The following is a 112,673-nucleotide window of genomic DNA, read 5'->3' on the forward strand; positions in this document are numbered from 1 at the left end:
GCGGCTGGCCCCCGGCACTCATGCGATGTTTGAGGGGACGATGATTTAGTTCAAGTGGCAAATTGGGACAGGGGGATCGATGGAAAGTTAATGAGCGCTGCATTTAACAAGAGGGGTGTCGGTGAGTTGAGCAACTGTTGCTTTTGTCACCGTGGATAGGACGTTTATGTCCACAGTGAACCACGGCGCCACACAGCCCTTCTCATCATCTCTCTAAATGTCCTATTGGAATCAATGCTTATAATACAGAGCTGGTAAATTACTCAATTCCATTAACTGTGGAGCAACATAAAAATGATCCATATGTTCCATAATCAGTAAGTGCATATTATACTCTTCATACCCTAGAAATGTCTGCTTTACTCTCTTCGTCATATTTCCATCTACCCTGAACCTGTTTTCTGCTCTCCCTCCCTGTGTGTTGTGTCCGCCCCACTGATTGGCTGAATGCACAGAAAAACACACAGGTCAGAGGTCAGTGAGCCCTTGAAGAGTTTTGGGTAAGGTTGGTGACAGCTGACAGGCCGCTAGGTAACATTACCAATGATGCCTCGCTCACATTCAATATTTATGGGACTTGTGTGGACCAAAGTATTGAGAGAATCAAGAAGAAGAAGAAGAAATCTGTTTTGAATTGCATGTTCCTGCTTGAGGCAGCGGATAAACAAATGATTACCATGAAATCAGCCAGCACATCCTAAATACTAGATTTGGGCAATGGAGAGAAGACATGACCTAAATAAAAAAATTTTATTCTTTGGTTTCTGTCATCTGAATTAATGGGAGTCAGAAATTGTGTCAGTCATTGCTCCATCTTGGTAGCAGTGCCCCTCTTCTCCTCAGGTTATTATAAGAAGTAATAAGGCACCACAATGAAATTAGGATCTGATAAATGCCTGATTCTTCACTTTCACATCTGCAAAGTTCCTTTTCTCAGATGGGCAAAGGGAAGAGCATCAGGACTGAATCCTCATGATAACTGAATTATAACATATGAATTCATACAGCAAATACTGTCACTTTTTTTATATATGATGTGATTTGTCTTCTTTATTACCAATATATTCAGTGTTTACATTTCTTTTCTTTTTTGTTTGTTTGTTTAGCTTGATCCTTGTGTTGTGCTTGTTTTTAAAAAATATACTCTAGACTCTGGGGAAACATAATTTGCATAGTATCACAACACATCCTGTGCACAACCACAAACACGCAACATTAGATTCCTTTTTTTACAGTGAGTGAACAATAAACATGCTTCTTCACAGTCTGTATACAAAGGCATTTATATATAGTGCCTCTTTTTAAACATAACCTGTTGGCAAAATACACAGTGCAGTGTACTGCAATAGCTATACATTTCACAGTGTGTACAACTGAACAGTTGTAATTTCAGTATTTAATAATACTTAAACACATTTAAAACAAAAAGCAAACTAAAAGAGAAAAAAATAATGAAGAAAAAAGATTTTCTTAGCAGCTCAAGCCCCCCTGGTGGTTTGTGTGCAGTGAATGCTGACTCATAGTTACTGATTATCTAGACTAAGTCCTCAGAAGAGTATGACCATGTTTGAAATCACAGAGAGACTGCATGAATGATAATCTATGAAACACAAAGGCCCACTGTTAGATAGCTAGCTTTCTCATCCAGCCAGAAGGAGGCGACTATAATATCTAATGGCTTTGATTTGAAATAATACAGAAATTGTGGTTCATTTGTATGACTACATCATGATAGTAACAGTGTGAAAAAATACATTCGTGTTATCAATCATGTCATGGTGTGTGTTCTACCATCAGAGGATCTTCTGCAATGACTTGGAGATAAGTAATCTGTGTTGTCAGTTCATCTGCTCACATGATAACTTTGAATTTGTCACCAAAAAAAGCAATGTTAGATGAATTGTGTAATATTGCAAATATTATTTCCGTATATCAAACCAGAATTAATAATATTATTGGACCACATTAGCCCATAATTCGCTTTTTGAATATGAATGTATTGCTGTTTATGAATATTTAATGATCAAATCTTGCCCCAAGACTTTCAAGTCTCCATATAAAAGTCCAAACTGATCTTTAGAATCTGTCACAAAGCAGAATTACATTTGATTACTATCACAACCATGATGTAGTCATCTCACTGCAAGATTATGCAAGTCCGCCCCCTATTGACCTAAAAGAGAAATGGTTGAATTTTTCAGTGCATTTCATCTCCCCGTGTGTCTGATTGGTAGAGAAGATACTTTTTCAGTTGTGTAGGGAGGTGAAGGTCGCGAATCCCACCCAGCCTTTGCTTGCCCACAGTCTTCCTGATGTTCAGCCGGCACAGCTGCATTAGAGGAGACACTCCTGGGGCAGGCATCAGGGGAGAAGTAGGAGCCATGACAGAGAGATGCTTTGATTATTAGCTTCTGCTCAATGCCCAATGTAAAGACCATGAAAACCTTCACTCAGGCTACTTGTTAAGTTTGTTTACACTGAATACCTCCTGCTTGTCTCAGCAGCCTCTCCGCCAGGCTGTTGGGGGGTGCGAGGTCCACTGGCTGTTTGCCTTCTAGGTTCCTGAGGGAGCGATCGGCCCCGTGCTCAAGCAGGACAGACACCAACTCTGGGCTGGACAGACGAGCTGCGACGTGCAGGGGCGCGTCACCTGACACACTGTTGTTCACACTGGCACCTGAAGGAGAGAAGAGACTAATGAGGTATGATATCCTCACATTACATAACTGATGAAGAGCATTTCTGACAGTTCAGTTAATGCTTTTCTTCTTCAACAGCACAGAGAACCATACATCCTATTCATTGCTTATATAAAAGCAATTGGGGCATTTCCTAGCTAGACTGCATTTACTCAGGTCATGAATATTCAAATAAATGATTTATTTTACTTTAAGTAAAGCACAACATGCATAACGTTTATTTATCCATAAACAATTTACAAATAATACTAATTGTATGATGATTCTGCAGTGGTAGAGGAAATACTCAGATCCTATATATCAAGTACAAGTTGTAATTCTGCAAAATGTCAAAATGTCACATAAGTAGAACCTATATTATCAGCAAAATCTAATTTTTGTATGTAAAATCTTAACTGTAAAGTAACCACAAATTATGACTGTTAAATAAATGTAGTGGAGTAAAAAGTACAATATTTCCCACAAAGAAAGTACATTATACTAATGAACAATACTTGAGTAAATGAAATGCAAATGCAGCAGAACCAGAGATGTCACTCACTTCTTTCTGACTCCACACCCCCACATTGAACTGACTTAAGTGACACCACTTGAGACAAGTTATTAGATTTCATTGAGCATCCATCTGGTGTCACAAAGGGCTTTATTTTTACATAATCAATGGTGCCTCCCAAGACCTATAAACAGATTCTGATGTGTAAAGTCAGTGGAATTCCCCTTTAGGTACATTTTAGAGATCATACTTTTTGTATGTTTATTTAAGTACAATTTAGAAAACAGGACTTTTACTTCTAAGAGTATTTGCACACTGTGGTGTTATTACTTTTACTTAAGAAAAGGATGTGAGAACTTCTTCCATCACTGGAAACATCATGGTTGTCCTGATTTGTAGTACAGTTATTTAATTTGTCTGATTTAAATTTGAGATTATACTTAAAGTAAATGTGGTTCCCTCTTCAACCTAAAAGGTCAACACGTTTAATTAAGAGGTTAAAGTTAAAGTGAGAGGATTTCTTACCGAGCTGAAGCAGTTTCCTCACAGTACTCAGATGCTGATTGGAGCATGCAACCTGGAGAGGGGAACCTGACTGGTCGATATACTGATCCACATCTGCACCATACTGAACAAGAGGAGCAATGCACTCTGGGTGACCTGGACAGAATTACCACAATCATCACAAAGGTAAGCGATGTACTTGAAAGGATCTGCTTTGAAATCTACTTGCGCTTGACATCTCGGGGAGAATATGCAATCGTTTTACTTTGTAGGCTACAACAATTAGCCTTTCTTTTCTTTTTTAAACCTTATATATTTCTCAGAGCTTTTCTGATGTTTTGGCACTCTGTGCATTTTGTAGCCACTGACTAAGCTGGTTCAGCATAGATTATCCGTACATATATGCAGAGGAATGTGACCCCTAACCTTCGGCTGCAGCCCTGTGGATTGGAGAGCTGGATAGGCTGGTCCCCACGGGAGTTGCTCCTTGTTGAAGGAGTAACGACACGCAGGTTGCATGGCCCCGGGCACAGGCCTCTGACAGAGGAGTCTGTCCATTCACATTTGAACTGTTTACCTGACATAAGTAAGAATATTTTTTTAGTTGATCTACCAAAAATTCTCTTAACTCTTCAATTAAAAGCTAGAATAATGGACAAATCGGGAGAAGATAGTCGTATTTTTATATCAGTAAAGTGATAATTATATGTATAACACTATCCCGTGATTGTATTTATACCACATTTACTGTTGATCTACCATCAGACATGCAGTGCACTGTGGTGGTTTAACAAGTCACACTTTCTGTCTGCACATTTCTGTTTGTTAATGTGTCATTATGCATTCAGGATGTGTCTGCGTTCTTGTCAGCATGTGTTTGGTTAATCTCTTACTAAAATGCACCTTCACCTTGGTGTGATGTTAAACCCAGAAATAACTGATATGGTTGCCTCCTAACTAGACTAGAGCAGGATACAACATACTATCTTGAATTCAGTTGCATTCACAACAAAAAAAAAAAGCACAACCAGATGATGATGCCTTACTGACATTTGCCCCATTCTCCATCAGAAGCTTGGCACAAGTCACGTGGCCCTGTATACATGCTCCATGCAGGGGAGACACCTGATCCAGTGTGTTCAGATTTACACATGTACCCTGAGAACAATACACGTGGATTCAGGAATACTGGAGATGCACATTAGTGGAGTTGTGTTCCAAAATGACATGCAAGTCCTTTGTCATCATTAACATAATATTATCTCTCTATAAAATGTTGGGTGATGAATATTTCATATTTTAGTAACGATCAATTGGGTTTTTCACATATATGATGATTTTTCAGGCAGCAAAACATTTGGACACATACATGGATAAATTTCATGTTATAATTTTCTATCCATGCAGTGTAATGTCCCCATAACATCCTACCAAGTCCCATCAAACTTTACCTGAGCAATGAGTCTTTGCAGAGCGAGGACACGTCCATTAAAGGCTGCATCATGAATTGGAGACCAGTCTGATTCCACATCTAGATGTAAACACATAAAAAAAACAATAGTTTTGCTCAGTATTATACTTTCAAACAACATAAATATGGATTAAAATGACATGGTGAAAGACTGTGTGAAGCAGTGAATATACTCCAGCTGCAGTGCGAGCTCACGCTGCCAGCAGCTACTCACCACTCATCAAAGGGTTTGAGAAAAAAACAACAGTTCCAGTTTGACATGTAGTGTCTCGCGGCGTCTCTTTGTGCCCAGCAGACATATTTCATAGTGTCGTTCCAAAAGCTGTTTTATGGCCTGGTTGTTTTGCTTCATAGGAATTTGGAATAGAGGCAGAACTGCGTCCAACTCGAAGTCAAAACACATCTGAAACATGTTTGGTGCTCATCTGTTTTCAGTGCGTTTGGTGTTGTGATGTCATTTCCTCTCAGACAAAGTACTTGCCATGCAGGAAGCAGGCTGGTTGACTCTAGCAGTTGGGTCTCAACCAATGAAGGTGCAGGGGGAAGAAGCACAAGGGCCTGTTGAGCAGGTCTGTAATTTGTGTGTAATTTGAGACTGTACCACACCCATCCTCTCCGGCCGGAGAGATAGGGGGTGTTGGGGGAGGACATTGCTTGAAGTGGAATAAAATGAAGGGAAATGAATGAGTCATCTGCATGTGTAAAGTTGTGCTCCACTGTAAATGCATCATGTATTATTGGCTTAAAAACATAGCAGGCTATTACTGTGCTGTAAAAAAAGAGAGATCCTACATTTAATGCTACAACATCTGTTTATATTTCCTCTCATTGTGCCTGAGTTAAGACAACACAGCAGGACCTTTTCAATTTCATGCCGTTGGCTAGATTTACATGAAGAATGTTAAATTTGTTACACTTTACCTTAAGTCCCGTTAGTTACCACTTATAAACAGTATAAGAACATTTAGAGAAAGAAAAAGGTTTTTAACACACTATAGTGTAGTTATAAGTAGATATCAGGCTTTATTGATCTATTTATCACCAACTATAACTCACCTTGTAGGGACCATATGTGGTGGCCGGTGTATAAAATAATGAATATAGTAAAACACATTTGTAATAATATAAGATATGTACTCATAAAAAAATTATTATTGTTGACCAATACTGTGCATTAATAAAGACTTTAAAATGTCCTAATATCTGCTTATACCTACATTAGAGTGTGTTGCAAGCTATTTACTAAATGTTAATATAGTGCACATAAATGCAAAATGGGGGATTTAATTTTCTAAATACTTTTTTAGTGATTTGTTAGGTTGCTTTGCAAAACCCAGAAAGTCCACTTGTTGTTCAGACTCTCCAGAATGTGGATCGGGGGCTTAATAGCCAGACAGCCAGGCAGAGTTGAGCACCCATGTTAACAATCTACTCTGTAAATCACTGAGTCCCTAGCAGGTCTGGTGACCTCTGACCTCCCTGAAGGGAACAACCTGATAATTTCCTCACAGCGTTCAGTTAAGTTCCCACACAACATCTGTATCTTGATAATGAAATAAATCCAGCTTGACTTGGAGCTAACAATCATGTGAGGGGATACACCCCGGTGATTATTGATTTAGAATAGTGGCAGTGCCTCTTGTGAACTATAGATATGATACAATGATGTGTAGCCGTAGAAGCTTTTCACACATAGCTATTCTCGTATAGTACCAGTAATATCCACTGTGTCCTGAGAGCTAGAATCAGATTATATGCAGACCAGCAGAGGGCAGCAACAGAGAGCAGACGTTCAAACGGCAAGTCAGTACTCTAACTACACTCCTTGGGGAGTTGTTAATCCCTGGCAGCAGGCTACAAGCTTGCTATACAATTGACTTTGTGCCTTGTCAGAGAAGGTGCATATGGATTAGAATACCATTGTACAAACTCAATGAATACCCTCTCTGTAGTACTGAATAATGAAATCCCTTGATGCTTTGTTACCCAAATAAATCTGCTTCAAATGTCCACCAGTCTTCTCAGATCTCAGGCCAAGTAAGCAGATTCAGCAGCTGCCATGGCCTCTCCTGCAACTGGCCGTGGTGAACGTCAGCTGCATACTGCACTGGAGGGGAGAGGGTTTCAAGTAATAGGTTATAAATCCTGGTGGACTCAGCTAACCTATGCAAGCAAAGTGCACCAGCATGTCATCTTCCTTATCATGAATCTAAGAATTCGACTGAGGCAAATTTATTCCTCGGGCTGTCATTTCTGTTGAGGCACAACGCATTTACTTTTAGCTCTTTGTCCTAAGAATTTGACCTTTTCGTGACCTTAGCAAAGAGAAAGATCTTTCCTTATCAAAATCACTCATTTTACAAAGAACATACTCTGCATATTTTCTAGGTTACATACTCAAAATCAGTTTAACAGTCACACTTTTACACCTGTTTGTACACTTTTATTAATGCACAACTACAGGGTATTTAATACCATAATGTACTGTAATGCGAAAAGCTACTCAGAAGCCGCGTGGCTGGTCACACACTGGTGCGACAAGTCTAAATGTAACAGCTTTAAGTGGATGAGGAGTCCGTTTGTGTCAAGAGTGACTCCCAGTGGGACACTGATGTTTCACAGAGTGACCCACATCAGTATTACGTGATTGATGAATTGATTGATTTATTGATTGTGTAGCCATAGTAAATTATGCATATTAAAGAGAGTATATTCTCTTATCATTCTATTGTTGTTATGATGTGTAAAAGTGTAGGTTGCTGTTTTCCATCTGAGGTTGTTCTGTTCTCTTATAGCTTAATGGTTTGTAATGATCAATAATCAAGACAATTTTCCCTCTTTGATAAAACAAAGTGTCAAGTCAAAATCTATTATACTTTTATTGAAGTGTATTTTTTCTTCAGAGATGCTGTGCTGAAGCTCATTTAAAATATACAGTATGTTTTTCTGAACTCACCAAACTCCAGACCTAAATCACTATCACACAACAGTCCATTGTCGGTCTCTTGTATTGTGGCACAGTTAAGCTACAACTGCAGGGATTAAATGGAAGCACATGATGATTCAGCCCCGTGATTTGTCAGAGAGTTGGGTCATGGACTCATTTCCTCTCCTTTTCTTTTCTTTTTCTTCTTACTCCTCCTAACACTGTAGCCCACTTCTCTCTTTCTCCCTCTTTCTCTCTCTCTCTCTGTCTGTCTGTCTGTCTCCGGTCCGTGATGGCATCCCCCCGGCTGGAGACTTTCTGCTGCCCGAACCGAGACGCTGCGACAGAGTTTGTGGTCACCTTCCAGCCCATCCTGTTCGGGGCTCTAAGTCTGGGAAGCGCAGCTCTGAGCCTGCTGTTTGCTATCTTACAAATTTTGCCAAAACGCAAGGGCTACAGAAGACTGGGACAGTATCCTCTACCAAGGCCTGCTTCCTCCTCACGGATATTGTTCATCATCAGTATATGTGACATACTGGGATGCGCAGGTACAGCACAAACTGCTGCTATGTTGCCTAGTTTTTTAAGAGAAAAGATCAGGTTGGTTTTCTTAGCGTGGTGTGGCTGGGTCTAATTACGCACGAAAATATTTAGCTTTTAACCCTTTTATTGCTCTGCCTGTCTGGCCTGCTCTGTTCACAGAGAGAGAAAACATGAAACACAATGTGGGTGTACAGCTAGGAAAAATCTAATTGGCTAAAAGGACAATTCAGAAATATTTGTATATCTGTATAAATTGATCCTACATTCGCTTTTAAATCAAGTTGTAAAAATGGACCCACTTTTTTTCTATTGGAAACATCTTTATAAACTGTAAAACAAACAAATAAATAAATAAATAAAATTAAAAATAAAATAAGGCTGGAAACTTTTAGAAACTTTGAAAATAATTTTTGCATTACATTTACATTTACTCATTTGATTCTTTTGTGCAAAGTGACTTACAAGTTAGAGACATCACTTAAGCTTCAATAATGATACCATTGCTATGATAACAAGGCTGTCAGTCAAATTCAGCTCTAACTTTGTTTATGTGTGTTTTATCTCTTTTATCGTAAATGAATAAGACTCAAATTTGAGTGTAGGGAGGTGGAGAGAGAGTCTGTAACTACAAAAGTGTATAAAAAGAACAATTACACTTAATGGATAGTGAAAAGGAAACCAGGTGAACTGGTAAACCAAAAAGTCCACAAGGCCTAACATCATATCATTTGTGTGTTTTTAACACAATATCAATATTTAATGTATTATTTATCACGGTTATCATCAATTCCGGTATATCGCGATATCCCCAACGCATATGTTGACAAAGTTCGCACAAAATAGATGTATTCTAATATTTAGTTGTGAAGCAGCTTACTTATTATAACACAAAAGAATAAATCATCGTCTTGTGAGTAATGAAATGACTCATAACAACTGCCCATCTTCTTTCCTCTTGGTCTTTATTGATTTGAATGCAGCATTGCTCTTAAAACAACCAGCTCTTAGAGAATTATTGCTGCACAAAAGGCTTTTAGACTGTTTTCATACTGTTGCGAACTGTTACATCACAGCCATTGTCACATTTGAACTGTTCATTCACGGATGGTGAGAGCGAAGGCAGATGAAGTCATGTATTTCTGTGTACTTAGTGCCCGGTGAGATTTCATTCACCACTGCAAACTTAACAGCTTGAAGCACACCCACGACACGATTCTAAAGTGAAATACACAGCAGCACGCAGTCTGCATCGCATAAAGATACTGGGAGAGCGCCTGTTTCTTTTTCCATGCCTCTCTGCAGTGAAGAGTTTCATGTAGGAAATGGAAACACCCTTATAAAACCCACCTGGAGGCAGTTCATATTTCCATGATGTAAAACTGCTATTAAAAGGACTCCGTGACAGACTCTAATTAATTCATGTGCTTAAAAATAGAGACTGAAAAGAAGCAGTTTGATGTGTTTTAAGTTAATTAAACCCAGACAAACGTTTTTAGCCCTGCTTGTGTTTATATTTGTTCCTCTCCTCTTCGTTTGTGTTTGCTTTCAAAGCAGGAATTGTCCAATTTTCTCAACAGTTACAGTAATGGAACTTTTTTTTTTTATTTTTTATTAACTCTTCCAGGCATCATGATAAGGTCATCAGTGTGGCTGGGCCTGCCGAACATCATCGACCACATCTCAGTGGTCAACAACACCGATGTCTGGCCAGAGGTCTTCTGCGTTGGCAGTGCAGTATGTATCACCTCATTCAACAATCAAACATTTCAGTTTAAGCCTTTATGTGAGCTGAGCGACCGCACAACATATCGTGTTTAAGTATAATTTGATGAATGACAGATTATGGAAAGGTACTATTGTGGGAAAACAAACACGTCATCGCATGCATTATATCTCGGATGACCGAGGTCATTTGTTTTAATCCGTGCTCAACACAAGTATGTGAACAGCCAACTGTGAAATATCTGTCACGATGCGTCTTTTGAATCTGTTACAGGCACAGATAAACAGAAGATAATCCTCAAAAAGAAGGCACAATTACTCATACCAAATTATATCCAATTTATGTGTTACAGATGTGGATCCAGCTATTTTTCAGCGCTTCTTTCTGGTGGACCTTTTGTTATGCCGTTGACGTCTTCCTCGTGGTGAAAACATCTGCAGGAATCAGGTGCTCATCACCCTTGCACCTTCCATTAACCAAAAACTCAATTATCACCTGAAGCACAAAGCCTTACACTGAGCCGTCACTCACATCAAGCCAAATGTGTAAATGTCTTTTATAGATGTAATGCTTCTTTGTTCTTTCACCCCAGGAAAAAAAAAAAAAAAAAAAAAAAAAAAAAAAGATACAGAGCTGCAGCATGTGTTGTGAGCTCAGGTCTCATGACTTGTTCCTTTCCCCATCAGCACCATTATCCTCTACCACATGATTACATGGGGTCTGGCTGTGCTGCTGTGTGTGGAAGGCGTGGCCATGCTCTATTACCCATCCATCTCTGAGTAAGACTGTTTGCTGTTCCTTTATATTCACCAACACGCACCTCTCACCGCTGGCTCGTCTCTTGAGGAGATAAACGAAAGATCACTGACATATTTTGTGTCGCTGTCTTTCCCCCCTGCAAGAGGCTGAAGCTCTATTAGAAAAAGGCTGTGTCCAAACATCCACAGAATGTATGTGTGGAGTTTGGGTTAATGATATTTAAGGTAACATACAGTTTACAGTAACAGTAAATTTGTTGCATTTTTTTGTGTAGTTGCGAGCAAGGCCTCCAGCACGCAATCCCTCACTACGTCACCACATACGCACCGATGCTGCTCGTCCTTGTAGCCAACCCTGTCTTCTTTAATCGAACCATATCTGCAGGTCAGTCCCTCGCTCTCAGATCTCTCTGACTAATACTGCCTTACACCCCCGCGCGCGCGCGCGCACACACAGAGGCAAAAATAACCGACTTTCTCGATTTTTCTTCCCCCCTCAATCTAGTGACATCTTTACTGAAAGGACGCCAAGGAATCTACACAGAAAACGAGAGACGGCTGGCCAGCGAGATAAAGATGCGCTTCTTTAAAATAATGCTGGTGTTCTTTATTTGGTATGTTACCATCCTTAAAGGAACAGTTTCACGTTTTGGGAAGCACTCTGTTACCCTGGTACAAAATGTGTTATGGTAAAAGTCAGCAGTGAATTACCTCATGAAGTAACTATGTAACTATCACAAGATTGATGCCACAGACATGGTGTTCACTGTGATGGATTATATAAAAAAAAAGGTCTGCTAATACATTTTAATATCATATTTTTTTTATAGATGCTCGTAAGGCGAGAAAAAAATTAAAATGACAAAACACAGCTGTGCAGTTGTGAAATGATTAGCTGTGATGTAAAGTATGTGTCAAACATGCAAAGCCATTGACCTCATCCTTTAAAAATAGTTTTTCCCATAATATAATGTAAATTCGCCACTTTGAACTGTTTGTAAATGTGTTCGTTAGAGATTACTTATAATTATTTGTATTGTTTATAACTCTCACAAGACAAGCTCAGGAAAACCCACATGTATTTGTCCTCAGCAGAGGTCAAACTAATTAACCATTGTTTTTCAGTGTTCTTTCAGCATGATTAGAGCTGGATGTTGGCTTCACATATGGTGAAAAGAATAATGTGATTTACAGCTGATGGGTTTTTTTTGTTGTTGTTGTTCCCGTTGAAATGAGTCAAACTTTAAAGTATTATTCAGAGAGACTAATGAGTCGTGTTGTTTTTACTCTGATGTTTTAGCTGGGTTCCCAACATCATCAACGAGAGCCTCCTCTTCTACCTGGAGATGCAGACAGACATCAATGACAACAGTTTCAGGAATGTCAGGAACGCAGCCCTGATCACATGGTTTATCATGGTGGGTTAGAAAACATCAACATACAGAATAACGATTATTAGTTTGATCAATGTCTAACACCTTAAAGTGTTGTTTTTTTTTTTTTTTACTTTACTCTTTCAGGGTATCCTGAACCCCATGCAGGCTTTCCTCAACACCCTGGCCTTTCACGGCTGGACAGGCTTCAGTGTCGACCTCAGCCTGGAGCGAAGGAGGGAGCTGGCCTGGGACTCAGTTTCTACTTCAGTGCCTAATGCAGGCGGCCATAACCCCATGGTGGGAACCACTCTGCTCTACCAGAGTCATGTCCAGGAAGCCAAGAAGAACCTGCTGAGCAACGGACAGCAGCCCTCCGACGCCATCAGTGTTCTCTCAGAAGGTAACTGGTTTTTCAGTGGCAGCAGCAGCTCACCTGTATATCAGGGCTGGTAAAACTGACACACAACTCATCAGCATCGTTTCTGGTACATGGTGTCTCCTGATGCTATGGCTGGACTGCCCCTTCTTAATAGATGACACTATTATGGCATAATATCATCCACTGAGGAACCTGCTCCCTCTGTCTGGTGGTAAGGTGATTTGTTAGTAGAGGTTTTCATCGCTGTGATTGAATTAGTTTCAATGGTACAGATTTGGATCCATTGAGCAGGATAAAGTATGTTTGTTTTTTTTTTGTTTTTTTTCTTTTTTATAATAACATACTTTCATAACCAGAGTTGTTGTTGAGGTAGCGTTATGTAACACCCTGCAGAATTGCTTGTTTTGATCTATGGCGTTCTGAATAGTACAGTCGCGTGAAATTGCATTCCAAGGGAAGTTACACATTCTGTGTTAATAATGAAGTGCTGAAAACAGTGTTGAATGTGTTTGTTAATTCACCGTGGCACAACGTGCTTTTTTTTTTTTTTTTACTGGGTAACTTCATAATGAGCACAAATTCCGACCTTTTGTTAAGGGTGCCGCTATTGTGTCGAGTTATCACATGGAGCTTTAAGTGTCATTATTGATATGCAGAGAGCAACGGCAAAGCTGTTTTATATGTAGATGAACTAGATAAAATACACCCGTTTGCCAAAACATTGGGTTCACTTAGCTAAAGCTAATGCAGTCTAATACAACAACAATAAAATGTAGTTGTAGTTTGCTGTGGTGTTGAATAGGATTTCAACTGGATTTATTGCAGGTCTGTTGTGTTAGACTGAATCAGTTTTAGTTAGATGAACCTCATAAAGTGGCATGTGTGTATGCTGAGCACTGAACTTAATTTAAAGGATTAAAATATTAATATTTATTCTGTCATTCTAAAAACACTGAGTGATGACACAGGCCCCTTTTTTTTCAGTACAGAGACATGTCACAGGAGGAAAAGCACAGATGTAAATAGTAAAATTAATAATGGCTGATTTCCATTAAGCTGCTTCAATTTCAGGGTCCTGGTATTGTTCACGCTGGCTCACTGTCACAGTGTCATGGCTTACTGTGACATTTGAATAGAAAAGACATTGTTAATGATATTAGCATCGTGCTAACCCATGCTTTTCCTACTATGATAAGTCAAAATGTCTGCTGTGAAAGAGGCCCGATAAGGTTTTATTAAATGTATTTTGGGATGATTTTGTGAAGCATTTTACACCCTTTTCTACCTTTTTGAAGTTGTGTTTGTGCACCATGTGGATCATGTACAAAAGCCTATCCAGTGTTTTGTGTCACCATTCAGTGTCTCTGAAATGATAAGTCCTTAGAAATAAAGTTAATCTTTTCAAGGATTTATGTTTTTCACTCATTTATATAGCCCTCAATCTGTTTATCATCAAATACAAGTAAGAACAAAATCATATTTTTTATTGTATTATAAACACAATACAAAAAAACTCCTCATTAAAGACTACATTTGCAGCTTGTATATTATTTAAAATTCCCAAAATACATTTGTGAAAAAATATATATATATATTTATATATGCACATGTATAAACACAGTTATGATGGAGGTATCATATCACCTCATATCATAATACCTCAATGAATACAGTTTGATAAACTGTTATGGTGTCATGTGCAGTAACACCCAGTAATCTGCCCCTATTTTGTCTTGCTAGGTTCAGAGTCTAGTACAGTTGAAATCCACATTTCCAGCGAGCTACGAGACTATGAGGATGTAGACGCTGATGGAGAATCGATGGACAACTCTGTGAGGCACTAGCTGGGGTCAACAACAAACTGCCTCCCTCTGCTTCAGCGGTGTGACATTGCATTTTCAGTTACTCTTGTTTTAGTTTTGTCTGATCTTAGCCTCTATTGTCCTCTTGAGACTCTCCCAGATATTAACTGGTCACGTGATTTCATTAGTTGGTACGACAGAATGAGTCTAATTCTTGATTCCAAGCCTTTTATTTTTCTCTAAGCCTTCTAAATCTGTCTGCAGTGCAGCGTAGTGGACAGCTAAATAGTCCCAAAGCCAGTCTCATGTATGTAGCAGTCGGTCAACAGAACAAACAGGACATTTTCTCATTAATAACGCACAGGCTGAGCTTTCAAGTTGCCTTAAGTGCTTGAGGAAGTATTTCTCCTGGCAGGTTCTCTGAATTAGATGCGCACTGGGTTTGTGATATGCACTCTTGCCGTAAAACTCCTAAAGGCACAACAGAATGTAATTTGTTAATTAGTTTCTTTTTTTAAAACTACATTACTGTATTTCCAACTGTCCATCTTGTATTTTTGCACACATCTATTTTATACAATATTAAATATCCCAAATTTTTCTTAAGATTTTGTTGGTGACACTTTCTTAAATGTCTTTTCAGTGGTTGTAGAGGACTGCATAGTAACTCCCGAGCTAAGAAAAATATTCAAGACAAAGGCTCCGTGGTTTCTGATATCAAAATAGAGTGATTTATTTGAGACACTGAATGACTTCAAAGTTTTGTCTTGGAAACAGGTGAATGCACCCTGGACCAGGGTGTGAGAGACAGTAGCTGTCACAGCACTTATTCCATACTGGGCTCCTTAGCATGCCAAGAATGGCCACCAACCCACAGCCCAATTCTCAGTCTGACACAGACAATAATGGCTCTCAGCAAATGATAAACAATGAACCACCCATTAACATCCAATTGTGACTTCAAAATAAAGAGAGAGGAAAAAAAAGACAAAAAAATGAATTGGCCCTTTACTTTCAGCAAGATCTGAACATTTGCTGCAACCCGCCATTACAAAAAGTGCAATTCACGTTGCTTCAGCTTAATTTTGACTGAAAAGGAAAGGGACCAGAAAAAAAAAGGCAAATCACAGTGATGGCATGTTAATTTTTAGATACCGTCTTTTACATTAGATCCCAGTACGCAGAGGGAGGTGGACTTACTGCACACTGCTGAAGCTTAGCCCACAACACAGGCATTTTAAAACTGACCTAATCAGATCAGCAGGCAACATTTGGTGGGACTGAACAAGACCAATCATAGTTTGTTTTTTGTTTTTTTGTTTTTTTAAACCAACAGCGGGCCTTTTGCTTGACCTCCACCTACTGGTCAAAATGTGCTCTGCATTTTCAGTAGATTTATCAGAGGAAAGTGCCAGAGAGGACCATGGTAATGCTAATCAAGCTGTAGTAGGTCTCACAGGTAGAGTTTTGTTGTTGATTCTCTGACGTCCTGTTCCACATATAACACCATTGTAAAGCAGCAAACCAATCAGGAGACTGTGATGATTGTTCACTCCCACGTTGTTGACCAGATAATTCCCTGAATGCAAGTAATGAAATGCACATTTCCTTCCATGGCCTTCCGTGATCATTAGAGGAGAGCAAAGTCACTCAACGAACCTGTTTGATGCCATTTGTGATTCATTGGAGAAAAAAAAAAAAAAAAAAAAAAAAATTGATGCGCTGGATATGATTGGTCGAGTTGAGAAAGACTGTATTAAAAGAAGCTGGTGAGACATGCACTTCATTTAAAAAGAGGTCTCGTCACGCATTATCAGCAAAGATGTGACAGCTTTAGCCATTAATGAGCCCCTACAGGATGGCAATAAAGAGTACTGTATATAAACATATATACACAGTATATAAGTCTGTGTATTAATCTAATTTACATATCTTTACATTCTTTAAATTTACATCCAAAAAGGGAGAAAATTCTCTTTGTAAACCACACTTTTCACATCTTGTCCACAAAATGACATTTTCTAATCTCGAGTGAATTGAGCAGGTCATTTTAGGAGATTAGGACTATTTCTTGGCAGGTTTTCCTTTTGTTGACCTGATGTTAAATGTGAGCTAAGAACTACCTTGTAGCGGCACATTCAATTTTGACTTTCAAAAGTCCATCTGGTGAAGAGAGTGAGGAGCCCGGAAAAAAAAAAAAAAAAGCAAGAAGTACTCTTGGAAAAAAAAAAACTATTCTCCACTGAGGAGAAGTTAAGCACCCTGTCAACAGACAATACCAGTGCTTCAATATTGATGTTACCTTTATCATGTCACTGGTTTGTTCATTTGGACATGAAGTAACATTAGCACAAAGGAATTCTAAAACCACAACCTTTCTTTCATAATTTGTTGCCTTTCACAGCCAAACACGTGTCTCATTAACACTTCTCTCTTTCTGTAAAACTCATCTTTGTGTTTTCAACCCTTACAACCTGATAACAGCTGGACCAGTGGCCCGGAGGGATCACAGCACTTCCTCATTAGAAACCTTTTTTAAAACACGGATGCACCCAGGGAGTTGGATTCAGTCCAGTCTTGGGCATCTCTTAACCCGCTTCCATTGTCTCAAACAGGTGTATCATAAAAACACACGTCAACAGACTGTAAGGTGCACTGAATCCAGTTGGTGTTGGCTCCTCAGAAGCTGCTGCAGTCATCTGGTTTAACTCCTGTGAGGGTTTTTGTTTCAGTCCACCTTAACAGCTCTTCTCGAGCAATGAGAGTGTGTTTGCTGATGTCAGAAGAAGGCAATTTGCTGCACGTTTCAGGATTCATCATCAGAGTCTCAAGTCAGCTATTTTCGGAGATCAAGAACACATACCTGGAAGGAAAAGCATTGAGTAGCATTAATAATATATTTCAAGCAACATGTATTTTTTTACTTAATGTTGCAACTTGCAAAATTTTATTGGCAAGCACCAAACCACAAAAGTTGATACTGTTGGGAATTACTGCTAAGTCCTCACCGAGCCGTCTGATGCACTGGCACCAACTTTGTCCCCGGTGCTGTTCCAGCAAACCTCGAAAATACCACCAGTACCCCGGTAGCTGTGCACCAAGGCTCCAGTCTACAGCAAAAGGACAGACAAATAAATTACCAACTCCATTAACTAATGATTTTGTGGTCACAGTAAATCTTCTCTCTTATGCTGTTGGTAACCGTATAATTCCCAGCCTGAAACTCACCGTGGTGTTCCAAATGTGGACACACTTATCGAAGGAGCCGCTGGCTAGGTGTTTGCCATCAGGGCTGAAGGCCACACTGTAGACGGGTTCCTGGTGTTTGGTCAGTGTGTGAATACAAACGCCTCGCTCGACATCCCACAGTCGCACTGTCGAGTCGAAAGAGGCACTGTGGGCGTGGGGAAGAGAGAGAGTGCACAAATAAGATGAGACCAGTGCAAAGGATTCATAATCATCTGTTTTGCTAACATGAAAGATGATCTACTGAAACAAAAAAGTTTCACTAGGGCCATAAAAATGGCATCAGAATATCTGGTCCTCAACAATTTCACAATGCTGACATGTGAACCTCCAATATAAAACATCTTGGAAATATTGTTGAACGCTGCTTCGTCAAGAAGAAAAACTATACAAAACGATCCCACGTTGACACAGTGCAAATAAAAAATGTGTCAACTTCTCATAAAAAAATTTAAAAAATGCCACCTGCCACCAAAAAACTGAGACACTGTTGAAAACGAACACTGATACAAAGAGGCTGATTTCAGTTAACACATCTTCATAACCAAGAACCTACGGATTGTCACCAATGTATAAATAGGCAGAGATAATCTCTTATGGGTGACAAGAAATGAAAGCGAACTCTATGACATTATGCAGGGAGCAGAAGTGAAGTCAATTAAAAATGTACCGCACACATGCTGATCAAGGATGGCATTTACTTAAGATTATGAAGCTCCATCCAAGCCGTGGCAATAATGGCAGTTTTGTCTCCATTGTGAACTACAGGCAGGCATGCTGGGTTGTCAGCGAGGGCTGTAAATTCCTGTGGTATTTGAACTAGAACATTTAAACATGCATGCACATCTGGGTCAGGGTGTAAGGCTGTGGGCCACTGACATTTACTAGCACTGGGATTTTGCCTGGAACATGGTTTCTTCTGAATGCCAGGCTATGACGAGTGTCCCCTTTCCAAATATATAAAAACCCAAGTGCACCCGCATGTACACAATTTTTATCTGAGCACACAAACCTGGACTTTTCTCTCAAAAGTGAGCAATGTGTGCGGTAGCTCTGTATGGTCCTGAACGTGAGCTATGCGTGAGTGATTTCCCACCTGGCGAGCATTATGTTGGAGTTTGGGTTGTTTGTGCCGGGGCCTGTGGGACTCCACTTGATGGTGTAGATCTCTTTACTGTGAGCCTGGAGGTCGTGGACACAGGACTCCTGCTTCATACTCCAAATCTGTGTGTGAAGGAAACGGAAACAGCAAAACATGACCGAATACAAATCACCACTCCGGACTGTTCTCTTTAACCTCCCGAGACAGAGGACGAGTTTTACCTTTAACGTCATGTCATCTGAGCAGGAGGCAAGCAGCATCCCCGACGGATCCCACTTAATGGCATTAACTTCATTCTGCAAAACACAAACGTCGTTAGCGTGACTGTCGGGGGAGCGAGCGTGGTATGGTGGGAGATAAGGTCAGAAGAGCAGCGTGGAAAAAGCTGTTTACCGTGTGGCCCTGGAAGGTCTTGAGGGGCCGGTCGCTCCCAAGGCGACATACGTGAATGCACATGTCTGTGCTACAGGAGGCAAAGGTGGTGTTGTTCTGCCAGTCGACATCCAGTGCTGGGGCTGGGGAATATTTTAACGCAAAGGTCCACATTCGTTAAAGAGTTAGGTCGGTTTATGAGGCCACAATGGGACCCCAATTGAGCAGGAAACATTTTTTGCATCATACTTATCATTGACAATAACAAGCTTTTATTATCCTGGATATATGTTGTGAACTGGCTTTACCTGAGTGAAAAGGGAACTGCTGCTTGGCTTCTCCTGTGTGCGCGTCCCAAATGATTGTCGTCTGGAAAAATGAAATTGAGCATTTCGGACCACAAGTGCAACATTTCAATTGCATCATTACAAATAATGTGACATATTAAAGGTTCATTAAAATGTGCTCTAACGGAGTACCAGGGCTTGAAATTAACACCCGCCATCCAGCCAAATAGGTGGGTAGGGTAAAAAACAAAAAAAATGTCACAGTCATTGACCTTGGTGTGTGTGCATTAGTAAACTGAATTTCTTTCTTCTGCTAGTTTGATTTTCAAAGAGTCATTCGCAAAATAAACATATCTGCAGTTCATATTACTGTAGCATTTACTGTAAAACTAACACAAATTCCGTTTTGTTTCTTTTAACTTAATAAAACTAAATTTTCTTTAGATCTGGTAACATGCTACAATGATGCTGTGATATACAGGGCTCTTCGCTCCGTCAGTCTCTTGGGTGTATACTGAAAAGAACGTTTACTGATTGAGGTGCTGTTTGCATTGTACTTTATGGATACCCGTGAAATGATATGTTACAGATTTACACTCTGGCTGGTGATCCCAAAACAGATCATTTCAAGCCCTAGGACTAGTAAATAAAAAAAATAAAAAAAAACATGATGATATTATCACTGAAAGACACAAATCCATGCTGGGGAGCTTTATGAAATACCTTATCTACACCAGCACTGAGAATAGAGTTCCCCTTCTTGTTCCACTTGAGTGCAAATATGGGCCCTTTGTGCTGCCCCAAGGTGCTTGCCAGATTTCCTAGTGGATAAGAGCCATATCCATTTCTTTTAGAAAAGATCCTTCAAAAAATTGTCACAGAGGTTGCATTATTCACAATAACAATGACATAAACCTAATGACCGAGGAAACTATACTGTGCTGGAATGATGGAGGACATACCATCCTTTGTCCATATCCTGGCAAATCCATCATAGGAGCCCGTTGCCAGGAGAGTCCCGTCGCTCTGTTGGATGGAAAGATATCAAAACAGTTACTTTACCGTCTTCAGCTGCGCAGCCTGCACATGGTAAAAGTAGAAGAGTGGAGATGTGGATGGATGATTGGGGACCTACATTCCAGTCCAGTGAGGTGACGTCTTTGTTGCTGGGGACATCCTGGCCACCTTCTCGGATACAGTGGCGCAACACCAGCTGGGTGGAGTTGGAGTTATTATTCTCATTCAGGTTCCAGATCCTGGCGGTGGAGTCCCCGGAGCTGAGCAGAATACCAACGCAGCGGGAGGGGCGTCAAAAGATTGTTTAATATAAGCTGTCAGCTGCAGTTCGTATGAAGCCATTCATCTTTCAAAATAAAAGCCAAAGCGTGCATACAATATAGTATGACTCATCCAGCGATCTGTTTCAGCACAGACAGAGACTCACCCTGAGGCCAGCAGATCACTGACAGGGTTCCAGGCACAGATGAACACTTCTGACTCGTGGCCTCGCAGCACTGTGGCTTTACTGGCTGGTATCGCAACGTCTACATCCATCTCCATGGGCTCACTGTGGTTATCTGAGAAGAGTCGGCGCGCACACAGACAGATACACACACATACATATTTATAAATGCATCAACACACACATGCAAACACACATACACCAACACTTGTCAGCAAACTTAACTTTAACTTAACTGCTGATAAATTCATCTCTAATGAATATTAATTGTTGCCAGATGTTTAAGTCAGTAAAGACTACCTTCAAACAACAGAGACGGATGGAGAAAGTTTTTGCTGGTAAACGCCAGTGCTATTTTTATTTATCTCAGTCTGAAAAACTGACCTACTTTGCATGCATACCATTATCGCAGTATAACAAGAAACCCAGTCGCAGTAACGGATGCAGCTTTTATAATAGAGAAAAGCTTTCATTTCATTTCTACCTCCCTGTTTCCCTGTATCCTCAGACTGTGAAACTTTACTCACACCCAGCTCTTCCTGTTGCCATCCACACCTTCAAATTAAATTCCAAGGGGATACACTGATACGAACATACACTCCTCTCCCCCTTGTCTTAAGTTGCACCTGATCTACACCTCTCTGGTTTCACTCTCAGAAGAAGCTAAACAACTGCTAACGATATCACATTCTGTGAAAACAACACGGCTATTTTTGTTTCCGAGTGTAAAAATTCTACATACAGATTCATATAATAATGCTGGGGTTTCTCAGTTTCGACTGGTGCTGGCATTCACTGGAGTCAACATTATAATTAGTCAGTAAAGAAACACTACACAGTGACGACTAATAATAATCAGATTAAGAATTATTAACATTTTAATCATTTTTACATCAATAGAAATAGAGAATTCTTCCTTGTAAGCTGCAAGTCTAAAAACTAACATGTAAGAGAGACTTTCAGAACAGGAGATTGAATCATAATTAACCCCTTTCTTTTAACCCTTCTTCTATCAGATAATTACTTCATACTGACCATGTGAGTTTCTACTGTGAGATAACTGAGACACCCATGTTCATATTCAACTTACTCATGTTGTGAGTGCCATTCTCCTCCCCATTGACAGTGGCTTCTCCATTCTTTGGTGCATTAGACTGGTTTCCAGAGGTTGAAGCTGCCATGGCACCGGCCGCCTGCTGCTGGGCTAACTTGTCGCGGAAGGCCTGCTGCCGCGTCTGCACCACATCTGGCATCACCGCATCAATGAGCGACAGCGACTCGATCGGCCGACCGTCGAAGACTGTGCCATCCTGTTGGGATGACAGCGGAAAATAACACATCATGAGGTAAAGGGATTTTTAATTAGTCATTTGTATGGAGTCATGTTTCTCGATATGATCAAATAGGGGTGAAATGTGATTTCTAGTTGGTATTCCTCGACAAATATCATTCAGTGTTTCTTTCAGTATAAGAATGAGCAAAAACGTGAAAAGCATTTGCAGTTAAACCGGTGTGTTGTCATAGAGATCAAAGTTTGTCTTTGTATCATTAGCAATAGAAAACATCTATGGGAGTGTAAAAAAGCAGGTCTCTGCCCTCACCTCATTGATGCTGATTTCTGCCTCCACATACTGAAGCCCTTTCTGCAGGATGGAGATGAGGGCTGCAGGGGGCACTAGTGTTCCATTGATGTTGGACTGGCTGATGTGGCTCTCGATGCCAAAGGTGAATGCTGAGTGAGAGAAACCTGAAAACAAAACACCATTCACATTCATTAACGCGAGAGTGCCAAGCACAAGATGTGCACAAACACAACTCAAATATTCAAAGGAAAGTCTCGTCTGATCCAAACAAAGCTAACAGTAATTGAATACTAAAAAAAAAACTGAATGGCGTAGCAAGTATGACATTTGAGAGTGTGATAAGGCATGCCAATATCAGTGTTGACCTCTGAGCAGCTAGTAGCTTGTATTCTGCCAAATGGCTTCAGAGGCACACTCAGTAAACAGTAATAAAACTGAGCAGCGGGAATTTAAATCATTGATTGAAGAGTGAATAGCACGTTGGCGTCTAAGAGGCAGTGTGCCTGTTTATTTCCTTCCACTATAAGCTAAAGAAAAATCTTGCTGTAAGTGAGCATGTGATGTTTGACCATGCGTAACATAAAAATATCATATTATGTGTTTTGTTTTTACAAACTGTTTATGCATGATAACGCCATTCTATACAACTCTGTGTGCACAAACGATAAAACCCTGCAATGCTGGGAAAAAGATATCAGCAATTAATGTGTCGCGCCAAAAGTCAGTTCATTGTGTCGTTGTTTTTGTCATTGTATAAGCGAGACAAACCTGATTCTTGGAGGTATCTGTAGACCAAGAAGTTCACTTCGTCACTGGTAATACTCATCTTAGCCCAATGAAAGGGAGGAGGTATGTTGGAAGGCTGGGTTCACTCCTGTAAATTTAATCAAAAATTAGGGGTTGAAATTAACATTTAGTTATGCAGTCTTGCATGTGACATATTTTTAAGCCACTGTAACATATGATATCTTTATCACGTTCCTATAAAAATGGATACAAATCCTGCACACTGCACAAATGTGTCCTGGGCTTTGTTTAGTGACACACAGTCATGTGCTGATACATTTTAATAGACACACAACCACACGCACACAGGACAGCCCTCACCTCCAGCCTTTCTTAGTACATGCTCACTCTCGTCTTGCCCACTGCTACATGCATGATTCCCTCCTATGACAATGTCAATAGCTGGGTCACTTAACCTGTGAATCCATGAATAGTACTAGATCTAAGTATTCCCATCCTCTCTTCTCTGGCCTAATGGGAGTGTCTATATCCATTTGGCTTCCACTGAGAACTGAATGGTGCTTCCCATTAGTGACCCGGCCAACCATCTAGATGGAAAGAGCCCTGATAAAGCAGTAAGGATATTAAATGCCAGTCTACAACCCATCTAGTGAATTACAGATGAGACCAAGGGGCTAATTATTCATAGCAGGCAGCCTGACCTTCCCTTCTGAGTTATTTTCAACAAATAGGGGTGTTTAATAGAGCTTATGTTAACATTTCAATTGAGACTGTCTCATAACTGACGGGAGCTGAGGAAACAAAAATGCAATTACATTCTGAATTCCATCACATATTTGTCCTCAGGCTGATGAACACTGTAAGAATACTGTAGACTTTATCATTTTCCAGTGACTCATGCATACAATTTTATGAGAGCAGGGTAAATAGAGTTGGAATGAGATTACTTATAGACCCAAAAACACAATGTAAACAAACACAAATGTGTAACTAAATACGATAAGCAAAAGAATGGCCCTGTAAGCAAGTTAAAGTAAAGCAAAAGAAACCAACTGCAACCTGACAATGACTCATGACGTAAAAAAGATATACAACTATTTCCTGCCCGTCTACCGGGAGATAAAGGGACAGACATTTTGCTGAGAATAAAAAGAGAAATAAAGGGGGATGGTGTCAGGTATGAAGACTGCATGGCTGTCCAACCTTCATTCCAAACACTGTCCAGGCCCACTCAAGTTTCCCTTTGGTAGCATAGCAACAAGAGCGACCGAGCAAAATAGAGAATGGTGTTGTCCCAATTACCAGTGGGCATGCAGCCAGAGGGGTTGAACATGTTACTCAACATGAATTATTCACTTTCACCTTGGTATATTCTTTCAGAAAGAGTCTACCTTTATTGTACCACAGCAGACATACTACAGGGCTGGAATTATAACAACCTCTGCAACTGGTGTGGCCACCATGTGATGCTCCACTCATATTTTGTAACAGAAAAAGGGGTGCTATTATGTAGTAAAAAAATAAAAATAAAAAATCCTGCAACTGCAAAAAAATAGAACAGAATCCCGCGGAAATATTACTAAACAAAATTTTGGTTTTATCTCATACGTTCTCGTTATCATTTACATCATCAAAAAAATCCCACTCAAAAAGGCAAAGGCTCTTTGCTCCCTGTTTTTTCCAAAAAACAAAACCAAGCTTGTCGACCTGCTTTGACCACTGTCACCATGTTTCTCTTTCGCTAATTAGCTTACTTATGGGACTAGGAAGGGCTAGCCACATCAAAGCAAGGCAGCCACTGCACCCAAGGCAACACAAGCTACATACCGAACAACTGGAAACGTAATTAACAGGCAGTGTGGAGGGGCTCAGGTCCCTTCGGTGCAAGGCAGGAGCAATAATAACTCTAACAGATGGGCCCACGATGCCACCCTCACCCACTCCCTGGGCATCTGAGCCTCCTTTGACCAAACAATGTGCCATCCAGGAAACCACACAATATGCTAACCTTTGCTATGGCTATGGTTTATCAACCTTACTGATAACATCTGAAGGTGTGATTCCTCTGAAAAAAGGAAGACATCACAAATGGGAAAAGAAATACACTTGCTTATAAGGCTGCTCCATTAAAAAAAAAAAAAAAAAAAAAAAACTGTTTTCACAGCACAAATTAACCACTTTGAGGTACTTGCATTGCTGACCCACAACTCACATTGCTGAGCTCCACAAAATTCCAACAACTGAGCTGTCTTGCCATGTTCTGCACCACCTTTCATTTGCCAGCCCAGTCTGTTTTTTTTATTCAGTGGTGTCCAAAATTCACACTGGACACAAATACACCTGTTTAATTCCTTCTTTGTTCTCCTCTTTTAATCCTCTGATGTTTTATGTTGAAAGATCCGGCCTAATGGACAGGTTTCTCCTTTGACAGGTTTCTCCTTGAAATGTTTTAAGTTGCCATTCTCTCAACTGGCGGATCAGACAAATGACCTGTCAAATCACACACTAGCAACACCCAGAAATTAGCTTTTTTTTATTTTTGGTGTGACAAAATGTTGTCACAATAGACTCAGTATCCAAAAACAGAGGCAAAGATGTCAACATTTAAGTCCAAAACCAACAATTTCTGAGAGTCAAATTAAAACATTACCAAGTGCAATCCGATGACTGCATAAAAGACAGGCTGGGATAGACTAATAAAAACTAAATGATAAATGAAAGAACCCCTCCTGTGGTGAACAGGCTCATTATGGTTAACACTATGGTTAACTGATCACTGCACTCTTGTAGCAATTACTGACAATGTAAACTACACCAGCAGCTTACTAATTCACCTAAGTGCATTACGGCCTAAGGATGTGGTCAAAGCTGAAGAATAATAAAAGTCTTCATAATGTGACTGCATCTGCTGCATTTTTCAGTCTTCCATCTCATGCATGTCTGACAAACAAATACCATCTACACAAGTCATGTAACAACTCACACTTCCCTCACACAATTGCCACCCAAAGCATATTCTTGTGTAACTACGTGGCTAGTGTATTGGGCTGAAGGCACTGAGTGAACAGCAGCACTGTGGCTAAATGTTTCCAGTGTAAAAACCCACACAGGACTGCAGCGACGTGCTGCTTTCACAACACAGCTGATGTAGACGAGGTGAACTTTTAATTTAGGTTCAAACACTTATGGATCATTATCTTGTGAAAAATTTCAAGTATGCTTTGGCATACCTTTACATAATGTGATTCTGCAAATATTCAATGAAACAGCTGAATGGCCCTTTAACCGCAACAGTTCCCCAACCAGGAGTCTGTGCTTTACCATATACAGGAAAAGCATGGAACTGAACCCCGAAGCTTTGTAAATTTTAGAAAAAAGGTATCACAACCATTTCGAAAGTTTTTAATATGAATAGACCTGAAGTCGTTGGCAGTTTGTTTTTACAAAATCCAACACTGATGCTAGCAATGCTAGTGCAGTGTTTCACTAACTTTCTTGTACAGGTGTTAGTATTTCAAAAAGTCATCACAGATCATGACATCTGATGAGAGCATTAGAGCATGCGTGTTAATTAAGGCTATTCAAATGTCTTAGGCAAGACAGCAGATGATTATTCATTTACAAAAATATCTGTGTTGAATCCAAGCAACTTCGACTTTGATATAACTTATAGTTAAAAGAAAGGGAATAGTTTCTGATGTTAGAATATCTAAGGATAGACATTCATTTAAGGATATATGTGTATAAAAGATTTTAATGACACAACACTGACATCCTCTCTGTGTGTGTGTGTGTGTGTGTGTGTGTGTGTGTGTGTGTGTGTGTGTGTGTGTGTGTGTGTGTGTGTGTGTGCGTGTGCGTGTATGTGTAAAAAAATGGTATTGTTACAATTTCCGCTACCCTGGGTAAACAAACATGCCACTGCAAATAATTCCATGCACAGCACTCTGAAACAGGCTTACGATGTGAAATCATCCATTCACCACTGACATCAATTAAAATGCTTTTTGAACATAAATATTTGAATGTATAAGTAATGGAGTAATGAGAACTACACAGCCAGCCATCTCCTACACATGCAGGTTTGAAAAGAATGATGTTAAAAACCAGCATACCAGGGACCCCATTTTCTCCTGCACAGTCACCTCCTGACAGATGTGCAAACAAGACCTGGAAACAGCAGCCATTTTCTCTTGAACTGCTCTGCTGAGTAAAACCCGCCTTTGAAGCTTCTGGTTGGGCTGCAGTCTTCAGGGGGGGAGGGGAGTGAGAGAGAGAGAGGAAGAGAGAGAGAGAGAGAGAGAGAGAAAGTGGGGGAGGGGAATCAGAGAGGGGGATGGTGGAATGGGAGCAGGGTGATAAATAATGATCCCCACACAGGTAATCACAACAACCATTTGAGCATTATTCTTTGCCTCTCTCAATGAGTCACTTAGCGGCAGCCAATGTAGGTCGGCACACGGTGGGGGATGGTAGCCCTCAGTCTCCAGGGGAAACACTTCTCCCACGCTTCCTATGGGTGGCAACACTTTAAATGTTTACCAGGAGTGGCCAACTGTGTGCCAAGAGAAACTACAGTGTGTAGGTCTTCATTCCAACCAAAGACTCCACCCACTGAGTAACACTCCTTTAAGTGGAGGGAAAGAACTCGTACAAGAAATTATCCGCTGAGGTGATCAGTCGAAATGAAATCGTGCGTACTGTTGGCTCTCCGTAGCACATGGCTGACCACCCCTGGAACCACTAGGCCTAACCTAATGGTTCTTCCAGCAGTTAACAATCAAAGAGGTCATCAGGGTAACACATTAGTGCAACTACAGCCGATAATACTGCAAACGTGTCCCAACGCTACGATCCTCACACCAACTACAATGAGCCAAATCTTTGATATAAGCCTTGACAGATTTGCAGGAAAATGAGCATTAGGTGTGTCTTTCTCTTTCAAGAGAGAAGTGCACATTCACAGGCGCCACCATCAATTATATTTTCTCCTAAGGGAATGAATGGGGGATGGTGACAGACAGCGTGGATCACTGAAAGGATTCATCATGATGGCTTCTAATCGGGGGCGTCAGGACCTAAGATCCACCCTCATGCTGAACCCATTAGAATCAAATAAAAATGACAACTCCCACTTGCCCATTGGTGTCATTTAGTATTCTCAGAAGAAACAAAAGGATATCAGCAGTCTTACATTGTTCAAAGAACAGAACCCCTGGGCTTTTTCCCTATTGATGTGGACAGTACATTACATACATAAAAGGACCAAAATATCCCTATTACTTTTATTGAGTTTAGGAGTAAAAGGTAAAGGAAACAATATATTGTCAAAGAATAGACAGTAAAATTGTTATTGTTTTGTTAGTGAAAAATCACTAAGAGACAGACAAAAGGATTGATTACTCTCAGCATTCCTCTATCCAAAATAAAAGCCAAGACTACAACTGAAAATAAAATCAAATACATGTAAATGACACATTTTACACAGCTGCTTCCTCATGACAGAATTATTAACTGCTGTGCAGTGTGATTGACTCTTATAATCCTTAATACTAATGGATGTATTATTCCAACTGGACTTCCTGGACAGTATTACATCCAGTACCTGTAGCAACATGCCCACACCAACAGAGATCCTTTCAGTTTTTGAAGTCAGTGATATTTTTGGTCTGATCACCAGGTAACCAGGCAGCTTCTGATCATATCTTAATGAGGGCTGAACAATTAATCAAAATATTATCAAAATCGTAATATGACCAAGTGCAGTATCCAAATTGCAGGAGCCTCAATTTTTTGATAAAGGTAAAATGTGTCACAACATGCCATGATAAAAGAATCATTGTGTTGCTACAGATGCCTCAGCCTACAAATCATATTCTCCGTAAAGAGACATGCTTGTTTGGCACAGACCCCAGTAAAAATCACATCATCATCATTTAATATTTTTTCAGTGAAAATGAAATGCAAAAATGTATATCGTTCAGCACTGATTACATTTAGATGAGTCGATACTGGAATGGTCACATTTGGCCACAGACAAATGTGACCATTTGTCATGTAAGTAGGAAAACTTGATGCATGTATCATTTTATCATTTTGACTTTAATATACCAATGCATATATATATATATATATATATATATACATACATATATAGCATGGCGTAGGAAATATATCTGATTGTTGACCAGTTACTTCTAAAGACAGTTTTTACAGTAACCCGGTTATTGCATGTCAACACTGTCTGATTCCCTGCCTTAATCTTGTTTCTCCAAATAACCTGGTTTCAATATGTGCATGTAAGCACACAAAGAAGCAGCCGCTGTAGGGCATGCACATGTATATGCCTCTGTGGGGGTGGGTGGCAAGTAAATACGTTGTGTGGAGGGGACTGTGGGAATTAAAGAATAAATCAGAAGAAAAATGGACATTCTGCATGTCATCTGTTACTTTGTACTTGGAAAACAAATAATGCCTTCAATAGTCTGACCTTGCACTCATATCACTACATATATAGATAAAGAATTGTACATAATTATAGTTTATTGCTCCGTTTTAATTGCTCTGTCTTTTACATAATATAATTCACTGTACAACAAAGACAAGTTTGTAAAATGAGATCATTTCTAATCTAGGCCAGTGCATACTTTGTATCTTCATGTTGCATAATATGATAAAGAGCCACAAGTTCCTGTGTATTTCATCTGAAATAGAGGCAAAATTATCTGTATATTTGATCAAAAACAGCAGACTGAATAATGAGAACATCTGACAGCCTTCATCTGTGTTGACATACTGTAGAAGGGACCATTGTCTCCACCACTGACAGGAACTGAAACCATTACATCTTTAGGGGAACATACATGTCTTAACAAGCTTTTTACATAATCATAGTTTTGCTGAAAAAAAAAAAGATTGTATAATTTTAGCCATTTTTATGTAGTTGAGTAAACATATATTTCTATATTCAGTCAATAGAAAGAAAGAACTAAGTGTCCTTGAGATTGTAAAGACAACATAAAAGGCCTCAGCCAGGCAATTCTTTTTTCAGCAAGATGAGGATTGCACAAATAAGCTGTAAACACAGAGACAACCCAGTGTGGGCAATACAAGTGTTGCTATGGTGACCAAAAGATCTTGCTTCTCTGTCAACAGCTGCTCATGCCACCCTGAATACCCCCCACTCTCCTTGAGCTTTCCTTCCATCTGACATCAGGGTCAAACAAACAAAGCAGACAAGTGAGCTGAAATACTGATCTTTATTCTAAGCCATGCCTCGACTTATTTTTTACCTCGCATTTACACAGTACAACATTAACACCACACAACAAAGATTTCCCTTCGTAGTCCGTGTGTGTTTGTGTGTGTGCGTGTGTGTGTCCTCTAAACAGCGTATATCCTGCTGGGCAATTGATTCCACTCACAGAATGAAAAGTTTGGAAATGTTTTCATTTCTCATTGTAACTACACAGACCTCTGAGTGCACATACGTCCGGTGCATGTAGAGTCATTTATTTTATCTATATGTGTATTTAGATCATGACAATACACACACAGTTACTGACAATGCTGAGATAGCAATACCAGATTTTTAATCGAAGTACATTGACTTCTTCCTTCGTCCATTAACGGCCTCACTTGATGAAAACACATGACCAGACCAACAATGTAGTCTTCTTGGGAAGATATAAATAGACCATTAATCTCCTATAATAAAAACTGACCTTTTACACAGCACAGAAATTAGTTGATAGAAGTTATCAATCAACTCTTTGTGTAATTATATACAACTGTAAGGGTAGAGTGATGATGCATGTGCTCCATTCTTCCCATTTAGTATGCGTTCATGGTAGGATCAGTCTGTGGTATGATGTTGACAAGTTTCAAACTTCAAGGAAAAAGGAAATTACAAACTATGCAGCAGCACACTTGAAACTTTCACTGGCATTCTACAGATGGTTGTTTCGTTTCCGGAGCAGTGTGCTCAAAGCCACAATTCATGGTTTTCCTAACAACAGCTCACTCCTACCACTGGCTGCCTGACCAAAGCTTTAGACAGATAACTCATGAGTACATTCACAACAGAGCACCACCACAAAAAACTAATCTGTGCAATGTTTTCCTTCCTCTTTCATTATGAAATTACTGACTTCTGTGCACCAGTGTGGGACTGCCATTGAATGTCAATTTAGTAACATGCAATGATGCTTGAAGGGGTGAAGGTGTGCACTTGGTTGTAGATACAACAAGTAATGGAAGTTGTTGGATAAAGACTGAGAAAGAGAGACAGAGAGGAAACCTTAAACTTTGCTTATTTTCTCCCCATCATACACCTGCTTGATCACTGCATACATTTGAGTGTGAATGTTGGAGTGTTGGCTCCAGAAGTCACAGAAAATGTTAGACACACCGAACAGCTGGAGCTAAGACGGCACAATGTTGGAAAAACTGACATTGTGATATCATTTTTTCTGCGATATATATATATATATATATATATAGCAATATTAAAAATATACAGCAAATTTCACCAGATACATGCAATGTGTTATCCATGTACAGATATACAATTAATAATCAGATTCGTCACATTTGGTTCCTCCCTTCCAGAGATCAGGTCGGACTCCTCGACTTTTGGTTTCACGTGTGCGACTCTGACATCGGCATGGACAAGTGGAGAGAGCTCAGGTGGAGAGGTATTTGGGAAAAACAAAGTGTTTCTTAATAAGCTTTACAAATGGACTTGTGTGTCGCAGTTGTGTTACTATTTCTAACAGTGTTCAATGCTTAATTTGCATGGTGGAAGAAAATCAGGCATCCTGGTGCAGCTGACGATAGTAAAGCTCTCGCACTAAACCAACAGACTTATCTATATACTGAAGATATGAATACAGATGGATCTGGATAATGCAAGTTTTGTGTGTTGTGTGTATTAAACGTTTCTTACGTTAGGGCACGGCCCAGCCTCGTGACAGTCACTTTTTAACTTTTAACCAACACCAGGATGAGCTACCGCTGATAACAGGAATACTGTCATCTAGGCGACATTATCTGTGATAGTAACTGCGTCGTATGCGAGCGCTACACGGACTTTTACACGCATCTCGATCAGTTTGATCGAGATACACTGAGCACATGGAGCACTTCCATGGCTTGGACGGCCATGAAAAAGGTGAATAACCGCATTATAAAATATCTGGTTCTTTCGTCTTCAATAAAAAGTCAAATGTACAAGTCCGTGTACATAAAAAGTGTGATGAGAAGTTAACTACAACTCCCAGTGTGTTTATCGGTGACAAACATCCCATCACAGAGCTTAAAATTCTGTGATGTGCGCTGATATCAACGGGTGTGAGCTCCAGATTAAGTTGCTGGGAAAATCTTCTGACTTTGGTCAAAGTTTCACTTATAACTTTATTTAGACATGAGAACTGTCAACCATGATATTCTTGATGTGAGAATTTTGACATAATGTGATTTCGTGAGGCGATGATAAATTAAAATACTGATTTATTGTCCAGTCCCACCCACATTTCAGACATTAAAGAAGTCTTTGTCAAAACATGGCGTGTGAAGCCATAGCAGTTCAAGATGTGGTCTCTAGATGCTGTTCTTTTTATGTTTTTGAGTACATATTTTTCTTCACATTTACTGACAGGATAAGCTCTCGTAGCTCAATCAACAGGGGGCGAGAAGACAGTGAAAAAACAATATTCCCTTTAGTTAAAAAAAAAAAAAAGTTTCTCACTCTGGCATGCATGTGCTTGCACAACTTCCTGAACAGTCATCCACCAGCATAATTGTGCCCCCAACACCTTCCTTCTGAAAATCTAGTTAAAAATTACAGAAGCACACTAAATTGATGGCAACATAGATCATTTTCTACTCTCCTTTTAGTCAATATTAAGAAATGACATTGCCTACATGCAGACTGTCCTTGCAAACAAAATGTGTGTGTCTATTGACTGAGCCTAATGCGACACAGACAGATGTTCATTAAAAGCAATGAACATATAAAGAAAGAAGGAACCTGAATCATTAGCTACAATGGGTTCAGACACAGTAGGAATAGAAACTGATAAGCTGTATGACACTGAACAGTTTACACCCTTAAAGATATGTGGCTTTGTCCCACTAATTTAAATACACACAAGGACAGAGCCAAGGCACAACAGACACATGTTCACACAACGATAAACAGAGCCACCCTAAATCCAAAATGAATCCAAATAAATAACTATAGCCTTGAACTAGCCAGTACTTGTATGGGCGTTATTTCAGAGTAACCACTAGTCTGCCAGTTGGCAGATAGCCCATGAACGCTGCATGTCTCTTTTGGAGGGAGAGAATGGTTCACCTCCCCCCATGGCCTATCATAAATAAATACTGCTACAGAAATATTTGGACAGCCCGATACAAAGCTTTGCAGCACCACAAGGCTGACATGGGCTTTCTCAGGGACTTCCTTGCCCTACTTATGAGCAGGGGATACATTTCTGTTTTGAACACACAGTCTAAACCCAATGTACCTTAGATTTGCTGTTGTCTCTTCTGTGCCACAGTTCACTGAATCCACAACAGTCACATTCGAATGACTTATCAAAAATCAATCTAGAGCAAATTGAGGAGTGACTAGAAGCCACCAGATGAATGAATTATGATTATTACATATTACAGGCCATCCAGTTTTTTTCCAGACCTGAGTCCATTTACAGCACTGAAATCGCAGAGAACATGTTTCTTCTCAAATCCTGTCACTGAACAAGAGGCAGGTAGACAATGACCTGTGGGCCAACAACATTATTCGTTTATGCCCTCTGAGGACTCAGTAAATCTATGTCCATCTACTGAATCCCCAAATTTTGGCTTCTCGCAATAAAAAACAATAACATATTTAAAAATCAATAATTGGAAACTGTTATGTTATCTGAAACATGTAAGTAAGACATAATAAAACTCCTATAGTTCTTTTAACAGGCAGCACTAAACCTGTTTTTGTAACGACTGCAATTAGTCTTCACTGCCAGCCCTCACCTCTGTTGACAAAATGAGTAAACCTGCTGGTAAGGAAAGGCAATAGGGCTGAAACCAATGTCACAATGTTAACAGGTATATGTTTGCAAATACGAGCAAATCACATAAAATGTATATTTATATTCATATAGCAATATGTATGTATAATCCACATGTTCCATTATATCAAGCAAAACTACTCAACTACGCAAAACAAAAACGTCAGTTAGCTATGTTTCATCTACAGTTAATCTACCGAATTCAAACTAATCTCAACCCCAAAGTCCACTTACTAAATTGTCAAGATTTAACCGACTGCTAAACTGATAAATACATGGTGTGAAAGCCTTCCCTGTACTCCAGGGGGCTCTTATCAGTTGAACACCGTGTGGTCTCTAGGGCTGAACCGAATGCCGCAAAGCTTCAACTGTTGCCATGGTAATCTGCGTCCAAATCAGCATTTGAATGCTGCATTTTTTGTTATTGTTATAATAATTATTTTTATAATAATTATTATCATTATTAGTAGTAGTATTATGTACACTGCCACAACAGTCCCGGGAAGTAAGAAACGATAATCCAACATTATTCTTGATACATCAACATCAATTATTATTAGCTATTGTCAGACAAGGACATTTAACCTTAGTGATAGTTTTGTGTGTCATAGCTCTCATCTCACGTTACCAGCACTGACACTGGGACCCTGACACATGACCATGTGACAGGCTTCCAAGGTACAACAATGCCAGCAAGATGTTGAAAAAGTCCAGCATCTGAAATAACTGTAATTCTCACTGAAGCTTTGCAGCCCTGAACATGGTATTGGGGGCAGCCCTTGTGTTCTCAGTAAACTAGTTCATCTCTTCATTAACGCAAAATGGAGTAAACTAGCAAGCTATAATGAACAAATAATCATGACACCAAAATGTCTGAAAAGAAATGTGTGGAAGCATTTTAAATTCCATGCCACATATGTAAAAATAGTGAATAAAAATAAGATCATTTCTTGACTTTGTGATATGGAAGTCATTTACAGTAACATTACCATGACAATAACCTGAAACCCTCTGTTAAACGAAACGAAACGAAACGAAACTAAACAAAGCAACGTCAATTTGACAACGTAATTCAGGATGGAGCTATGTTGGTTATGTTCAAATTTTGTATAACAATTTACGCGCTTATTATTATTTGTTTGAGCTTGATTTTTTTTTTTTGAAAAACAGATGGCTCTATTACATAATCGTATCGTCTCAACATTTCCAGGGAAAGACACCCATTCATGATGGTATATTCTTTCATTATGTAAATCCAATAAATACAACTGCTGTCTGGTGTCTCTGTGGTGATGGCATTAGTGAAGAGTAGTAGGAGTCATCCAGCTTATGTCCAATAGCTTACTATTTAAAAAAAAAAAAAAACAGACACAAAGGTGGCAGCAGTAGCCAACATGTCAAATCTAGTACTGCCAGTATCTTCTCCCCAGTGTTTACTCTCCAATGCAGCTTCTTTGTTAAAATGCCTCCATGTGATTTCAGTAGCTAAACAAGACTGACTGATGTTGTGAACAAACAACATACAACAACAGACACTAGGTCAACAAGAAAATGGGGACATCACTTTAGCGCTCATTATTCGGGCCACTGATGTAGTATCAGATTTAAAAAAAGCATTCAAACAGCAGTGTGTTTTGAATGTTATTTTCATCTGAATCCTTCTCATGTCTTGCTTTAACAGAGATAATGAACACTTTGATGCTCAGAGGCCAGGCGAGACATCTTAACTGTGTTTGTACATGCTGCATCCCATTATTCCATGACCTACAGAGAACAGCCAGGGCTACTAGACAGAAAATAAGAAGAATTTGTAGGTCACACAACATTTCTTAATCTTTTCGTAAAAAAGTAAACTGTTTTAGTGTTATGTGGACATGCAGAATCACAATGTCCTTAAGCTTCATATTTTGCAGGTTACTTTTGATATATAGATGCCTCTCTTGTGCTTTAAGACAGTTACAGCTGCCACAGTCAGGAAACAGCTTAACATTGTAGTTATACAGTAACATGAACTGTCCCTTAACTACTGGTGGCAATGTCTAGTACAGCTGAATGTCTTTCCCCTCCCCCACTCATGCGCTTTAAGTCTGCAAGGGAATATAAATATGTATCATTCATATTTCAGCTTCAACAAAATGACTGAAACTGCACTGGTGCAACTTGATATGGTGGATGTTTTCTATTGTGCTATAAAAGGCAGAGTGGATATCCTAATTATTCGCCAAACTGGGACAACGATCAACCTGTAAAACTTATTGTATTTGGTGAAGTAGTCCACAGCTCAGCTACCAAGGTATATTGTTAGTGTGAGAGAAAATATAACACACAGCATGAGAAAAGTAGGTTGTTTTAATAACTAACAACGAAAGAGAGAAAATTAAAAGACACAGGCTGGAATTTCAACACACGTGTGAGTCAATGGGTGACTAAGCTATGCCGGCAACCTCCTAATCAACGCCATAATCACCAATTTCTGAAAGTCATTATCCTCATCGCATAAAAACCCACACACAAACACAGAAGCTGCCTGAATGCAGTGCAGCCAAAAACACGCCACTCGACTTTTTTTTTTTTTTTTTTTACTGGCTTACCTTTTATTGTGAGAGTGAACTCGTGGTGTCCGCCGCCACCTCTTCCTCTTCCACAAGGAGAACCTCCAACTTCAGTGAGCTAGCAACGACTTTCCTCCCATTTTGCTTATCGTCATATTTCAAGTTCCGATCGCTGCTGTGTGACTCACTGTCGGCTTATTCGGTGTGCTAACGAAGCGTATTCGCCCAGACAAACTGACAACTGGCGGTAAAGTTGGGGGGGGGGGAAACAACCCGAGTTTCTGTGGCTGAGGCTGCAGGCTACTCAGTGGAGTTTCACCGTTCACTGAGAACAGGAACGTAAAGAGACAGCAGCAGCAGGCGCTGATCGGCAGCGGGAGAGAGACGTAGACAGAGAATAGGGGGGGGGGGGGTGAAGGCTGACCTTAAACCTGAATATTGAAAACATAAAAACACAACAAAGTGCTTAAGTTTATCAATTAACTCACTAACAATTCTATATCTTGTATAACTCACTGTCCCAATTGGCTAGATTATGTGCTAAAATGTCAGCTTGTAAACACCTAGCTATCTTTACAAGGGGAGTACATCTTACATAAAGAGATAAACGTATGCTGTCGTCCAAAGACTGTTTCAACGGCTGTGTACCGGTACCAATAAGCTACTGTATGTTAATGTATCCTATCTAAAATGGAGCTAAGCTTGGCTCAGATTTCACCCACAAGAGTGTGCTAATTTAACTTATACCGTTAAATTGGCACACTCCCGAATGAAAAATGTCCTAATGTGTATTATTACTTTAATATTTTTGCTGTAGTGTAAGCAATGAGCTGAGTCTCACAAGCTACAGTCTTGCATGTTGTCTATCTGGCCCCTGAGCTTCTCTTCCCCTCCCCCACACTCCACTATTTTTCGCCTGCCCGGTCACACAGCGGTTGATTAATTCTCCTTTCGCCTTGCTCAGTCATTCAGATTTGGAAAGTAAATAACAAGTTGACATCATTACGGCTCTACACTGGTGTGACACATTCCTTTGGTTACCGTACCTACGGTAATATTTGCGCACGACATATTACTTGCTAAAGTAATACTGGGGGGTCATTGTTGTTTTGTGATGGAGTTAATATTCTTCAATTCAAATTGTTATTGTTATTCACTGATCCCAGGATTTTTACTTTTATTTATTATTCATTCATACATTCTTTTTTGTGTGTGTACACAACTGTTTCTGCATTAAAAACAAAACATGCGTGCAGCCGGACAACTAGTAATTTTTAATTAAATTTTAATTTTGTGCGTGTTTGTGTGTGTGTGTGTGTTTTTTTTTTAATTATTATTATCTGTAGGCTATTTTGGGAAATAAAATTTAAAATTGTTGTCTTTAAAAAGGGGTGGAGGTTGTATCAGTGGGACTTAAGTGTTCCTAAAATCTTGGTTACCCTGATAGTCACAATGTATCATTTGTAAATGAAAAACTGAAACAATAAAACGTATGTGAAAAAAGAAACCAATAAATATGAGACTGAAACAATATCATTATCTCACCATTGTACCAAAGGGGATGAGCCACCTTTGAGGATGTGATGAGGTCTTTGAGGCCAAAAATGAGTAGCACAACAAGGCAAGCCAGATATACCTGGAGTATTACAGGGATTTATTGCTTTGAGGGAGTACAAAGTCAACAGCTGATAAACTCTCCCTTTTACTTGTATCTGTGGCCACAGTTATTACATAACTATTCTTCTGGCTGTTATGTCTCTATAGGTCACACTTATAGCCTATAACTACAGTATGGTGATAACAAGCAGGAGATAACTGCAGTGGTATGCCTTCATATACCGAGGTAGGACTGAAGGAGTTGTCAGAATATCCTGGGTTTTGTGTATTGGGTGGGAAGAGCCAACCATTCCTGGTCCATTTGTTTTTATTGCCACATCCAAAAAGCCACTGGCTAAGTTGACCACTAAACAGAAGATAGCCAATGGCACATACTACACATACTCATACATGTTTAGTGCCTTAATCTTCTCAATGGGAAAGGATGACTGTGGCCGCTCTTGTACAGGATATCTACAGTAGGCCTATGTCATTATTTTAGTCCAGCTTGTTGGTGAGAAAAACAATTTGATTATTAACTTGTGTTTGAAAGTCCACCACAATCTCTTCTGTATCATGCCAAAAGCAGTTCTGGCACCTACACTGCTGTGCAAAATAAGATATGGTATCCATGAAGACAACATCAGCTATGCCTTTGAAGACTGACGACGTTAAGAGTTCACAGAAGAGTTATTTGTGTACCACAACATAAATGGTATTGCCAATATTATTTCTTAATTTATCCCATGAAAAGACCAAAACCAACAATTTGTCTGTACAAGCTTAGCAGTCCTTTCTGTGGTCCTCACCCCAAGCAACTTAAAAAAGTTAAGTATTTTCCTAAAACATCTGGGCACTGAATTTTTACCAAACATTTTTCAAAGAGAGGGGTAAATAATGTATTTATTTGGGGCTATTTTCAGCAACAGACTAATACACATTAGGCGCTCTAGTGGGTATTTATGGCACCAGGTGTATGTGGGATTGACTCAAAGTTAACTACAGAGTCCATGTTCAAAGTAATGTAGGAACATGTCATCTACAGCAGCGATGAAACAATATATGTAGGAATGCTAGTTTTTTTTTTTTTTTTTTTACTTTCTTAATGAGAGACAATGGAATAAGATAAACACACAGTTCACATGAGCATGCAGATGTCTGTCAGGGTCTGATGTGCAGATGTGCAGATGTTGTAGGACCATGTGGAGAGAGTTCTGTCCAAGCTGGTCTCCAGAGCAATCCATACTTGATGAGAGCAGATATACAAGAGAGCGGATATATGAGCTAAGCTTTCCAGCCTGCCAAATCACTGTTTCAGAGTCCCTTCTTCACAGTAAATTGTTATACAGATTTCAGTAAGGAAGTGAGACATCTCATTTCCAGAAAATGACAAGTTAAAAATTTGCTCAGTTCATACATCTGGCTCTATATGACCCATCTGCATTTCCAAGCATGCTGCATTTTCCTCAATGAATCCTTTGCCTGTCGCCTTTTTTGCAGGTGCTGTGATGGGGTACAATATAGGAGTTGCAGTTTCACAGTGGTTGAACTGCAAGATGATGATGCACATGAGGCCCACAGACGAGGCTCATACTGGATGTTGAATAATAATGGAGTTTAGAGGTCAATTTGTAAGCACTAGTTTAAAAATCAACATGTTTTATTGTCTGTCAAACATGGTGAATCTGTATAAGCAGAAGGGAACAATGATTACACCCTCACAAATATTTAAAGAACAACAAGAATAATTATGTTGATTAATGATTTGAATTAATTAATGATTGTATGGTGTTTCCATTAATCTGTCCATACTCTGTAAATGGGATTTGTTCTTTGATTAGAAATTAGACAAAATTATTTGGATGGGCGTAAATGGCCTTCCAGTACTCTGTTGTGACTTAATCTCTCATTGTTTCAGTCAGTAGTCCAGGTTTGTAACCATATAGAATCCCAGCACTGGCACATTGCAAACTGCCTGAACTTACAGTCTGGTGCAGCCAGAAGAACAACATGGTCTGCAAATAGTAGAGATGCAATGAAATTCTGGGTAACTGCTCAACATTTTTATTTCTGATTTATTTGAATAACCAAATATTTAATGTTTTTGGACCTATCCTGCAGTGAACACTTGGATCTGACGCTGCCTCTCTCTACAGAAACAGAAGCGCTACTGTCATGTGTATATTAACTGTTCCCAGCCAGTGCTAATTAAGACGAAAAATGGGTTCAATTTTTTCTTTCTTTTACATCACCCTCTTGCCATTTTAAAATCACTGCAGCTGCTGTTGTCAAGTGAGCTTTAGTACTGCACTATGTAAGCTTTGATTGCATGCTCTCTACTGCATGAATGCTCAAACACTCATTTGCCTCTAATACCGCCACACTGCCTCCTGCACCCTCTGCGCTTCTATTACATGGTGTATGGTAGGAGCGCTTCCTGCCATAGAGCTGGGGCTGACCTCCTAACAAAGAACAGGTTCAATCTGCCTCCCCTCCCCCAACCCAGGAAGCTGATGAGGGTCACATGACCTTTCTAGACAGCACTGAGGAGCAATGGTAATATGTACGGGTGGGGGAAGGGTGCTGTGAGTCACACGACTCTTGTTGTGTCGTTATTAGGCCAGGAAGCGCGGGGAAAGCTCAGTCTGTAGCAGGGGAATGTCCAATGGGGTATCTATTCCTCATTGTGCTCTGGTGTCCATTGACATATTGGATTTAGTAAGCCCTGCTGCTTTATTTACACTGTAAAGAGAATAGGAGCATGGGGGCTGGGGCATCAGACCCAGTCTGGAAGAAAAGGCTTGTATGTGTGTGTGAGTGTTTGTGTGTGTGTGTGTGTGCACATACAAGCACGTGGCATTAGAGAGAAAAAGCAAGCCTTGTGTACTCACTGTACAACACCTCCCCCACTATCTTCCTCTCCTCCCCTTCTCCAACCATCTACACCAGCTAGAGGTGCAGAAGGATTTCTGTGGTAACTGTTATGTCATAGCCCACAGACCTATTTTCTAGACAAAGCAAAGCAGAAAACATGAAAAAATGTATCTATTTTCAGGTGCAAAATCTTTGGTTTCACATAAGCAAAGAAAAGTAGACACAGCAGTTAACAACGTGGAGCTGCAATGAACTATTCAATATGTGAGCTGCTACAAACATGCTGTTTATATATCACACTTGCTCGCTGAATTATGATAATTTTCTCAAGAGTGTCTGAGTGTTTAAAAAACATGTGTGTTACTTTAGGAAGCCACATTCCTCCCTCCACCATAATCAAATTCCTTTGACAGAACAGGGGGAGGGAGAGAAGGCGGGAAAAGCAGACAGATGTCAGAGATTCAAGGGTCGAGGACAGAGGTCAAGGGTTGGTGACCTGGGCATCCAACAGACTTGCCTTGCCTTTCCTCCCCCTCCAGCACAATGGCAGTCAATGACTTTACAATGCTTTCTTCTCACAGTAACATTTAAATCTTTAGTTACGCAGTTTTTAATTTCCTTCATAAGCTGTAGATTGCTCAGAAGCAGTTATTTTGTTTCACTGTGTTGTTTGCCTTGAGTAGATGAAGAAAATCCAACTAATGCTTCAAATTAGTTATCCTAAATAAGTATTTTTTATAGAAAATTAGTTTTAGGTATATTTGCTTTCTTACCGAGAGTCAGATGAGATACCGCTCTGTATGGTACAATGAATATATAGCCTTAGCCAGCAGCATGTTAGCCTAGCTTTGTATAAAGACTGGAAACAGAGGGGAACAACTAGCCTGGCTACGTCAAAAGGTAACAAAATTAGTCTACCAGTTGGCTGCCCTGCAACCGCTCCCAACCAAGAAATACAGTGGTACATAAACCCCGTAATATGGTGAATTGTCGTTCATATACTTTGGTTTCTGCTTCCCCCTGTTTCTAGTTTCTATGCTAAGCTAAATGGCCGCTGGCTCTAGCTACATATTTATATTACTGCTAATTACTGTAATTAGTAAAGTTAGCATATTCATGCACATCAGTTACAAAAGCCAGAGTACTTTTTGTGTCAGTTAGACTAATTGTAAACTGTCTTCAGCGGTAGGCCAATGTCATTTACATGATATAATTTCAACACTCAGATGGTGTGTTGATGTTGACATTGAAATTGAATAGTCATCTACAACATGAATGCCGTTTCCATGGAGACCACTGTATGAGTTGCAATCTTGAGATGTTATAAAATTGTCATGCTTGGTATCACAGTGTATTAATCCAGTGATTTTAGTAGATGGTGTGATGGTCATGTGCGATCAGTCCTTTATACCCAAATTTATCTTTACTCTTTAAGCTTTTTGTAGTGAAGCCAAACGGACCGTGCAAAGGTCAACTCAAAAATGTCCATGTCAAAAACAATTTATTTTGTTATTTTGTTAAGCTGATATTACAGCTTAACCTAGGCCTATTTCTTGTCTAACTTAGTTAGAACTTAGTTAGTGTTGAACTAGTTTAAACTAGATCTATTGAAACCTGGCAGGTTAGCCTTGGTGAAAATATAGGGTGGGGCTAGCTTTCAGCTTACAACCCGGGGGCGTTTTTAGCATTCCTACTGTATGATTTCTAGTCAGGAGAATCAGGAGCTGTGATCTCCCAGTGACACTGTATTGTTATCTTAGAGACTGGGGGATGGGCATGTCTGCTGTGCAGTGGATCACTGGATTCAGCCTTCTGCTTTGTCATAGCCACATAATGCTGTGTAATGGACCTCCACTCAGCTACACACAGCATTATTATTGGGACATGTAACTCTACATGATCCTTCTCCTGAACTACAGTTTCAGAAGATGACATTTAAGCATGGCTGTCATTGTTCTTGTTCTTCCTTCTGGAAAATAGTGATGATGGGAAAGAGAAACATGGAGATTTACAATTGGCTGAGAATGAGGGGATTGTGTAACAGACAGGAAAGAACAACCTGTGTTATCGCACATCCAGATAAAAGTCACTCATATGGAGATGTCAAGCACCTCATGATCTGATATGTAAAATAAAATGATTCAGAGAGAATTGCCATCTGTTAACATTTCCCTACCAAATGAGGTTATAAAACATGGATAAATCCTGCCACACAATGTAAGAGTTGTGTGCATATGTCTGTGTGTGTAAAAACATTTGAATGTGTTAGTGCATGTGGATATGTGTGTGTGTGTGTGTGTGTGTGTGTGTGTGTGTGTGTGTGTGTGTGTGTGTGACAGACACAGAGAAAGAGAGATTACATTGAATTTCAAAATGTGTTCTATTTTCCATCATATCTGATAATTGTTTGCCTGAGACGAGAGAACAAAATCCCCCTGATAAATTCTCCTTTGTTGGATATTAATGCTGGATCATCTCCTGGAAAATATTGTCAGAGACAGGGAGAGGGAGGGGTGGGGGGTGGAGGGGTGGAGTGTCAAAGCACTTGCCTGGACCTAAAATGTTTCTGTGGACACATTGCCATCTAGTGGTACAGAAACAGTACAATGCATATTAATAAACACTGAGATCCTCCTCATTTGGATAACATGTTTTCTGTCTTCATAGTAAGACTACGTGGGTTTGGATCGTTGCTGTTTCATAACTCTGTCGTCCCTGTCTCCTCTTTGTCTATTTATTTTAGCCAATCTGAAAATAAACACAAGCCCGCTTCATAAAAAGGAGCAGTTATTATCATCCGGCCTGCTAACAGCCACAGAGGGATACTCAACTGTCAGTCAACCGTCACTGTCTACACTGAAACCAAAATGTAACTTTACCTCTGAGTGGGTGGTTTATATGTGAATAACAGCCTGTACTGGACTGTCATACCCCACCGTTGCACAACGCTGCATTGTTTTGGGACGTCGTGAAAGAGGGAAAATATCTCATGCAAGCATCTATTTAGAAGTCCTCCATGCCAAGTAGGTTTTTCCAACCACATATACAAGACAAATATTTTCACAAGGAATGTTAGAAATTCTTGCGAACACACCAGGAGTGAATAGGCTTGAAATTATGAATAGACAAAAAGAGTGACTGTACAGCTGAAAGGGTTTTTATCAGTGAGACAGCCTATTTAAAGAGAAAAAACATTTTCCACATACTGTATTTTATTAGTTTCAAAGACATCTCATGCTTCATCTGAAGGGATATCAGTGTGCAGTATCGCAGGAACAAAGGCATAACTCAAAATAAAAGAGAGACATCAAGTAATTGACCAAATCAAAGCCAGACGAAAAGATTGCACAGTCAAACCCCAAATTATAAAGCCTACTGTAAATCAATATAAGCCACACTCCCATTTCCAAGAGATGCACACAACGTTTCTTTTAAATCACTCTCCCTGTGGCTTACATATCACTGCTCTGGGGAAAAAACAAATCTGCTAACGGAACGGAATAATTAACTCGCAATGCAAATCATGTTGCTCCAGTTATCTCAAATAAAATGACAGGAATATGACAAGCACTGACTGAACTTAATATGCTGTCTTCATTCAAACTTGCCAGGGAAACTGTGTCCTGCCATGATGTGTTTTGTTGACTGACTTGGTAAAAGGAACAAAGAGGATCAATAACCAAAATTAATTGTTAAAATTGATTTTTGTTTCTCCTGTGCTACTTCAAGGATAGCATTTGCATTTGTTACCTTGGCATGTGATGAAAGGTGTGTAATCAACTGCTGTGTGAGTATTGGCTTGGGTGAGATTTCAGTGTTTTTCAGCCTGTTCTTCTGGAGGATGAGCCCGACGATGATATCTGTTACAATGATGTCATTGTGGCAGCTCGCTGTTAAGAGATAGACCTCATGTTTTTTTTTTTGTTTAGTGTTGGTTGCTGATCTGCCTGAAGCTTTTTATCGCAGAATTAGTATCACTTAGGAGATATGATTACGACTCTCATTAATTCATAGTCTGTGCACATTAAGTGGTGATAATGTGGTGGAATTATAGATTTACAGTTTCGGGTGCCAACACACAGGAAGTCTTTGAACTTTCTCTCTCCTCTGTTAACAGCTGTTAACCAGATTTGTAGCATGTGTTAATATTCTGAAAACAATAATAGATATAGTAAAATGTTACATATGCAACACCATTAGGAATATTTATTCTGTGAGCCCTTTCTTAACACACTACTTGTTTCCATGATAAAAACAAATGAACAATGCCTGGTTGATGGAGATTCACTGTTTACTTTATATATACATAATCAAAATTGATGCAAATTGAAGCTAAACTCTACATGATTACCGCACTTTTGATCTATAACAGTGAAATTAGTAGTGTTAGGACACTGCATTCATCTCGCTGAACTCATCTGCTCCTTTGTTTGCGAGGGTTCACAACAAAAGCTGCTTGTCTTCTCAGATCCGGGTGGCCCCTCATCAAAGGTGTGAACAGCGCGTCCACCTGCACCTCTAGGCATCAAAGATACTCAAGTGTTTGATCGGCATGCACGGTCTTCCTCAGGAGCATGCAGGCTGAAAACTGATCCTGGTGTGTTATCTTTTTGAGATGCCTTTTGTCAGATCATGTGACAGAAACTCACATTTCTGCAGCTCTGGGAGTGCAGCCAGAGTTAGCTGATGGCCTAAGAATAACAGAGATGGCTGAACTTTGAAACTGGTTTGAGTTCAAATGTTAGTTATTGTCTGTAACATTTAGCAATATCCTCTAAATCAGCCAAATGAAGTTATGAAGACTGGTGACTAATCCTGCTTAGTATTGACTGTTTTGTTATGTGGATGTTTTATTGGCTGAAGAGCCAGTTCGTCTGCAAGAAGCTCTATGTATATGAGTAAACACATGTTGCCAGTGGAGACTCATTGTAAATATAGGTGTGAATTAATGTTGTGATGTGAGTTAAAGATGAAATCCAGTCAGACATACATGCCCTCTTTCTATAGCTTTGTAGTCTGAGTCTACAACTGGCAGATGCTTTTCCCAGTCAGTGAAAGCATGGCGTTGGAGGGATACATGTCCCACAGGCCGCAGGAGACATCAGGACCGCACACAGACAGACAGTATGTTTCCTACACTGCACAATATAAACCGCCACCCTCCCCACCCCCCCACATGGCTGTAATAAGCCAACAAATTAAGCCATTATACTGTTTTTAAGGTACACAGACATCCGTGCTTAAGTATTTTAAGAGTGGCAAGGGATCTCTCACTCCAAGTTACACTGAATGTCTGAGACCACCAGGGAAATGAGCGCACATCCATCTTATCATCAGAGAGCTGTGAGTTGATTTGTATGACACACAGCCATACCTTTGCCCTCATTAGTTTGGTCTGCTCGCTCTCACTGGACAGAATGTTGAGTTTTCTACGAATGTCATGGGAATTTTCCATCTGATGGGAATTTTTGAGGCTGATTTCACAATCCCCATCATTGCTAAAGAACATGTCTGCTGTTCAGGATGTGCTAATGCGGGCATATTACAGTTTCAGCAGTGAGTGAGGCACGGGTCAAACTATTTGGCACAATGTGTATTTGGCCCACGGCAAGATGGCGACTTAAGCCAAATCTAATGATGGTGTGTAAGTTTGTGTTTTTACCCCCCCCCCCCCCCGAATACAGTTTAAGAGCAACACCAATAAAACTTCATTATTCTGCTGCTGCTGTAATGGGGTTCAGGGAAGTACTCCATGAGCTGACAAAAGCAGGAGTGTCTTATAAACCCTTGAGGGCACTTACTAATTAAACACTCACTCCTTAACTCCAATAAATAGCAAGGATTTCAAGCTTTTCCTACATGTCATATTTTCTCCATACCTGAGGCTATGAAATGATGCCAGAAGTTGGGAGTCCATCTTGAGGAATTTAGTCAGGATGGTTTTAATAGTTTTCCATGTAGAATTGTTTTTCCAAGCTACTGTTAAACTGGGAGGCGAGAGCTGAAGGGAAAGGGCTTCCCTGGGATGTTGGCAAGCATCACCGTGGCCATATGTGAGGGCTTGATACAGAAAACCTGTCTACTCCACAATTTTGATGAGTTGTGCCATCAGTGGATGGCAGTGGATCTAACCCCTCTGCATACATTAGAATAAACAGGTGTGTATCCGGCTGTCCTTTGTGCACGATGCTTGGGTGCATTGTTGATGAATTCTATGAACACAAAAGCTGGTAAACTGCCAAAGAAATGCATGAATAAATGAAAATGAGAAAGAAAGGAAGGAAGGAAGGAAGGAAGGAAGGAAGGAGGCAATAAATGCATAAGAAAGTGAGTGAGTGTCTGTGAGCAATTTATCTTTAACTGAACTTTGTAGTCAGCATTTGCATTTAAGGGGATCTCCAACAATTTTTCACACATAGTTCAGTTTACTCGTCACAAGGCGTAAGCTACTGCTCAGCCTGTGAAGACAGCTGTATGCTTTACAAAGAGTGAAAACGTAACTCATATTATGTATCTCAGATTAGCTTTGAGACCTTCATTTTTAATATCAGGAAGACTGCAAACTGGAGGTGTAGAGTTTGAAAGACGCGGTTCATCTAGGAGGCAGGAGGTCTAGTGAAAGACACTATCAAGTTGCATTATGGAAAATGTAAGATCCGGTGTTTGTGGAGGTAGACTGATAGGACTGAAAGTCAGGGTACCTCTGCTGCTTCGAATTTGCCAATTCTTCCTCTCACGTGTCCCCCAAGTATCCCTTTAAATGTGTTTAAATCAAATCATGTATCTTTCACTTACTGCTTACATGTATGGTGGAAATATAATAATAAACAATAACACTGGACAACATGTCCAGAAATAACACACTGTATATTAGTACTGCACAGCAAGGTGCTGGACTGAGCTCATAATGATCACCTGTATGTTTCTATTTATACTGCAGCTCATTCCATTACAAGTGCTGATTATATTACAAGCTATGATTACAGCATAGACCATGATTTCCATTCATACACCTTTTCTTCCTCCTTGAAGGCCTGCACACTGAACAACCTGCTCATGCCTTGAACAGTGTGCGGGACTATGCAGCAGTCTACCTGCTTTAAGGCTCCTCGTGTCTGTCAGTCACTGCGGGATCCTCCAATCACAGGGCACGTGAGCCCGTGACTCCTCCCCAGTGTATAATTGAAGTTTCTTTAGTTTTCTCCGGCGGAGCCTGCGCGCAGTAGTGTCCGATCCGTGGAGGGATTAAATACACAACCGCGGGACCATGTTTTCCAGGAGCCTGAACGTGTGTGTGACCCTGTGTTTGTGGATTACAGCGTTAACGAACCCGGGAAGTGTGTCTGCGAGGAAGCAGGACGACTCTTTCTTCACTGCCAGTATTTACCGAGCAAGATGCGCCTCGAGATGCCTCAGCCTGCACATCACTCGCATCTCTGCTTTTTTCAAGCACTCTCAGGTACGAGCATGTGGCCACAGTAACTCAAACTCCCGGCAGCGTGTTGAAAAACAGAACCAAACCCCCGGTGTTGTGTCATGTCATAAATGAAAATGTGTCAGTCGATGCTTCCCACAGAAGTCAAACCTGTTTCTCCTGAGCCCATTGTGAGCAGAGAGGAGCAGGTCACTAATGGTGCTGGGATACTTTTGTTAGTTTTGTTTTCTGTCAGGAAATGATCACGGACGAAGTCAGTTGATGTTTCCAAAAAGAAAGTGTCACAAAAAAAAAAAACACCAGTTGCAGATATAAGCATCTATATTGAAGGTCTGAGTTGCTTGCAAAGTTGCCACATTCAGGATATGACTGGTCGCCTGTGTGTGTAGAGAGGGACGCTGTGTAATATATCCAATTAACACAATGCAGTGTGTTTGAGGCTGAGAGATGATGGTGCCTTTTTATTGGAGAGTGTTTCCATTCATTACAAGCTGTTTACTGGAAAATTAGATGACTGCTACTGTTGCTACAAATGTGATGGACTTAACTGCTGTGATGACTCTACATAGTGTTGCTGTTGCCCACTTCTTTTTTTTTTTTTTTTAAGGTATCCGTGCTCCTCTCCAATGATAGGGGCCACTGCCTTACTGTATGTTCATAGTAAGAATTTTACACTGGTGTCCCCCTCGAAGCATGTTGTGATGCAGACCTTGTCTGAAGCTACTACGAGTTATCTGTATTCTTTGGATGATTTGGTGTGTGGTGTCAGAAGTAGTTTTTCACCCTCCACTGGACACACTGTTCTCTCCCAGGACTCCTGAAAAGAAAAGGACTGGTCACTGATCCTTCTCCTCTCTGCTTCTTTTCACCAGCTATCTATCTGGTGACCGGCTTTTATACTCACTTCATTTGCATTTGCAAGGCTCGACTTTCTTAAGGTGCATTAATGAATTCCTAATTGTCAGGAAACATTGTGGAGCAACGTAAATTTGTAATTAAGTCTAATGAATCAACAGAGTGCATTGCTTGTTTCTTTGTCCCCAATTAACTTTACTTTGAAAGCACTTATTGATCTAGTGCAGTGGCTCTTAATGCAGTTCCTCCACGGGACACAGAGACCTACTGCGGTCAATTCTTGCATTTTTATTAGGGGATAATATACACCTGGGGTGGAGGATGAATGCGGTGAAGTGTAATAAAAGGACAGAAAACTAGTAGTGCTGTGCATCCAAAGGGTACAGATTGAAAACAGTGTTCCTTAAAGCACTACTTAGCAGCAGCAGGGATTTATTTTGAGAAGAATCCAAGAATATATTACTGCCCTGGGTTGCAAAGTTGGAGAATTATATTAGTCACCAACTGACTGTGAAGTCAAATAACTGATGGAAGTCTCACCTCTAATGAACAGCTAATAGTCGATATAATTGACCGCAGAGCCTCGGAGTCTGAGGCAGCCTTACTCAGGGAGGGGAAAATCAGAGGGAGGTATTTGTCTAAAGAGAGGGGCATTTTTATGGTTGGTGATAAGCAAGGTGATATCTTATGGGTCTAAGAATAGAAGGCAATTGTTGATAATCTGCATGGACTGTCTAATGCACTGTGTTCTCAACAGTCCTTTCAGGTGAACACGGGGGTGGCATGGGGGGGGGGTCTGGTCAGCTGCAAAAACATATGGCTCTCCTCCCCCCTGCCCTCTACCCCCTGGCCCTGCCAATAAATGCCACTATCACACCTCATAGGCATGCGGAGGATACACACCGAGCTACCGATGCTGCAGCTCCTCTGAGGTCACCTTCCTGCTAAATGCTGGCTCCCAATTGCGCTAAATGTGATAAGCTCTAATGTACTGTTGCCACAACACTGGAGCATGCTCAGTCAGCGCAGCCTACAGGTGGATCTGCTTCCCCTGCCAGATCTTATTACAGCAAGGGGCCGACAGGCCGCTTGGAGCTCCACTCCAGTGATTGAGACGACAGACCTTTCAATTCAACTCGGACATCCTTCAGGGGTCATTTAATACTCGATAGGAAAACCAAGACGTACAACACTTTCCACTTTAATGGAAATGAAATGCCTGGGCTGTATGTCAAAGCTGTGACTTTTTGCCTACTGTTTCTCAATATTTTACTGCGTGTACTCCATATCTAGTAATCTATATGGACCACTACTTATGTTGGTTATGGTACAAGAGACAAATTGTCCTCTTAACACATTTAGCAGCTGGAATTGAAAACTCTGTTTTTCATATCAGCTTTAATTTGATCAGTGTGTGAGTACTGGAATGATACTCTGAGAATTTAGCACTTGCAGATGTTATGAACACCCACGTGTCTTTCCTTTTTATTTGTTTGAATCAGAGGACAAATCAGAGACTTTGTTTTAATTGTTGCAATTATGAATTAGTGTGAAATAGAAACGAGCATGGAGTTGGAGAGTTAGGAAACACATGGGTAGTCTGTTGGTTGTCAGATTTATAGCAGCTCTAGATTTATTGTTGTAATAGTATTTCCAAATACAGATTTATTGACATTTTACTCCACTTTTGGGGAACTTGTCACCCTAATATAATAGACTGAGGGGAACACCCAACCATAAATATTAGCCTCGGACACTCTAAAATATTAAGAGCGAGCTGGGAGCCCTGTGCAATTATGTATTCTGAAAGCATCAGCCTTGTAGTGGATTATTTATGTGGGGAACTGTGAAGCCAAAAACAAGGTGTGTCCATGAGGTCTTGTTATTACATTCAAAGCAATAAAAATCTAACATTTTAAATTCAGTCATTCATTTCTAATGTGCTGCGCAGTAAAGTCTAAGCATCTTGCTTGAGAGATTTGTGTTTTAAGCGAAAGGGAAGAAAAAACATTGGAAAGTAGTTTTTCCGTGTCCCCTTGTTTTCGCCTTTGATATTAAATAACCTGCGGTGGAATCAAACCTCAGCCAGTGTGCGTCTCATGTGTGGAGTTTTTCATTAGTGAAGACAGCGGATGAATAGAGGTCTATGTAGCTTGGCCTCACCTCTCTGTAAATGCTTTTAAACCATGACAGTCCTGTCTGTAAATCTCAGCCCCCGGTGCTGCTGCACCACCCTGAGCTATACCTCATTTGACAAACAGCCTTCACTCCTAAGTGGAGACAACTTTGCATCAATGTTGTTTGAGATCTCTGAAGCACCCTTTTATGTTAACACTGGATGTGCGCTGGACACATTAGCTCACTTTCAGATCTCCTGTCAAATAATTCATATAAAATGAATAATTGATGAGTACAATGACCACAACCCTCACACCCACTCAAGTTAAAGCCTAAATCTTGGGGCCCTTTATTTTAGTGCTGCATATGTGCCCTTAAGGAGGAGTTATTTTGGTGTCGCCCGAGGACCCCTGAGCTGTCAAAGGACACACAGAGACACCAGTCTGTCCTTTGAAGTCCTATCTCCTGTTAACTTAGCCAGAAATGTACAAGGTCTCTTAGACATAGCAACATTTCCCAGTAGTTCAGTGTTGGAAAACATATAGGCAGGATTAAATGCTATTCAAAAACACTTCACCAATGTCAACTGAGATCCATTTAATCCAAATGAGAGGCTCGCAGGAAACAAAAGATTACCTTTTTCAAAAGGTGGAATTCTATCCTCAAAGCTAAAAGGGGTTTTGTCCATGTTCTCCTCAGCTGGCTAGACAATACAACACGCCCCTGGCCACCTGCTCTGACTTCTCAGCTGACAACAGCCATAATGTATCTCTGTGATAAATCCCCTGTTTACATGACTCCACCAGTGTCACTAACAAAGCAGGCGAGTTTGCAGCACATTCGTAGACCACTGTCTGGCCTCACAGTCAAACAGGAGGATATCTGGAAAGCATTCATTCACTGGAGTCCTTGACAGTCCTCAGCACTGCATAATGTTCAGACTGCAGAGGAATGTCATGGTGAGTCAAAGGGATGAAGTCCTGACCTATAATTATTCCCCCGTTGGTCCCTGACATGGTGGGGTCAGGCCTGGACAGCTGGGGCAACATCCTGCTGAGCTTCTCTGCTCTATGGATGCTGTCACACAGCAAAATTAGCTCCTCTGTGGATCTGGCCCTGTCGCTGTTGACGGATGGGCGAAGAAAGGTGTCAGAAACAGGATTGATGATTTAGGACGTGGTCTAGAGTTGTGACAATCTGTATAAATTATCCCGAGGCATCGCCTGCCAGTGTAAATGTCAAGGTTTTTTTTTTTTTTTTTTTTTTTTTTTTACAGGGTGTCACTAACAGAGGGTTTGGCTTGGTTGTACTGATCATTTTTTATAAGTGAGGAAACTCTACAAGGATTTTAATCATATGATACAGTGCAAAATGATATACTGTTGAGGAATAATTCATACTTTAATCAGTGTTCAGCCAAACAGAGTGAAGGTGGTCCATTTCACACGGCGGGACAGAAAACCTGCTGATGTGCACTGAACTCCGCGGCAAAGTTAGAGCTCATTTCAACTTCATTTGGCAGCAAAATGAAGCAACTATTCCTCGTCTTCTTAGCTACTCATATATTTTTCATCCTTATCTGCAGTGGAAGAGATTCTCTGAAGACATGACCATACAATCATGGATTCCTTTGAAGCCATTTGACCATTATCCTTGACACTAAAAGCACAGCACTTACTGGTACTGGATGTCAAATTAAACCCTTTAATGATAAGTTCTCTCCTAAGGTCTCATGGGAAATTTCTTCTGGATTACATTGTGGGAAAAGGCTTTGAACTTGACATTGAACTTAAGCAGACTTTTTGCCTGCAGACCCCTAAAGTTTGGCTGTATCCTACAGTTTCATATAGACGCACAGAAAATATCCAAAACTGAAACTCATATCTAGGACACCAACTGGAATGAATTCCTTTAATGTCACTCTAAACTCAGAGCCTCCACATAAAGTATTTGCATTCGTTGTCACAGTTGTCAGCAGTGATGATGAACCCACTCGACCCAGTTGCCCTGTGCTCTGCACAACTTTTTTCTTTTTTGCTTCTTTCAGCTCATTGTTTTGGTTTTACAGCCCACAGCTTTATTGCTTTGGTTCACTGTCACCACTCTCACAGCATCTTTCTGTTATTGGAGACATGAAACTGGAAGAAGAGTGAATATTGGACTTTACATTCATCAAGTGGCCGGAAACTTTGACTCCAAATGAATGCTAACGTTGCTTCGTATCTTCTGGATGCATCAAAAGGCAACTGTTGACTTAAAAGGTGATGACATGTCAGTGTCGTGTTCACGGCCTTTTCACTGCTCGCAGGTGGCCAAAAAAACAGTTATTGCAGCTTTAAAACGTTGACCTAAATGCCCCCTTTTCTGATATATGGCGCATTCAAACATTTTGTCTCTTTCATGTGGATGAGCTGGTCATTTATTGTGAAGCACTAGCCTTGCTCTTGCCATCCAGGCCCAATTACGTTTTGCAGAGAATGACAACATAATTCTTCGCCCCTAATGGAATTCAGGAAATGGCCACTTGCACAAGCCGTTTACCCCCACTGGTCCTTCGCTCAACAACTCTCCATATTTACTCATAGAGGACTTATAAATACACAGCACTATTAGGACCAAATGTTTGCCTCAGTGGAGCGCAGAAGGTGGCACTTCCACGGCAATTAGAGGGAAAATTGGCAGTATCTGCAGTCCATGTAGGAGTGCTGACATCAGTTCCCGCCTCAGGGACGTTTGTTGAGAGATCAAACAGGTCCTCAGAAAAGCTGAGGTCACCATGCTCTGCTGAAACTGACCAGAGGTTTACCCAGGCCCTGGTGCTGCTGACCCCACTTTCCTGCTTAGGTTACATGCACTCAGCACACAAAGCTCACTCAAAGTCAGTCTTTGAAATGTATCTGCTGTTAGCGTTATTTGTTAGTCAAAAAGGCCACGACTTAAGGGAAAGTGATATTAAAATGTATCGTGATGAGAGAGGAGAAGGTCAAAGCTGCATGTTCATTTTATGAATTAGTCATTATAAATATGTTTTCAACTATATCTGTGATGATTGATGATAGTTTTCTTTTTTTTCCCATTTCTCCTACAGAATAATGGATCCTTGGTGTGGTGCCAGAATCACAAGCAGTGCTCCAAGGTAGTGTGGTTTCACTTCTTTTCATGAACGAGACGCATGCCACATACATGCCTCATTATTAGAGGATAACACAACATAAAGTGTGCGAGTCACGACAGGACTAGTTTTGTCTCGCCTGCAGGAATCGCTTGGAGAGCTGTTGACTATACTGAGAAAGACTCTTTTCTTTCCAGCTAGTCCTTACTTAGATCACTTCTGCTTTCATTGGGACTCATTTGCTCTTGTAAATGGGGACAATTTAATACAATTGAAAGAAATCTGAAGAGGATAAAAGCCTGTCGATTTCTGAAAGCACGGCATAATTGTTTTTTTTCATAGACCTGTGATTTGGAAATTTCTGTAGGATGCATTATGGTACACCTCCCGCAGCGCTTGTTTGCGTTTCATGCCCTGTCCCGAAGAGGGGTGATACAAAGCTGGTGTTGACAGCTCCTCTGAAAAGATGGCGCTGACATATTCTATCAGACTCTCCTGGAGCTGTTGACAAGGCCCCTCAGACATGTGCTGTATAGACTGTAGACAGGGAAAACTGTGGAGCTGAAATAAGAAGGATGATACGCTAGTAGAGCCCGTTCCAAGTAGCAATCTGAACAATGCTCTCTGTAGCTGTCAGAGGCTCTCACCTCCGCACAAACAGACCGTGAAACCAGGATTCAATGCTGTTAGCCCATGAGGACTCAAAATAGGACATATACACAACACAGACTCACAGGACGACGGGATTCCCTTTCATGAAAGCTGTGTGTCTGTTGGTTTTTCCCTCCTCTGCTGGGTTTTCCTCAGTGCTATAAAAATGTGTAAAAATGAAATACAGGAAGTATGTGATTGTAGAGTCGACAACAAATTAGATGAAATCCTTGCATGTATTTATTGGGTTTTCTCAAAAGTCCACAGATGTTGGTGTAATTATAGAGGAATGCATGCTGGGAATTTGGGCAAATCACAGTATCGCAATGATGGAGATTAATTGGAAATTCAGGAAAAATGCAAAGTGGTTGAATTTTTTTATTTTTAATTTTTTCATGCAGTGCTTACTTAACATGGCCTCACGTTTGGTGTACATATTAATCACAATCAGTGTCTAGTATCAACTGCCTTGCAAAATGACCCTTTGTGTTTGATTTCTAAATTCCCCCTTTGAATTTCAAATTGTTTCCTTTGCCGGGGATACAACAGAGCTATTGTGCTTTGTGCTTTTCTACGACATGTGCAAATGTAGCCTATAGGTTATTTTCCTTACACTACTTGGCAAATGTTTACAACATGGCGTTTTCTCACATCAATAAATGTGAAATACCCTCTCGAAATTGAACACCATGTGGCAGTTGAAGAACCTGAAAGCGAAGCACAGCTAGCTCAAGATTGTCTGATTGTCTCTTAAACAAAATATGAGGTAAAAATACAATATAATATAATGTTAAATAATCTGTGACCCGTCTGTATGTTTCAGTTGAACGTACAGGCTCTCAGGAAGGCAAACCTCCTTTGTCTTCACCGTAATGCTGTGAAACCTCCTTTCCACTGTGATGGCCAACATCGGCTCTTGGCACTAGTCGCTCCCCAGTCATTCAGCAGAGTTTTATGTTTGAATAAGGCTTTTGCTGGCTGTGAGTCTAAGCACAGCATACTGTTTTCATAATCAACCAGCTACCACTGCTGAAACTCAAATGTCCAAAAAACCCTTTAATGGACTCCTTTTTTTTTCTCCCTGCTATAACAAGCACGTCAGTTAGCACTTCTTTATCCCACTTGTAGGCTGTAAATAAACGAAGCTGAATTTGATGTTAAAAATAATGATATGCTTGTTTTACAGCTGTACAACTTCCAGATAGTTTCAAGGGCCCTCTGAATTGAATTAATTTTTATTGTAACCTAGGTTTTGGTTCAGGCATTCAGGAGGCAGGCTTAATTTGTAGCCAGAAGTCAATATTTTGGAAGCAAACATCACCACACTTCAGATCCACATCAGTGACTCGAGTGCACACTTAGGGCCTGTGTGTAGTGTGTCAAAACACAGAGCTATTGTGGCCACTCTAACAATTGTACCAAATGGGCCCATGCTGTACAGTGATTCCCTGTGAATAGCTCTACAGCCGCTGATTAGCCTCTTCACTTCATGAACAGCACATAGTCAAACAGAGAGACAAAGGCAGTGGCTCCCGGGGAGTGCGTTAGGGGCAGAAGGCCTGTCCACCCAGAGCTCTGTTAAAGAGCCACTGAGGGCTCCCTGCCTGTGAAGAAAATGCGAGGACGGGCTGCCTAATAATTCAGACAAAGATGCTGTGACCCCGTCCATCTGTCTGCATTTTAGGAAATCAAAGCGCCCTGCTTCCATTTGTGATGAGAAAGTCACGCCGGTCATTTCGTATGCAGTGTCCGGAGCCGGCCCCCGCTCTCAGTGTCCCCATTGTCATGGTAATTAACCTGCTTGCCCTCTCTCTCTGGAGCAGAGCGAGGTGGCATTTGGAGAGCCGGGGAGTCATTATCATGCCATAACACTGGACCCGCAGACAAACTCCATTCAGCAGGGAGACGCCAGGAGAACAGACAGCAGGCATTTCTATGAGCTATTGTCATTTTGTCTCCCTACAGTTAAGAGCTTCCCACTTGAGAAGTTTGGATGTGTTCCCTGAAAGTTTAAAAAAAAAAAAAAAAAAAACTCCAGGGTGTTCTCTTTTTCTCGCCGGTGAAAAGAATATAGATTTTGTGCATATGCATGGGAGAGTGTGCTGAAGCCGCCAAAGAGCTTTCCACATTCAGAGCGTGGCTGATATTAGCGGGGTTTACTTTGCCCATGGGTGTGATCCAAGCTCCAAATCAAATGCTAGGATTGACTTAAGGCAGCTGAATGCCGGTCTGCAACAAAGCGGTACGCTTCATTACTCAAACTTCTCTCAGGGAAGGAAGAGAGGAGAGGACATGTGCATCATGCCTGGATAAATTGGCCTGTGGTGAGTCATTGGAAAGTGTCCATCACTCATATTTCCTGAGGAAGACAGTGTAATATTTTCTAATTTAAACACCATGAATACCCTGGACATTTAAAAAAAAAAAAAAAAAAAAAATCAGTGCACTTTTCCCTTCACTAAGACCAATCTCTCACTTAATTAGATTGAGTGGTGATCACTTGGCTGAAAAGAACATCTTTTAGCAATGGGCTGCTGACTTAACCTTGTATTTCTCTGAGCCAGCAGCGTCCCTCCACTTTATTTAGCGAGAGTTTACAGAGGGGAAAAGCTTGGGAGAGCGAACTCTGTCTGTCTGTCTGGTCGCCATTTGACGGCAATGAGTCGTGGATGTCTTTCATAGATGTCTCGCATAATCCCAGGTGGCTCTTTTGAGCGCCGCTTCCTACCAATCACACCCTGAGCCGCACATACCAGCGCAAGAATAAGAAGTGTTTGCTCTTTTGGATTACATGCGCCTTCGTCTTCACATGTTTGAAGCTTCGGAGGGGTTTGCCCGAATAACAATCATTGGAATGCCACTATGTCTCATTCAAAAGTGTCTTTCAAAGCGCACTGTCAAACAACCCCCCCCCCCGCCCCCCGCCTCACTCCATTTCCCACCCCCCACCAAACCCCATGTTTTCTCACGCCAAAATAAAATGGTCAAACTTCCCCATCAGTTCTTTTTTTTTTTTTTTTTTTTTTTCCCAGGGTCAGTTGAAAAGTGACCCTCAGAAAAACTCAGAAAATTAAATAAAGTAACAACACATTCTTTCACGTCACTTTTGCTTAAGGTTTTAAGAGCGTGTCAGTGCAGTTTACAAGGCTTTTGTGTGGTCATCCTCTCTTTGGCGGTAGGCAGTATATCTTTAAGGCTCACTGAAAAGATGTGATGTAGTGGGTGCTGGTTGGTAGTTTTACGGCTGGGCATGGCTGGGATTGTTAGGTGCTTAGACGGACTTCAAAGCACCTTTTGGTCATGTTGAGGCCAGACGTTCGTCTCACCTCCCTGCGTTAGCCACATTACCAGCACCGACACCTCAAAGCAAGCTGGACTAGAAATCAATCTGTCAAGTGGGCAGTGTCTGGATTGCCTGTCAGTGGAGCTGTTAAGCAGAGTGTAAAATGTGAGAGACAATCGTGGCCGGTGTGACTATTGATTTTCTTATTTCATATATATATATATGGAAGAAGTCTGAGGTGGTGGAGATCCTGTAAAGAGACATCTCTGGAGCTTCTCTAAAGCCCTTTTTTCTTGTTTTTTTATCTAGTTTGAGGCAGTGTGACTGTGTGTGACTGTGTGTGACTGTGTGTGACTGTGTGTGACTGTGTGTGTGACTGTGTGTGTGACTGTGTGTGTGTATGTGTGTGTGTATGTGTGTGTGTATGTGTGTGTGTGGGTGGCGGAGGAGTGTGAAGCAGGGCTGGTCAGTCCCAGCAGGAAAGGACCTGATCTGGACATGGTTGTTAAGTTTCATTGGCTAAAGGGGGGGTCGCTTCATTGGCTGCTATCTGTGGAGCTCATTATTCACATGGTGGGTGGCAGAGAAGGAAAACCCCCCACAGCAAAAAAAAAAAAAAGAAGAGATGTGGCCACAGGAGAGGAGGCGAAGAGGCCGTGGAACTGCAGTGTAGACTTCTTCAGCGGTGAAAGCTCACATCTAAAGCTGCTGTCTGTTCAACACCTGAGTGATGAGCACTCCAGGAAATCATCCACGCAGAAACACACTCGCTATCAACACACAGGCCTGTGTTTTTAAATAGTGGCCATTTATTTTCTCGGATAATCGACCTTTCACAGATCGCCTGAGCATGTTCTCCCTGTCAGAAGGGATTTCATTTTCTTGAAGGATTAATGTAATCAAAGCTGCTGTGAAATCCTCTTTTAGCAATAATGACCAGTCACACTGAGACAATCTGCTGTCAAGTGTTTATTCTGATTCTGAGCATGTATTGGCTGACTATCGTAGATTATGACGGACAAATCATGTTGACTTTGCCGTCTTGTCCTACCCAAGCTCACGTGCTGAGAGGTGTTGAGAGGAGAAATGATTCTGCGGCTCTATGCTAATATGTTGTTACCGAACTAATCATGCCAAACAGTCACATTGAGGAAGGGAAGATTAGAATGTAAGAATCTTAAAGCAGATGTTCTTAGTAGATGTGGGCTTATCAATTTATTCCAGCTCTCCTCAAAGCTGCTGCAGATAAATCCCGTAGATTGTGTGTGACAGTTTCAGGACGATGGAAGACCAGAATGTGTCTCAAAGCAGACGCAGTGATTGACCGATGTCTTGGCATTTCACTGTTTCAGTAGAGTAATTTATACTTAAGCTCTCCAGACTGCACTTGTAGCAACCATCTTTTTTTTTTTTTGATTTTTTGTTTATTCCCTGCAGCGATGAAAATCCAAAACTCTACCCAGTGAACTTGCCCACGTTTGCCCTTTCTTTGTAAAGTCTTTGTTCGCAGCTTTTGAAATGCACATAAAAGAGAGATGAAACATCACCTGAAGCAAATTGAATACATTATATCGCTGTAACTGGGCTGCACGTTATTTCTCAATCTGTATGTTTTTACAATTTCAAAGACGCGTAAAGGAACCGCTTGTTGTAAGGAGCTGTTAGTGGAAGCTGGAGAGGGCAAGTAGGATTAGTGAATTTGAAGTGTTTCTGAGACTCAAATAAACAAGTGGAGATAGTGTTGGAATGTGACTGCAGCGTGGGATTAGGGCGGCTTTCCTCCCCTCAGAAGGCGTGTCATGTTCTAGTTGTCGTTGGCCTACATTGAGACAGAATCTCCAGGTCTCATTTCATTTGAGATGAGGAGGGATTGGGACCGCTTGAGTGGTGATTGTAGAAAACAAGCCAACATGGCTGACATCCTTTTATCTTGTTTACTATCTGCTCAGTCTGCCATGACTGACGTTGCCATGACGCGAGATGCATTTTTCATCGTCTGCATCGAGAACGTGAGTTCATTATCGTTGCTGTAAATCAGCTTTATAGACGGTCTGAATAAATATCGTTGGCAGTGAGGAAGTGTTTTATCATGTGATCTGCTCTGCTCCTGTGCATCTGTCATCATAACATTATTCAGTGTGATGGAGTGGGAGTAAATACAGTAAATCATGTGTCGGGCAGATCTGATTCGGCTTTTCAGAGAACAGCAGGGGAGGGTTTGGCTTTCCCATGCCACGTCACAGCGGAGAGGACCGCTGGCCTCTTTATCACCAATCTGACCCCACATGATGGATACATCCTGTTGAGTCTAATTGCCATGAAATGTAAACTGAGCCCAGAGGTAGGTGATAACTGAGGCTCTGGTTACAGCCACTGTAATTTTGACTCTTGTCACTGCAGAGCACAGCAACATGAGATGGCAGAGGACCTGTAGAAGAAGGAGCCCTCACAGGAGAGTCGGGCATCGGCGTGTGTGTGTGTGTGTGTGTGTGTGTTTGGGGTGTGGTGGAGTGTCTGGGTGAAACTTCAGAGCCATTAAGTATTAAGTGAACTGCTATTGCATTCCACAGCAGACAAAGCACAATTCTAGCTAAGCTGTGTGGGCTTTTTTTTTTTTTTTTTTTTTTTTTTTTTTGCTCATAAATAAGGCAGGCACCTCTGATTGTGGGGTAAATGTATAATTCATGCACTGCCCCTCCTGCTCCTCCTCTTTTTTCTTCTCACTTTCTGCCAAGCTATTCCTTTTCAGCTCTTTGTTGTCTGCGCCCTCAACTGCATTTAAATTAATAATTAAAGTGATGCTCAAAGAATGTCTGTGACACCACCTGCTAGGTTACTCACCGTCTCTGAGCCCTGGTTTGGGAAACAAAATAGAGAGAGTCTGGAGCCATATACATTTCAATTCACCCCACCGGAGCTGGAATACTACAGTGTTTTAGTTGGTTGTAAATATGAAGGAATTACGATGCTGGCAACGTTCAGCTCTCAGGGCTGTAAAACACTTTAGATTTGGAAAATATGTCATTACTTGTGTAAGGGAAATTTGAAGATATCTGTATCAGTTTTAGAATTAATTAGGACAGTTATTATTATATTATTACTTATATTACTGATAATACAAAAAAGTGTAATTTTCTGGCACCCCCTGTATGCCAATCAAAATTGCATTTAGATTTTTAAAATTCAGACTATCTCTGGCAGACAGCCTGTCCAGCTGTGACAGAAGTGATAAACAGATACAGGGATGATGAGGATCTATTGCACCTAATGCTGAATTTCCATATGGTTTTGATACCTGCACTTTCCCAAGACTTCAGCACTGGGAAGAAAGGAAGTGCCAGAGCGCCAACGTGCTGTAATTGTTGTCTCCTCTGGCTCTGAGTACACCGACGCTGTAAGCCATGTGGGTTTCCTGTTAGTTTGCAGAGGAATGCAAAACCCCACAGCAGCCACTGTGGTACAAGTTTACCTGTGAAACATCAAACCAAAAACATTTTTGTATGAATATTTAAAATGCACACGGCTTTTTCCCTCTAGACATCAACAGTTAATGATTCCAGCAGCTACATACAATCATACATCTCTTCTTCCTGATAAGTTATAAGTGTGGCATTTAGATGAGCAACCTTGTTCTCGCTGGGAAAAGCTCATGTTTATCAGCACTTGTGTGAGCCTGCTGTGTATTAAGTTGCAGACTCGCATCTCAAGCGCGCCGTGATTCTTTTTGATCTACCTGATCCACCCAACTGTCTGCTCAACACACACCTGTGCTGATTTACGGCGGCGCAGGAATGAAACGCACGGTATCTAATGTACTTAACACACTATAAGGTCACGTTAGGTTGAGTAAAATACTGTGTCTAGACTACATAACTGTTCAGGACACGGATATCTTCTTCCTGATTTACTCGCTATATTTTTTACAATCCTTTGAAACTTAACGGCCTGTCAGAGACCTATTGGAAAGACTTGCTAGCACATGATTTTACACTCACTCCAGCACTTGATGAAATATATTTCAGCCTGGCTAACCTGTAATGAGACTCTCCATGGGCATCGGTTATAAGGCAACCCCCCGCTACACGTGCTACACATTTTTGGTCTTTAAAAAAAAAAGAAAAAAAAAAGAGAGACTTGAATATGGTTTTGAGGTTGAATTCTGTAAGGCAGCTTGAAGTAGAGCACTGTGCCATGAATGAGAATGAGGGAGAAAACAGGAAACCATCAAGAGTAATGGTCCTCATTGTGGCTTCCCTCTGAGAACTGGTGGTGAGAAAGGGAACAGGTGACAGGCAAGAGACTGTGGAGTCGTGTCCACAAAAATGCTTACATGTCCAAAGTTTTTCATCCATCATAGTGTTTTCAGATTGTTGTCAAAATGTCATCCACAGTGAAATGCCAAAAGAACAGAAAAACAACAAAGTCTCTTTTCCTTCCTCTTTTATGTTTTAATGGAGGTTTTCAGACCATGAAATAGCACAGCACTCCTAAAAAAATTTTTTTTTTAAAGAAATGGGGTTGAATGTACTCTGGTTCCAGATGATCAAATATGTGGATTCATTGTTTTAAAATGACAGTCTCCAGAATATCTTTGGGTTTTGAGTGGTTGAAGTAAAGCAATATGAAATCATCCCCTTGAGCTCTGGGAATTTTTATTGACAAAACGATTAATTGAGAAAATAATCAGCAGATTAGTGAATAAAGAAGATAACCATTAGGTGCGGTCCTGCTTCAAAGCTCATCCCGGTCACTTCCGACTCCCTCTGTTGCTTACGTTGTGTCTCTTCGTGCCTGAACACTCACAGCACAGGTGTGGTCGTTGACATGTTTCTGTGTTCTGTTCTAATGGATACAGTATAATGAGGTACAGTATAAAAGTGAATTTGGTTTGAAAGTTGTGAATTCTTTGAGCAGATGGTGTGTTTCCTGCGTAGTTTGGTAACCTGACAGTAGGAGCACTTCAAAAGGCCATGAAACTGTCTCAGGTGAATCATCAGTACAAAAGATGAGCGGCTGCACTGCAGAAAAATCTTTCATTGCTTTCTTGCAGTCACCCACGTTGGTACTGTTGCTTGCTCGTCTTCATCTCTGCTACGCCTTTATTCCACTCTGATGAAAATTACATTTTTTTTTGTATTTCAAACTAAAATCAGGTCTGCGAAGTATCTCTTGAGACGCTTTTTACAGTTACAGTTTTGATTGGCACATTTCATTAAGCGCAAATTGTCTTATAACAGACAGAAAACATGTGTCAATGACATCACCTGTGTTGCGTGGTTGGCTATAAGCTGGATAAAGTTGGGGGGGGGGGCACAGAAACACGACCTCATAACGTTGCTGGCGAGGGAAAGTGCCTTGGCCATGTTTGTGAAAGATATATCACATGATAAAAAAAATTCTTTGTCTGCACTGCAACACGAGCCTACTGCTTTCAAATTTATCTACTTTGGAAAGACTTTTGGAAAACATCCATTTTTTTCTGAGTATGAACACGCTGGCTTATGGCAGATGGAAAGCCAAAGGAGGGGGAAAAGATGAGTTTTAAATTTTATGTGGATTACAGTGGACGTGGTCTGAGAGCGAGAGGGAAGGGAAAAGCAAGGGATGGAGAAATGAGAGCAGAGAGGAGATAAGAACTGAGGAGGAACTGGGGGAAGTGAAGGCGAGACGATAGCCAAATAAAAGTGAAATAGAGTGAGAGGAGTGAGTACGTGGAGCAAGTGGCTGTTTTAATAGAGAAGAGAGCACGGCCCAACGACTTGCTCCTAGATGGGTCGATAGATATGAGCAGAGAGCTGAGAGCAGCTGGAATAATTGGGTCCGGTCATCGTGTGAGTGTGAAAAGCGCCAGGGCAGCAGAAAATGGCAATAACTCAGTGAGATTGGGGGGGGGGGGGATTTACAGTTGAGTGCAATCAACAACACAGATTCCTCCATATCTGTCTCACAGAGGAGCAGAGAGGTGCGACTCCATCCCAAGGGGCAGCAAAGGCACCTTGTAAATATCTGTTGGCACCCCCTCGAGCTTAACACTAACCGTCGGTGCTGCGATCGATACGTTCAGCCCCCAGATGTCACCTCTGAGCTTTTGGGATAACTGGCGAGGAAAAACATAAGGGAAGTGTTTCAGCAGACTTGTGTAGATGCAGGTACTCACATGTTTCGGCGTGTGATTTTGTGTCTGCTCAGTTTCATTTACAAAATAACAGGATCAGTCATAGAGGTCTCGCTCGTCTCCCTGTGACTGATCTGGCAATATGGGAAAATGTCATCTGGATCAGTGTGGATTGCTTTTATTTTGTATACACTGTGTGTTGTTAAGCCTGGGGCAATCCTGACTGGTAGCAGTTTGAGCTTCATTAACTAAAACAAAACAGTTGTGTGACATTTTATATATACGCACTTTTTCATAGTTTGTTTTTCCAGTCACTCACTCAGGCCAGTAAGCATTTTCACGATGGGTGGAAATAACCATGCGCCTATGATGGAGAAAAGGCAGTTCTATTCACAGCAACCCCCCCCCCCCCCCCCCCCCCCCCCCCCCCCCCCCCCCCCCATCCCCCCTCCCCCCCCCCCCCCCCCCCCCCCCCCCCCCCCCCCCCCCCCCCCCACCCCAACCCCCCCCCCCCCCCCACACACACACACACACACACACACACACACACACTACTCTCTCTCTCCCAATCTCTCTCACTTCCCTCTCCTCCCCACCCACCCGCCCCAGCTTCGTCCCAGCCATGACAAACTGAAGATGGGCTGTGGCATTGGCTGCCATTCAGCCTAACTCTCTCATCGGCCCCACAGAATGCCTTTCAGGGTCCCCCAGAGTAACAACTGCTGCGTTTTATTACGGCGTGAAATGGGGAGTGAAAGACCGCTATGGATGTTCCTACTTAACCATGCAGAATGTGTCACTATTGGGTTGGAAGATAAGAGGACAAAGGGAGAAATCAGCCGCTTTTGTTAACACGAACAGCTCAAGTCCATAGAAACAACCCTGTGCTCTTGTTGACATCTCTCAGCAAAAGCATTTGTGTCCTTCTAGGTGAAATTTGTACCAGAAATATGTTAACATCACACAGGATAATTACATGCATTCCGTACGCTATTCAAACAGATGGTAGCTGTGTTGCCAGCATGAGAGATTTGCTTGAGGGAGACCCAGACGTTGGCATCCAAATTGAGCAGATACACTGTCCAGCTCAATTATGTTCTCCACTCCCGTTCCATGGTGTGTTTTCCCAGATTAGATCGCAGAAGTCAAACACTAGCATAGCTATTGGCGGTGCAAGATGTGCAAATGTTTGAGGGCTCCAATCCTCTCGGGATCCCACTAATACCCCACATTCAGACCGCAGATATCTCTCCTAGCTTGTTCCCATTGATAAAAAAAAAAATGTGTGTAGTTTATACACGTAGGAAGTTTTGCGTTTGGCTTTTATTAGTTTGTTGTAATTAGCTCTTGATTGGTGTAATTCTCACTTACCAAAGGAACCAATGTAATATAATTTTTAAATTGCAGCATATAAAAGTAGAAGTACATGAGTCTGGATGATGAGGGTGTGTGTGATTGGGTGAAGGTGGCGCCCCCCGCCCCCGCAAAACATTGCACAAGAGCTTATAGAAAATATGTTATGGCACTTTCCCAAGCATGTTTTTGGCAGCATCGGGACGATGGTTTAGATTGAGCACCAAACTGTGTAAATAGGAATCAGGCACTTGATTGATGAGAGCACCTTTGTAATTATATCCAGCCGTCCTATTTGCTTTGGCAAGACATCTGTCATCGGTCCTCCTCTTCCCTGCTTAAATGTCAGGTTGTGGGTGTGGCTGGGGAGAGATGATGACAGACTGTCGGTTTCCAGCACACCTGCAGGGAGCTATCACTGCCTCGACACTAATGCTTATCTTTTTCTATTTTTTAGTTTTTTAACAGTGCTGTTTATGATACACCCACTGATTTAGCAAAAGCAACTGTCCTGATAACATTTTTTTTTTTTTAAATACACTTCCTGGTACAATTCAGCAGTTTTGGAACTTTTGCCCTGAAGAAAAAGAAAAAAAGCTGTGAGGGTGAGACAACACTAAACACACAGCCAGCATTCTGATCTGTGTTGCAATATCCTCGGTACGCAATGTGCTGTGTTAATTCATGCTGCTTGGCACGCAAGCCCGAGCATCTTGAGGTAACGATGATTCTATTTTCACTTGTTTAGTTGTGATTGTGTTGAAACAGAAAAAAACAAAAAAAAAAAGATTCGTCCCCGGGAAAAGCCAATGGAATGCATTCAGTCCGTGCACACAAGATCTTTCAATGAGTAAAATGAGCTTGATCCCCAGGCTTATGTGTGTATGTTCAGTGATTTGTAGGAGGGATTTGGGGGCTTTAACATGTGCGTCTACTGGCAGAATGTCCTCAAGACACTGGTGCAGCACACACACAGTTATTGCCTCAAGACCTCATTGTTCCTGCGTGGTGCTTGACTGAGGCCGGGATGCTGAAGCTGCTGCTACTGCCCCGTCTGCGCCGCAGGCTTCACTCTCAGAGGACACAATTGAGAACAGAATTAATGATATAAGGTCACCATATTATTAATAACAGATGATGATGAAACTGCGTGGACGCTCCAGACGGTGAGGCAGGACTTGGACAGTGCAGTTGAGCTCATATGTCATCTTAAATCTCTGAGGTGTTACAGTGGTTTCACCTGATCAGCTCCGTGGAAACCACATTAGTTTCTTTTGGAGCGCTCATCTGTCATAACTATGTGCTCTCCCCTCCAAGGTGTCTGATTTTTCCCTCTGACACTTAATATTTTTATATCACTGGAGTGATATCTATATTGCTGTGAAGTAATTAAGAAAACACCCTTCTGTCCAAGCTCCTCCGCCCTCTCTGCGCTGAAGAGCCGGCTTGTTTAACACTCGGCACGCTGTCCACACAGGGATCTCGGTTGCCTGAGACGGGGCTGGGCAACGCGCAGAGCCGAGCCCGAGTGTAATTGGGCGCTGGCAGGCGTGTGCGTGGTCCTGATTGCAGCATGTTCCTCCAGAAGCAAGGTTTATGTTTCATCATGTGCCCGTCCACCGCACTCCATAAAAAGCAAATAAACTTTTCGCTGGCAATGGTATAATAATGACATAGCTGGCTAATGAGTGAATTAAAGAGTCATAAATACAGCTCTGGCCCTCTGACTGAGATGTGAAATTTCTTACATCATCTTTATGTTAAACGCAGTCGACAGTAGGTGCCCTCGTTCAACCATCACTCTCTACTGTACCTTACGTAACACTGCGGATCGGTCGGATCATTGTTTCTTCAAGCGATTGAGTCTCTCATCCTGTCCAAGCTTGGACCTCTCCGCTGATGGCAGATCTCCGTATCTACTCGATCATATTCCCCCCCCTTGTCACTGACCAACATATTGGACTGTCGAAGATGATGAATGTCGGCGAACGTGTTGAAAGTATTCTGCTTGCGACTTGTCTCGGCGCTGTAGCTGGTGCAGGAGTCTAAATTAAATGGAGTTGAATGAGTGACTTTGGCAGGTCTCTGGTTGGTGTGGTTTTGGGGCTGATCCCAGTGCAGCACAGAAGCAGCCTGGCAGTGGTTTGTCTGTTTTGACTGAACTTGCTCTTCTCTTTCACACCAGCGCTCAGAGGCCAGCAGCAGGAGCACATAAGACCCCAGCTCATTTCAGTCCCATCTGAACACATTCCCTTCCCTGCGGCAGCATCTGCCTAATTCTGTTGGACATACATGGACTTTTGTGTTATATTGTATTCGCTTTTATTGAATTTGATTCATTCAGGGTGAGCTGCTGTATTTACAGCGAGGGGAGTTTGACTAGATTGGTAAACTTTCATTTAAAATTTTTATCATCCCATTATGTTTGGCAAAACGACTTTGAGCTGCACTCACGCTGAGGTTTTTCTTTTATCCCGTGCCTATGCCAGACATTCAGTAAATTTGTTCCACGTGTTTCAAAAAAAAAGGGAATCCCAAGCACATTAAACCAAGTGTATCATTTATTAAGCGCTCTCTGTTCAGTGTAGCAAAGAGAAGGGAGTTTAGCGCCAGTGCCAGAGTGTATCAGGCCCAGACATGAGCAAGAGAAGTGGCAGGATGAGAATGAGGCGTAGAAAGAAGTAGGGAAATCTGTCGGGGGCCCACACCAAGCAAAACCCCAAGCATCAGTAGATTTCTAGACACAGTGCAAGGGTGCGCCTGTCTGCTCATAACGGACAACCCCTGTGCCTCATGTTTGCTTTTGTACGAGATTGTTTAGCGGGGCACCTGTAACAAAAAGAGGCGTGACTAGTTGATGTGAATATGCAGGGGAAGTGGCTGAGTGAGGTGCCTGCCTGCCTGCCTGCCTGCCTGCCTGCCTGCCAGCCAATCAGCCAGCGTTTGAGCACAGAAAGCACCATCTCTACAGCAGCGGCCCTTTGATGTGGCTGGTGCTTTGAAGAACTGACACCCTTCTCCTTTTCACAGTGCCTGGAGCCCTGCAAGGAATCCTGGGACCTGAAGGAAAACCAGTGCCAGGATTTATGTGAGGTATGTCACTACCACAGATACAGTGGTTGCCTCAGACTCGAGTGTCTGAGCATTTCAGACTCAGTGGGAAAATTCTATAAGAGGAAAGTTTGAGAGGAGTGTGAAGTAACTCTTTTTGCTCTGTAATGACCCTCTCTGTGAGGCTAAATCAAAGCTATTCAATGTACTCACCGCTCCAGTGAGTCATGAGCTGAAATGTAAACAGGACAATCCCTGTTAGCTCACAGAGCTGCCTGTTTGCAGCCAGGCAGGTTGGTCTTAAAAAGTAATCTGACATGTATTTTTCCTCTCCTCCTCCTCCTCCTCCTCTTCCTCCTCCTCCTTCTTCTTCTTGTCATCCTCTCCCCACTCCTTAGCCCCTCTTTCCCAAGAAGCACTACGAGTGTCTTACGAGCTGCGAGTTCCTGAAGTCGGTAGAGGGAGTGAAGCAGGGTGACTGTCCTGCTCCGGAGAAGGCCAGCGGCTTCGCAGCAGCCTGCGTGGAGAGCTGCGAGGAGGATGGAGAGTGCTCGGCAGTCAAAAAGTGCTGCTCCAACGGCTGCGGCCACACCTGCCAGCTCCCCAAAAACCTCTACAAAGGTAATGCTAAAGGCTAATAAACTTCCATTTTATTGTATTACAGTGAAATGATTCTGTCACAACAAATTGTTCTTATAATTTAGTGTTAATTCTTCAGATTTCAATCCTGGCTGATTTGGTGACCCCTGTTGTTACTGGTGGTAAAAGTGTGGCTAATATACAACAGCAAACACTTCTTGAGCAGCTACTTTGTCAGAAATACAATTGGACTGAACGCAAGAGCAAACAGTACACAGACAGACCGATATTACCAAGATAAAATTAAAAACAGTAAAGCTGGATTACATACATGCATCATTTCCTGCAAATCCCTTGTGTGTTTGGATCCAGTGGAGGAGTGGCAGACTCTTCCACTAACATGGTAAACTGCTGTATAAAGAGGTAATTACTGAATGTAAATCCACAGAGTGGCTTTTGCTTTAAAAAATGCAGATTAATAAAGTAAAAAAAACAAGTCTAAAATTTAGTATTAGATAGTAATATGTGTTGTGTTGGAGCTTCATGAACATGTATTCTGAGATCCAGCTCCTCACTGAAGCTGAATCGTGTTTACACTGAATGAATCAAACAAACCTAATTCTCCGTGCTTTTGTTGCACCATTTCATTAAATTGAAATTTCCAGGACGGTTTGTTTATCATTTTATATACATCTCTCTGAAATTCAACAATTCCATCACATTTGTTAACTGTGAAAACTTGCTGTACTAGACTTTTGCAATTAAGTGTTGTGTATTTGAAGAATGTCTGGTCGCACAGCATGACTTTGTAATGACTGCGCCACTGGCAGGACAGTGTAGGATAGAGAGATTAATCAAGCAGTGAGAAAGAGAAGGAAGACTTTGGATAATAAATGACATAAAACACGAAATAAAACACTCAGTAATGGAGTTTTAGAGCAGCCCAGGCCAAAAAACTCTGATGCACAAAATGTCAAAGTGTGTGGACTGATCGTTACTTAAGTGTCTATGTACTCAACGACTCTTCTCTGTATTTAATTATCGCTCAATACTGTTTCCAAGGGTGATCGGATTAACACGGTTCATCAGCTGAATCCTGGATACTCCCTCCATCTCTATTTTTCCTGTTCAATTACTGACGTTTTATATCTGGTAGTGGTCCAGCACAGACGTCATGTTTTTAATGTGATTAAGTGTCGCAGTTTGCATAATTTTCATAAATAGTGTTGAAGCAATTAATCCCTCTCTCTGTCAAGACATTCATTTTAAATCTCGGTGACGTAGATTGCAGATTTCCTCACACAATTTTTTGACAACTTGCTTAGAATCATAAATCTTTATTTCATCTCTTTTATATTGCTCTTCACCCACACATTCCTTATGCTGTTTCTGTTTTAAATCGGAATATATCTTTTGTCTTGAATTTGCTGGATAAGCTTGAGGGTTTCGCAGACACAGATGTACCCAAGAATCTTTGCTCCAGTAAAACAGTTTAATAGCGCTGCCCAAGGCGGCCGAGTCATTATGTGAGAGAACCAAGTGCCCCTGAACTTGGAGATGGGAGCTGGAACTACATTATATACACTATCAGTGCACAATTGTCGGCGGCCTGGGGCCATAACAAAGTTGAGGAGATTCTGAAGTGAGAGCAGTGAGTCTAAATCGAGCTTTGAACTGCTATAAGCGATAGACCGGAGCTGTGTATGCTTTGAATCACACTGCAGTCAGTCTAAGCATGTTTTACTGTATTTAGTAAGTTAGAGAGCAAGAGCATGTGATTTGTGACTTTGAGCTTGCCCACACACACACACACACACACACACACACACACACACACACACACACACACACACACACACACACACACACAGAAGAGCATGCTAGTATTTATATTTGATTTGGAAAAATCCTGAGGGACGTCACGGTGGATGTCATGCTCTAAAGGTGAACAGCACGTTAATGGGGGGGGGGGATGAAAGCAGGCGTAACCTTGAAAATTTCAGTACAGTGACCCAGTCAATGAAAAGCATTCAGCGCGCCGTGAGACCTTCACATCAAGCAGCCTGTCCGCCTGATTCAGTCCAAACTCTTGAGCTCACGGCCGGTCGCCGTCAACACCACGTTTACCCTTCTGGTGAAAGTCCGGATGGAATTCCTGGTCCTGGTCCTCAGTGTTAAAGGTCTAATTAGTTGCTCATGGTTTGAAGAGCGTAATTGTTTCTATGTGTGCACAAGTGTGTATGTAGTCTTCTCTGTGATGAGCCATGATGCTGGAAGCCATTAGCAAACACAAGCGGGGAGAAATGGAGCGTTTCCCCCACTGAGATCACTCTCAGATGTGTGTGTGGTTGTGTATGTGGTTGTGTGTGTGTGTGTGTGTGTGCGCGCGTGTGTGTTCAGGTTAGGGTCCCCAGCCCATGTGTATGTCCCTGATAGAGAAAAACAGCAGTGTTCAGGATCTCTGAGACACCGGAGCCCCACTGGGCTTTTGGTGTGTAACAAAGCGTCTTCTTTCTTTTTTTAAATTTTTTTTTATACATCAATAGATCATCGACGTCGTTTCCCATCATCCACTGCTCTGTCATGTTGTCTCAAATGATATACTTGCGGAGCTGTGTCACAGATGCTGTGCGCTTTTGGAAATAGCTGGTTTATCAGGGACTTGTATGTGTTTTGTTTTGTTTTCATATCTGTCATTGTCTCCGTTCCTTGGAAGAAATCGCACCATATGTGATGCAAGCCAACTTCTTACGAATGTTTTCTGATCAAAAGCAGCGCGCAGTTCTGCACTACATTGTGAAAGATGGTGGAAAGAGCAACCGGGGAGCGTAGTTAAAACAAAGAATATGTGAAATATGTAGATGTCGGTATGAAATTCAATTCAGCCGGAGTCATATTCACACTGTCACAACAAGTCAGTCAGCCAATCAGTCTGTCAGCCATCCTCAGTTTACAGTAAGTCCTCGTGCTACAGGCACTATTTGTAGTGTTTTCCTCAACCTCAGTAATTAGAGCAGTGATTATGACAGTATGTGCGTGAGTATTGAGAATTATATTCCTGGAGTGTAATTGTTGGCATGATTAAGACATGAATGGATGCCGTTCTCTTGATCGTGCTTTAGCAGCAGTTACATCATGGTTTGGAGTAAGCGTGTGGCCATTGAAAAATGAATGCTGTATGATTCTTGGACCAAACCTGACCCAAAAGCTATCTTTGGAAGGAGCAAGCTGAGAGAAAGTGTATTCGTTTCCCTCCCACATATTGCGGAAGAGCGAGCCTGTGTGTGTGTGTGTGTGTGTGTCCATGTGTGTGTGTGTTTATATTTTTGTGTGTGATTTGTGCTTTGCAGGAGTTCTTGTGTGACTTTGTGGGAAGATGAGTTAAGACAGAAGGAGAGGAGGAATGCTGTGGTTACCTTGGTGTTCAGTATTGCACAGGAAACGTGACACGTTTGTTCTCACACACACACACACACACACACACACACACACACACACACACACACACACACACACACACAATCGGCTGTGGAGCTGTGAAACCACAGCACAATGACCCCCAGCTGTTAGTATGCAGAAAGCTGTTATCAGCGGGACAAAACAAAGTACTGACTCCCTATGCGTGTGGCTCAAGGACCCTCCTCCATCTTCCAGGATTTATATGCATCATTCAATCACTTTAACGTGCTGTGTATGAAGACTGAATAGAGATATAAGTAGATCGAGCGCTCTGCATACAGAACACAGTCTTGATTATGTTGTTTACCGACATGCTGTGCAGTAGCCTTGAGCGTGTGTTGATGCTGTTGATAAATGCGGAGCAGTGGTGGGCCGCTCGGCAGCAACAGAGGTCCAGCATAATGGTCTGAAGTGCTAGGTGATTTATTGAGAACTGTGGGATGTATTCAGCCTTCTCCTGTACTTCCAAACTTGCTTTTCCAATCTCCATCTCATTATCACTGTGCCCGACGCTCAATCAACAGCTCACTACGTCTCCACTGCAATAAATTCACTTGAGAGACTCAGTCCGACTTGGCTGAGCGTTTGTCCCAGGCCTGCACTTAATAGAGCTCTAATTTATTGCACATGGCCACATCAGCTTTGTCTGAAAGGCTGAATGTGAAGTGCAACGATGCAAATGAACTTAACCTATATGTGTGCATGTTTGCACTTGTGTGTTTTGTGTCTGCAAGAGAGAGAGAAAGAGAGAGACATTACGTGTGCCATGTCACATACCTAAATGCAAACTGTGTGTATCATTACTAAGAAGCGCAGCTAATAAAACACATCACTCTGGCCAGGAAATATCACAATCTGTCACAGTAGAAAGATGATGCTGTTGACCCACAGCATGTATTAAATCTATTGCGGTGAGGTCATGTCTCATTTTCAAATCTGTATCTGTCCAGCTCTGATGGCGTCGTTTATCTTTCCAGCTGACTTTCACTCACGAGAGGAAAACAACAAATTTCACCTATAATGTTCCACACAGGGGTGGTATTAACTCTCGTCACGGCATCGTCTTCCTTGCTTGTACTTTTAGGAGTCCCTCTGAAGCCGAGGAAAGAGCTGGTGTTTTTGGAGCAGCTGTCGGGTCAGCTGGAAATCCGCTGGTCGTCCAAGTTCAACATATCCGTGGAGCCCGTCCTCTATGTGGTGCAGCGCCGCTGGAACTATGGCATCCATCCCAGCGAGGACGACGCCACAGAGTGGCAGACAGTGGCACAGGTAGGAATCTGCGCACCTCACATGTGAAATGCTGAGGCACACCAGTGCCAAAGTTTTTGTCTTTAGATCCCATCAAATTTTATTGTTTTGATCAGATTAGTGTTTCAGCTTCACATGTCCCAGCGCGTCACGTGCTACAGCTGTGAAAGTGCTGCACTGCACCGACAGACTGTTGCACACGGTAGCGCATTCCTCACAGTCACAGTGTCTTTGAAAGTTTGGCAAAGAGAAACACACAGATGACTGATGTGGCAGCAAACTCACATTGGGGCTGTGACCCTGCGTGAACCCTGACCCCTGTGGTTTGCTCTCCCCCCCATCTGTCTCTCAGACTGCAGAGGAGCGCGTCCAACTGGCCGACATCAGAGCCAGCAGATGGTACCAGTTCAGAGTTGCTGCAGTCAATGTCCACGGGACCCGCGGCTTCACTGCACCCAGCAAACACTTCCGCTCCTCCAGAGGTCTGTGTGTGTATGTACATATGTGTGTGTGTGTGTGTGTGTGTGTGTGTGTGGCCTTGCTTTGTGTGTAAGTTCCTGTTTGACACCCACTGCCCCCCATTTGTTATGGTTAAGACCTTGGAACAGGTGGAGCCCTTGGGAAAGAGTTTTCAGACCTGATTTGACTTCTTATCTGACCAAACAAACAAAGCTGAATTTGTCATCCGAGCTTACTTTATCATTCCAGAAAGAAATTCTGCATTTTGCTGAGAAAGAATTTAGTTTATATTGACCTGCACTTTGCACCTCTGAAAGACACATTTTTAGCCTTCACTTTTTTTTGTGTGATCCCCTCCTAATCTGTTCAACCCCGTGGCTCCATTAAGCAGCAGCATACGAATATATGGTAAAGCCAAACATACATTTGTCACTTTTGACTGATGGTGTTCATACTGCTTACATGTGTTTATTTAAAACTGTACTTGGGTATTAAACCGTTGAATTCTTTTGTTAGCCTTGTTAATCCATTTTGTAAATAAGTATTTCCCCTCCACAGTCTCCACACATTTACCCAGTGTGCTAAATAGGGAGGGTAATTCATGTCGATGCCAAGTAATGAGGAGTGACTGGGTGTTCTTCTTTGTGGTGCAACCAGATCTTCATTTATGTCTTCAAAGGAGGGGTTTCCCCCCCCTCTTTACAGTCATATAAAATGTAATATGTCTGAATTAGTCAGGATATTGCAGGTTTCAAATGAATGCAAGTGTTGTCTTGCTTCCAGCGGGAGTGATGTAAGTGAGGCGCACTTCAGATCTTTGCCACAGATTAGTGAACGAGCTCTGATGGCATCCTGTGTCACAGCTTAACTCTCCTTCCCTGCGTTTCCAGTGTTGAATGACACTAAATAGCCATGTTGTGTTGCAGATGGCATTTGTTAAAGTTACAGCCAACCGTTTGCAAATATAATATTGTGACTAGATTGCATCTGATTCAGATCAGATACAGTGTGTTTGTTTGACATGTAGAGACAGAGCTATGTGCCCACCAGTTCACATACATTGAGATTAAATGGCTCAGGAAGCAGCGTTGAATTCATATGTAAAACATCTGCATTGTGTGGACCACCATGTCTTTTTTTTTTCCTCAGAGTGCACATCAAGAAACTTAGATAAAGTTAGGAGATAGATAAAGTTGTTTACAACTGGCTGAGGTCCAAAGTGCAAACCATGTTCTGCCAAAAGCCAAAAAACCAAAAACCCGTGCCAAAGACAAAAAGTAAAGCGTTTGGTGGTGCGTGCGTGTGTGTGTTGACCTGTCCTGTCAGTCCTTCATACATTTGCTCCCCAGAGTGTTCTGCATGGCTGTCAGACAGACCCAGACACCAGGTGGGAAAAAAGGATTCTGCTGCAGGGATGGAAACTGATCTCCAATCAGACCAATCAGTGCCAAAACGATGATAGATTGATGGGAGCTGTCATGGACTTGATGAGCTCCTGGCCGGTGTGTCATGCCATTGTTATTTATATAGTACGGCCATATCATCTGATTGCAATTTTGGACTACTATACTTTGTTAGGGCAATTTGTAAGAGCTGACTGCTTATTTATCTTGCACGGCCAACATCAGCTGGTATGGAGAACCGATGTGACCGATTGTGTTTTTGGACTGGATTAAATGTGTTTCAGGTGGGAGAGGGCAGTGGAGAGGAGAGCCAATTGGGCTGTGGCGTGAATCATTTTCTCATTACAGGGCTATTCCCTGTGGTCTGTGCGTCTGGCATGTGGCCGTGCCTCTCCTCCTGCACCAGGCTGACATCAGCAGCCGGCAGCAGGCTGGGTCACAGCACATAAGGATAATTCAGAACCAGCTTTGCTCTGGACACACACACGCACACACACACACACGCACACACACACACACACACACACACACACACACACACACACACACACACACACACACACACACACACACACACACACACATTAGTTAGAGTACAGGAATGCTGAGTGTGGAGCCAAAGTGAGCAGCATGTGTTTGTTAACCCCTGACCTGCGCTCTCGGTCCTGCTGAACGCTGTCATAGATGTGACATGACACCTGTCATAACATCTCACTGCAGATTGTGAATGGTGGACTAATTACTTTACACAGTGTCACACTGGTCCCCCTCCTCAGCTGCAAAGCAAACTGTCAAGTGGTGAAAGGTATCTTGGCCTGTAATACATCCAACCTGAAATTATACTTGCAAGAAAAACTGCCTTAGCCCAAGATTTGTCACATACAAGAACAAGGGACCTTCTTTGTCTTCCTCCGTAAATGTCTGCAGATGTACCAAAATCTGTTGACACTGACGGTGTTGTTTTCTTGTTGCTGCTACATCTTCAGATCCGTCCTCCCCTCCCACGCCAACCAGCTTACGTATCACCAACGTGACGCTGGGTGACGAAGGCCTGGTGACAGCTCGTCTCAACTGGACCCTGCCAGAGGAGCCCGATATCCCCATACATCACTACAAAGTGTTCTGGAGCTGGACTGTGTCCACCAAGTCCATGGTGCCATCCAAGAAGAAAAGGAGAAAGACCACCAACGGGGTAATCTTCCCACCCTGTCTAAGTGATGTGTTCTTTCTCTTCCTCCCTGTTTTGCCTCTCTCCCAGACTGCAGAGTCTGGTCCAGGATTATATCAGCATCTTCTCGAGCCTCAACACAAGACTGTAAACATCCACGAAGGCCTGCAAAGGCTAAACATGGAATAGTTTCATTTATTTGCAAGGTTATCAATCACACACAGATTGGTGCAATGTGTTCTTCATTGTTTTGATTCCTTATACTGATGAAAGAACCTTAAACGCACTGTTAAGCTTTGAAAGAAAACACATTAAGTGTGATAAATAGCCCCATTTAAAGTGATAAATCATGATTTCAAGGTCTGTGTTTCTTGAATATCTCAGTTTGTATTCATATTTTTTATCTTACAAACTCTTTCATTGTGTAGTTCAGCTATTTTTTAAGTGGTATGGGTGTTTGTTTATTTATTTATTACTTATTTTAAGATAGAACTCAGTAGCTTTGAGTGGTTGTATAACTACACTCACAATTCCTAACCTGTTATTATCTTTTACATGATACATTATATTTAAAGCATGGAGAGACTCAGTAAAACAGGACACAACAGCTAAAAACATCCAGGAAACATTTTTCTTCTTCTTGAGTTTTATTGTTAAAGCCCTCATTACTCTTTGGAACAGTTCAGTTTGCATACTGGAATATTCTCAAGTATTTGCTCTGGCCAGAGAGAAGAGGTTTCATGGCCCTTTTGTCTGGCATGTCACATGGACCAAGCCCCCCCCACTTGCGATCACCTAGACAGGATAAATATAATTTGGTTACACAAGCTCAAACAAACAGGCAAGCTAAGAGCAAACTTCCTGAGTTGGACAACTCAGGAACCCACAGAAAAACATTTTGATAGTGTTGCAAACAAGTTTTTTTTTTTTCTTTCCATGTAAAAATTACACAAGGATGTTTGCAAACATTGATTGACCTCACAAAGAAATCGTATGACAGATCACTGACGCTCGACTATACGCGTACACATAGATTAATATATTTGGTAATTAAAAGTTGTGTGAGCCATTTGCTCGATATATCCAGTAACACGTGACCTGATAGCACGTATCTGTGGCTCAGTATCTGTGAATAGCATTTCATTAGACAGAGCAGAAAGACAGATTGTCTAGACAGTCCACACACACCTCAATAGAGTCTTCTCCTGAATTAGTTTTTGAAATGCATAGCAGATGTGGCACAGAGGAGATAGAGGTGGGAGACACCAGACACCTATTGACACATGTACTACTGGTTTCCACTTTGGCACCTCGGGGCTTTGAAAGCAGCCTGCTGGTAGAGGAATGTCAAAACACGCACAGTCAATAACAAGAACTCATCGAGCTCACGCTGATGGTGGAATGCTGGAAGTCAAACACAGTGAGGAAGCCCTGGGAGGCTCTGATAACATGGCTCCCTCACAAGGCCCTGAAGGCTATCTCTTCGCCACGGTGCCTTCCTCAGCGCCGCATGTGTTCTCAATAAGCAAGGCTTTCCCACAGGCCCCAGTTGGCCCGGGCTGAGCAGAGCTGGAACTATGACTGGGACGGTGACAGGGCTTTGAAAGGAGGCTCAAGTGACAGTGCGGCAACATACACATGCCAACATGCTAGTGTTTTCTCTCGTCGCAGGCTCAGAGCTGGGTGGATCTGGAGGGACTTCAACAAAACAACAGTTACACTGTGGAGCTGCAGGCTGTCACATACTGGGGACAGGTGCGACTGAAGAGCTCCAAGGCTTCTCTCCACTTCAGCACCACCCAGAATAATGAATCAGGTAAACGCTGGTGCTAATATTCTATCGTTCATTCAGTTGTCAGACTTGTTTTTAATAATGTTTTTGAGGCACCCTGGCGACGCGGCTCTAGTGATGGCAGTGTCGGTCCATTTGTTCAATTATTTGGTCCAGACTGACATATCTCAGCAACTATTGGACGGATTGCCATGACATTTGCGGTTCCCAGAAGATGAATCCGAAAGACTCTGGTGATCCCCTGACTTAGTCGGTAGCGTCATCATGAGATTGATATTTGTGGTTTTCAAGGGAAAGGTCTCGACAACTATGGATTGTCATGATTTTTGGTGCACTCCTCCTCAGAGTGAATTTTAATAACTTTGATCCCCTGATTTTCCTCTAGGGCGATGATCATGTCAAAATTTCACTTTGTCCAATATTTTCATTTATGAACAAATAACTGCGAAACTAGTGACGCTCCCATCAGCCCCAGCTGCACTTTGTATGCAGTGCAGATGATCAATTGGTAGCATGATGGCACCATAATCTAGATAGTGAGTGTGTTAAACCCTCTTAACCACTAGAATATTAGCACAGTAGCATAGCAAGCGCAGCTGTATAGCCACAGAGAGCCGCTATCATGGCTGTAGATGCTTAATCCTGTTACACTATATATGTACATGTCATTTAACGTTTAGCCAAAACACCTTAGTGTTGATTATGGCCCCATTCAGAAACTGATGGAGGATATATGGCAGCCAAGTAAGCATGGTAGGTGCAATCAGGAGTCACAGGCAGGGTCATGCACTTCCTGAAATCAAACAAAAGCCTGGAAGGAGCTGCGGATTTGTGATTGCAGATCCATATAGGTTTGGCTGAACCAACCGAGCAGATTCCAATTTTCTTTGTTTTTCTTGAGAGTTGGATTTTTCTAAATTGCCGAGTCTTCAGGCAAACAATCATCGTGAGAATTGCAGAAAGCAGGAATGGCCAAGGTACACCGACAGCACGACTGCATTCATCCGGAGCTCCTGCGTGTTTAGGAAGCACAGACCGAGCCTCAGTGCTACGAGTGTGTACATTTTAAGCGTGTGTGGCTCTATAGGGAATTGACTCTAACCTTGGCAGTGTTAGTGCTGTGTGTGTACCCATCACATTACACCAGATCTATGCATAAAGAACGTGTTGTAACTGCTGTGGTTTCACAAAGAAATAATTGTGTGTTTTTGTTACCATGCTGGAGAGTTTGCCACAACACAGTCGCTGCTGTGTCTTAGCTACAGCAGCAAACATTTCTCCTTTCTCTTCCCAGTAAAATCGGTGCTCAAGTCAAAGAAGGAGGAGATATCCCCTCTTGGTTCAACCCTGGCCAAACGCCCTTCTGGCCCTCTGGAGGTAGGCACACCCTTCTACCAGGATGGCCAGCTGCAGGTCCGTGTCTACTGGAAGAACCGGGGAGGTATGCGCTCTGTATTGATTTATAGCTTTGTTAGAATCTAATTAGCACCTCATTATGCCCATCAATCACTATGACACATGTAAACCATAATAAAGTGTTATGGCTGAGTTTTAGTTACGCAAACAATGGAAGATTCCTTTTTATAAATGTGGTATCAAATGGTGTAAATGTAATAAATGAAAGAATGTGTCTTTGTGAGAGCTGGGAATGTGACTTCTGGGCAAATTGGTAAAAAGCTGCACATGCGCTGGTAGAGCGGAGCCACCGTTCAGTAAAGAACAATAAACACACAGAGCCGGAGCCGTGCAATGGGATTTATTGACAGCTGTATTTAATAGATCCTCGCCCTTGCATTAGCGTCGAAGCAGCCCATTTTGTTTTACAAGACCTGATGTCATAGAGAACAGAAACGGCCGTGGGTTGCGGCACCGCAAGGGGTTAAAGCCTATAGGAATGCCTGTCCCAGCGGTGTCCATTCCCCAACCCTTCTGTTAATACCGGAGTGGAAATATGGAAACCTTGAAAGCCATGCTCTCAGGGTAACCTGTCAAGTCCCATTCACTGGTCTATGTTATGTTACTAATATATGTCATCGCCCAAGCCAAACTCCACATCTTAGAGTCAAGAATGCAAACCCTGGCTGAAGGAGAGGCCTGGTGAGACACCAACTGCTGAATCAGAGTGAGGGAGAGCGAGGGGGAAGATAGAGTTGGCCCAGAGCTGTTTGCAAGGTTGGCCTGGACTCAGAGAGCTGAGTGATGCTGACGGGGGTCGAGCACAGCTTGGGAATCACAGTGTTGCAGAGCAGAGTTAATCCCCGGTCCAGCTTCTTTTTCTGTCTCTTGTTTGCGGTGCTGGTCTGCGGTGTGCGTGTCATCGCCACTCATTAGTGTGAGGGATGACCCCAGGCTTTGACTCTGACAACCTGCGTTCCACCACTGTAAACATACACACGTACAGATGGCCCGGACTCTCTGGACGTCTGCTTTGTGTGTCAGAGAAAAGGGACAGGGTAACTGAACCACGATTAAACTCTCACTCATTGTCTCTGTGATCCAAAGCAGCCCGTCCTCTGGGTTGTCTCCAGCAGAAGAAAGCGAACCTTACTGCACACCAGCTCAGATAATATATCGCTGTCTGCCCAACACCCAGACAATAGACAGCAGTTTAGCGGTGGCGGTACTTCTGAGGCTCGCTTCCAGTCATGATTTATCGAACATTGCTGAGGTCCTGTTCTTTACCTGATTTCCATGTCCTATTTCTTGTTTTACATACCACTTCCTCTCTCCGTCAGACCCAGCTAAACATATCTTGTTTATTTTTTCCCCGATTTCCCGGTTCCCTGTAATTCCTCTCTTCTGCTTCCAAAGAGCTCAGGGGCTCCAAGTGCCAGATCTGTGTCTAAGCCTTCAAAGGACCCCTTTTATCTCCCCACTACAACGCAGGCCCCCGCCAAGGGGCGAACATAGCATAACTCAATTATTAATCGGAGAAGTATTTCACATATCCGAGCGACACAGTCGAATGAATAATAAATCTAGTAACATAAGACGGGAGTGATGGGCAGACAAACACTGCTGATGAGCTTATGTGGAGCTACTGTACGTTAACGGAGCGAATGTTGCTGCTGCTGCAGCTGCAGTCTGCAAGCGAAGAGAGCAGAGTATGTCCCAGCATGACCAGGGCTTCTACTCCGCTGATGAGAATACAAATCCTTAAAGTCGAAGCAGAAGAAGTTTGGTTCGGGAATCGAGCCTTCAGCGAAACAAAAGGAAAAGGTTCGGGAAACAGGAAAATCATGTGAATAAGCAAACGCAGAGATAAAGAAGGAAGCGCTTTCAAGTTTCTTTTTTTATTTTCAGAGACATAAGTTATCGCGATCATCCATAATGGAAACAGTGATACCAGTTGCTCAGATAGGGAGTGTTGTAATCTGTGAGATACACATCAGTTAATCATTTCAGTCTGTCAGATTGTCTCTTGATATCATATTAATGTTCAGTGGTGGAACGTAACCAAGTAGATTTACTCATGTGCTGTGCTGAGGTGCAGTTTTAAGGTTTTAAAAGCTACTTTATCTCACTTCATTTCAGAGGGAGAGAGGCAGAACCTTTTACTCCACTACATGCATGTATTGATCACTGTAGTTGCATCAAATTCATTTGGAAACACAATGCACTTCGTCTAAAGGGAGTTACATGTGTGCACATGTGTTTCTCAAGGACACGCTGGTATGTGGAGGAGAAGCTTTGGGATCAAACAGCCAACCTTGTGATTTATCTTGCTGCTTCATCTGAACTACACTTTGCAACGATAAAATTTAAAGTACAAAAGCTGCGATGACCTCATAGATACGATGCATTGTTATAAAATAAAACTATTAAACAGTGTGTGAGGTAACTGAAGTTAGCTCCACCTTGACTTGCTCCAACAACAGTAACGCATCAGTATTATTTTTCAATCAGTCAACCTACCGCTAAGAGGCCAAATTTCTTTTCTGTAAGCCAAACACACCAGGACAGATACGTCAATACATTTTCTGTTGATGCACTATCTGATCTCATTTGATCATTTTGACACTAGTAATTAATCCAATCTTACGTTTTGCATATTTTTTCATAGATAAAATGTTGAAGTAGGAGTGTTTTTACATTTTATAAAAAATATATAAAATCATTAGATCTGAAAACTAAGCCGTGTCTTTGCCATTCTCTCCTGTCATCCTCCTTGTTTCAGATCCCGCAGTGAGTCGCTATCATGTCCAGTGGATGCCCGAGTACTGCAGCCACAACGAGACCCGAGGACCAGAGAAATCTGTCACGCAGGTTAGTCTCCAGCGGTCCACCTCACGGCTGAAGACCGGATCACAGAGTGCATAGTGCAGATGTATGACTCTATCAGCAGCTCTGTGCTATGCAAAGCATGTGGCTAAGCTTTTTGTCCGATGTTTATAAAGGACAGCTCTTCTAAAGAAAACAACTCCACTGAGTTAGCCTGAAGCCCTGTTGTGTTGGATTTGCACCGGGCAAATCGCTGGCTGTTGTTTGGAATATTATGAGTCAGTCGTGTGGTCAGGCATGTGGTGTGTTGGCCAATAAAATGCATTTACTTTAAAAAATGTTTCCCGGAATGGGGGATCGTTCACCTCCAACGGCTCCAGCGAAGCTTCTGCATGGGGCTTTCTTTTAGGGTGCAATAGGGTCTGTGTAAGGGTTGGGGGAGCCTGGGGGGGGTTGGGGGTTAACTGTTTGGGCTCAGGCTGATACAGGATGGCAGAGGCCTGGCAATCAACACATTCTTTGGGGACCGGCGCTCTGGTTGCTAGGAAATATACATCCATTTTCTATAGATCACTGGGAAGGATTCCAGGCTTGTGCTTTTATGTGAGCACAGCGCCTCATTCACTTTTAATCAAAGCTGTTTCATATCAGAGAGAATATACGCGCCTTCTTTCTCAAGAGACTGCCTATTAATGTAGAACCTCTTTATTACAAATGCAAGATCTAAATCCACTAGTCAGCGTGATTTTTTTGTTTCCTCGAAAAGAGATGAGAGAGGCGCTTTTTGTTAAGATCAATAGATAATTAAAGTCTGAAGTCAGTGTAAAGCGTAAGACACTGCACAGAATTCATTAACATGGATTTACAGGTCTTTTCTTTCAAATTACACATGAATCCACTTTGGTTACTGCTTCCTAATTAAGTTCATCTTTGTTTTTGCATTTAGGGGCTATTAAAAAAAAATCATTTATATTGCAGTTTGAATTGGAGAATGGTGGTCTAACCCTTACCATGTGAGTGTTCTCCGTGGTCCTATGATGTGGGGCATGTTCCTGAGGCCTGAGTGGGAATGTGATCTGCCCCGGCGCTGTGTATTTAATTATCTCTGAAGCTCCATGGGAGCTGACCTGGGTGACATGTCGAAGTCATCAGGGCTGAATAATGTGTTTCTTGGCTCAGGAGAACTACATCAACCTCCCGGGCCTGCTGTTCTCCTGCAAGTACAAAGTCACGGTTCACATGCTGAAGTCCAAGAGACGCTCCAAGGATGAGAGCATCACCTTCCTCACCCCGTCCTGTGCTACCATCCGGAGCAAGACTCACAAACACATCCCCTGCCCAGGGGAGGGGGGTGAGTATTCAGTGGTTTGACACATGAAGGGCAGCCGTGTTAGCAGCAACACAATCATCAGACACTGTAGTATATTATTATTATCATAAAATTAATACACTGTTAAAAGAACAGTTAGACATTTTTGGGAAATAGCCTTTTTCATTTTCTTGACAAGAGTTAGATGAGAAGGTTGGTACCACTCTTATGTCTTTATGGTAAATATGAAGCTACAGCCAGCACCTGCTTAGCTTAGCTCAGCACAAAGACTGAATACATGGGGGAATAGCTAGCCTGGTTATGTCCAAAGAGAATAAAACCCACCTCCCAGCACCTGTAAAGCTCACTAGTTTTCTCCTAACAGCACCAGGGCTTCCAAAGGTTTTGGCAAAGCCAGAGAACCTGACAGCTTCCTTCTCCATCAACGAGGGAAACATCACCGGCAACTTCCTGTGGCGTGTGTCCAGGGTGGCTCCCCATCAGCGAATCACAGGCTTCCAGGTCACCTGGGCTGAGATCACCACCGAGAGTCGGCAAAACAGTTTACCCAACAGCATCATCTCCCAGTCCCAGATCCTGCCTCCAGTAAGTGGTTCTTCATTAAAACAGGATCATTTCTGTTTTAACTCGCCTAATAGCAGGCAAAGGCAGTGAAGGCTGTTTTCATGTGTTTTCAAAGATGTTTCCATACACCACAGGGACAGCACTCTGTCATATATAGTCAGAAAAGTGTCCCTTGCTGCAGGAAAGTATGCTCTATCTTCATCATTTCATTTCACAGCATCTGTCAGAGGTGAGGGTGATTTAGGGATAAGTCTGTTGTGGTCTCTTTGCATGAATCTTGTGATAAGCGGTGGTGTGTAGACAGACACAGGGATAGATCTGAGGAAGTGTTGTGTCCTGCTGGAAGTTCTCCTCCTCTACCTTTTCATCTGCCTTCACGTCTTCCTCTTTCATCCTCCGTGAGAGCTCTGAAAAAGCCGCTCTTTGACATAATCTTCTCCATCAACAACACGTTCCGCCTATCTGCACCTCCCAGCCTCTGGAGCTCGTCTATAAATAAAACCACCCACCGCACACTTTATCAAGCTGGCAGCAAAGAAGAGAGACGGCAAGCCTTATGAAAACAAAGTCTTTGTTTTTGTCTGTGGCTTGTGCAAAGACAGCTATGCGGCTGATACTCCCCTGGTCGACAGCCAAATTCACATCCATGTCCTGTCAAATTCAAAGGCACGTTCTGTTGTATTTCAGCTGATTGCATGTCTTCTGCTGCTCTCCTCCCTCTCTTGGCAGGATCATAACTTGCTGGTAGTGTCCAACCTGCGGCCGTCCACCTACTACAGGCTGGAGGTCCAGGTCATAACAACTGGAGGTGAAGGTCCTGCCACTGTCAAGACCTTCCAGACCCCGAACATATTACCAGTCATTCAACACCGTGAGTACTAAGACGCTGTCAGCTGTTGCCATGTCAAACGACTTGAGGAATTTATGAGTTGTACCTTAATTAGCTCGGTTAAAGTGATAATCTGCCAGATTTTTTAAAAAGTATTGTGGTACTCGTTGGTGCTACTTCATGTGTGTGTTCAGTGTGAACAGCATACTGTCTTCCGTTTATCCTCAACATTTTAGTTAATACGCTTATTGGCTTTCTTACCAAGACTTATATGAGGAGATTGCTACCATTCTGACGTCGGAGCGACAAATATAAGGCTACAGTCAGCAGCCAGTCTAGCTTAGCTTAGCATAAAGACTGGAATCAAGGGGAAACACCTAGTCTGGCTTTATCCAATGACAACAAAATCTAGCTCACTAATCAACACGTTGCCTGGAAACTGGAAACAGTGCGGCTCATAACTCCCGGTAAAATGGCGGACACCGAAAGGCTCCACAGAGCTGTTTTGGTCTCTGTCAGCTCATTGATTTGATTTCCCTGCATGCAACCTCACTGTTGTTGTTCACTCTCACTCCACTCATTAGTTCCCAGCTGCAGGAGGCAGCTTGTTTTCAAGGAAAAATCTCTAAAAATCCACTCTGTTGTATCTCCCCAGCAGAGTATGGCCAGCTAGCTAATGAACACGCTGGAGCATTTAGCAGCTAAAGACACAGATATTCCCCTCATGAATTGGTGGAGACAAAAGGAAGCTAAAAGAAGAAGCTAAAAGAAGAGTGAATGTTGCCAAAAAACATAAATAAAAGCTAATGCTGATTTGTATCTGATGGATGTATGGGCAGTTGTTTCCTAACAAGTTTGCCGTATCAACTTTTTTAGGGGATAATATGTCAGTGTTGTTTACAGCTTGTTCCTGCTGCACCCACATTGCCAAGAAATCTGCAGGGTTTAAGGAATGCTGCTGTGCTTCTGCCACATTATTTTGTCTTATCAGCATCATTTTTATGGAAAAGACACTTAACACTGGGTGATTAGCTCAGCAAAAGGAGAGGATGTAAAAGGTTTTTATGACTTAGATAACAGGTTTACCACTGTCGTTAACACGATCAGTAACAGCAAGTAAGAAAAACAATGATCAATGATACGAAATTATCAAATTTATTAATAACATGTCAGTCTTCCAAGTGGTATCTGATAGGTCTCTGACAATGTGTGTTTTCTAGGACCCAGACTCCGGCAGCACCACTCTCATCACCAGAAGCCATCAGTAGAGAGACACTGAGTTTCATAGTCGAGGCAAACCCAATGGGGAGACGTACCAGTGGCTCTCTGCTCCAGGCTGTCAGGGAAGGAACGTGTGGAACCAAACAGAAACACAGCGCACCAGACCATGAACTGACCCCCCTGTTCGTGAAATATGGGTCCATCTTCTCCAGGCTCCACAACACATCAGCTTTCCTTCTTAGCCCCTCTCTCTTGACTGACACAAGGCACCGGACGGGTCGGTCTGTACAGTGAAATCATAAGGACGTTATGAAATTCCCGGGTAAAAGTAAGATGCAGAAACCCTCTCAAATTGTTGTGATCCAGCTGTCATTGTAGGCATCGATTAAGATATTAACCATTTCAACTGGATTTGATCAATTGATTAATGACAAGCAATTAGGACATGGTTTAAAGAAACACAATAACTTTGGCAACATGATCGAAGATGGTTGAGCATGGATGGTAGGAAATGCCAGACATGTAAAGCAATTGTTTATTCATGAAGAAAGAAAAGTAGAAATTCATCTATTTATTTTGTGTTACCCTTTAAAGAGGCGCTTAGGCATACAGTCAATACTGATGGATAATGTAACTAAAGTCATTGTTGTCTAACCCAGAATATTTCACGTAGTATGTTGCATGTAGTACATTTGATTATTTTTGAACTGTAAATGAATTACTTGCTTCAAATTGAAAGCTCGTAATGGTTTTGCATGACAACCGTTAGCATTCTGTTGGCATGAAATAATGGCTGTGTTACCTCTTTTCAATATGTTAGCAATATTTCATTAACAGATTAACAAAGAATTATATTGCGAGTAATATGTAATGTTTATTAATGAAATTATAACTTGTGTGGAAATGATGAATTGTACATGTTCTTGGCTGTAGAAATATTTGTCGTGGAACAGTCAGTGAATGTCTATATTTATTTATGTGTGTATTACAAAGTTTGGTTTGGATGTGTGTGAATGTGTATGTTTTGTGTGTTTTAGTCTCAAACTTTTGAACCGGCAAAAAATCTTGTAAAGACATTTTGTAAAAATGGAATTGTAAATACAGTCTTATGTTACATGTTATTTTTCCATGGTAGAAACTGTACAAACTGCTAAGTAATAAAATAATCCTTAACCAGTTCCCTTTGCAGTTTGTTTAATTGAAGCTGCTGCGAGCAGTAAATAGACATGCTTCTCCTCCCAATGCTATTTGGCAGTTACTGTTGCTTATTTTGGCTGTAAAATCCACCATGGCAGACTGTGTGTACAGCATATTCACTGATCGGTCCAGGAGCCCGAGACATGCGCTCTGCAAGTCCAAATAAACAGGTCATCTAGCTCAACAGCCCAAGTGAATTTACCATCGCTGAGGTCGGTCACCCCTCAACATAATGTTCTGCTTCTCAGAGCGCTTGTGTGTTTGAAAAGCATTAAATCCCTCCTCTGCTCAGCAGCCTTTCACCCTCATAAAATGAAAAGTGGAAATGTTTACAAGAAAATAAAGCTAAGAGTGACACTGTGAGACTTAAGCCCACAGTAGATGTGTGGATGTCGGATGAAAGCCTTTTCTAGCACACAAATAATAATCCTGAAAGCACTGCATGCAGAACTGTGTTTAATAGTGCTTCCTTTATCGCGTGTTCCAGGCAGGCTTGCATCATTACATTCTTCCTAATAGTTTCAGTGAGATAGAGGTTTATTTACACCAGAAATATATGATGTGTTGAGCCTGCCATTACATTATGTTCCTTTTGCAGATGCTTTTTGTCTGATGTGACTCACAGGACGCTCATTCAACCTCCATAGAGACAAGAGCTGTTTGTTAAAAAACTGTCTTGAACTGCACCACTGAATTTTAGCATCTTCACCAGTTGGTGTTTCACTCATCAGAGTATTCACACCTCTGCATCTGCCTTGATTGTTGTTGACATCCAAACCAAAGCATTCTGAACTTCAAAAGACACAGACTTTTGATGAAGTTTTCATCACGATTACAACGTGCAGGGAATCCAGCAGCGATTGGATTTCATTTTTTGTTCTTTCAACATACACTCGCCGAGCACTTCATTAGGAACACCTGCTTATTCATACAATTTTCATCATGTTGGCAGCAGGACAATGCATAAAATCATGCAGATACAGGCCAGCGGCTTCAGTTAATGTTCACATCAAACATCAGAATGAGGGGAAAAAAATGTGATTTTGACAAACTTGTTGGGGCCAGATGGTCCAGTTTTATTGCTTTTGTGACTACTGATCTGGGCTTTTCACACACAACAGTCACAAACACCTTGTTGACGAGAGAGGTGAGGTAGGAGCTGACAGGAACAGGCTACGGGAACTCAGATAACCACACTCTACAACTGCGGTGGGCAGAGAAGCATCTCAGAATGCACCACACATTGAGCCCCCTGAGCCATGGTCTTGTTTCAAATTGCAAATCTAATTTGCCTTACCTTTGGTACACTTAGCGAAAATTACTCTCCCCAAATTGACATATTATTAATATAATATATATTATTACTCTAATGTGCCGCTAGCAAAGGCTTAGTTTCCTCTTTTGCTGTTGGAGGTTAATCGGTGTCAAACACTGGATTGTTTTTGTCTCTATGAATTGAAATGGGTGTGCGATGTTTGCATATTTGTGTGTGTGTAAGTGTGTGTGTTTTGTTATGTGTATGTTTGTGTGTGCTGTCCTGAAGTTCAGATTTGAGGTCTACTCTTGTCACCATTTTCCACAGCAAGCGACAAATTATTCCGAGCCCTTGTTTTCACACACTCAGCCTCTTCACTCAGTCAGTGCTTCGCCACTCACTTCTCAGGGATGTTGTTTATGTACAGTTCTATTGTGTCACAGGAGATTAGTTCCTTTTGGTCTGTGCACACTAATCCCTCACTCTTTTCTAGGAGCCGGGCCAGTGTTTAGCCAAGGCTCCTTTCTGTGCGAGCCAGCCCAGCCCCTCTCCCTTTCAGACTGTCACAGTCCCGCTCTACACACACCAAATACCATGGCCCTCAAGTGTGAAAACCTCAAAACAAAAGGGCCTCCAGCCTCCTTTGAGGCATGTTGCAAGACGTCCAAGTCTCCGAGGACATAAAAGAAAGGAAAAAATGCAACAACTAAATAATAGGCCAGTCGTCAGTACAAAAGCTTTGTCTCTGATGGTACAAGGCCAGTGAGGGCTTATTCACTTTGCATGACATTACATCCCTATTGTGAAAGTCAGGCAGGGGATATTGCTTTTGAATTTAAACACATATTTCTGAAAACAGTATTATTCATTTGGTTCTTTGAATAATTCCAGTCAGTTAAATATTTACCTGTCTTCTGGTTGACATTAGCCCCTATTTTATTAGAGTTGAGAATAACACAAGAGTCCTTTCAGCGGAGCGCAACAAAGATAGGCTGTTTCTCCCACACATTTCCTCTGACCTCTTTGCACCCGTTCTGCAGATTAACACTGCAATGAGCCATGCATCACTATTTATCAAATCTAAGCCACTTTTATGGGTCATCGTACAATAGTTGACTGAACCACTGTAACATTACTCCTGAGAGGATGGGTGGAGTTCAGGTTTCTGATGATAGGTTCAATCCCAGCTTTGACTTTGAAGAATGAGGCGAAAAATAAAATGGATGGACTTTACTTTCCCCATTTCAGATGACACCGATCGTAACCTGAATGATTCCAAAGCTCCAAATTTGACTCTCATGTGAGTTTCAGGTCAGTGAGATCATCGCGCAGAGCCAGGCATTTGCTCCAGATTACTACCACATGGAGGACTATGTCCATTCGCATGGGTACTCCTTCAATATGATGAGATGGAATATATTGTTTGTGAGATTGATGAAAAATAACCAGAGTGTTTCCCCCCTCCATTAGGAAAGGCAATGTTGCTTTAATGCTGTGGTATGGTGAGAAATCTGACCTTGCCCTGGGCAGTGGCATGTTTCTGGTTAGGCTCTGGTGAGTGGGACCAGGCAGGGGACACATGAAAGGATCTCTCTGTAAGGCCGCAAAGATGTTCAGTCTAGGTCTAATGAAGACCAGAACACATGGACAGACCTGAGAACATGCGTGCCACACATTATACAAGCACTAGAGCTACAACACTGTTGGCAAGTGTAGTATTCTTCTCCTGTTCTTTCAAAGTAGACAAAGTGAAAAGCTTGATAAGCACATGTGTGTGCGAAGATTAAGAAAGCAACGCTACCAGAACACTGAAGTAATAACACTAACACATCCCGAGACGGAGAGATAACGTGTGTTTTTCCTGCCTTTCATTTTAGGAACAATTTCCTTTGCCTCTGTGACTCCACAGGGAACACGATTTCCTAGATTCCGCCTGGGACAGGTTTCTTTGGTGTATATTTTAGATGAAATGAAGATTTGCCATCTTGCATCATACAGGATGCAAGTCAGCTGCTGAGCTGTTATAATACTGTCATACTGTCATTGTAAGTTGCACTTGTGCAATCAATACAATATCACCACCATAATGTTACATTTTTCTGATACTGTGTCAGAGAGGTGCAATTCAGCTCTATGGTAATTTTGTGGCAGCTGTTGTGCAGAGATATTGGTTTCCATAATAAAAAAGATGTGTTTCTAATATATGATCCGAGGCAAAATATTAAAATCTAACTAAAAGTGCATCAGTGTAATTGGCAAAATGTACTAAAGGTATCAAAAGTAAAAGTCCTAATAGTGCAGAATGAGTAATATATTATTATTATGGATTATTATTGTTGCATTAGTATGTATGCAGAATTTTAAGGTTGTAGCTTGTCGTGGTTGCACTAATTCTAAATACTGCTGGGTCTTTTGATCTAACTATGTCTGAAACTTTATTTCATAAACTGATTTAAATCCATAGTTACAATATTTCCCCCTGAAATGTGGTGGAGTAGTGTAACGTGGGATAAAATGGAAATACTCAGGTAAAACAAGTCTCTCAAGACTGTGTTTATATTAAGGACTTTGCTTAAATGTACATACTTTCAACCCCCAGTATGCTACAGTGCAATACAACAACACTGACTACAGCCTTAAAAAATGATCATGCATTCGAATCAACACCATTGTGACAGTGTCAACAAATATTAGCATCACAAACAGATTTACATCAGAGCTATTGAATTGCATTGCACATATTTACACAATGAAGACGTACCTCAGTGTGTAAAACCATAGAAAGAATATTTGATGATGACCCGTACCATTACTCCAACAAGACTCTGCCGATCCTTATCCTGCAGTAAAACACACTTTCTTTAATGGACTTGGAACTTCTTTGGGTCAAAGGTAAGCAAGAGGTCCAGTGTGTTTGTGTTTACACAGAAAACGTCACCAGAGGAGTCATTATCTCGATCCCTCTTTCCAAACCAAACATCCTACTCCACAGGCCTACAAAGTGAAGAGATCAGGCAGGAAAGTACCATACAGCTGGGTAATGGCTGCTTATAATCCCCTCTGATTAGTGTTAATCCCCTTAATGCTTCTTCCTGAGAATAAACACATGTTGACCCAAGTGACCCACTCCTAATTAATGAAGTTAGGCAGTGCGGTATGTTATCATCTATTCATAGTGGTCAATCCAGTGTTACAGGAGCTTGTTTTGAGGCACAATTTGCTCTAAATGATGCAATTCATAGGTAATAACTCAAAATACAACAGCTGACACTTTTACGATGTCTGGTGTCAGCTGTTCACAATACAGTACACCCCCCCAGGCGTGACTAGTGATGAGGGGCAACTTCCCGTCTTGTGTTCTTTTCTCCTGTGAAGTCTGTGTGCGGGGTCGGTGGCCGGGCCTCAGAGGCGAGGCAAAGGTCACAGGTCAGCATGTACCCAGGAGGATGGACGGGAGCGTGAGGGCAGGGCCCAGGCTCGGGGACAAGGGAAGGGGTCAGGGGTTGAGTTCAGATGGAATCCACAGAGAGGATGTTGAAATAGATGTCGTCAGGGGAGAGCAGAGCATCCACCGCTTTTCCTGCTGGCCGTGCCGCTAAAAGACTCCTCAAGGCAGGCACAGGCAAACACATCTCCAACTCTGAACACTAATTCAAAGGTGTTAATAGGATGATACTTCTGCCATACAGGGCAGCTGTTACAGTAAAAGAGGAAATGATAACAGGGATAATTTGATGTGTAAACACTACGCTTCAGCGCCTTGGCTTCCTCAGTATCTCAAAAATAAACCGGGGTGACCGAAAAAAAGAGCAGAGAAGAGAGGAAGAGTGTGTTTTGAGGGCTGTACTTTGCTCTTTACATCAGCACAGACACAGCTGCATAACTGAATCCACAAATTTCTCTGAGGAAAACCTGCTGTCTCCTTCTTGATTGTTCCAGACTGGCAAAGACTATCTTTTAAACAGCCAATCTACATGTCTGTCTGCTGTGTTCTCTCTCCACACGGAAGAACGTCTGGTTTATACCCAAAATATTAAATGTACCTGTTTGTTTACATATGGTCAGATGGCATCTGAGATCATTATTGTTCACAATATACAAACACACTAGGACATTTTTCAAAATTTCTGTTAAATCCATTTGTTGGTTTTGAGAAAATCAAAACGAGGCATGAGCTGAAAAGGGAGCATGAAATTGATTACTCTGTAAAAGAACAGCTTATATCTGCAATCACTGGTCAGAGAGGCAAAAGCTATTACAGACCCACAACAACATGGCGCAGCAATTGACTCCACAGATAAATTAGCACCAGGATAATATGATTTTTTTTGTTTTTATTTTGTATGAATATGTTGATGTAAATACATTACAAAACAAAGCCAGCACATGAATCGTAAACCACAATGTTTATATAATGAATATGCGGTATTTCATCCTGCGTGTGTGTGTGTGTGTGTGTGTGCCAAGGCTAAGGGCTTATTTCCACCCTTGATGATCACAGGCACCATTGATTGTAATGCTGACGAGCAGGCTAGTTCTGCCCATAGCGTACAAAGGAATCTGGACATGTTTAAAGCTCAAACTTTCATGTTTTTTTTTTTTGTTTTTTTGGTATGAAGTTGAATGCTGATGTCTCTGGCAGCTGGTTCTCATTAAGAAAACATGATGTCAAACAGAGGGCCTTGACGTGAAAGTCAACTGCCCTCCACGTCGCTGGATTCTCTCGGCGTATGCCAGCAACACTCAGAGCCGTTAGACGTGGTGGATGTGGCCCTTGGTCAGCTTTGAATGATGGTTCTGGGTGTTAATGTGAAAGAAATCATGAAATGCATAACATAACATAACTGACTCATACATGAATATAAATTTCTCAGAAAATACTGACTTCCGCTTGTTTTCACAAACAAACTCAGAAATATTGAATTCATTTCTGTGTGAGAAAAGTTGGTCCCGTTTTCTAACAAAGCTAACTTTATAAAAGTTGTGGCTAACGGTGTAATCAGTGGTTAATGAATAACTTATTTGTGTTTAATTAATGCCTCCTACGTCAGTAATAAACTATTTATAAGATCAATTGTTTTTGTTTTATGAAGAATCCCTTTGCCTGCTATATGCTCCTCAGTGTGCTTTGTCCTAAACTACCTGTTCAATTCTAATTCTAAAGAACTTTTGTGGTGGAATAACCCTTTATTAATGACTCGCTCACTTTCTAATAAGCCTACCCTACAGTTATTTAGTGACTCATAAAGGGTCCTGGTATTTTACTCTGTATTAAACCACCAAGTCTGCCCAAGAGGTGCCCCTATCAAAACCTTATTACTGTTCTATTAACAAAGACACTTGTTACAAGTTAGGAGCCCTTTATAAAAGCATGCCTCATTAGCAAGCAGCACAGAAAAAAAAAATTGCAGAGTAAAAGGAACATCCAATACTTTCATGACTTCAGTTTATGGCCTTAGTGATGGCTGACCATTTCCTGTGCCTCAGCATGCTTGGAGGCACAGCCCGGTCTTGTTTGTCTCTGAGGGTGAGGACGGTGGTGCACAGCTCATGTTGATATATCTCACTGTCACACCACTGAAGCCTCTGACATGTCCCATTTTACCAAAAATGACAGATTAGAGAGAGAATATTGTTACCATATTGAAGTGGGTATTAACAGATATTAGGTGTAAATACCTCAGGACAGCGTTACACCCACGCTGGACGGATCAACCATATAAAACAGAGCAGTAACATCCTACTCATAAATCCCGTTGCAAGCATTTTTTGAGCCTGTTTGCAACATAAACAGTTCCGTTTGTGTTGAGGTGTTGAGTGCAGCCAAGATTTAGGTGAGCTGAGGGAATCCTGTGATTCAGTGTCAGGACAGACCGCTGTGTCTGTGAAGCCTGTAACACGTTTATGACACTCGAGAGGTGTAAAACATATGGTATACATGTTAGAAAGGTTTACAGAGCATGGTTAAACGAGGGATGATCTCTCTTTTTCCACGCTTTGATGGTAAGTGCCTGTTAACCACGTCCCACCTTTGGGATGAACATTATCAGCTAATTATCTGATACTTTTTTTTGGGACAATCTGCTTTTCATCACTTATGACAGAAACCAAGAGAGTATTTTCTGCCCTCAGTTCACTACCTGACCCTTTATATCGAGATCCGATGACTGCGGCAACATATTTTGAGGTTTTTAATAGCTTGAAGGTTATTTACTCTACTCAAGAGTCCTTCTCATCAAATATTAGCTGTCATTTGGCTGAAGCAAAGCACCTCGAGAGAAATCATTCGAGAAAAACCTCACACCACCAAATTGTTCCTGTACGATTCATATCTGCTAAAGCAAACAAACATATTCCTCTGTTCAAATCAGAAATAATTTACAGCTTCCCAGCCTTCGCTCCTCTCACATCTGCCATTATATGATGTTGCCAGAGAGCTCTCTGCTCATCTCCTCTCATATTCACAGTCCTTTAAAGCAAAGCTCCAAAAACAATGAAATATTGTTCAGATGTGATTGAAAACAGCTTTCATAATGTGAAGCTAGCAATCTCTCAGACTTATGTCATTCCAGTTTTAAAATAGAGCATTTGAAACATCACAGTAATTTGATTAAAATGGATTGACAGCCGGTGAGTTACTGTCTGTGAGGCCAGTGGGAAAAGAGTGTTTTTGATTTCTCCTGAGGAGAATCCTTCACCTCCCCAGCAGTTCTTTTAATATAAGTGCAGAGCCTTTCATCTGCTCCTCCAAGCGAGGCTCCTAATGCCTTGCAGATTCCTTTCAGCTCTTACAATATTTCACCATCATCTCTTTAGTGGGTTTCTGGATTGCCTTTCAATTAATCTTATGTAAAAGCAAACTTATTACACTCTGTTTCAAACAAAGCCAACCTAAATCTTGATAAATGGCTTATACACATAGAAAAATAAGACCATGGCAAAGTTTGTGATTGATTATATAACACAATCTGATCTACAAACACTTTTAAAAATATTAACCTCTCAAAGCCTATTGGCTTTGCCTCAGAAGTGCCCGCCCCCCTTACTTTGCTCTGATTGGTCAGGGGAGACGTCTATCTAGAAGCTAGAGTCATTCAGCTGTGAAAAAAAAAGGCTTTTTTTTCCGACAGAGAGAACACGTCATTACGTCTTACCTGGGTTACGCATGCTGTCTTCCCCCTGCCCTACGCCACTGAAGTGAAAACTGATTAGATCATTCCTATGGATGTACATCCATGATAATTAAATGGAGGCCTCCATTTTGTAGCCAGAAAGCTAACAAACAATAGCAGACTTGCAAACACAGCGGCAGATGCACCTGGACTAAGAGAGAGGACAAGTGAGGGAAGATCAGCAGCTTGGTCGTCTGCTTTCGACTTGTCATGACTATATTCATAACCTGGAGTACTTTTCTAAGGAACCCTTTTGATTGTTGCGATCTGTGGACGCTTACGGACTAAAGGAATACAAATAATGGAGGAATGGAGAGAGAATCGGAGTTCTACACATCTAAAGGTAGGCAGTCACCACACTCCCCTGGTAGAGAATGCTGGTGGATAAAAATGAATCATATTTATGTGCTTATGGTTAGCGCAAAATGAACCGAATATTTTAATTATAGAGACTAACCGATCTAAGGAGGTACAGCCTGTCTATATTGACGTTTAATGTTCAAGCAGTTTACTCCTAGAACCGTTTACTTGGCCCATACATGGGTCAGCGGGCTGTGTGTGGCTAATGCTGACGTTGGCTATGTAGCAAAAGCAAAACTTACAAATAGCTAATTTAATAAGTGCGGTTATGGACAGAGCCACGTTAGCTGCACCCCCGTTTCCACTCGTCATGCTAAACTAAGCTAACCGTCTCCTGACTCTAGCTTCATATTTAACTGACATATGGTATGTAGTACTGATCTTTTCATCTAACTCTCAGCAGGAAATCAAATGCATGTCCTTCCCAAAATGTCAAACAATTCCTTTTAATCAGAGTAGTGTTTAATTAACGCTGCGGTCATCTCCTGGCTGTGTTTCTGGCAATTCTCTATGGTTTTTTTTGTCTTCATAAGACTAAATTGACAATTTTGCTGGGGGGGGCAAAGCACCCTGATCTGTGATTAACTCAATTAGTATGACCAAATCACGAACAGGAAGCCACAATATGTAAAGATAATACAGAAAGCAAACATTATATTAACTATAACCACTGCAGTGGTCGCTGTAAAATCCCTCTAGTAGTCCTCTGGCCTCCCTGCATGATCTGTCTTTCATAGACGACCAGTGCTGACTGCCAAGAATAGCACTCTGGCTGATGTGTCTGGCTCTTGTTAGTGGAGGATAGGTTTGTGTCAAGCACAGCTTCTCTGCAGGCTGAGCCGAGCTGTTGTTGTGGTTAAAAAAGATTGGGGGGCTGTTGTGTGCATTCGCTCACTGACAGAGATGTTGGTGCTTCTACATGACACATGTCTAATCACCTGATCCCCTGCCAGTGTGAGTCATCTTTTTCTCATGGCAGAGGCCAAACAGAGCGTCTTTGAACAGGTGTCCAAAGCTGTTGTTTTTCTTTCTCATCACTTCTTTTCTCATATGTTTTTTTTTTTTTTTTTTTACATTACTGTTTGTGTATCTGATCCCATCTCAGTCCTGGCCTCCCACTCTCTCACACACACCCACACACCCACTCTCTAATGCTTTCTCTTGCTTTTTGTACAAAAAAGAAACAGGGTTAGCCTCTGGCATTTATCAAGGATGAAATGTGCTCAGAGAGAGAAAGTGCCTTTGAATTTGAGCCTATTCAACATACTTTATGAGAAAATACTGAATTGAGTTAAATTTTCATACTGGAAAAGTGGATAATATTTCTTTACTGCGATTACTCTGCTGTATTCTTATCCCCTTTCAAACGACTAAAACTTCTTATGAATTTCTTCCAAGTGCAGTGTCATTGAAAAAATATCCAGTGATTTTCCTCTCTTGAAGGTCTGCCAGCCATTGAGGGGCTGCTTTTAATTGAGTCATTGTCCACATGGTTGGAATATTCACGGGCATTGCCACGGGCTGAATTTCCTCTCATCAGAAGCTGCTGTTGGTTGAACATCTCAGATCTGAGGCCAGTAATTGAATAGATGGGCTTTTGATTGATGTTTAGAGGAAGTCCCTTTCCTATTTAAATATTCATGGGTCTGTAGCCTGCAGGGGTGAGACAAGAATCCAAAGCAAACCTGTGCACAACAATAGAAGCTCAGAGTTCCTCCTGTCTGCTTCTCATTACAGTAAATACACTCTCAGAGCTACCATCCCTCATGCATTCCTGCTCTCCGCTCCGCTGGGCTCCACCTAATGGAGGTTATTTGGCCTCTGAATGCAAGCCTGCATGCATGGAATGAAAAGACAAATTCCCCATCATCTTACTGTTTTAGTAAATAAATATCACCAGGAACGTGAATGAGAGAGTGTCAAGGCATGAGGAAGCAAGTGGATTCATATTTCTCTGGACTTTACTGGCTGCTATACTTAATTTTCTTACAGAGCACAGATTGAAAGTGACTGTAATGCTACTTCATTTGAAACTCATGCAACTCATGTTTCAGGTGTTGCCTCTGGCATCATGTCTCCACTCCTCTAATGCACTCATGGTCTTTCAATCCCTGCAAATCCCACTTGAAATGTGTCAATCATAACAGGCCCGTCGCCTTCACAGCACAGATTGTCGTGGACTCCCTAGCACGCTGTGCCAAAAATATCCCGAACCATGAAGCATGTGCAAGAAAGCAGCATTATGCATGCTTTAGTCTGTGGCTTGGAACAAGTCCCCACTGTGATAATACATGAGGAATGCCTTTAAACTTCACGTCAAGTGGCTTTAGCCAGTTGTTTTAGTCTGCATTAGCATGTGATGACATCAAAAACATTAACAGCCGCTTGAAAGCTAAATGGAAACTAAGACAGATAAAGTAACCTGCTAAAAAGAACTGAGGAATGGTATTGAAAAAGAGCAGACAGTATCGTCCAGCAGGTTTCCTTCAAAATAAGACTGCAGGTTCAAGATGGATCATTAGCAAGCGTCATATCTTTTTATCCCAAGAAAAACCAGTCGAAATTACCACAGGTGAAATTACAGACTTTATCCTAGCCCTTAAAAACAACCATCAAGAAGAGATGAATCATTAGAGGTGGTGAGAGCTGCCAACAAACCGAGAATGCAAGCTTTTCCAGGGAAACATCTCCTGACCGGAGTAAGAAGGATGCCTCATTAGTGTCATAAAATTTCAGCACAATGTCAGGTATGGAAACCTGGATGCCTTGAGTATTATAATTGCTCGTATGACCCGTGCCTCTTATTGACTGTCAGCTTACAGCAGTGTAAAACTCCACCACCAAGACGCTGAAAAAGAAGAAGAAAAAAAAAAAAAAAGCATGTTAGAAATAAATTCACTCACTTCTAAGCCAACAAACACAGACACAATCTGGGTTGGAGTGAGAGCAGCCCTCTTTGGGAAAACAAAGGGCCATGAATTGTCTGCAAAAGTATTTTCTGCATGGAATATCTCCTTTCTTTCCACAAACACATTTTCAATCGAGGATTTAATTAAGCGAGGGTGAGAGTTTGTTTGAGGAGTACCGGGAAGCAGCACAATAATAAAAGCTCTGTTATAGAGCCAGAGAGTCAAACAGCATGCTGCTAAATACACAGCTCACATTTCTGTCGTCTAACTTTTATTATTTTTTTGTTGCCATTGTGTGTAATTTGTCTACACATTTTAATTTATGAGGTCTGTAGGTATGAAGCCAGCACATTCCTCGCTAATGTTGATGCAAAGGGATAATACTTGGCCATGGGAAATAAAGATCCCTAAGTAGAATCAGAAATCACATTTTTATTGCTTGTTGGGTTGTGCGGACTTGTACTATTCATTGCTATGAAGTAATAAATGCACATATACAGTAGGTTATATAATATGCTCTTTTCTGCATCTCGTAGTTGTTCAGAGGACATATAAGCTCAGTGAAATATGTCAGTCGATTCCCAGCAGTACCTTTGAAGTGAGAGACAAAGTGGAATGAAGCATAATATCCCCAGGGTCCCATTTGGTATTTGGGAAAATAAACATTTGCCAAGCCCAATCTTGTGTGACTGATTCTGTACGTATAGGTCTGGGAAAAGAGCCAGTAGTATTTGTACAATATAATTAAAATGATAGGTATTCAGAGATGATTTGGTCTTTGAGGGCTAGTGATGATTTCATTATTCAGTCTTGTTGACTCCAGAGAGCACAAATCTCATAACAGAGACTGCATAGTTTATACCAAAGAGAGCAATGTAGGCACACAGTGATTGAAATAAACACATGGCAACTTTAAACAAATATCATAATTTGATGGTTTTCTTTACATTTTTTTACAGTATTGTCAATGTTTTTCTTCAGCTTTATGAATGAAAAAGAGAAAAACACTCTCATATTCAAAGCAGAGGTCATTATATTCCCTGGTGTTATTCTGAAACTAATTTGAGAAAATTCAACCTAATTTGAGAAAAAATCACCACAAGGTCCATTTAAAAGCTGTTCTGGAGATTTCAATCATATCACTTGATCTTCATTGGCAGATAGTGCTCAAATTTCCTTTTCATTTCAGTTGACTGTAATTTGATTCGGAGGTGTGTGTGTGGAAGACTAATTGCAAATACTGCTGTACAAAAAGATTTGACATTTTGCTTGTGTTGGGCAGGAAACATTAGGAAAACCAGATTTTATCCCTAATTGAAGATAAAAGATAAGACAAGAAAAAGTTGAGCTTTAAGAACTGACTCATCAAAGCTTATCTGAGTCTTTTTAATAACAAACTTGCTCTTTGGCATTTATTAAGGCGTCTCCTCCAAGAAATGGAAAATAAAATTCTTTCTTATGACTGAGCACATATTTTTTTCAAATTTTTTTCCGAAGCCCACACTTCAACCACTCATAATATCCCTGCTAAATGTTCTGATTTATTACATCTTCAAATTTCACAATCTGGGGACAAATTGGTCCCCTCAAAAATGCATGAACATGGCTGAGAAGCCCCATATTAGATGAAAATGCATTCCTGATGTTGCAACATGAGAGAATGCGGGCATGGTCGTGTCACTGTGGATTAAAGGAGATGCCATGTTTTATGACCTGCAATACTGTTGCTAATTTGGGGACACTTGATATGGCGCGTTTCACTGGAGGGAGACACAAACACAGAAACCCACAGTGCTGCTTCTCTCAGCCCAGTCGCTGAGCTCAAGGTGACAGAGACACATGGCCCACAGGGCGGTTGGGATAAGCATCTCTTCTCTAACAAGAGGAACAAAAGCATTGTGAGGCGGAACAAGCCGTCATGCCAAAACACTCATAAAGAGGCATGAACTGGCAAGTCCTCCATCTCCACATCTTGAGAAATAATCACTCCCTTCTGGATGTGTTTATGAGGGCAGAGGGGCCTGTGCAGTGACGCCTGTACAATATACTAAGGAAGAAGCGTATCTGAGCTTTTGAAACTCGCAAAAGGGTACGTCTGCTGTGACACTGTGCTTTCGTCATTTATAAACGACCGACACGTTTTCTGTTGTGAATTTATCCCGGAGATTGTGATGTTTGAAATTCTCCAGAACTGAGCGCAAAACTAATTCAGTAAGTCACTGAAAGGATTACATATCTATCTGTGACCACACAAAAAAACAGCACGCATTGTTTCATTTTACAGCTATGGCTTCATAATCGTAGGTGTTCTCCACATGTGCTTCAGATCAAATCATAAAAATCAGGCATACATTAACTTTTGCAAGAAAATCATTTATCCCAGTGAAAGCTTATATAAGGTTTGCAGTAAAAAAGAATATTTGTCCCTTGGCACTGAGTTATTGTGAAATCCAAGAAAAGAGAGAGGAGAGTCGAGTCCAACTCCTCTGTGACTACAGCACCATCCAGTGAAAAGCTCTTTCTGATTCAAATGAACGGAGCCAAGGTCGGGGCCAAGGAGTCTGGACACTGTGCAGCGTGCAGTCACCTCTCAAAGCAGCACTGAACACAAGTTTTTGTGAGACCAGGGGCAGGTTTAGAAACCTTTGTATGGGGAGGGGGGGCACAGTTTTAAAAAGGGGGGCACATTTGTAAAATGAGTAAGTTAGGTGAGTCTTACGACTCAAATATGAAGCCCTGGTTCTTAGCTACAATAATCTGGACATTATTGATGTCATTTTGCATATATTTTGCGTCTCCTTTTTGGCCATTTTGCATCTCTTTTTGGTTGGTTAGCGCTTCTTTTTAGGTGTCTTTCATTGTTTTACATCTGTTTAGTCATTTTGCATCTCTTTAATTGCTTTAAATCTCTTTTTAGGCATTTTACGTCTTCTTAGTCATTTTCCACCTCTTTTTAATCATTTTACTTTTCATTGCAACCAGATTTTTTGGGGGGCCCCAGGCCACCCCCCTGGCACCACCCCTGTGCGAGAGACAGCACGACAACACCATGGGACGTTAGGAAGAAAACCACAATCTATTGACTGTACATTGGAATTATTATGAGAGCAGATTTTCGAAGCATGACATATTGTAAGACAAGAAAGAAGCTGAAAAATGCTTCACTGGGTATGAGGCATGTCATGTGAGCAGTGGACTGTTTACAAGTTACCACAGGATTAGGATGGGGTGGATTTATGCCCCAGCGGAGGTTCAAATAATTCCATGTCAAATCCAGGGATATGTATATTTTGTCCACCCATTCTAAAGCACTCCTTTCAAGCTGATGGATATGGTGAGAGCACATGACATGCAGAGGATTTGCTATTCCCTTTCATGATTACTGTGGCATTGTTGCTTTCTGAGCTTTGCAACCCTCCGAGGAGGTTTGGGGAAGCCAGGCATGTGTTTGTTTGTCAGGAGCCCATTTATAATAGATCCATATTTCAAAACAAAAGGATACCATCAAAGTGTTTATCTTAATCATTACATCCTAGTCAGGACAGCATTTATGAATTGTGTTACAATGAGGAAACATGCCTCAAAACATGAAAGAACAAAAGAAACTTCAGGATTTAGTGATACTTGATACAGTGGAAGATGAAATAGCATCTATTTAGTGGATAGTTGGTTCATACAATAACAAGCATGCTGGTTTGTCTAAACCCACACAGCTGTAGGAATTTTAAAATCATTTTTAAGCCACTGTGCATGATACGATGATTAGTTTTTGATTTCTTTTTCTTGCAGTCTGATTTGCATTTGGAGAAGGAGAATTCCTCTGAGAATCTGCTCAGAGGAGTTCCATCAACCTTGTTCTCTGGATAGACGAAAAGGGCTTTATGTGTCTCTGCGAGCTTGTTAAAAAGCAAAGGAGAATGTCAAGGAAAGGAACACGTGGATATACCATTCCCAGTGGAACAGCCCAGACTTTAAGAGAGAAACGTGCTCCAATTTTTTTTTCTGAATGGCTTTTGCTATCAGCGTATTTTATTAAATATGAAAAGTTCACTAACAAACTGCCAGTGACCTGAAATGTCATAAAATTTTCCTGGAACGCAACTCGGAAGTGAAATAAAAGTGTGTTTGTTATTGCTGGTTCCGAGGCTGTGCTATTGTTAATGGTGTCATTGACTTTGCTACCTTTGAATTGGTACCCAGCCCAAGTTAAGATTATGATTTATTTCCTACAAATGACCTTAGTATCGTATATTAAAAGGCTGTTACAAATAGATCTTCCACCTTAGCCAGAGCTACGTAAGCGGAGCAACAGCACAGCCCAGTTACTGAATAGAAGCTGTGGCAGGAGGCCACATATGTACTGTAATGGAATCCAGGTTATGACCTATTTTTGTTTACATACACCTTCGTTTGCATGTCATGTCTACAACAGTTCCTGTGCTGACATTTACAAGTCCTGTGATAAATGTGGATAGCTGTTGCAGGCCTCATCTCCTCACATGGAGAGCGCTGGGTAGGGCTTAATATCAGCTTGTCAAGTTTCTGCACCAACCACAGAGCATCCTGACAGGTCCATGTTGCAAGTGACAAGACATCCGGACCTCGAGCTCCAGCCGCCTCGTAGCCCCGCATTACTACTTCCTCTAATTAGTTCCCTCATTTATCAGTCAGACCCTTCACCACATGCCACTGATGTACAGTGATCCTGAAACCATGACCACTCCTTTGATATGGAAAGAACACATCATCATCTCCGTGCAGCTCTATTCAGACAAATGACATTGATTGTAATTGTTTGCCATGTGAAGGTGTTCCTTTGAGTTACTTCTGATTTGACTATAATCTGAATCTAAAGGTGTGATCACAAACAGGCCAAGAATCTGCAGAACACTGCACATGAATATCTCTGGAACTCATTTCTCTCAGTGTCTGGGCTTTGCTGCGAGGTGTGGCTGGGGAACAAGAGACAACACTGTAGTGGCTACAGCTGAGCGTGGAAATATCACTCTGCCAACTGTCCTCTCTACATCCCTCTTCAGGCTCGGATGTGAGCTTTAACCTTGAAGGCAAGGCAGCGCCGAACATATGCAAGTAATTTGTATAGAATAAATAACAGGATGATCTTATGACAGTCAGTACAGCTGCTCTGGTTGCTTTGTTGTTGGCTTAGCTCTCGGGAGGCAACAGTGCCAGGCTTCTGGCTGTCACTGTGGAGACCTGGAGCTGAGGTTCAAAGTTAGCCTCACAAGTGTTTACTGAGATTTACATATCTTTAAGTGAAAACAAGTTGCACCACACAAACTAGTTCTGATGTAGTCATTATTTGTTACTAAATATTTAGACCCAGTAAATGCCTTTTGTAATTGTTACATGGCCGACTGAACTAACGTAATGTAAAGTTTCATGAATGTAACATATATTCATGATGCAGAGGTCCTTTATTGTACAGAGGTTAAAATGTGGGCGTGAACAGTTAAATTCCCATCACTTCAAATTCTCACACCATCACATGTTAAGGGTGGGGATCTATTTGGGAAATGTCTAACAGCGTGCGAGTAACGGATCATAAACTTTGGCGTCTGTAGCAGATTTTTTTTTCTCTTTTTTTTGTGATGTTTGATGATTCATGGTATTGGAGAACTGAAGATAGTGAAAAAAAAACAACAAAAAAAAACAGCGTTATGTCTTTTTCACCCAGTCCTTCCACCAGGATATCTAGGCCAAACACAAATCTCCCTGAAAGATAACCCTTAACACCAGATCGATCATTCTCTTCACCATGTCAGCTCCACTTGCCAGTGCAGGTATAGATTATGGATCTGCTCATTTCCTCTACAAGAGCCAAAGAGCAGATGGATTGCGCATTAAAAGACTTCAGACGCGCCAGTGGCCATTTATAAAAGCTAAAAAAGTGGGATAGAGGCGACATCCTTTCAGGAAGGAGAAAGATTTAAAATGGCATGATTTCCCAAAGGCCTCAGTAACCAAAAGGCAGTTGGAGAAAAGACTTAGAGTAAAATATAACCATCTTGAGTTTGTGTGATTTGTTCTGTACATGGATTCATAACATTTCTGATAAATGAACGGTCTATGTTCTAACGGCCTAACGGCAGCACAAGGTTAAGATGCTCATTAGAAGGCTAATGAGGATCAACAAATTACACATTGAGGAATTTGATTAGTTGCAAAAGAATGGATGCGCGTGTGTTTATGGTTAAATGATCAGCTCACATGTTGAATATTGATACAGATGTAATTCCTACTCTTAGTCTGGCTCAGCTATTGGAAGGAAAAAATTGCCTGATGCTTCGCAGAGATTAATAACAACCTTGGTCACACAGTACATTTGCATTAGATGGATGAAAGCAGAGCATTTTATCAGACATCTGTTCAACCTGACTAATCTCAGACAGTTGGAACTGAAGATCGCTTGCAGGACCAAATAAAGCCGTGAACTGTTGCTAACACTGCACAGTGACTGGTGGTGGACTGTCATCCAAGAATACCACATAAAACCAAATCATTCTTATAAAGCTCTGCTGTCCCCACGGCTTTAAGCTGGGGCTTCAGAGCTTATAAAGGGGATACTAAACCCCTTTAAGAGACTTTGTGGCCTTGAGGTTAAGGTAACAGCTAATTGTTTCGCTTTTGTCCTGAAGCTATTCACAGTGAGCTCATGAATCAAGCATGTGACTTATGCATCAAGCCACATCCCCTCATTCTGCTCATGCAGCACGCAGACTGTGATTTATGGCTGGACAGTGGCCCTGCAGAGGTGTTGGATTCAATGAAATACAAGGAAGAACATCTGGAAAGCCTATTAGCTTCGAATCACAGCTTGGGTCAGTTTGATAGCGATGGCTGATGCAAGCCTGAAATTGACATGCTGGTGCACAGAGGGACACTGAGTCCTTCTCATCTAACAGACATGTGTTAACTGAGGTTGCTCATATTTTAAGTAGATCAATATTAATGGTCCTACTTAAAGCGCCAGGTGAGCTAATAAGAGCCTTAAATGAGCCTCTTCCATGTGTCCTTAATGTCTCCCAGATGTAGAGTACTTCAGTCCTGTTGGCGTCCTTGGCTGGAAGCAAGAGAGACTCTTAATCTGAAAAATGAAAAGGCCTTGATAGGATAAAGCATCCATTTCCAAAGCTGCGTGACATAGCCAGTGTTACACAAGTCATTCTAGTCAAGGATAATTGGTTAAGAAAGAGCATCAGCAGGGAGTGTCTGAAAAAGGTACCCTACCTCCACTTATCTTAGCCCACGTAATAAGAGCATGGGGAGGTGTGTTGAAATACAACCCCGTCACTATTCATCCTCACCCCCTTGATGCAACAATGACTAGCATGCAGTCTGCTTTTCATTTAAGGGAATTACCTTTGGGAGGCCAGCAGACGTCTCCTGAGTTGCTCTGTGTGTGTTCTTCTCATCCCTGCAGAGCTGTCTCATTAACACAGAACCCAGCAGGCTTGGTTTAGCATAGCCCCATCTCCGTCCTGCTGAAACCTGCAGCCTGCTGCATGGAAGCTGAAAATAATGACTCACACACATTACAAAGTCCCAGTACACAGTCCCCAGTTCCAGCACCACTCCCCAGGTCGCTACAGCTTAAGACCTCCAGCCTCTCTAACGAGTTGACTGTAATGTTGAAGCCACTTAAGGCTGAGATTGAGAGAACAAGAGAGCCAGGAGGGAGAGCTGGGTGTCACATGAAGTGAAAGAAGTAGCACTAGCTTAGTCTAATTTATGACTTTCATGAGAGATATTTGTGGCAGTGTGTGTAGTTTACCTAATGAGATTTTTGACATGGTACATGAGTTCTTATAGCTATTCAATCTGAAGCAAGACCTGTTGTGTTATTTCAGACTGGAGCGGAGCAGCTATTACTCTTTTCCTCTGTAAAACCTGTTTTACAACCATTGAAAAAGGCCTAATTATTCAATCATCAGTAGGGTGGCTACTTCCTTTAGAGCACTTATGAGTTCAGGCGTCATCTCACCGGGGTGTGGCTCATATCATTTACATTTCATTAAAGCACGCTGTGAGACATCATTGATTTCTCAGTAACCAGGAGTTTCCATGATGCAAGCTCATGGGTGGGGGGGTGCGGTAGACGCGTCACCCATCAGGAGCTGTCAGGAGCTGTCAGAGGACAGGATCCAGACCCATGGCCAGGAGAGGCCGGGCCAGCCAGCTGTCACCTCTCTGACACTGGCTGAGACCATCCATCTGGCTGAGAGAGGCCCACCATGGGTGGAGAGAAACTCACCAGATCCCAGACTTCACGCACATGAAGGCAGGAATGTGCACACACAAGCAGACATGTTTCATGTGAACATAGATAGATGAACAAATGTTTATGCATGTACTATGACATACATGCACTCCTCTACGCATGTACACATGTATGAACTTGTACATTGCTGCGTGCCAGGGCTATTTTGGGTAATCATCAGTGCAATCTGTGGTGCTGTCCACATGAATCATTCCCTCACAGGCGGATCAGGGAAACAGAAGTGACATGCCGCCATCAAGCCGAACAGACACAAATAAACAATTATAACATTTGGCCGTAACGCTGGCTTTCACATACAGTGACTCTCTGTCTCACAGAGTGAGCTTTAACAGCAGGAGTTTTTTTTCCATACACCTACGCATCATTATGGAGTACGTAAAAGTCCTCTGCTGGCAATAATGTTTTGAATGAGTGGCAGGCTTACTCTACTCCAAATTTAGACATGGCACAGTAGTAGATCCACCTATCCTTGTTAGGTTTCCCTGGAATTTTTACTGCTGTGATACTCATGTAAAATAAAACAACAACACCACTGCACATCGGTCCAATGTGGAACACATCCACCCTGGCATGTTTAAGTAAGAAGGGTCAGTGCAGTTGCCAGACATATGGAGAACATTTGGAGATATTCAGACTCCACATGGACCACAACAGAGACAATCAGAGTGTTGTACATCTTGTTTTGGTAACATCTCATTTTCATAAAAATCTTAAATAGCCACAATTGTCACCAAAATTCTGGATCTATTTTACTAAGAGAAGCATTATTTACTATTTTAAGTATCTGGTTTGCTGAAGACTGAAATTCATCAAGTTTATTATCATTTGCACATGTGCGTATCACTCTGATAATTGCCCTTAGCACAATAGCAATTCAAAATGGAATTTCTGTCTTTTGGGTCAGATCTTCATTGTTCAGTAAGGATTTTATTCAGTTAGTGAGTACTCAATTAACCAAGGCACAGTTTAAATGTGGGTGACCTCCATGAAAATCTCTATGTGGGCGACCTTGCCTTTTCCTGATAGTGAAGTTAAATCCTCAAAGCACCAGTTATGTTATTTTTTTTTTTACAGACTTTTGAATTCATCTCAGAATTTATTTAATAATTGTTGTGAACAATTCTCTGTGTCGTGAATGAATACACTACAGGAGGCTATATGATTGTGGCAGAAATGCATGCTATGCTTTTGGTGTGAAGACAAAACCAGACTGACATGAATTACCAAGAGCTGAAGTCCTAACACATTATTTCTTCACATTGTTAACAAAGGTTGTTAAGAATTAGAGTAAAGAAAAGGTGTTAATATTGACAGCCCGGACAAAAACGGCTTCTTCGTGCACTCGAATGCATGTTATTCTGGTGAAGTCATCACGATTTCATGTCACACTCACGAGATGAGAGGCAACATTGAGCCATGAGAAATGTTACTGAAAGCACAGGGCAGACTCAGGAAGACAAAGACAGATGGAGGAGAGCGGGAGAGATCAATGATAATGTGATCTGATGACATAGTCGAGCGAGCTGTTCCCCTCTGGTGGTCTCACCATCGACCAACTCAGAGCTGGATAGAGTGAATTTTGTTTGGATTGGCTTTAATCTTTCCATCAGACAATACGAGGCAGGCGGTATGCTGCAAGTGTTTTCCATTTTGCCACAGGAGAATTGTGTCAGGTTCTGCAAGTGCACAAGCACAGATACGTCAGTGTGGCACATTGACAGGCAGCTTGTTCAAATAAAGAGCTGACAATGCTCGCAGCTCAGCAACTCGACTGCGGAGAAAAGTATTTACAGAAACACATGAACATGACAACAGAAAACAAAAACAAAGTGATTCCCTCTGCTGGATCTCAGAAACTGTCTGTCCATGGTGCTGAAAGGATACATTTCCAATTGTTGAAAATGGCAATGCATACTTTTTCTACACCAAAGTTAATTACAAATAGTTACAGAGTAGCTTAAAAATGTGATGAAATGGAAAACATAAGCTCTTGTGACAGTTTTGCAATGCAACGTCAAGACTATTCAACAACTTGCGTGGATCTTATCTCTGACAAATAGCGTCATATGGTGCTGGTTGTTTGAGACAGAAGAGTGTGAAACCAGATGATGAGTGGTGCTCATTGCAAGGTAATATAGTATGTAAGTCGAAGTGAAAATGTGTTATCCATCTATTTTGTTTCTGTCTCAGTGGTATCAGTACTGATTGATTTTGCTGACAGAGGAACAAGACCAAGAGTCTAAAGTAATGCTAGCAGCTTTGTAAGGCTGTGGTGATGCTAATATGCTGAGGTTCTGGTTGTATAATGTTCACTATCTTAGCTTAGCATGTTAGCATGTTGGGTTGTTTATGCTTGTTCATAATTCTAGGCTGTTTTGGGTACTATGAACACACTGCTCATGCTCATGCTGGGTCAAGAAGTTTTTTTTTAGGGGTTTGCAGCTGACCAGCCAGTTGGGTTACATTGACCTAACTGCTTCTTTATTCATTTTCACACTGAGCCATTGTAGAAGAGATTCGCACAACTCTTGGTGGGCAGGATTTTAAGGTAGATTACTATTAAGTGACTAGTACTAGTATGTAAGTAAGTAATCCAGTGCCACTAACATTAACATTAGCTGATAACTTTGGTCTCTATAAATTCAATGGTAAGATAAAATAAAAACCTGTCAGTAACATTAGCTACTAACTTATGGAATACAAAGCTAGCATGAGGCTAAGTAATGCAGTGACATTAACATTAATCAGAAATTATAAGGTTAAACTGCCAAAGCTCTAAAATTTGGACATCATAAGGCTAGCAATGCTACTTTTGGAAATTTCAAGGGTAGCATTAGCTGCTAACCTTAGGACATTATAAGGCTAGCTTGAGCTGTTGACTTTTGGACAGTTCAAAGCTAGCTAATACACTTCTCCACTTTGTTATGTGGTGATTTGATTATAATGCGGTATGGTAAATTCATGTTACAATGAAAAATAATAGTCAGTGATCAAAGAAAGAAAGCTAAATGAAATTAATTTAACATATGTTGTTCATTTAATCATGTGTGTTGTATTTAACTTTATTTCAGGCATTTCAAATTTTCCATACAAAGGAGCCCAAATCATGAAAACTATCCCCAGAACAAAACAAAATTAAAGTATGCGGACACAATGCACACTGTATCTGCATATTTTTGTCCATTAGTGTATTTAATGTTTTTCCCGATCTTTAGTTTACTTGTTGAATGTCTCTGTAACCCAAACAGAAACCCATGTACTCTAAGCACACCTTTGTCACACCTGTAGTAACTACAACACCCAGCAGCCCCTGGGTCCACGCAGTATCAGTAGCAGCCTGGAGATGGCGTCTTGCCAGGATGCAGCAGGATGATATGCCTTGGAGTTTGTAATTGCATAGAGGAAGTGACGCACTGTCCAAATAATAAGTACAGTTAGTGCAGTGCTGTAATGATGTCCTCCAACATGACAAAATTGACTGTGAAATACCAAAAATAAACAGCTGGACAGCAGCTGCGCATTCATTAAAAACCTGTATTTTGTATTTATATTGTGCACAGAGCTATCAAACCACAGTTTATAGAGTTACTGCTCAGACACTGAAAGCTAATGAGGCAACAAAGCTTTTATTTATTTTTTTATTAGCTGCATCTGCATTTATTGAT

The 112,673-nt window shown here is 41.5% G+C and overlaps 4 protein-coding genes across 5 annotated transcripts; 2 read left to right on the plus strand and 2 right to left on the minus strand.

The window, feature by feature from the left end:
- Positions 1 to 793: 793 nt before the first annotated feature.
- LOC111218460 (ankyrin repeat and SOCS box protein 9-like) lies at positions 794 to 5,621 on the minus strand. Of its 2 annotated transcripts, XM_022740775.1 has the most exons (7): positions 5,382 to 5,620; positions 5,148 to 5,227; positions 4,747 to 4,854; positions 4,123 to 4,273; positions 3,718 to 3,852; positions 2,486 to 2,677; positions 794 to 2,349 (listed from the first exon to the last, which is right to left on the minus strand). In XM_022740775.1, exons 1-7 carry the CDS (start codon positions 5,464 to 5,466, stop codon positions 2,198 to 2,200), a joined length of 903 nt encoding a protein of 300 aa, XP_022596496.1. In that variant the 5' UTR covers positions 5,467 to 5,620; the 3' UTR covers positions 794 to 2,197. The 2 variants fall into 2 exon arrangements, with proteins under 2 accessions (XP_022596496.1, XP_022596497.1); XM_022740776.1 differs by lacking the exon at positions 4,747 to 4,854 and having other exon boundaries at positions 5,382 to 5,621.
- A 2,693-nt stretch (positions 5,622 to 8,314) lies between these two features.
- gpr143 (G protein-coupled receptor 143) lies at positions 8,315 to 16,840 on the plus strand. The gene is made up of 9 exons (XM_022740337.1): positions 8,315 to 8,641; positions 10,261 to 10,370; positions 10,712 to 10,806; positions 11,046 to 11,138; positions 11,393 to 11,502; positions 11,623 to 11,731; positions 12,418 to 12,535; positions 12,638 to 12,893; positions 14,613 to 16,840. Exons 1-9 carry the CDS (start codon positions 8,386 to 8,388, stop codon positions 14,714 to 14,716), a joined length of 1,251 nt encoding a protein of 416 aa, XP_022596058.1. The 5' UTR covers positions 8,315 to 8,385; the 3' UTR covers positions 14,717 to 16,840.
- Positions 16,841 to 16,886: 46 nt separating this feature from the next.
- Positions 16,887 to 37,409, minus strand: LOC111218182 (F-box-like/WD repeat-containing protein TBL1X). Its single transcript, XM_022740338.1, has 15 exons — positions 37,137 to 37,409; positions 23,495 to 23,600; positions 22,745 to 22,890; positions 22,234 to 22,453; positions 21,126 to 21,258; positions 20,817 to 20,958; positions 20,644 to 20,707; positions 20,405 to 20,502; positions 19,703 to 19,763; positions 19,416 to 19,537; positions 19,244 to 19,318; positions 19,017 to 19,144; positions 17,903 to 18,068; positions 17,683 to 17,784; positions 16,887 to 17,537 (listed from the first exon to the last, which is right to left on the minus strand). The coding sequence occupies exons 2-15, from the start codon at positions 23,550 to 23,552 to the stop codon at positions 17,511 to 17,513; spliced, it is 1,542 nt and encodes a 513-aa protein (XP_022596059.1). The 5' UTR covers positions 23,553 to 23,600; positions 37,137 to 37,409; the 3' UTR covers positions 16,887 to 17,510.
- Positions 37,410 to 48,789: 11,380 nt separating this feature from the next.
- On the plus strand, positions 48,790 to 88,960 carry LOC111218410 (anosmin-1-like). The gene is made up of 14 exons (XM_022740707.1): positions 48,790 to 49,026; positions 55,064 to 55,111; positions 69,520 to 69,582; positions 69,939 to 70,161; positions 74,663 to 74,847; positions 75,179 to 75,308; positions 77,675 to 77,880; positions 79,528 to 79,672; positions 80,943 to 81,089; positions 83,826 to 83,914; positions 85,049 to 85,220; positions 85,564 to 85,784; positions 86,493 to 86,634; positions 87,813 to 88,960. Exons 1-14 carry the CDS (start codon positions 48,835 to 48,837, stop codon positions 87,869 to 87,871), a joined length of 2,022 nt encoding a protein of 673 aa, XP_022596428.1. The 5' UTR covers positions 48,790 to 48,834; the 3' UTR covers positions 87,872 to 88,960.
- Positions 88,961 to 112,673: the final 23,713 nt, after the last annotated feature.

This window comes from Seriola dumerili, unplaced genomic scaffold (genome assembly GCF_002260705.1).
Source record: "Seriola dumerili isolate Sdu_G_001 unplaced genomic scaffold, Sdu_1.0 BDQW01000052.1, whole genome shotgun sequence".
Lineage (NCBI taxonomy): Eukaryota > Metazoa > Chordata > Actinopteri > Carangiformes > Carangidae > Seriola > Seriola dumerili.

Bases quoted from the DNA above. Each gene is read 5' to 3' on its own strand.
- LOC111218460 (XM_022740775.1), bottom strand. From the start codon at position 5,466: ATGTCTGCTGGGCACAAAGAGACGCCGCGAGACACTACATGTCAAACT. The intron at 4,855-5,147 runs GTAAAGTTTGAT...TATTGTTCTCAG, and splicing joins TGCAAAGACTCATTGCTCAG to GGTACATGTGTAAATCTGAA. The intron at 3,853-4,122 runs GTTAGGGGTCAC...AATTCTGTCCAG, and splicing joins CCACAGGGCTGCAGCCGAAG to GTCACCCAGAGTGCATTGCT.
- gpr143 (XM_022740337.1), top strand. From the start codon at position 8,386: ATGGCATCCCCCCGGCTGGAGACTTTCTGCTGCCCGAACCGAGACGCT. The intron at 10,371-10,711 runs GTATGTATCACC...TATGTGTTACAG, and splicing joins TCTTCTGCGTTGGCAGTGCA to ATGTGGATCCAGCTATTTTT. The intron at 11,139-11,392 runs GTAAGACTGTTT...TTTTTTGTGTAG, and splicing joins TATTACCCATCCATCTCTGA to TTGCGAGCAAGGCCTCCAGC.
- LOC111218182 (XM_022740338.1), bottom strand. From the start codon at position 23,552: ATGAGTATTACCAGTGACGAAGTGAACTTCTTGGTCTACAGATACCTC. The intron at 22,891-23,494 runs GTTTGTCTCGCT...TTTTGTTTTCAG, and splicing joins CAGATACCTCCAAGAATCAG to GTTTCTCTCACTCAGCATTC. The intron at 17,785-17,902 runs GTGAGTTTCAGG...CTTTTGCTGTAG, and splicing joins TCCACATTTGGAACACCACG to ACTGGAGCCTTGGTGCACAG.
- LOC111218410 (XM_022740707.1), top strand. From the start codon at position 48,835: ATGTTTTCCAGGAGCCTGAACGTGTGTGTGACCCTGTGTTTGTGGATT. The intron at 79,673-80,942 runs GTAAACGCTGGT...TTCTCTTCCCAG, and splicing joins CACCCAGAATAATGAATCAG to TAAAATCGGTGCTCAAGTCA. The intron at 81,090-83,825 runs GTATGCGCTCTG...TCCTTGTTTCAG, and splicing joins CTACTGGAAGAACCGGGGAG to ATCCCGCAGTGAGTCGCTAT.